Source organism: Macaca fascicularis, chromosome 2 (genome assembly GCF_037993035.2).
Source record: "Macaca fascicularis isolate 582-1 chromosome 2, T2T-MFA8v1.1".
Taxonomy (NCBI): Eukaryota; Metazoa; Chordata; class Mammalia; order Primates; family Cercopithecidae; genus Macaca; species Macaca fascicularis.
In genome coordinates this window covers 152,080,767-152,224,945 of record NC_088376.1, presented here as the reverse complement: position 1 = coordinate 152,224,945, position 144,179 = coordinate 152,080,767, and the positions used below count along the sequence as shown (strand labels likewise).

General features: G+C 48.6%; 1 protein-coding gene across 2 annotated transcripts; it reads left to right on the top strand.

Annotated features, from left to right (window-relative positions):
• The first annotated feature begins 42,970 nt into the window (after positions 1–42,970).
• Positions 42,971–100,878, top strand: WNT7A (Wnt family member 7A). 2 transcript variants are annotated; one of them, XM_045385705.3, is made up of 4 exons: positions 42,971–43,095; positions 48,264–48,490; positions 64,781–65,052; positions 100,003–100,878. In XM_045385705.3, the coding sequence occupies exons 2-4, from the start codon at positions 48,394–48,396 to the stop codon at positions 100,480–100,482; spliced, it is 849 nt and encodes a 282-aa protein (XP_045241640.2). In that variant the 5' UTR covers positions 42,971–43,095; positions 48,264–48,393; the 3' UTR covers positions 100,483–100,878. The 2 variants fall into 2 exon arrangements, with proteins under 2 accessions (XP_045241640.2, XP_005547943.3); XM_005547886.5 differs by lacking the exon at positions 42,971–43,095 and adding an exon at positions 43,365–43,691.
• The last annotated feature ends 43,301 nt before the right edge of the window (positions 100,879–144,179 follow it).

The window sequence follows — 144,179 nt, the reverse complement described above, 5'->3', positions numbered from 1 at the left end:
GGGGAGTTTATTAGGAGAATTGAGTGACATGATCACAAGGTGAAGTCCCACAGTAGGCTATCTGCAAGCTGAGGAGCCAGGAAGCCAGTCCAAGTCCCAAAACCTCAAAAGTAGGGAAGCCGATAATGCAGCCTTCAGTCTGTGGCTAAAGGCCTGAGAGCCTGTGGCAAACCACTGGTGTAAGCCCACGAGTCCAAAAGCTGAAGAACTTAGAGTCTGATGTTTGAGGGCAGAAATCATCCAGTACAGGAGAAAGATGAAGGCCAGAAGACTTAACCAGTCTAGCCCCTCCACGATCCTCTGCCTGCTTTTATCCTAGCCACATTGGCAGCTGATTAATGGTGCTCACACAGATTGAGGGTGGGTCTGCTTCTCCCAGTCCGCTGACTTAAATGTTAATCTCCTTTGGCAACACCCTCACAGACACACCCAGAAACAATAGTTTGCATCCTTCAATCCAATCAAGTTGACACTCAATATTAACCATCATAGTAAGTAACAGTAATGGAAATAAAGTGCACAATAAATGTAATGTGCTTGAATTATCCCAAAACCATCCCTGCATCCCCCATACCACTGTCCTTGGAAAAACTGTTCCACACAACTGGCCCCTGGTACCAAAAATGTTGGGACCACTGTCTCAAGAAATCTCTGCCTATGCAAATTGTAAAGATATCCTCCTATATTGTGTGCTAAAATCTTTATATTCTTAGCTTCTGCCATTAAATTTATTAACTGTCTTGAGTTAAACTTTGTGTATACTGTGAGGTGCTAGTCAAGGTTCATTTTTCTCATATGGATCCTGTTATTTCAACAGCATTTGTTGAAAAACTTTCCTTTTCATGGGATTGGTTTGTACCTTTGTCAGAAGTCAACTGACTGTACACACAGGGGTATATTTCTTTGGTATCTATTTGATTCCATTAATATATGTGTCTGTCCTGACAATACCACACTGTTGCAATTACAGCCACTGTGTAACAAGACTGGAAGTAAGGTGGTTTAAGTCCTCCAGCTTGATTCTTCTTCAAGATTGTTTGTATAATGAAATCCTTTGCATTTCCAATACATGTTATATTAAGCTTATCAAATTCTGTAGAAAATGCTGCTGAGATTATGATTGGGTTTGCAATGAATGTTTAAACTGATATGGGAGAAATGAAATTCCAGAAATGTGATGCCTTTCTATATATGAACATGGGATACTTCACTATTTATTTAGGTCTTTAAAAAGATCACTCAGAAGAACTGGAACCAATTTTACTAAAACTATTCCAAAAAATCACAGAGAAGGGACCTGTTAACTCATTCTACAAAGCCAGCATCATCCTGACACCAAAATCTAGCAGAGACAGAAAGAAAAAAGAAAACTTCAGGCCAATATCCCTGATGAACACAGATGCAAAAATCTTCAACAAAATATTAGCAAACTGAATCCAAGAGCACATCACAAAGTTGATTCACCATGATGAAATAGGCTTTTATTCGTGGGATGCAAGGTCAGTTCAACATAAGCAAATCAATAAATGTGATTCACCACATATACAAAATTATAAACAAAAATCATATGATCATCTCAATAGACAGAGAAAACGCTTTTGGTAAAATCCAACATCCCTTCATGAAAAAAACCATCAACAAACTAAGCATCAATGGAAAAACACCTCAAAATAATAAGAGCCATCTATGACAAACCCACAGCCAATATACAGAATGGGCAGAAGCTGGAAACTTTTTCCTTGAGACCTGGAATAAAACAAGGATACCCACTCTCTCCACTTCTATTTAACCATAGCTCTGGAAGTACTATGTCAGAGCAATCAGGCAAGAGAAATAAATAAAAGGCATCCAAGCAGGAACAGAAGTCATCAAACTATCTCTCTTTGCTGATGATATGATTGTATACCCAGAAAACCCCAAAGACCACCAAAAGGCCTCTAGAACCAATAAACTATTTCAGTAAAGTTTCAGGATATAAAATCAGTGTACAAAAATCAGTAGCATTTCCATATACCAGTAACATTCTAGCTGCGAGCCAAATCAAGAACACAATCCTATTTGCAATAGCCACAAAGAAATACCTAGGAGCACAGCTAACCAAGGAGGTGAAAGGTCTCTACAAGGAGAACTATAAAATACTGCTGAGAGAAATCAGAAATGACATAAATAGATGGAAAAATATTCTATGTGCATGGATTGGAAGAATCCACATCATTAAAATGGGCATATTGTCCAAAGCAATCTACAGACTCAACAGTATTTCTATCAAACTACCAATGTCATTCTTGACAGAACTAGAAAAAACTATTTCAAAATTCATATGGAACCAAAATATAGCCTGAATAGCCAAAGAAATCTTAAGCAAAAAGAACAAAGTTGGAGGCATCACATTACCCGACTTCAAACTATACTATAAGGCTACAGTAACCAAAAGAGCATCAGACTAGTATGAAAACAGATACACAGACCAGTCGGGCGCGGTGGCTCATACCTGTAAACCCAGCACTTTGGGAGGCCGAGGTGGGTGGATCATGAGGTCAGGAGATCGAGATCATCCTGGCTAACATGATGAAACTCCGTCTCTACTAAAAAATACAAAAAATTAGCCAGGCATGGTGGTGGGTGACTGCAGTCCCAGCTACTTGGGAGGCTGAGGCAGGAGAATGGCGTGAACCAGGGAGGTGGAGCTTGCAGGGAGCCGAGATTGCACCACTGCACTCCAGCCTGGGCAACAGAGCAAGACTCCATCTCAAAAAAATAATAATAAAACAGAAAACAGATACATAGACCAATGGAACAGAATACAGAACCCAGAAATAAAGCTGCATACCTACAACCATCTGATCTTTGACAAATTCGACAAAAATGAGCCATGGCAAAAGGACTCCTTATTCAATAAATGGTGCTGGAATAACTGGCTATTCATATGTAGAAGAATGAAACTGGACCCCTACCTATTATATAGAAAAATCAACTCAAGATGGATTAAAGACTTAAATGTATGACCTCGAACTATAAAAATCCTAGAAGAAAATCTAGGAAGTACCCTAAATACCCTTGTTGATATCAGCTTTAGCAAACAATGTATAGCTAAATCCTCAAAAGCAATTGCAACAAAAACAAAAATTGACAAATGGAACCTAATTAAAATAAAGAGCTTCTGCAGAAAAATGAAAGATCCATCAACAGAATAAACAGACAACATACTGAATGGGAGAAAATATTCATAAACTGTGCATCTGGAAAAAAACCTAATATACAGAATCTATAAGGAACTTTAACAAATCAACACTCAAAAAAGCAAATAACCCCATTAAAAACTGGGCAAAGGACATGAACAGACACTTTTCAAAAGAAGACATAGAAATGGCCCCCAAACATATGAAAAATCGTCATAATCTCTAATCAGAGAAATACAGATGAAAACCACAATGAGATACCATCTCACACCAGAATGGTTTTATTAAAAAGCAAAAAAATAATAATAACAGATGTTGGCAAGGCTGCAGAGAAAAAAGGACATTTATACCCTGTTGGTGGGAGTGTCATTTTAAGTCTGGCCACTGTGATGAGCAATTTGGAGATTTCTCAAAGAAATAAGAGTTGAACTACCATTTGACAAAAACAAGGAATCAACCCAGGTGACCATCAGTGGTGGACTGGAAAAAGAAAATATGGGACAAATACACCATGGAATATTACACAGCCATAACAAGAATGAAATCATATCCTTTGCATCAACATGGGTGCCACTGGAGGCCATTACTCTAAGCAAACTAATGCAGAAACAGAAAACCAAATACCACATATTCTCACTTATAGGTGGGAGCTAAACATTGAATACATATGGACATCAAGATGGAAACAATAGCCACTGGGGCCACTAGAGGAGGGAGTAAGGGAGAAGACAAGGGCTGAAAAACTGCCTTTTGGGTACTATGCCTTCTACCTGGGTTACAGTTCAGTCATACCCCAAGCCTCAGTATCACACAATATACCTTTGTAGCAAACTTGCACATGTACCCTCTGATTCTAAAATAAAAGTTGAAAATAAAATATCTATCAGTAAATTTGGCAGTTTTCAATCTAAATATCTTACGTTTTGTTAAAGTGCCCCTAAGTAGTACACGTCTCTTTGATGCCATTTTAAGAGGGTGTGATGTATATTTTTATATATTGATGGGTTCAATATCCTAAAATATTCACAGAGTTGCACAACCATCACCACAATCAATTTTAGAACACTTTGATAACCTTAAAAAGAAACCACATACCATTCAGCAACCATTCCCCATTTCCCCTCAACCCTCCAGGCCTCCAACTACTAATCTATTTCACATGTTTATATATTTTCCTATGTTGGACATTTCATATAAATGAAATTATACAATAAATGGACTTTTGTGGCTGGCTTCTTTCTCATAACGTTATGTTTGCAGGTCTATGTTGTAGCATGTACTTTATTCATTTTTATTACTGAAAAATAATGATTCAGAGAGATATGCCATATTTTATTTCTCTATTCATCAATTATTACTTATTTGGGTTGGTTTCACTTTTTTTTTTTTTTTTTTTTTTGCGACGGAGTCTCGCTCTGTGGGCAGTGGCTGGATCTCAGCTCACTGCAAGCTCCGCCTCCCAGGTTCACGCCATTCTCCTGCCTCAGCCTCCCAAGTAGCAGGGACTACAGGCGCCCGTCACCATGCCTGGCTAGTTTTTTGTATTTTTTAGTAGAGACGGGGTTTCACCGGGTTAGCCAGGATGGTCTGGATCTCCTGACCTCGTGATCCACCCGTCTCGGCCTCCTAAAGTACTGGGATTACAGGCTTGAGCCACTGCGCCCAGCCTGGTTTCACTTTTTGACTACTATAAATAATGCCACTGTGAACATTCATGTGCACTTTTTTTTGAACAACTCTTTTCAATTTTCATGAGTATATGCTAGGTGTGAAATTGTTGGGACATATAGTAACCATTTGTTTAACCTTTTGGGGAAACCTCAAGAATGCTTTTCACAGCAGTTGCATTGTACATCCTCATATATGAAAGTTCCAATTTGTTCATATCCTTGCCAACACTTGTTGCCTTACATTTACTTTTATTATAGTCACCCTAGTGGTTATGAAGTGGTATCTCGTGGCTTTGATTTGAAATTTTCTAATGGCTAATGATACTAAGCATCTTTTTTGGGGCCATTTGTATACATTTTTTGGAGAAATGTCTACTCAGATACATTATAGACTGAATGTTTGTGTCCCACCAAATTTTATATGTTATCCTAACCACTCCTGTGATCATATTAGAAGGTGGCACCTTTAGTAGGTTATTAGGTCGTGAGAGTGGAGCCCTCATGAATGGGATTAGTGTCCTTAGTAAAGAGTTCCTAGACAGCTTCCTCACCCCTTCCACTATGTGAAGATACAGTGAGAAGAAAGGGACCAGGAAGTAGACCTTCACCTGTCCCTGAATCTACTGGTGTCTTGATCTTGAACTTCAGTCTCCAGAACTATAAGAAATAGATTTCTGCTGTTTATAAGCCACCCAGTTTATTGCGTTCTGCTATAGCATCCCAAACAGACTAAGATGAGATCCTTTGCCTATTTTTAAAAACTAGGTTATTTGTCTTTTTATTATTGACTTGTAAGAGCTCTTTGTATATCTTGGATACAAGTCCCTTATCAGATATATGGTGTGCACATATTTTCAGTTATATATTTGGTTGTCTTTTCACTTTTAAAAATAATGTTCTTTAAAGCGCAAGCTTTTGATTTTTATGAAGTTCAATTTATCTATTTTTCTTTTGTTGTTTATACATTTTATATTGTATCTAAGAAGGCTTTTTCTAGCCCAAAGCCGTGGAGGTTTACTTCAATAGTTTCTGCTAGAAGGTTTGTGCTTTTAGCTTCAACGTATCAATTAATGATCCATTTTGAATTCATTTTGCTTATGGTATGATGAAAGAGTTCAACTTTATTCTGTTGCATGTGAATATACTATTGTTTCAGCACTATTTATTAAAAAGATTTTTTTCCAAATTAATTATGTGGTATACATGTTGGATATCCTTAATCATCTCTTAATGATTAAAGGATGTCTCCTCTCGTTACTGATTGGTGATCTGTGCTTTTCCTTTTTTTTCCTAATCAGTCTAACTAGAGTTTTCTGTATTAATTTATTTATTTCAATAGTTTTTGGGGAACAGGTGGTTTTTTGCTTACTTTAGTGGTGATTTCTGAGATTTTGGTGCACCTGCCACCCTAGCAGTGTATATTGTACCCAATGTGTAGTCTTTTATCCCTCACCCACCTTCCGCCCTTCCCCCCAGTCTCCAAAGTCCATTATATCATTCTTATTCCTTTACATCCTCATAGCTTAGCCCCCACTTATAGGTGAGAACATATATTTGGTTTTCCATTCCTGAGTTACTTCGCTTAGAATAATGTTCTCCAACTCCATCCAGTTTTCTGCGAATGTCGTTACTTCATTCCTTTTTACAGCTGAGTAGTATTCCATGATGTATATATACCATATTTATTCATCTATTCATTGGTTGATGTGCACTCAGGCTGGTTCCATTTTTTTGCAATTGTGAATTGTGCTGCTATAAACATGTGTGGGCAAGTGTCTTTTTCATATAACGACTGCTTTTCCTCTGGTAGATACCCAGTAGTGGGATTGCTGGATCAAATGATAATTCTACTTTTAGTTCTTTAAAGAATCTTTATACTGTTTCCAATAGTGATTGCACTATTTTACATTTCCACCAGCAGTGTAAAAGTGTTCCTTTGGCCAGGCGCGGTGGCTCACACCTGTAATCCCAGTACTTTGGGAGGCCAAGGTGGGTGGATCACAAGGTCAAGAGATCAAGACCATCCTGGCCAACATGCTGAAACTCCATCTCTACTAAAAATACAAAAATTAGCTAGGTGTGGTGGTGCACGCCTGTAGGCCCAGCTACTGGGGAGGCTGAGGCAGGAGAATCATTTGAACGTGGGAGGTGGAGGTTGCAGTGAGCCAAAACTGTGCCACTGCACTCCAGCCTGGTGACAGAGCGAGACTCTGTCTTAAAAAAAAAAAAAAAAAAAAAAGTGTTCCCTTTTCACTACATCCACACAAACAACTACTATTTTTTTATTTTTAAATTATGGCCATTCTTGCAGAAGTAGGATGGTATCTCATTGTGATTTTCATTTGCATTTCCCTGATAATTAGTGATGTTGAGAGCATTTTTTTTTTCATACCTTTGTTGGCCATTTATATATCTTCTTTTGAGAATTGTCTATTCATGTCCTTTGCCCACTTTTTAATGGGATTTTTTTTTTCTTGCTGATTTTTTTTTTTTAGTTCCTTGTGGATTCTGAATATTTGTCAGATTCTGTGGATTCTGAATCTTTGTCAGATGCATTGTTTGTGAATATTTTCTCCCACTCTGGGTTGTCTGTTTGCTGATTATTTCTTTTGTTGTGCAGAAGCTTTTTAGTTTAATTAGGTCCCATCTATTTCTCTTTGTTACATTTGCTTTTGGGTTCTTGGTCATGAACTCTTTGCCTAATCCAATGTCTAGAAGAGTTTTTCCAATGTTATCTTCTATAATTTTTATGACTTCAGGTCTTAGATTTAAGACCTTGATTCATTTTGAGTAGATTTTTGTATAAGGTTAAGAGATGAGAATCCAGTTTCATTATTCTACATGTGGCTTGCCAATTATCCAAGCATCATTTGTTGTATAGAGTGTACTTTCCCCACTTTATGTTTTGTTTGCTTTGTAGAAGATCAGTTGGTTGCAAGTATTTCACTTTATTTCTGGGTTCTCTATTGTGTTCCATTGGTTTACATGCCTATTTTGGAAACTACAGCCTTGTAGTATAGTTTGAAATCAGGTAATGTGACTCCCCCAGATTTGTTTTTTGCTTAGGATTGCTTTGAGCATTTGGGCCCTTGTTTGGTTTCATATGAATTTTTGGATTTTTTTTCTAATTCTGTGAAAAATGATGTTGGTATTTTGATGGAAATTGCACTGAATTTGTAGATTGCTTTGGATAGTATGGCCATTTTCACAATATTGATTCTTCCAATCCATGAGCATGGGATGTGTTTCCATTTGTTTATGTCATCAATGACTTCTTTCAGCAGTTTTTTGTAGTTTTCCTTGTAGAAATATTTCACATCATTGGTTAAGTATATTCCTAAGTTTGTTTTGTAAAAGGGATTGAGTTCTTGATTTGTATCTCAGCTTGGTCACTGTTGGTGCATAGCAGTGCTACTGATTTGTGTACATTTGTTTTGTATCCTGAAACTTTACTGAATTCATGTGTCAGATCTAGGGGGTTTTTGGATGAGTCTTTAGGGTTTCCTAGGTATGGGATCATACCATCTACAGAGATAGTTTGAGTTCCTCTTTACCGATTTGGATGTCCTTTATTTCTTTCTCTTGTCTGATTGCTCTGGCTAGAACTTCCTGTACTATGTTGAATACCAGTGGTGAAAGTGGGCATCCTTATCTTGTTCCAGTTCTGAAGGGGAATGCTTTCAACTTCTCCCCATTCAGTATAATGTTGGCTGTGGGTTTGACATAGATAGCTCTTATTACCTTGAGGTATGTCCCTTCTATGCCAATTTTGCTGAGAGTGTTAATCATAAAGTGATGCTGGATTTTGTGAAATCTTTTTCTTCATCTATTGAGATCATCATATACTTTTTGTTTCTAATTCTGTTTATGTGATGCATCACATTTATTTACTTGCATATGTTAAACCATGCCTGCATCCCTGGTATGGAACCCACTTGATCACGGTGTATTATCTTTTTTATATGCTGTTGGATTTGGTCAGCTAGGATTTGGTCAGCTAGTATTTTGTTAAGGATTTCTGGCATATATGCTCATCAGGGATATTATCTTTAGTTTTCTTTTCTTGTTATGTCCTTTCCTGGTTTTGGAATTAGGGTGATACTGACTTCACAGAATGATTTAAGGAGGATTCCCTCTTTATCTTTTGGAATAATTTCAGTAAGATTGGTACCAACTATTCTTTGAATATCTGATGGAATTCAGCTGTGAATCCATTTGGTCCTGGACTTTTTTTTGTTGGCAATTTATTATTGTTTCAATTTTGCTACTTGTTATCATTTGTTTCAGAGTTTCTATTTCTTCTTGATTTAATCTGGGAGGATTGTGTATTTCCAGAAATTTACCCATCTCTTCTAAATTTACTAGTTCGTGTGCATAAAGGTGTTCATAGTAGCCTTGAATGATCTTTAGTATTTGTGTGGTATTGGTTGTAATATCTTTCATTTCATTTCTTTTCTTCTTCTGCTGCTGCTTCTTCTTTTTTTTTTTTTTTTTTTATCTCGGCTCACTGCAACCTCCACCTCCTGGGTTCAAGTGATTTTCCTGCCTCAGCCTCCCGAGTAGCTGGGACTACAGGAATGTGCCACCACGCCTGGCTAATCTTTTTGGTTTTTTTTTTTTTTTTTTTTTTTTTTTTTTGAGACGGAGTCTCGCTCTGTTGCCGTGGCCGGATCTCGGCTCACTGCAAGCTCCGCCTCCCGGGTTTACACCATTCTCCTGCCTCAGCCTCCCGAGTAGCTGGGACTACAGGCGCCCGTCACCTCGCCTGGCTAGTTTTTTGTATTTTTTAGTAGAGACGGGGTTTCACCGTGTTAGCCAGGATGGTCTCGATGTCCTGACCTCGTGATCCGCCCGTCTCGGCCTCCCAAAGTGCTGGGATTACAGGCTTGAGCCACCGCGCCTGGCCATCTTTTTGTTTTTGTGTGGTTTTTTTTGTTTTTTTATTTGAGACAGAGTCTCGCTTAGTCGCCCAGGCTGGAGTCTTTTTGTATTTTTAATAGAGGTGGGGTTTCACCATGTTGGTCAGGCTGGTCTTGAACTCCTGACCTCAAATTATCCGCCTGCCTCAGCCTCCTAAAGTGCTGGGATTACAGACGTTAGCCACCATGCCCATTTCATTTCTAATTGAGCTTATTTAGGTATTCCTCTTTTCTTGGTTAATCTCGTTAATGATCTATCAATTTTATTTATCTTTTCAAAGCACCAGCTTCTTGTTTTATTTATCTTTTGTATTTTTTTGTTGTAATTTTATTTAGTTCTGCACTAACCTTTGTTATTTCTTTTTTATTCTTTGCAATTTCTCTCTATTCTTTGCTATTTTCTTCGGTTGGATTTGGGTTTGGTTTGTTCTTGTTTCTCTAGTTCCACAGCCTAAGGTGTGACCTTAGATTGTCTATTTTTACTTTTTTCAGACTTTTTCATGTAAGCCCTTAATGCTATGAACTTTCCTCTTAGCACCACTTTTGCTATAACCCAGAGGTTTTGATGTCACTATTATTGTTCAGCTCAAGGAATTTCTTAATTTCCATCTTCATTCCATTATTTACTCAAAGATCATTCAAAAGCATTTTATTTAATTTCCATGTATTTGAATAGTTTTGAGGGTTCCTTTTGGAATTAATTTTGTTTTATTCCACTATGGTATGAGAGGATACTTGATATAATTTCAATTTTCTTAAATTTATTGAAACTTGTTTTGTGACCTATCATATGGTCTTTCTTGAGAATGTTCTATGACCTGAAGAAAAGAATCTATATTCTGCAGCTGTTGGGTAAAATGTTCTGTAAATACCTGGTAAATTCATTTGTTCCAAGGTAAAGTTTAAGTCCATTGTTTCTTTGTTGACTTTCTATCTTGATGACATGTTTAGTGCTGTCAGTAGAGTACTGAATTCCCCCTCTTACTGTGTTGATGTCTGTCTTATTTCTTAGGTCTAGTAGTAATTGCTTTACAAATTTGGGAGTGCCAGAGTTAGGTGCATAATATATTTAGGATGGTGATATGTTCCTGCTGGACTATTCCTTTTATCACCATATAATGTCCCTTTTTGTCTTATTTTACTGTCGTTGCTTTAAAGTCTCTTTTGTCTGATATAAGAATAGATAATTCTGCTTTTTGGTTTCCATTTGCATGGAATATCTTTTCTCACACCTTTACCTTAAGTTTATGTAAATCTTTATGTGTTAGATGAGTCTCTTTAAGACAGCAGATACTGGGCTGGTGGATGTTTATCCCTTCTGCCATTCTGTCTCTTTTAAGTGGAACATTTAGACCATTTACATTCAACATTAGTACTGAGATGTGAGGTACCATTCTATTCATCATGTTGTTGCCTTAAAACCTTGTTTTTTCCCCATTGTATTATTGTTTTATAGGTGCTGTGAGATTTACGCTTTAAGGAGGTTCTATTTTGGTGTATTTTGAGGTTTTTGTTCAAGATTTAGAGCTCCTCTTAGCATTTCTTGTAGTGCTGGCCTAGTAGTGATGAATTCTCTCAGAATTTGTTTGAAAAATACTTTCTCTCTCCTTTGTCTGTGAAGCTTAAATTTCACTGGATTCAAAATTCTTGGCTGACAATTATTTTGTTTCAGGAGGCTAAAGATGAGATCCCAATCCCTTCCGGTTTGTAAGGTTTCTGCTGAGAAGTCTGCTGTTAACCTGATAGGTTTTCCTTTACAGGTTATCTGATGTTTTTCTCTCATAGTTTCTAAGATTCTTTCCGTCATCTTGACTTTAGATAACCTGATGACTATGTGCCTAGGTAATGATCTTTTTGTGAAGAATTTCCCAGGCATTCTTTGAACTTCTTGTATTTGGAGGTCTAGATCTCTAGCAAGGGCAGAGAAGTTGTCCTCAATTATTCCCTCAAGTAAGTTTTCCAAACTTTTCTCTTCTTCCTCAGGAACATGAATTATTCTTAGGTTTGGCCATTTAACATAATGCCAAATTTCTTGAAGGCTGTGTTCATTTTTTTTTCAGTTTTTTTTCTGTCTTTGTCTGATTGGATTAACTTGAAAGCTTTGTCTCTGAGCTCTAAAATTCTTTCTTCTACTTGTTCTAGTCTATTATTGAAACTTCCCACTGCATTTTGTATTTCTCTAAGTGTGTCTTTCATTTCGAGAAGTTGTGATTGTTTTTTCTTTATATCTCTTTCTCTGGTGATTTTTTCAACCCTATCCTATATTTTTAAAAATTTATGTTAATTTTCACCTTTCTTTGGTATCTCCTTGAGCAGATTAATAATCAATCTTCTGAATTCTTTATCTGGAAATTCAGAGATTTCTTCTTGGTTTGTATCCATTACTAGGTAGCTGGTGTGATTTTTGGGGGGTGTTATAGAACTCTGTTTTGTCATATTACGAGAATTACTTTTCTGGTTCCTTCTCATTTGGGTAGGCTATTTCAGCAGAGAGGTTTGAAACTCAAGGCCTTCTGTTCAGATTCTCTTGTCCCTTTGGGTGATCCCTTGATGTGGTACTCTCCCCCTTCCCCTAGGAATGGGGCTTCCTGATAGCTGAACTGCAGTGACTGTTATTTCTCTTCTGGGTCTAGCCACCCAGGAGGGCTACCAGGCTCCAGGCTGGTGCTGGGAGATGTCTGCAGAGTCCTGTGATGTGATCTGTATTCAGGTCTCCCAGCCATGGATACCAGGTTTCTCAGGTGATGGGTGGGGCCATGAAACTCCCAAGAGTTTCTGTGTTTTGTGTTTGGCTACCAAGGCAGGTAGGGAAATGCCATCAGGTCGGGCCAGGGTTAGGCAGGTCTGGGCTCAGACTTTCCTTGGGCAGGGCTTGCCACAACCACTATATACAATGGGGTGGGGGGTAGTTCTCAGGCCAATGGGGTATGTTCCTGAGGGGATCTTGGCTGCCTCTGCTGTGTCATATAGTTCACCAGGGAAGTTGGGGATAGCCAGTGGCAAGAGGCCTGACCCAGCTCCCATGCTGTTGGTGAGGCTGGTGTCACTCCCACAGTGCCCCACTCAGACCTTGCCCCAGGCCATGAGCTACCCTGCTGAGAAAGCAAGCACAACTTTCAGACCTCACCCCTCCCTGTCTGCTCACTCTGTTGGCAGTAGCTCCTGTGTTCCTGCACTCACTCATACCCACAACAGCTTCTGCTCATCCCCAGACTCTGTTCAAGAAAACTTGTGCCCAGTCAAAACCACTACCAATTTAAGTTGAGAGTTTCTTTTGCCCCACAACCCCTCCCCAATTCCACTGTATGCCATCCCCAAGGGTCCCTCTGAGATACAGTCAGGGATGGCTTCCCTGGGCTTGGTTGCTTCCAAATCTTCGTTATTGTGAAGAGTGCTGCAATAAATATGGGAGTGCAGATATCTCTTCAAAATACTGATTTCCTTTATTTTATGTATATACCTAGCAGTGGGATTGCTGGATCATATGGTAGCTCTATTTTTAGTTTTTTGAGGAACCTCCAAACTGTTCTTCATAATAATTGTACTCATTTATATAACCACTGACAGTGTACAAGAAGTTAAATCCTTCTCTCATGATCTAGATTTTCAGATTCCCCAATGGGGATGTGTGTTCAGAGGTAGGTTTTCCCCCTCCCACACTTTGGGAATCTACAGTTTTTCACCTGTTTCACAGAATTTGCAGTGGTGTGTCACTTCTTTCAAATGATCTGTTAATTTTTATGGTTTTCCTGGTATGTTCTTGGAGCAAAAGATCACAGTGTAAGTCTCCACATGCTGTTCCGTCCACCCATTTGGTAGCTGCACATTAGCCCTGTCTCCTACCCACCATCTTCACCTTTGATGTATAATACTTTTCATGCTCTGTTGAAACTGTTTGCTAGTATTTCATTGAGGATTTTTGCATCCGTATAAATCATGGATATTGGCTTGTAAGTTTTTTCTTGTGATGTCTTTGGCTGTGGTGTCAGGGCAATGGTGGCCTCATAAAACGAGTTTGAAAGCTTCCTGCTTTATTTTTTGAAAGAGTTTAAGCAGCATTGGCATTAATTCTTTTTTGAATGTTTGTTAAAATTCAGCTGTGAAGCCATCTGGCTCTGGGCTTTGCTTTGTTGGGAAGTTTTTGATTGCTAATTTAATCTTGTTTGCTACTGGTCTGTTCAGGATTTCTATTTGTTCTTGATTTGATTTTGGTAGGTTGCATGTTTCCAGGAATTTATCCATTCCTTCTAGGTTATCCAGTTTGTTAGTATATAATTCTTCATAATAGTCAATTATAATATTTTTATTTCTGAGGCATCTGTTGGAATATCTCCTTACTTCTAACTTTTAATTGGATTTTTGTAACACGTAATTTTGTAAGCACATAAATGCTTGAGGTGACTGATACTACATCCACCCTCGTGTGATTATTATGTATTGCATGGCTGTATCAAAATATCTCATGTACCCCATATATACTGTAACTATTATGGGTACATAGTATATATATACAAAAATTAAAACTAAAAATTTTGTATATATACAAATTTTGTATATATACAAATTTTGAAGGTCTCTAAAAGATGAGTTACTGCAGTGTATTCAAAATAATTAATCATAGTACACAGGGTATCTCAAGATTTATGTACCAGGACTGAGAACAAATCACAAAGTCTAACACAAAGTATTCAAAAATACTCAATATACGAGAAACCAGGAAAATGTGATCAATTCTTTTTCTTCAAGTTCAAAGACACATATTCCAGATATGCAGGTTTGTTACAAAGGTAAATGTGTGCCATGGTGATTTGCTGCACAGATCATTCCTTCACTTAGGTATTAAGCCCAGCATCTGTTAGCTATTCTTCCTGATGTTCTCCTTCCCCCTGTCCCCACCACAGTCCTGTGTCCCCAGTGTGTGTTGTTCCCCATGCCCCATGTGTCCATGTGTTCTCATAATTCAGCTTCCACTTATAAGTGAGAACATGCAGTATTTGGTTTTCTATTCCTGTGTTAATTTGCTGAGGATAATAACTTCCAATTTCATCCATGTCCTGACCCTTTTTATGGCTGCATAGTGTTCCATGGTGTATATGTATCACATTTTCTTTATCCAGTCTATCATTGATGGGCATTTACGTTGATTCCATGTCTTTGCTATTGTGAATAGTTCTGCAATGAACATACATGTGCATGTATCTTTACAATAAAATGATTTATATTCCTTTGGGTATAAACCTAATATTAGGGTTGCTAAGTCAAATGGTATTTCTGCCTCTAGATCTTTGAGGAATCCCCACACTGTCTTCCATAATGGTTGAACTAATTTACACTCCTACTAACCGTGTAAAGGCATTCCTTTTTCTCTGCAACCTTCCCAGCATCTGTTGTTTTTTTGGCTTTTTAGTAATAGCCATTCTGACTAGCATGGGATGGTATCTCATTGTGGTTTTGATGTGCATTTCTCTAATGATCAGTGATGTTGAGCTTCTTTTTCATATGCTTGTTGGTCGTGTGTATGTCTTCTTTTGAGATGTGTCTCTTTATGTCTTTGCCCACTTTTTAATGGGGTTGTTTTTTTCTTTCTTATAAATTTAAGTTCCTTATAGACTCTGGATTTCAGAACTTGGTCAGATGGATAGATTGCAAAAGTTTTCTCCCATTCTGTAGGTTGTCTATTCACTCTGATGATTTTTCTTTAGCTGTGCAGAAGTTCTTTGGTTTAATTAGATTCCATTTGTCGATTTTTGCTTTTGTTGCCATTGCTTTTGGCATTTTCATCATTAAATCTTTGTGCCTAAGTCCTGAATGGTATTGCCTAGATTTTCTTCTAGGGTTTTTATACTTTTGGGTTTTACATACAAGTTTTTAATCCATCTTGAGTTAATTTCTGCATATGGTGTAAGGAAGGGTTCCAGTTTCAACTTTCTGCATTTGGAAAGCCAGTTCTCCCAGCATCACTTATTAAATAGAAAATATTTTCCCATTGCTTTTGTCAGATTTGTTGAGGATCAAATCACTGTAAGTGTGTGGTCTTGTTTCTGAGTTCTCTATTCTGTTCCATTGGTCTATGTGTCTGCTCTTGCACCAGTACCATGCTGTTTTGGTTACTGTAGCCTTGTAGTATAATTTGAAGTCAGGTAGCGTGATACTTCCAGCTTTATTCTTTTTGCTTAGGATTATTTGGCTATTCAGGCTCTCTTTTAGTTCCATACAAATTTTAGAATAGTTTTTTGTAATTCTGTGAAGACCGTCAATGGTAGTTTAATGGGAGTAGCATTGATTCCACACATTACTTTGGGCAGTACAGCCATTTTCACTGTATTGATTCTTCCTATCCATGACCATGGAATGTTTTGCCATTTGTTTGTGTCCTCTCTGATTTCCTTGAGCAGTCGTTTGTAGTTCTCCTTGAAGAGGTCCTTCCCTTCCCTTGTTAGCTGTATTCCTAGATATTTTTTTCTTTTTGTAGCAATTGTGAATGGGAGTTCATCCATAATTTGGCTCTCTGCTTGTTTGTTGTTGGTGCATAGAAATGCTAGCAATTTTTACACATTGATTTTATATCCTGAGACTTTGCTGAAGTTGCTTATCAGCTTAGAAGCTTTTGGGCCGAGACGATGGAGTTTTCTAGATATAGGATCATATCATCTGTAAACAAAGACAATTTGACTTCCTCTCTTCCTACTTGAATACTCTTTATTTCTTTATCTTGTGTCATAACTGTGGCCAGAACTTCCAATACTATGGGCGTAGTGAGAGGGGTCTTCCTTGTCTTATGCTGGTTTTCAAGGAGAATGCTTCCAGCTTTTGCCCATTCAGTATACTACTGGCTGTAGGTATGTCATATATGGCTATTATTTTGATGTATATTCCTTTAATACCTAGTTTATTGAGAGGTTTTTTTGTTTGTTTTTTTGTTTTTTTGAGACAGAGTCTCACTGTGTCACCCAGGCTGAAATGCAGTAGCACCATCTCGGCTCACTGCAACATCCACCTCCCAGGATCATGCCATTCTCCTGCCTCAGCCTCCTGAGTAGCTGGGACTACAGGTGCCCACCACCACGCCCGGCTAATTTTTTTGTATTTTTAGTAGAGACGGGGTTTCACCATGTTAGCCAGGATGGTCTCGAACTCCTGACCTCATGATCCTCCCACCTCAGCCTCCCAAAGTGCTGGGATTACAGGTGTGAGCCACCGCACCTGGCCCATTGAGAGTTTTTAACATGAAGCGAAGTTGAATTTTATCCAAGGCCTTTTCTGCATCTATTGAGATAACCATGTGGTTTTTATCTTTAATTCTGTTTATATGATGAATCACATTTATAGATTTGCATATGTCGAATCAACCTTGCATCCTGGGGATGAAGCCTATTTGATTGTGGTGGATAAGCTTTTTGATGTGCTACTGGATTGGATTTGCTAGTATTTTACTGAGGACTTTTGCATCCATGTTCATCATGGATATTGGCCTGAAGTTTTCTTTTTTTGGTTCTATCTCTGCCAGGTTTTGGTCTCAGGATGATGCTGGCATCATAGAATGAGTTAGGAAGGAGTCCCCCTCCTCAATTTTTTTTAGTAGAGATGGTACCAGCTCTTCTTTGTACATCTGGTAGAATTTGACTGTGAATCCTTCTGGTCCTGGGTCTTTTATTGTTTGTAGGCTATTTATTACTTACTCAGTTCTGAAACTCTTTATTGCTATGTTCAAGGATTCAGTTTCTTCCTGGCCCAGTCTTGGGAGGGCGTATGTGTCCAAGAGTTTATCTATTTCTTCTAGATTTTCTAGTTTATGTGCATAGAGGTGTTCATTATATTCTCTGATAGTTATTTGTATTTATGTTGGGTCAGTGATAATATCTCCTTTGTCATTTCTGATTGTATTTATTTTTATCTTCTTTTTTCTTCTTTATTATTCTAGCTAGTGGTATACAGTATGAATAATACTGTAGTATGTGCTTTATTTTTAATAATACAGTATGAATAATAGCTAGTATGTGCTTTATTTTTTTTAAAAAAAACTATGGATTTGTTTTTTTTTAATTGGCTTTTGTGTTTCAGCACCCTTCAGCTCAGCTCTGATTTTGGTTATTTCTTGTCTTCTGCTAGCTTTGAGGTTGGTTTTCTTTGCTTCTCTCATTCTTTTAGTTGTGATGTTAGGTTATTAAATTGTGATCTGCTTAACTTTTTAATACGGGCATTTAGTGCTATAAAATTCCCTCTTAACACTGCCTTAGCTCTGTCCCAGAGAGTCTGGTAAATGCCCCAATTAAATGGCATTTTATCTTTGTTCTCATTTGTTCTAAAGAATTTCTTGATTTCTGCCTTAATTTCATTATTTACTCAAAAGTCAATCAGGTGAAGCTTATTTGATTTCCATGTAGTTGTGTGGTTTTGAGCAAATTTTCTAGTCTAAATGTGTAATTTGATTGTACAGTGGTTCAAGAGTGGATGTTTTCAGTTATTTTGCCTATGCTGAAGAGTGTTTTATTTCTGATTATGTGATCAATTTTAGATTATGTGCCATGCAGCAATGAGAAGAATGTATATTTTGTTGTTTGGGGGTGGAGAGTTCTGTAGATGTCTATCAGATCCATCTGATTCAGGGCTGAGTTCAGGTCCTGAATATCTTTGTTAATTTTCTGCCTTGGTGATCTGCCTAATACTGTCACTGGGGTGTTGAAGTCTCCCACTATTATTGCATGGGAGTCTACATCTCTTTGAAGGTCTCTAAGAACTTGCTTTATAAATCTGGATATTCTTGTGTTGGGTGCATACATACTTACGCTAAGTCTTGAATTGAACCCTTTACAATTATGTAATGCCCTTGTCTTTTTAAATCTTTGTTGGCTGAAACTCTTTTTCTGAAATTAGGATTACAAACCCTGCTTCTTTCTGTTTTCCTTTTGCTTCACAGATTTTTTTCCATCCCTTTATTTTGAACCTATGGGTGTCATTGCCTTTGAGATGGGTTCTTGAAGACACCATACCAATGGGTCTTGGTTGTTTTTCCAGGTTGCCACTCTTTGCCATTTAATTGGGGCATTTAGCCAATTTACATACAAGGTTAGTATTTATATGTGTGAATTTGATCCTGTCACAATGATATTAGCTGGCTACTATGCAGACTTGTTTATGTGGTTGCTTTACAGTCACTGGTCTCTGTACTTCAGTGTGTTTTTCTAGTGGCTGGTAATGGTTTTTCCTTTCCATATTTAGTGCTTCCTTCAGGAGCTCTTGCAAGGCAAGCCTGGTGGTGACATATTCCCTTAGCATTTTCTTGTCTGAAAAGGATCTGGTGTCTCCATTGCTTATGAAGCTTAGTTTGGCCAGATATGAAATTCTGGGTTGGAGATTCTTTTCTTTAGGAATGTGGAATGTGAAACATTGGCTCCCAATATTTTCTCGCTTGTAGGGTCTCTGCTGAGAGGTCCACCGTTAGTATGATGGGCTTCCATTTGTAGAAGACCTGGTCTCTATATCTGGCTGCTCTTAACATTTTTTCTTTCATTTTGACCTTGGAGAATTTGATTATGTGCTTTGGGGTTGATCTTCTCACTGAGTATCTTACTGGGATTCTCTGCATTTCCTGAATTTGAATGTTAGCCTGTCTTGCTAGGTTGGGGAAGTTCTCCTGGATCACATCCTGAAGTATGTTTTCCATCTTGGTTCCATTCTCCTCATCTCTTTCAGGTAACTTAATCAGTTACAGGCTCAGTCTCTTTACATAAATCCCATATTTCTTGGAGGTACCTCAATCAGTCATAGGTTTAGCCTCTTTATATAAATCCCATATTTCTTGGAGGTTTTGCTCATTCCTTTTCATTCTTTTTTCTCTATTCTTATATGTTTTATTTCAGAAAGATAGTTTTCAAGCTCTGAGATTCTTTCCTCCACTTGGTCTATTCTGTACTGATACTTATAATCACATGGTGAATTTCTTGTGTTGCATTTTTCAGCTCCATCAGATCGGTTATGTTTCTCTCCTTTAGAAACATAACTGGCCATTCTGGTTATCATCTCCTATATTGTCTTATCATGATTCCCAGCTTCTTTGCATTGGGTTATAACATGCTCTTTTAGTTCTGTGAAGTTCATTATTATCCACCTTTTAAAGTCTACTCTGTCAATTCAGCCATCTCAGCCTCAGCCCAGTTCTGTGCCCTTGCTGGATAGGTATTGTGGTCATTTGGAGTAGAACATGCATTCTGACTTTTTGAGTTTTCAGTGTTTTTGTGTTGATTTTTTTCTCATCTTTGTGGGGTTATCTACCTTCAATGAGGTTGCTGCCTTTTTTTTTTTTTTTTTTTTTTTTTTTTTTTTTTTTTTTTGAGACAGAGTCTTGCTCTGTCGCCCAGGCTGGAGTGCAGTGGTGTGATCTCGGCTCACTGCAAGCTCTGCCTCTTGGGTTCAAGCCATTCTCCTGCCTCAGCCTCCCAAGTAGCTGGGACTATAGGTGCCCGCCATCATGCCCAGCTAATTTTTTTTTTTTTTTTGTATTTTTAGTGGAGACGGGGCTTCACCATGTTAGCCAGGATGGTCTTGATCTCCTGACCTCGTGATCTGTTTGCCTTGGCCTCCCAAAGTGCTGGGATTACAGGCGTGAGCCACCACGCCCAGCCAAGTTTGCTTTTATGAGATCTTTGTGGATGTTGTTATTTTCTGTTTAACAGTTAGGCCACTCTTCAGTAAGGCTGCTTTGGTTTGCTGGGGGTCCACTCCAGACTCTTGTTGCCTCGGTTTTTCCCATACCTGGAGGTATCACCAGTGATTCGTGCAAAAGAGCCAAGAGGGAAGCCTGCTCCTTCCTCTGGAAGCTCCAACTCAGGGGCAACTGACCTGTTGCCAGCCTGAATGTGGCTACAGGAGGTGGCTGAAGACCCCTGCTAGGAGGTCTCACCCAGTGAGGAAGAACAGGATCAGGGACCTACCTAAAGAAGCAGTCTGAATGCCATTTGGTAGAGCAGGTAAGCTGAGTTGGGGAGGACCATTCCTCATCTGGACTATTTGTATTCTCCAAAGCCAGCAGGCTGGAACAGCTGAGTCTACCAAACTGCAGAGATGGTCCCCACCCCTCCCCCTGGAGTTTTGTCCCAGGGAGAGATCAGAGCTCTGTCTGTAGAACGCTTGCTGGAGTGGCTGAAGCCCCTGCAGGGAGATCTCACCCAGCAAGAAGAAATGGATCAGCGTCCTTCTTAAAAAAGCAGCCTGGCCACAATCTGGCAAGGCAGCTGTGCTGTCCTGTGGGGAACCCCTCCTTATTCAGACTGCCTGTATTTTTCAAAGCCGGCAGGCTGAAACAACTGAGTCTACCAAACCACAGAGATGGCAGCCATACCTATCACTGGGAACTTGGTCCCGACTCAGGCAGACTCCAGCCTACTGCTGCCGGCTGGCTGGAATTCCAAGCCACTGGGTCTCAACCTGTGAGATGTCATGGAAGTGGGGCCTGCAGAATGATGCCACTTGGCTCCCCAGACTCAGCCCCCTTCCTAGGGACATGCACAGATGAATCTCCTGCCTTGCCACAGATCCTGGGGCTGGAGTATGCAAAACTCCTGGGTCTCTGTGTGTGCCACAGAGACTCCACACAGGCTCATGTATTGAGCCCAAGGCCCTGGTGCTGTGGGCTCATGAGGGGATCTCTTGATCCACAGGTTGCAAAGATCCATGGGATGAGCGTGGTTTCTGAAGAAGGGTTACACATTCACTCACCACTTCCCTTGGCTGGGGGTGGGGGTTCCCATGGCTCTGTGCTGCTCCCAAGTGGGTCATCATCCCACCCTGCTTCTTTTCGTTCTCTGTGGGTCAAGCTATTTGCTTAGTCAGTCCCAATGTGAGAACCCAAATATCTCAGTTGAAGGTGCTGAATTCACTTGCTCTTTTCATTCCTCTATGTGAGTGCCACAGACTGCGGCTGCTTCCTATCAGCCATCCTGGCCCTTCAACAACCAAATGTGATCAATTCTTAGTATACCATACATACAGATGCTGAAATACCAAAAACAATTTTTGAAAAGAAAGCAAAATATTACAGAAATAAGTGCAATTACTATTTTAGCACAAGATTTTTGATAGAGAGGGAAAGATTAGATTTTGTTAATTTGGGCTCAAATCCAATGCATTTTCCCCTCTACCTAATGAAATATGACTGAATTATCATATGGTTTAGAGACTCCATATGTAGGGTTCACTTATACCCCCACATTTCAACACCTCTGAATCATGATGCATCTTATAATCAATGAAATACCATAGTCTGGGAAGTTTTTTAAACCTTAGTGGTACACAAAATAATGGCATATCTCACAATTCACTACAAGTTTGATTTGATAAAATATGGTACAAGACCCTCATAAATAGGTTTCCCTTCTAAATTGTTGGTTTAAAAAATAAAAGTAAGCTACTATGAGAGTAGGGACTCGGAATCATACCCTATCATATTCCTATTCCTTTCCAGTGTATTTGAATTTTTATTCTGCTACCTGAATTAATTTAAATTATGCAAAAAATTATAAACACTATACTGAAGAATCTTAAGGCTTGTAAGTTTTTCTTTTTAGTTTGGTATCTGATAATATCAATTTATTAGAATACATTTACATGCATTCCAAATTTTCCAAATTTATAGAATAATTCGGTATGTACTCAGGATGAATTTAGTGATCTACAAAGTTTCTTTTCCAGATGATTTTCCCAAACTGGCTTTTCACCTGTATGAGTTCTCACATGTTATTTATCCTTGTGCATGAGTTTTTACATGTTAAGTAATTCATGAACTCTTATACATACTGATGAATGTAATAAATTGATAATGTTTTCTCCAGTGTAAATTATTTTATCTCTAAATGAGGTCTTTACAGCTAAAGGCTCTGTGACATAACCATGAGGTTTCTCTTCAATGTGTATTCTCTGTGGTTAATGAGGTATCTAAAGAATTTAATACATTGACTATATTAATGAGATTTAGGAGTATCAGGAGTTTTTACATAAGTAAAAGAGAAGTTATTTTGAAAAGTTTTTCCACACTAATTACAGTTTGTACTGTATTCTCTCCAGTATGAATTCTCCAATACTAATGAAGGATGATTTATAGTTGAAGAACTGCCCACATTGCTAGCATTCAAAGGACTTCTTACTATTGTTGTACAGAAACTGAGCTCCAGGTACAAGGTTTCTCACATTTACTACATTCATGAGCATTTATTCAAGAAAATGGCTGAATATTGGTAAGGACAGCACTTCTTTTGGCATATAAATTGCTCTATTCTTACTCCCTTTACCCCACCTGCACAGTACATTTGAAAATCAAAAATCAGTAATCACAGTTAAAATCTGCAACCTAGCAGCTACTGGAAAGGAAGAACAGGTTGAAACACATCCAGCACCCCAATCCTAGAGAACTGTCATTATTTAATCCGTCTGGAGCTTCCTAAGAAGGCTCCACTCAAAGGTCTTCTCTTTATTTTACCTCACTCAGATTTCCTGCAGTGTGAAAGGCCTTTTTTCTCCAGAGGCATTCATCAAAAATCATCAATAGCAATTGTTTAATACTGCAGCTGCCTGAGGTAGTGGTAAGAGTGGATCAAATAACAAGCTAACCAAAAACCTTTTAAAAAGTAAAATCCCGGGAACAAAGTGTCCATGGGGGGCTTTAAACATGCATAGGAATAGCATGCATACTCAGGACTATAAATATGCTAGGAAAGACATGACAGGGCCCTTAGCTCTCACCTGAGGTTGTCCATGAAGCTCTGCATGAGCCAGAAGTAAAATCTAAGACAGCGTCATGAACTGCCTCTCCAAGTGTTGAGAGCATGCCTAGACACACACACACACACACACACACACACACACACACACACACACACAGTGCCCCTCAGCAGTCCAAGAGTCTTAGTTCTATACTTTAAAAAAATATATCTCCAATTCACAGCTGATTTGTATGGTAGCAGAACAGAGAGTTCAGTGGCCACAAATGAGAACAATATACAGACTTTCCTGAATGAGCCTGATCCCATATCTCAGAGCCACCAGTGTTAAAACCCTGGATGGGTATCCTTTCATCTCATTCTCTTTCGTTATAAAAAAAGTATCTATCTATGGTTGTTGCCTCCACTTCCTCAACTCCTATTCTCCCAGAACATATCCAACTGGCTTCTGTTTCCTTTATCTGAAGGACAGGACACTGGTTCCACTGAGAGCCTCAAGTAACCTTCATGGTGCCAAATCTAATAGCTCCCTCTTAGTCACTCTCCTGCTCACTTTCTTAGTAGTCTTCAGTGCAAGGTGGCCCCACCTTTCTTCTTGAAATAATCTCTTCTCAGATATCCATTTCATTACATTTACCTCGTTTTCCATCTACCTAACTGGATGTTTTTTTCTGTCTCCTTCATAGACTTCTCCTCTGCTCCATCTCTAAATATTGATGTGCCCCAGGACTCACGGAAAGGCTCTCCATGCTTCTCTATCTGCACCCTCTTCCTGGCATTCAATATTGCCCACATGCCTATGCCTTCCAAATGTAGATCTACTTCCCCGTCTTCTCCTGTGGCTTACAGACCTCTCCACATGAATACCTACTAGGCAATTCAAACTTAACAATGGAAAAATAGAACTCCTCCCACCAAAACAAACAAACAAACAAAAACAACAATACTTTTCCTGCTCCAAGTCTCTTTTCCTCTCTGTCAAGAATCCAGTGTTACAAACCCCCATGTTGCACGTGCAAAAACTCAGGAATCAGATTTGGTTTCTTTTGTCCCTTACCCCCCATGTCTATCCATCAGTAAGCCCTGCCTACTCTACAGCCAAAATAATGTATATCCAAAATTCAGCCACTTTGATTCTACTGCCTACTCATGCCATGATACGCATGACTATTGTGGCAAGATTGCTTGATGCTCACAAATTTTACCCACAAAAGAATACTACATTTCCCAGTCTCCTTTGCAGTTACTTTAAGACCATGTTACTGAGTCCTGGCTGTTGGAATATGTAACATTTAGTATATGCTACCTGTAGCTGAGCCCCTAAAATGTCCCACTCAATCTTCCTGTCACAGGTTAGAAGGAAGGGATGAGCATTACTTTGAGCCTAGACCCTGAGACAACTTCTGGAACAGTTGCCCAGAGTCACCTCCCGACCACATCCCACTGTGTGATAAGCAAGAAATAAACTTTTTTGTGTTAAGCAACTGAGATTTGGAAGTTTTTCTGGCACTGCAGCTAGCATGTAAACTAACAGACACATAAACCACATGCAGAGATTGATCCCCTTAGAACAGCAGATACCTCTGTGAGGGCTGAATTTCAGCCTAATCTGCAATATTTTTATTTTTCACAAGGATAAGGAATACATGTAGTTCAGGTGCAGATAACAAATTTAAAAGACAACTCCTGCATTCCCCTCCTCTTGCAGCTGGAATACCCTGTCTATACACCCCCAGAGTTCCTTTATCTCCATGGCTTTGGTTCAAGGCTAGGGCAGGAAGGCAATTATGAGACACAGTCAGTAAATCAATCAACAGTTACTTACCGGCACCCAACAGTCAGGCCCTGGGCATGGTGCAAGCCAGGCACCAAGAAGTGAATGAATCATGCTGTCTGGCCTTGAGCAGCTCCACAGTCCGGCAATTTCTTCACAGAGTGACCGCTCTTTACAAGAAACTACTGTGTTAACAAGCTCACATGCTGAAGATGGACTTACCTGAGATCCAAGGTCATCCACTCTCTAGATTTGTTTCTTCACCTTTGTCCAAAACTAGCAGAAGCAGCAGAACAGAAAAGATAATTGCATTACGGCTAGGATAGGGGAGTGTACTCAGATGGAGGAAGAGGAGGGATATAAAAGGAGAAGTTATCAAATGAGATAGACTTGACGACTTACTTAAGTGGGGTCTTAATGACTGAGTAGGAGTTCACGAAGAGCACCTAGAGTAAGGGAAGGTGCATGCAAGCCAGAGGGACCCATATATGCAAGGGCACAGTGGGGTGAAATGATCTTTTGCTTTCAAAACAGTGATGGCTTCAGTTTGGTAGAAACACAGGGTGTGGGAATGGGAGAGGCAGTCAGAGTCCTCTGTATGAACTTGGACTTGATCCACAGGGTTGTCACAACCCTGTGCAGACTGTGCCTTAGGGTGCCTGGTCAAACAGGCAAGTGGGACTGCAATCCAGTAAGGCTCAACTCACCAAGTCATGTACCCTGTCAGGGGTTTGGATCCACCAGGAGAAAGGGGTGCAATTTCCACAGTGCCCGAAGGTGCTGTGTGGTCTAACAGGAGCCCTGTTTATCCTGCCCCTGGCATTACAGCTTTCAAACCCTTTTTACACACAAGATCTCACTGTGTTCTCACAACTCCATGAAGAAGGGATTGTGAGCACCATTTTATAGATGAAGAAACTGAGGCTGAGATGTGAAAAGACAAAACCTACAGGAGACATTCCTAGAGAGGTCCCTTCAGGTTCCAGTGATTCCCCTTTGGCTAGAAGATCCTGGGACAACCAGCAAAGCTCTTGGCCACTGTCCTCTAGCAATCTTTTTGCCATGTGGAAAAACACAGGTTTGATGTATACAACTGACTCATGGTGTACTACATTACATGGTCACAAATACAAATTTTAAAAGGTGAGGTGAAATACTAACTGCTTCTATCGTTCTAAGATTTTCCCCACCCCAATAGATTGTCTTTGTAGGAAACTCATCTATAAAGGACGCCAGCAGAGACCAGGTCACATCTCTGTTTTAATTTTGGATGAAATTCCATTTTGTGGCCCCTCCTCAGGTGGGGAGGTGCCTGCAATCTCACACATTTCAAATAAATTTTGCTGAAAAACCAGGGCAGGTAATATCTGATTTTTACCTAATACTAGCTTGGAGAGAAAATGGGACTTTGGGGAAAATTTCCCCAAATTTTTGGTTTACAAAAATCATTCTTGGCTTAAAAAATCAGAGCCCAACCAAGAGAAGGGAATTTCCCCTACCTTGGCCAAGTTCCCTAAAGCATCCCAGCAACAACACTGTAAGAAGAGACTGTGAGTGAATTAGGACCCTTGATGAGCTTCTGAGTAAAATGGGCTGGCTTGCTCTCTGAGATGATGGTACTGAAACCCTTGGGGCAGTTTCATAATACTCCCCTTTTTATATCTAGAAAATTTATTCAATACATAAAATTCATTGAGAATTATACTAAAAAATATACGGGCTGTCTACAAAACAAATGCTAAGGTGCTTTCTAAAAGTTGCGATCATCAAGCCAGTTAACAGGCCTGTACTCGGTGGCCATTAGAGAAAGCCTTCAGTACAGTACTGGCGCCATCTCGTGTCTAACACTGAGCCCGGCACTTAGAAAACACACAGCATAGGAATGTACTGGGAGGAGTGAGTGGCCAGGTGTTCCTGAAAATTTACAGAAGGGATGGGGAGATGCAACTGGAAAAGTAGACTAGGGCCCGCTTCTGACGGTCTTTATTGCACAGGCACTGGCAACTAAGCCACATGATCAGATCTGTGTCTTAGAGTAATTCAGCAGTAGGCACACAGGCACGGTGAGTGACAACGGATCACACACCTAAGGGCTCAATGCTTCATGAAGTCTTGTGCCAAACCACTGGATCAGCAGCTCCTACTAGAATGTATGCAGGCATTACTGGTTGATTTGTTCACGTCTATATCCCCACTGCCTAGAACAGTGCCTGGTACCTAAATGTTTTTATTTTAAAATAAAATGACATTTTTTCCAAATACGACTACATGATAACACTGTCAAAATACAGAGCCCCCACCCCATCCAGCTTCACAGCAGCCTGAGAGGAAGGCATCGCTTTCCTCATCTTACAAACAGTGGGGCTCAGTGAGGTTGCCCTGGTTAGGGCAGAGGCGCAGCCCCCCGTGTATAATTCTTTCACTGCCAGGCTGCACGGACCCCCGGCCTGTTGCAGGTAAACGAGCTGGACTTCGGAATCCAGACCAGGCTTCCCCAGCGTCCGCTGTGTCACGCACTGACCCTCTCTGGACCTTAAGTTGCAGCATCTACCCAGGAGGCGCCAGGACCGTTCCCCAAAAGCAAAGTCTTTAAAGTGACATTCCCCAGAACCCCCACCCGCTCCCAGGTGAACTGGATCCGAGGGACTTCAGCGGAAGACACCACATCCGATCCTACCCGAATATACGAAAAGTGGACCCGAGCGGCAGGCCTAAGGCTCCCCACACCTGTCTTCGGCCGCCCTCCCACGCTCTCATTTTATAAATGCTGACGCTGAGGCCGCCGGTGAAAAAGATTCTCGTCGGTGGTTACAACTCGGGCCGGGGGAATCCAGGAACCCTAGTTTTCCGTTGGGAGGGAAACGGCGGAATCCAAAAGCGACAGTATGAAAGGATTTCCAGACATGACAGACCTCAACAACTCCCACCGCTTCAAACCCGCCGGACCCGCTCGGCCTCCGGCTTCTCACCCGCTCGGCTCCGCTCGGCTCTACCCGGCCCCGCTCGGCTCCACTCATTTCCGCTTGGTTCCACCCGACCCTCGCCTAGTCTCTGTTCGGCTCCACTCGGCTACTTTCGGCTGCGCCCCACTCCCTCGGCTAGTCCACTCGGCCGCATCCGCTCCGCTTGGCCCCGACCCTCGCTCGGCTCCGATCGGCCCACGCGCTCGCCCTCTTTCGCAGGTGGAACAACGCGGGATCTCCTGTTCGACCCGCCGGGCTCGGGTGGAGTCGTTTGCTCTATCTGGCTTAGCCCCCATTTCGGCCCACAGCGGATTGCATCGGGTACAGGTCGGCTTCATCGGGCCTGCTTCACTCCCCTTCTTCGGTCACCGACGAGGTCCACTCGTGCACCTGTCTCCCCCTCACCTACCCGACAGCTCTGGGGCAGCTCGGTTCGAAATGACCCAGAAGGGGTCTTGCAAAGTCTTCCATCATCGTAGGCACCGCGCGGGCTGAGGAACGAACTGAGCTCCGGGATATTTTGACTTGGCCACGCTTCTGGGGACCCCCACATCACAACTAGATGCCCTGGGGCATCTCTCACATCTAAGACTCAGTCTCCCATCTGCAAAATGCAGTTGTTGCTAATTCTGCTCTCTCGGGCCCGGCGGGGGGATTAGGGGCCAGTGAGCACGTGTTGAGCGCCCTCTGTGTGTAAGGCGGAGTGTAGTGAGCAGACAGCGAGGTCAGGGCCCGGTGTATGGAGGCGCACACAGAGGATTAAACAAGCATGTTTGCAGAAACCCCTGGCCCTCTGCTTTTCCCGCTGGCTATGTGGGGTTGAGCACGTGGTCTAGCCTCTCCAGCCGTTTCCCCTCCCTAAGATGGGCAGAGCTCCTTGGCAAGCAAGAATTGTCCATGTGTGCCTTGCCCTCCAGCCCCAGACATCTCACAGAGGCAGCACAGGTGTCTGTCTCCTGCCCCAGCCTTCAGAAGGTTGGGTCACAGGAAGGATGGCCTTTTATAATGACCCTCTGCATGACTACAATTCATCTCACAAACTTCTGAGGGCCTGGAACTCAATGTTGGGGAGACAGGGCAACAGTTGGGTACTTAAGTTGCAAGCTGCAGAAACTGACTTGGCCACTTTAAATAAAAACAATTTGTTGGAAGGATACTGGGGAGGTGGTGGAATAAGGGAAGCCTGAAGACAAAGTTCAATAAAGCAGGAGTTGGGCTTTGCCAGGTAGTCTTGGTGCCAAAGACCTCTGAACAGTCACCCCTGGACACTGCTGCTATGTGAATGCATGTTAACCCTTTCTGCCATCCTGGTTAAGTCTCCAGAGAAAGGGTCAGATTGGCTAGATGTAGGTGTCAGGAACTTCTTCGCGTTGAACTATGTCTTGAAGAATGAGTAGAAATTTGCTAAAGGGAGAAGGAAAGGACATTCCAGGTAGAAGGACCAGCATGTACAGGGCATGTACATCACTGGAAAGAAATCTCGGGGCCATCTTGGACTTGTGCTTGCCACAGTGTGCCAGATGCTTTCCTCGTCATGTCATTCAGTGCTCAAGAGAACCCTATAAAATGGATATGAATAATTTTTTGGAAAAAAATTATTGTATTGTCTTTATTAAAATGATAAGTGCTTTTATAAACCCTTTAAGCTATATAGCAAAATGTTGCCAAAATGGAGAGAGGAGGGCAATCACTACAAACCCTACTGCCCCAAACCCCAGAATTAATATTAGGCAACATCATTCTAGATGTTTTTCTAGGCATATATTTGGAAGGAGGGGTGGGAGTGGAAGAAAGGAAGGGAGATGTAAGAGAGGGAAGATGGGTAGCAGGAAGGAAAGAAGAGAGGCAGGGTGCAAGGAAGGAAGGAAAGGAATTTTATTAAAATGAGATTATACTGTATATGCCAATTTAAAAAATAAGGTATATGAAGCGTATTTCCATATGAATTTAACAAAAGGAAATTTGAGCGAAATAAAAGCAGTTGTTTACATATTTGATTTGTTACCAAAATGAATATTTTTTACAAGATCCCCCGAGGTTTGTGGAGAACATTAAGAGATTAGGGGCCATCTTCCCACTAAATTATATGTTTAAATCCTAGCATTTATTTTTCCCTGTTATGAAGAATGAGAAAATTAAGTCCTTCACACTTTCTATCATGCTCACACCTAACACACTGCTGCTGGGCTATTGATTTTATTTATTTATTTATTTATTTATTTATTTATTTATTGGAGACAGAGTCTCACTCTGTCTCCCAGACTGGAATGCAGTGGCACGATCTCAGTTCACAGCAACCTTCGCCTCCCAGGTTCAAGTGATTCTCCTGCCTCAGCCTTCCGAGTAGCTGGGATTACAGGAGCCCACCACAATGCCCAGCTAATTTTTGTATATTTTTTCAGTAAAGACGGGATTTCACCACGTTGGTCAGGCTGGTCTTGAACTCCTGACCTCAAGTGATCCTCCTGCCTCACCCTTCCAAAGTGCTGGGATTACAGGCATGAGCCACTGCTGCGCCCAGCAGCACTGTTGATTTTATAATGCCAAGGTCTGTAATATTCACAGACCTTGTAATATTCTGCCACCTCCCTGCCCTTGAATATTTAATCCTAGTTCTGGGTTGATTTGTTAGCATTGCTCACCTCTAGTCATACCTTGACTTTTCCCTTTCTTAGTTTCTTTTTTTTTTTTTTTTTTTGAGACAGATTCTCACCCAGGCTGGAGTGGAGTGCCAGTGGCATGATCTCAGCTCACTGCAACCTCTGCTTCCTGGATTCAAGTGATTCTCGTGCCGCAGCCGCCTGAGTAACTGGGATTACAGGCATGCACCACCACACCTGGTTAATTTTTTTGTTTTGTTTTGTTTTTGTAGAGATGGGGTTTCACCATGTTGGCCAGGCTGGTCTTGAACTCCTGTCCTCAAGTGATCTGCCCTCCTTGGCCTTCCAGAGTGCTGGGATTATAGGCAAGAGCCACTGCATCCCTTTCTGACTGTCTTATTTAGATTTATCTCTTGATTGCCATAGACCCACTCTATGGATAGGAACATTAAAGCTTGTTCAAAGTCACATTGCCCATGGCAAATCAGTGCAGAGCCAAGATTCTGGCAAATATTTGCCTGATTCCAGAGGGAGAGCTCAGGAGACCCATGGCATCTGTGAGATTTTGGACTTGGGTGTTGGCATCTAGGGAAGGAGGGAGTCACTCTCTCTTCTTGAACTTTCTGGGGCTGCCAGAGGAGGCTGGACAGGACTCAGGGCTAACTCTGCCTCAAGGGGTCAGATTAAGGGTTGGACAGGTTTCCTGTAGTGCCTGTAACCCAGCCCTAGAGCTTTAAGGAAGGAATTAGTTATTTAGGTGACTGGTTCTCTTGGCCTAGATTTTTCTGGACACTGAGGACTGAGAACAGAAGGTAGGACAATGAGGAGGCCCGATGCATCTGATTTTCTTCCACTAGAAACAAAAATCCCCCAACCCAGAGGCCTAAACATTTACAGATTTTTCTGTCACTTAAAAAAAAAAAAAAAAAAAAAGCCCAGAGGCAGGCTGTGGGGATGCTATGGCAGCTCAACCATGCCATGGTTCCCAGGTTCCTTCTGGTTTTCCATTCGGCCATCCTCCTCAAGATGGCTGCCAGAGGAAGGGGAAACTCAAGGAATTGAAAGCCCGGGGGCTTCCACCCACATCTCTTTCAACAGAACAAAGTCATGGCTGCCCCTAGCTGCAAAGGATGCTGGGAGATGTAGTTTCTAAAGTCAGTTACAAGACAGAAGTTTATCCCCAGGATAATTGAGATTTTTCACTACTTTTTAGTCTAAGATAATGAAAACAACTACACTTAGTAATTTACAGATACTCATTTGAAGTGCCATCTAGGGACCAGGCACAGAGCCAACTGACTTGTGTAAACTGGCGAATGAAGGGCTTGTCCTCTCCTCACCTGACTTACATAGGGAATAGTCACTGTGTGCAAAGTGCCTAATATCTATTACTTCATTTAATGTTCATAACAGTACTAGGAAGTAATTACTATTAACCCCATCCTACACACAAGTAAACAGAAGCTCTGAGAGGCTAATAAATGTACTCAAGGCTCCATAATTATATAACAGAGCCAGAATTCAAATCCATGTTGGTCTAGTCCAGAGCTTCAGCCATTAACTATTCCATACTAGTGGGTTCTGTCCCTGGCTGTGTCTTAGAACCTCCCTGAAAGCTTTTTATATGTTCCACAGAGATTCTGATTTAAGTGGTTGGAGGTAGGATTCAAGCATCAGTGTGTTTGTAATTATCTTATTTAATCCACACAACAACTGGAGATGGAGGTATGTATCTTTCTATTTAAAATCAGAGAAACTAAGACCCAGAGATGTGGACTCACTTGCCTAAAGTCACACAGCAATTCCATCGTGAAACTGGGATATATGTTCAGGTCTATCTTCTCCAAAGAGCCATCCTTAGCTCCACAAAAAAGCAGCCTCTGAAAAGCTGGGGGATATACTGGCCAACTCCTCTGCTCCAGCCCCAGAAGCCTCCCAGGGAATGTGTGTGCATGAAGGGCAGAGTGCCAGGTGGCAACTGAGTGATAAACAGGCCAGGACATGCCAGGATGTGTGCCGGAAGCCCAGCCCGCTGAAGGCAGAGGTGTGGCTGGGCTGGGGTGGGGGCCGGACGTGGGGATGCACTTTTTCCCCAGCACAACAAGCTGTGGGCTTCCTCCCTCCCAGCTGAGCCCTGCCTGATATGGCAGGCCCAGAATGGGTTGCTAGCTAGAGACTGGAGGGCTGGCAGGAGGGCAGGGGCCCAGGGCCAGTCCCCAGAGGAAGTCACATGGCTGGGGGCACAGGCATGACCCAGGAATGGTGAGGGGAGGGAGATATTTCAGGCCCGAGAGGAAGGGCCCAGCCCATGAGATGAATCACCCAGGCCAGAGATTATCCTGAGGAAGACCTTGGGGGTGGAATGGTGATAAGTGCTCTCCTCCCGAGGTGACCAGGAGCCCACGGGCAGCTAGCCAGTGGCCGGTGAGGCAAAGTGTGGCTGGGAGCACACAGATGAGTCTGAGAGTGCCCACCAGCTCCAGGTGCTTTCCAGAAGGGACTTCTCAGTGACCCTACAACACGATGGGAAGCCCTGGAGACCAGTCTCTTGCACAAGGTCACAGGGCCAGAGATGGGACTTGGAGTGGGAGTGTGCCTTTCTGTTTCTGAAGCTTGTCTCCCCAAAGCAGGGAGCTAAGACTGCCACTGCCCTCTTGCTCCAGGGGCTTCCTGGGTGGACATGAAACTTCACAGATAAAACACCACGCTTTAGACTCCAAATGGCAAACCAAGTGTCAGAGCTTATGCTTGCTCCTGGATGAGGCACTAGACTTGTCCCAGCTTCTTACTGCAGGAATGGGAAGTAGGGAGTCCAGAGGCTTACCCAGAACAAGGGGCTTACCCAGGACTCCAGAGCAGGCTGGACAGAGGCCAGTGGACCTGAGTCCTGCCTCCCAGCCCACAGGTGATGATCTTCTGGATCTCTAAGCATGACCATCAGCATCACCTGGGAACTTGTTAGAAATGCACATTTTAGGGTGCATTAAATTCAGCCCCAGATGGACTGAATGTGAACCTGGGCAGTGGGCATCCCTCTGAGTGTTAACAAGCCCTCCTGCAGGGGATTCTGGTGCCAGCAAAACCCAAAGTCCAAACACACACACACACACACATTCACAGGCTGGTATGTGGTATAAAATGACCCCACAATGGTCTTTACCTCAAATTCAATTAAAACAATACCATCCACCTGATGATCCATCCATGGGCTCACAAACCATGAGAGTGCAGAGGTCCTTCAAAATCAACAGGGATTTGTTTCTCAAGCTTGAGCGATATGTGGGTTCCTTGAAAGGGGAAGCTGCTTGTACACTACCCCCCGCCAGCCAGTAAACACACACAATGGTGGTTTAATTTTTATTACGCCATTGCTTAGATATGTACTATCATAAAACTAAGTGTAGGCTCTTATGCTATTAAAATCTGAAAGTTCCAGGTGAAATATAAACTAACACAAACACGACAAATCCTTACTTTTAAATGAATGATAATTGACGTATGCCAGAGAATGTTACTTTGCTGAAGCTGAGTGGCAGCTTGTAGGCTGACCATGGTGTCAACTGCCACCATGTGGGGCCCATTAAATTTGGCACCATGTATCACCCTCTGTCATGAGATGAATCAAACCTCCTAACCCCTTTCCTCTAGCCCACCTCCTCCTAACCCTTTCTTCACACAGGGCAGGGGCTTCAATGCATTACTGCGTTCTTCTCCTGGGCTCCAAATCACAAAAGTGGCTTTCCTGGGAACATTATGAACATAAGCAAAAATGCAAACTTAAACAGGAAAGTTAATTAGAGGACAGTTCTCAGTTATGAGGTCATCCTAATAGTTTGAAATATGAGGATATTAGATTCATGTTAAAATGGGGGAAAAAAAGACCATTTTGAAATTCTCACTCTTGGAGCCCTGAGTATGCCTCTCTGGAAACCTGGAAGTCCATAGACCCCTTTTGAAGAGACAGAGACTTAGAGCTGGCATGCCTTACTCCATTTCTGAGCTGGAGAAATCAAGGCCCACAGAACAGTGGGGACCCACTGTTCCCTTCTCTGATCCCTCTAACCTCTAACAGCTGATTTCTCAGTGGCATAAGGAAAAAGTGTCCCAGTCACGATTGTACCCAAATGCAAGGGGCTCCCCTGGGATGAGTGAGCTGTTCTCCCTGAAAGAGGTTTGAGCACAGTTGGCCACAACTCAGTAGAGATGGGATAGACTTCCCTCTGCCTCTGCCAGGAAGTCCAACTTGGGAGGTCCTGAGGGGGACCTGGGCATCTGTTTCATACCCAACTAATTTGGATGCACATAGAAGTTTGAGAAACAGCGGCCCTGATGCTCTTTAAGATTCCTTCTGATCCTAGAGGGCTGGATTCCAATACAGATCATTATTGCTGTAATCATCATCATCAAATAACTGTCATGTGTTGAGTGCATGCTGTGTGCCAGGTGCTCTGCTAAATGTGTTATATATATGATTGCTGTAACCTATAAGATGGCATTATTATTATTATCATCTCCACACAGATAAGGAAATAGGCTAAGGGAGGTTTATAATTTCCCTAAGGTCACACAGCAAGAGGCTGAGCCGAGACTCAAAGCTGGGCATGTTACCCCAGTGCCCTAGCAGTATTTCATATCCAACTCTGCCCCTAGCTGGCCATGTGCCTTTGGAGCCTCTCGGGCCTGTAGTGGGGCTCAGTCTCCCCACCTGTGGGATGGATTGTCTCTTTGCAGCCTCTTCCACAATCTTGGCTCCCAGATTCACAAACGGGTTGATGGTTCAGCAGGGGAGACAATAGGACTTTGGCAGCAGGAGGGAGATGTCAATTTTCCAGCCCCGAGGCCCATGTTCCAGCTCCTCCCAGTCAGGATGCTCTGGCCCTAACCATTCTGCCCCCACCTCCCGCCCCCTTGATAAACGCTGAATCACTGGCCTGGGTGAGGCCCACCTCATGGATAGCAGTGGGCATTAGGAATGCTGGGGTGGAGATGAAATCTATGTAGGTGAAATCAGTGTAGAGGAGCCTATTCTTGGCAGGAGTGAGGAGATGTGGAAGAAGACAAAAAGGGAATGGCGATGTGTTAACATAAGTGCCAGACACTCAGCTAGACTCTCAGCTAGATGCTGGGTAAGCAACTTAACACCTCAACATCTCAATTTTCTCTTCTGGAAAATGAAGTTGTTATGAGGAGTGCATGAGAATCATCCAATTATTCATGTGTCTAACAATTATTCAACAAGGGCCGCCCATGTGCCAGGCAGCTATTAAGGAAATGCAGCTATTAAGTAACAAATATTCATGCTTGCGGGGCTGACAGTGCAATGAGGAAGACAGACAAACATAAGTCAACAAATAAACAATGTAAAGTTGGGGGGTGCTGATACATTCTAGGCATATAAATAAAGCCTGAGTAAGAGGTGGTCTAGAGAGTGCCATGAAAGGGCAGGGTACTCAGGGGTCACCCCTGTGGGGCAGCAATGTGGGAGGTGATATTCTGCTTGAATGAAGTAATGGGTAAACCATACAGCCATCTGAGAAAAGTGCTGCCAGCAGCAAAGAAATATAAGGCATCCATCAGATAGCCTGGCACATACTAGGCCCACAGTAAATCGTGCATGCTCTCACAGTGCAAAGACAGAGGCTGTTTCCTTATTTGAGCAGATGGATGGTCTCTGTGTTCCTGCTGCTCCCCAGCTGTAGGAATGTAGTCTTCAGGCCCCAGCTTTTTGCCATGCCTGCTCTAATCCTGGGAGAGAGGACCTGGGGACCAACAGCTCCAAGGCAGAAGGAGGAAGAAGAGATTCCATCAGAGGCAGCACAACCTCCTACCAGCCTGGCGCACAGCGGGGGGCTCCCCAAGCAGACACCATGGTGCCAGTCACAGGGGTCAAATGCTGGATAGCCACAAAATAATAAAGGCTGATCTCACTGGTGAAAACCCACATGGAACTGGATCATAGCCCACCCACAATGTGGGTGCCTTTCCATCTACAGGTTGAAGGCTACAGGCCTTTACAATTGACACCCTAATGGCTTCTGCCACCTGCTTCCCACCTCTCCTTCTTTCCAACTCCTCCACTCTCCCCGGGCTGATTACCTGGGCTCCGGTGACCATCAGTGGGTGCGCAGCTCTGGGTCCCCTCTGGAGGTGCCCATGTCAGGGGATGGGGGGCAGACAAACACACAGGTGAGGCTGAGCTGGCATAGTGGCTGCTTGGACAGGGGCCAGCACAGGGGCTGTGAAGGTCCTCCTGTTGGAGGAGTTGGCCAGGGATGGCTTCTGGAGGAGGCAAAATGCAGCTTCAAGGGTGTTTTTCATTGTTCAGTTCTCAGCTCTTCAGAGAGCCTTCGCTGGTCACACTACCTGAGGTTCTCCACTGAGCTGCAGTGTGTCACAGCTCTGAATTTCATTTTCTTCTGAGCACTATCCCACATGAGAGTATTTCTTTCCTTCATCTATTCATTCAACAGAAATGATGCTCCTAGTACAGGGCTCCCAGCAGCTCCAAACACTGTAGCACCAAATGTTTTGGCTCTGGTTTGTGCTGCTGAAGTTTTCTTCTAAGCACAAATGAAGAAAATGGAGGGACCAAACGCAGGTGGAAAGTCATTGGACACCCGCCATTCGAGACCGCCTTAAACACAAACACCCTTTCTTGATCCGTGGCAGCACCAATTTTATTTACAAGCATGTACACGGCACTGGCTATGTTCCCGGCAATGTGCTAAGCACTTTACGTCTAGTATCTCAAACCTCAAAACTACCCAAGGAGGTAGAAACCATTACTGCTCTCAGTTTACAGATAAACTGAGGCAAGGAGGGATTTATGTAACTTTTCCAAGGTCACAGAGATAATAAACGGTGGAGCCAGGATGTGAACCCCTCTAGGGCCCTCACTGACAGCAGTGTCTGGTATACAGCAGGACTCCATACCTCAGTGATTGCTGCGGGTAAGAGCTAAGCTGATCTCCTTCTGTATCCAGCAGGGGGCGACAAAGCACCTGGCTGACTGTGCACCTGCCCCAGGTATGTATAGTTTATTTGGCTTAAAGACGAACAGTACCTGCTGAAGAGGTATCCTTCTCACTTCCTAATCCAGGCAGAGGGAGCTAAATGGGGAGAAAAATTCTGGGCTAGCACGACTCTGCCAAAGAAGAACTTTATGCAATGGGTCCCATTGAAACAGTCATGAAACCATTATTCACACTAGGTTCCAGGTTTTGGAATGAATCCTTGGAGAAGCTCCCAGTCAGGTGAAGGATTAAATGACCTGAACATTATCAGGCTCACAGAAATCTGTACAAGTGAAAAATAAGCTGTTCTGGATCACGAAGCTAGTAAGTAGCAGATTTGGGATTCAAACTCAGACTTATTTGACCCAAAAGTCTAAATTCTTTTTACCAAACTATAGTCCTCACGTTGATGAAAGCCCTGTCCTGGGTGCTGGAGACAGAGATGAAGGATACAGCATCTTTCCCACAAGGAGATTATGTTCTGATGAAGGAGGGAGGGGAGTGAGCCCATACAACATTTGGGGTGGGAAGGGCTCTGCCAAGATCAACACAAGAAGGGTGGGAGCACAGAGGAAGAGATGCATTAAAAGGTGGTCCCTTCAAAGATCATGTCTATTGTGTTCACTGCTGTACCCTAGCAGTGAACCCAGCCCAGGGACTGGCACAGTTTAATCCTCAACGAATGTTTGATGACTGACTGAATGAGGAAGAGACCAAGTGCCTAGGATAGGAGTAATGTAGATCAAGGAAGGCTTTTCAGATGAGTTGACATTTGGGTGGGATTTGGAGGATAAGTTAGGAGTTTACCAGGTAGAAAAGACAGCTAAAGGCATTCTAGACATATGCAAAGGAATGACAGGCTGCAGTAGTAGTCTCTCAACTTTTTTAAAAATCACAACCCACAAAGTATACACATACACATCCAATACACACACACACACACACACACACACACACACACACACACACACACACTTGGAACCTTATGCATAATGTCCTCTGTTATTTTCTGATCTACTTCTTTTCATAAATGCTAGTGGCAACCCACCAATTTGTTGTGATATGGGCACAAGTGTTTGGGGAAAGTGGAGGCTGTAAAGGTAATTTTGAGCTAGACCATAAAGATCTCTGGATGCTAGGCCGATAAGAGGGAACCCTTTTAAGTTCTGCCTCTCCTTCCTTCCCTGTGAAGCCAGACACTACAAATTCCTTTTCCTTCTCTCACTCTCTGATGAACTCCCTGCCTCTCAGGCTTGTCTTTGTTACCTTTTGTCACTCCATTTCCCCAGCTGGTTCTTTAAATCATGCTGAATTCCTGGGCCTCTGCACTGGGCCTTCCCCACTCATCCTTCTTAGTCTCCCAGGGCGTCCTCTCCTTGCCTTGATTTGAATGTCTGCCCACTTCTAGCTGGGGATATCCAACCTAGAAGTAACAGCCCAAAGCCTCTCCCCAAGCACCAGTCACCCTTCAGTGACCTACAGACACTTCAGACTCAGTATGTCCAAAACCAAGTTTCAGTCCCTGAGACCTCCTGCTCTCTGGGTCACCATTCTGTATTTTTCTCACCAGCCACACTCTCACAGGACAGGACACTGTCCTGGAGGCCTTCCCCATCTTGTCTATCCTGCCTTCAAACTCGCTCTCAAATCCACCCCCTTCTCTCCCCGCCGTCTGCCACCGTTTTGTCCAGGGTAAGCCTTCTCTCCCACAGGTAATATTGAGACCTCCTGACTTGCCCTCCTCTCTTGCCTCTTCCTTTGGCTCCCACGACAGCCACCATGAACCTTGTGGAACATAAACCTGATCATGTAACACCCCTGCCCCTCTTAATATGCCCTGTGTCCCTAAACTCCCTATGGGGCCTCTTCCCTGCATATCTCCTTCCACCCTTATTCCCTCTAACACCCCAATATCCAGGCACCTTGAACCTCTGTGGCCCTGTTTCCTCTGGTTTCAAAAACTCTACTTGCTTAATACCAGTTCATTCTTTTAGGATCCCACTTTAGGAACACTTCCTCCAGGAAGCCTTCCCTGATCCCCTGAGACTGGATGAGGAGCTCCTCTGTGTTCCAACAGCCCTCTGCGCACCACACATCTTGGTGCCTAACACCTTGTTTCCTGCTGGAGTGTCCCAAGTCTTTCGCCCTCCTCCATTAGATACGCAGCCGAATGGGGCTGGGGGGTAGATTAAGAGCAGATGCTGAAATCAGTATTCTCTAGGTTTGAAGCCCAGCTCGGCCATGGACTGGCTGTGGGAATTTTGTACTTTATTCAATCCCTCCCTGATTCACTTTCCTCATACTATCAAATAATGATGGCTGTGATAATGATATCAACAAGTGGAGCACCTGCCTCTTGGCATTTTCAGGTGATTCAGTGAGTTGATACGCTGAGGCTGTAAATGACAGTGCCTGGCATGTAATAGTGCTACCTATATGTTTGATCATGAAATCGGTCCTCAGATGGGTTGCTCCAGGAGGGGCAGAGACTGGGTTTATTTGATCTACTGATCTGTCTTGGCCATATTCTTCCCTCCTGTATTCCTCCTCTTCTTCCTCCTCCTCCCTCACCTTCCAATGCACCCAGCACCTGTACTGAGCTGTTGGTATGTGCCTAGCACCTGGCCTGACATTGGATCACAAGTACATCCCAGCATTCACGACATGAGTGAAACTTTGGTCTAGGAATGATGGTGGATGCAGAAAATAAAGGTCATATTTGAGACATTCTTTGGAGGTAGACTGCTCAGGGCTTGTGCTGACTGCATCTGTGGGTGGAAGAGGAGGAAGAGGAGGAGGAAGAATGCCAGAAGGAAGAACATGGCCAGGACAGACCTTGTGATTTACTTTACCAAACCCTTAGCTTCTCCAACCATCTCCAGATCATTACAAGGCACCTCCATTCACCCAAATGCTCCAGCCAACATCGGGGTCACCTATCATTCCTCTTTCTCTTTCTGTACCCCTCCACCCTCTCCCCTGAATCCTTTTAAGTCCTGTCTGTGCAAGACACAGGCCCCGCCCCGTATCCTGGGTCCTTTTCTCCTCTCTGCACCCCACTTCCACCCTTATTGTCCTAGTTACAACTGCTGTGTAATAAGCACCGCCTCCAAACTTAGTGGTGTAAAACAATCATATTCACAAGTTATAGGGCTCAGGAAGTTGGGCAGGGTACACTGGGTGTACTACACAGCCACCGTCCACCATGCCTTAGCTTGGCAGACACAAAGCCAGCATGACATGATGGTGGGGGTACCTTCCCCACATTTCTGGCACCTGAGCAAGGTGACTCCAGTGCTGAACTCACCTGGGACTATGGGCTGGAGCAAGCACAGGTGTCTTCTGCCTATGCCTGGGCTTCCTCACAGCCTGGTGGCCTCTAGGCCTCTACCATGGTGGCTCAGGGCCCCAGCACTGGTGCTCCAGCCAACAAAACAAAGACTGCATTGTCTTTTATCATGAAGACTTGTAATTTTGAGCATCACTTCTACTACATCTTATCGGTGGAAGCCGTCACAAGCCCACCCAGATTCACGCAGGGAGAGCACAGAGAACCCACTTCTTCATGGGAGGAGTGTCAAATAATTTTGTGGTCATGTTCTAAGAGCACCACCCTAACCCAAAACCACCAATGTCTCACCTGGATCCCCACTGTCATCTCCTCTCTGGTCTGCTTGATGGTGCACTTTACTCACCTGTTCCCATTCCCGCAGTGTGTTCCCACAGGACAGCTACAGGGAGCTTTTGAACACACAAATCAGATCAGTCACCCTCTTCTTCATCCTTCCAATGTCCCCAACTGAACACACCACTGAAATCCAAGCTCCTTGACGTGCCCACACAGCCTTGTGGATCTGCGTAGCCCATCTCCCTTCAAGCTCAGGCCTTCTCTCTCTCTCTATCATAGCCCACCATCTCCTCTCCGGGGCTTATGCCCACCCCTGAGCTTTTGCACCTGCTGGTACCCTTCTTGCAGTGCTGGACCCCTGATGCTGTGTCCTTCAGGCCTCAGCTCAAATGCCACCTCCTCAGATCTAAAATTAACCCTCCAACACCCAGTATTCCCTCTCCCATCACCCTGCTTAATGGTCTACTATCTGTAACTCCTGTTCTTGTTCACTTATGATCTGCCTCCTTCCTGGCCCCAAGAGGAAAGACTCTAGCCTTTCTTTTTCCTTATGTCCACGGTGCCCACCATCGTGGTTGGCACAGAATATGGAATGTGAGTGAATGCCTGAATGGTGGCGCGCGTGTGTGTGTGTGTGTGTGTAATTTAGAAAGCCAATCTTGAAGGATAGGCAAGCCTGGGTGCAGGAGATTACTACAGTTGGGCATACTTTGTTTCCCATATGGTTCTGCTACTCACTAGCTGTTGACTCTGGGCAAACACCTTCACCCTCTTGAGCCTCGGTGTCTTCAGCTGAAACCTGAGTTCAGATTTGCCAGACCCGGGCATAGGGACAGCAGGTCCAGCAGGAACACCAAGCCAGGATCACAGCCGCTCCCAGGGAGCTCAGTGCCTGGAGCCCGAGGGGAACACTCTCAGGAGGCGCAGGCACAGCCGCTCCTAGAGACTGGACATCCCCCAGGTGGCAGGCGGGACCGGTCCGTGCAAACAGGGAACAGGTACCCTGGGGAAGGACATTCCCTGGCAAAAACATAAACTGCCGCTCGGAGTCTTGGCACCACCCAATTTCCAGTGACACTTAGACTCCCCCTGCTCACTGAATGGGGTGTACACCAAAGTAGGGGGTCAGCCCCCTGGGATAGGCCAGGGCACTTAAAGCTTTCTGTTCCCGGGAGCGAGGCCAAGGTGCACCACCCGCCGCGTCCGCCTGGTGTCGCCGCGAGCGTGCTCTGAGCGGCCAGCTGCGCCCCTCGCACTCCCGCGGCTCAGGCGCCCCACTGCTGTTCCGCGCGGGGTGCCTGGGCCTCAGCCCGACTCCGTCTGTCGGCTAACAGCAGGATCCCAGAGAGGGCTGCCCAAGTATCTTCTGCCACCCCCTGCCACACCCTCGAATAGGTGGGGGTAGGGAAGAAATACGCTGAGCCAGTCCGCCAGTCGCTCCGCGAAAGGGGGCGCCCTCCCCTGAAGCTGGGGTTGGGGAACTGGGGTGTGCTCTGTCAGCCCCATTTCCCTGTTCCGGGCTTGAGCGAGCGGGGCAGCAGACCAAGGCACTAGGGCTCTCGGCCGAGTCTGGTCCACTCCACCCGAGGGCAGCCTCTCAACGCCCACTCGCCCTGCAACCTGCAAGTTAGTGACGGGTGAGGGACGAGCGGGCTCCTCCTGCCTCCAAACAGGCTGTGCTCGCTAGCCTCCCACCTGCACCCCAGAGCAGGGAGGGGGCCCCCGGGAGCGCGCATGGAAAGGCACAAGCGCGCGCCTGGTGCAGGCGGCCCTGTCCCGCGGGCGCAGGGGCGCGGGGCGGGCGCTCCGGGGAGGCGGGCGGGGGAGGGGGTGGGGGAGGGACGGGGGAAAGGAGGGAGGGGCGGGGGCGGGAGGCAGCAGCGCCCCCGCACTACCCGCGTCTCGCACACTTTGCACCGGTCGCTCGCACGCAGCCCGGCGTCGCCCCACGCCGCGCTCGCTCCTCCCTCCCTCCTCCCGCTCCGTGGCTCCCGCGCTCCTGGCGAGGCTCAGGCGCCGAGCGCGCAGACGGGCGCACGGACAGACGGCCCCGGGGACGCCTCGGCCCGCGCCTCCCGGGCGGGCTATGTTGATTGCCCCGCCGGGGCCGGCCCGCGGGATCAGCACAGCCCGGCCCGCGGCCCCGGCGGCCAACCGGGACTATGAACCGGAAAGCGCGGCGCTGCCTGGGCCACCTCTTTCTCAGCCTGGGCATGGTCTACCTCCGGATCGGGTAAGGGCTGCCTGCGCCCTTTCCGCGCGTGTCTTGGCAAAGTTGGCACGGCCCGGGGAGGGAGGTGTGCCGCCTGAGAGCCTCTGCCGGCCACCAACTTCCACAGCTTCTCTGAGAGGCCGGGTGGGTGCGGTGTGGGAGCGGTGGACGCACAAAGGCCCCCCGCAGGCGGACGCCCCAGGAGATATAGGCAGGGGGACTGGCCATCCTGAGGACTTCTGAGTCTGGAATCTCCCAGGACCAGAGACAGCCGGTAGGGACGCTCCAGCCTGAGGGACTCTGGGGGAGGGCTAGCTGCTGCAAAGGTTCAGCCCATCCCGGGGACCCTTCGGACCCCGGCATAGGGACAGCAGGTCTAGCAGGAACATCAAGCCAGGTCCACAGCCGCTCTCGGGGAGCTCAGTCCCCGGAGCCCGAGAGGAACTCTCTCAGGAGGCGCGGCACAGCCGCTCCTACAGACTGAGCAGTCCCCAGGTGGCTGGCGGGGCCGGTCCGTGCAAACAGGGAACAGGTACCCAGGGGGAAGGACTTTCGCTGGCAAAAACATAAACTGCCGCTCGGAACCTTGGCACCACTCGATTTCCAGGGACCCTTAGACTCCCAGAGCCCCTTCCCGGGCCAAGGGGACAGCACGTCCCGCCCCCAACAAACACACACAAAGGTGGGACAAGAGGCGGCCCGAGACACCGAGGGAGACAAGCGCTAGAGAGAGGCGGGACACCCCGCCCCCTTGAACTGGGCAGCAGAGGCTGCCGGGCGCGCGAGCAGCCCTCTGGCTTCACCCAACGTTTCTGTGGAGGTGGTGCTCGGGGGCGCTCTGGCTGGAAGGTGGGAGGGGGCAGCTCGGGACGAGTCCTGGAGCTGCTTGTGCAAAGCCGGTCACCCTTTGTACTTAAGACATAACGCGTGTGAAGCTCGGAGCAGTGGGCGGCGGGGGGGCGAGGGGAGTCTAGGCATGAATAGAGGTTCTGGCGCTGAAGGGCCCGCTTGGTAGGTCTCGAACACCCTGCCCCTCCACCCCCCATCAGTGAACCCCCTACCGCCCCTTTTGAGGAGCGGTGGACCGCAGGGGCTGCGGCTAGGGGGTGTGTGTGAGGATCCTTTGTGTTTTGTCACTACTACCCCCCTACCCCGTCACTTCCCCAGTCCACGTCTCTGGAGCGGGGATTTCGCAAGTTGTCGGGCCGCTGCCGCCAGCAGGTGCGTGCAGAGCAGACCAGGGGCCGCCAGCCCGACCAGCGGCGAAGAGGCGGCTACGGGGCTCGCGCCAGTACCGCCAGCCTGCCGGTGTGTTTTAAGTGTTATTGATTCGCCCGCGTCTGGGTGGCTTTTCTTTTTCCCCCTGCTTTAATCTTCATCTTGGCCCGAGCCCCGCCGCCCCGCCGCGCCGCGCACATCCAGCATCCAGGAAGCCGGTCAGGCCGATTGGCTGGGACCGCGTGTGGCTTTATCTCCTTTTTAATTAGAAACGGGGAGGAGGGACCCGGGTGGAGGGGGAGAGAGAAAGGGAAAACAGCAGAAAATAACCTCTCCTGGCCGCCCCGCCCGCCCGCGGGCCGCCCTCCCGCCAGCGCCGCGGCCTACCCGATTGGCCCTGCGGGGGCCCAGCTGCCCCGGAGGGAGGGAGGGAGTCCTGCAGGGTGCTGCCCTTCCGCCCCAAGCTGCCCTCTGGGGTGGGGAGAGGTCCAGGTCGGGGAGGTGGGAGTTGCAGGTGACTTCAGGCCAGGCGCTGCTGCTGCCTGTGCCTCGGGCTGCTCATCTATATAGTGGGCATGAGGGGTGAAGTCTCAACGTCCCTAGGTTTTTCCATTTCCCCACATGTGACTGGGCTCTACCCGCTTCTGGTTGATGGTGGGGCATCTGTGGTATTCTTATTTCACTCGGATAGTTCTATTACTCGCACTAGCCTATTGCCACAATCAGATCCAATAAGAATGGTGATAATTACAACACCGCCGCCACATTTATGGGCACTCACTATGTGCCTGGCACCTTCTAAGCACTTTCCATGTTCTAGCAAATGCGGTTTTCATAGCAGCCAATTAGGTGGAGACTAGTTATCAATACCCTAATTTAGCCATGGAGAAACTGAAGTGCAGAAGGAAGGAAACTTGCCTAAGATCGCACAACTAATAAGTGAGGAAAGCTGAGATGGGAACCTAGGCCAGACCCTTAGGGGCTAGTCTATTGTACCTATGAGTTTTTGGCCCCAGTATGCCAATCCATCCACTCTCTGCTGGTGTAGAAATTTCCTGGTGGCCAGCTAGGTGCTCAGAGGGTCCTCCTGACAAATGATGCCAAAGCATCTCCACTTAATCTTCTCACGCTGCTGCTTCCTCAGACATTCCCAGCATTCTAGTGTGTGTTAGACTCTGGTTTAGGGCTGAGATGCAGATGCAAAGCCAGGCTGTCCCACCTCCAACACCTGCTAGCTGAGAACCTTCCTCTGGGTCCCAACCTCTGTGAGCCTCAATTTTCAGATATTTGAAATTTATATGATGATTCTTGCCCCACAGGACTGTGTGGAAAGGTCACATGAGCTGCTGTTTGTGGCAGCACCCACCATACTGCCTTGGCACATAGTAGGGACACTGCCCAAGTTTACTGATGCATTTGATGCATATTTGGGGGCACCTGCCATGTAATAGGTACTCACCCGGAGCCACATCTTTGAAGTGCCACAATCCATTTATTTGGTAGACATTTAGTGAACCAGCAGACAGCCTCCCTGCCCGCAGGGAGCTCATCCTCTCAGGAAGAAGACAAGTGATCAAGTGAGCATGCAAATTAAAAACACATACATGAAAACATGAAAGTAGAACATGAGTAATCAAGAATATCCAGTAAACAAAACAGAGATTGTGATGGAAATTTATTAGGGGAAGGGAAGGGAGGGAGGCTCCCTTAGCTGGGCTAGTCAGGGAGGTGACCCTTGAGGTCATGTGAATAATGACAAGAAGCCAAGCTTGTGAAGATCAGGGGTGAGAGCACTTCCAGGGAGAGAGGCCAGCAAGGACAGAGTGCCTGCTGCAGGGAGAAGGCTGGCATGTGGCAGGAGCCTAGGGAAGTGGCAGGAGTGATCAGTTGTGCTCTTGGAGGGCATGGGTCCACATCACCTCCTCGAGTTATTGGTACAGGAGAACCTCGCTCTAACAAATTGCAACTCCAGAACAACTGCCCATAGCTGAGCCCCAGGACGAGGCACTTGCCCAGTGGCTCTACCTGCAGCCCTACCACTGCCACCAGCCAAGCCATCACCAACCCTAACCTGCCCGGTCCCTCTGCTCCTGCTCTGGCACCCCGCAGGTCTTTCTTCCATGGAGCGGGGACCACCAGGTCATGTCAAGGTCGTGCTTACACCCTTCAGTGCTTCCTCGTGCTGCCTGATGCACCTGAGAAAATGCCAGCCCTCAGCCATCTCCTCTCCCCAGGATCTTCCTGCATCTCAAGCCCTGGTTTTGTAGCAGTTTCCATGGGTTCTTTCTATTCCTTGAAGACCTCGAGCTTGTCTCCTAGAACTTTGCATTTTCTGTTCCCTCTGCACAGAATACCCTTCTCCAGATTTTCCCACAGATGCCTCCTGGCAATTCAGATCTCTGTTCTGTTCTGATGTCACCTCCTCAAGGAAGTCCTCCTTGATCACCTCAACTAAAGTGGCCCTCACTTTCCTCACCACCTGCACACCCTGGTTGCCATCCTAGCATCTTCCTTTACTTTCTTCATAGTACATATCATTGTCAGAGATGGCCTGTTTTATTCATTTGTGACACCTGTGTTGTCACCCTCCCTAGTTCCTTGAGGGCAGGGCCTTGCCTGTCAGGTGCACAGCTGTCTCCTAGCATGGTACCTGGCACATGATGGGTATCTGATACATGTCAGTGAATAGTTGAAGAAGATAGGAATTGCCCTCATAATAGTCACACACATCCTCTAAGCCAGTCATGCTCGGAGTGGGATACGTGTACTCCATTGACAGCAGCAAGAAAATGCCAGGACTTCTACTTAAAACTACTTTTTAAGGTTTTTTTCAATAATAAAACATATACATACATGAGAGTATATGTTACATATACATTAAAAAACAGATTTTTTTAAAGTGAACATCTGCACACCCATCACTCCTTCAGAGGCACCTGCTGCATGAGACTTTGAAGTCATCATTTCCTTGCTTGCCTTTACAATTTTACCAAAGAGATGATTCCCTAGCAACATAGGGTTTCTTTTGCATGCTTTTGAACTTCATCTCAATTGCATCCTACCATAAACTCAAAGGCAACTTGCCTTTTTCACTCAATGTAATATTTGTGACATACATCATCTTTTCTTGTTTCTAAAACAAAAATCAAGTGTGTGTGTTTCACTGATATTGAGTATACGCATTGATACAAGAGCCTATGTAGAAATTATAAGGTTTCTATTCGAATGGACATGAGTTAGGGGTGCAGGATCAAAAAAGTTGGGAGACCACTGCTGGGGGCAGTGGGGTGGCCAGTGCTGGACACCTAGGAAGGGTTCCTAGTCCATGCTCCCTTGCTGGCCTAATGCTCCATCTCTCTGTGTCTCTCCCTCCAGTGGCTTCTCCACAGTGGTAGCTCTGGGCGCAAGCATCATCTGTAACAAGATCCCAGGCCTAGCTCCTAGACAGCGGGCGATCTGCCAGAGCCGGCCCGACGCCATCATCGTCATAGGAGAAGGCTCGCAAATGGGCCTGGACGAGTGTCAGTTTCAGTTCCGCAATGGCCGCTGGAACTGCTCTGCACTGGGAGAGCGCACCGTCTTTGGGAAGGAGCTGAAAGTGGGTATGTGCTCACCCAAACACCCCAGCAGAGTCTTACAGGTTATAGAGACATCAGGCTATAGGGACACCAGAATACTCTCAGGTGCCCTGTGGAACTCCGTTGCCTGCCCCTACTAGAATGTCCTTCAGTGTGGGGTCCTGCATGTGCATTGACTTGCATTCAGGACTCCCATTGAGGGTCAGGTCTCTGGTTGAATCCATACCCCCTCAATCGTTTATTGACGGAGGTGCAAACCAGCAACCAGTGACCCAAATGCTAACCTCTGATACAGTGCTGATGCTGTGTTTTGAATTGAAGCCCAGATTTTAAAACTTGTTTCACCTAAAATATAGGAATTTCCGGTTTCTTTTGAAAAGTTGGCAGATCTACTCATAATTTACATGTGTGCCCACATGGTTGCAAAGACCTGAAACTGAGAACACAGCTCCCTTTAGTTGTAGCAGTGAATGGGCAACCCATTCACTGCCACGGTCCCCAACACTCCCTACTGCTGCCCAGCCTGTGCAATCCTGTGACATGATCCGCTTGATCCCTGTGGGCTTTTGACTTTGAAACTGTTTTATGGGAATGGTGCGTGCAGACACATACATACATGTAGAGTTTTGAGCCACACATTTAACTTCTGAAGCAATTATAACAAAAGTCTGGTGGAAAAGGGTCAGAGAGAGCAATGCTGGTCTCCAGGAGGCCCTGGTCAGTGGTAGGAGGCCATGCTGTGTGTCTTCTGGCTTGTGTGCATGTGCATTAGGGGACCAGAAATTGCCACAGGCTGGCTTCTGCACTGTGAACTTCCCTGAAAGCCAGGTCAGCCTCGGATATCTTTGGGCATCCCTGCCACCTCCTGCTTAGGTCACCCTGCTGTCACGTCTGGGCTCCCAGGTTGTCCCATGCTCCCCCATCTCATTTCCCTGTTGCTCCTGGCCATCCTGCAGTCCCTTCTGCACCCAGCAGGCAGGATCATCCTTTTACATGGAAATCAGATCATGTCACTGTGCTGCTTAAACCCCTCTGGAGGCTTTCTTGCATCAGAATGAAATCCCCACTGCTCATCTAGCTGCTGCTGACCTCTGCTTCCATCTTCCCTCTTCACCTGCTCACTCAGCCTTGTTCTTTTTCCCAAACACACCATGCTGGACACCAGCTATTTCTTCTGCCTTAGCTCCTTTCCTCAGCCCCGTGCCCCTGACCCTGTCCAGGTCTTCTAGACCTTTGCAACCTTGTCAAAAGTCCCCTCTCACCTCAAAGTTCCATCCCATCAGCCAAGCACTTCACACTGTCTGAAACCATTCTGAACTGGTTTGCAATGTCAGCTTCATGAGGGCAGGGGCTTCACTCCCACGCTTGCCACTGAACACTTTCTTCCCATTGCCTTTTGGAAGGCCTTACCCATCCCTGCAGCAGGCCTGGTTTTGTCACCATATTCTGTGAGTGCCTTCTTATTTGCACCTTACAGAACTGCAGACAGGATCTCAGTATGGGGTCCTGCAGGTGCATCGACTTGCATTCAGGACTCCCAGTGAGGGCCAGGTCTCTGGTTGAATCCATACCACCCCAATAGTTTATTGACAGAGGTGCAAACCAGCAACCAGTTTTTTGGGCCACTGGTGAAGTTGGCAGAGACCTTTCCGGAGGTAAGCCTTTTCCAGGATCTTTGTTGTGTAGACTTTTGCCTTGCACCATCTGCCCTGCTTCTCCCTCTTCCCAATTCCAGGGCTCACTTTTTAGGTGGAAACAGAGGCCCAGAGAGAGAATGGGACTGTCCCAGGTCACATAGTGAGTGGCATCAACACTGAGACTCCAGTTAAGGTTGCCTAATCTGTCTTGTGAGCTTCCCCTTGCTTGTCACTTGTAGTTTTTGGTTTTTGTGCTTTCTTCTACTCAGATATCTCACACACACACACACACACACACACACACACACACACCCACACACCCCATTCCTGGGACCCAGGCATGGGTTCCAGCATTGTTTTAAATTTGTGACTTCTGATATGTAAGATGTTATAGATGAGGAGACTGAGGCTCAAAAGGGACTTGCTCAAAGTCAACAAAAGTGAGTGGCAGGGCCTCTCAGGACTGGGTTCATTCCAGCATAACTTTCAGTCTCAGAACAGTCAGTATATTGGCTGGCATTGGAATAGTCCCCACAGAGGTCTGGGGCGCAGCAGGAGGGCTACAGTGCAGGGCAGTGCCTGGACAAGGATCCCCTCCTGTTGAGCAGCCCCCAGCTGGCCATGGTTGTAGAAGTGAGGCTGAGGAGGAATACTGCCAGTGCACACCAGGGAGGAGCAGAGGCCAGTGGCAAGAGGCATTCTAGTGGGCTTGGCAGGCAGAGGTGGCTGGTGGAATTCCAGCAAAGAGAGGTGCCCAAGAAAATCCTTGGGATAGCGATGCAGGGCAGTTGGTCCGGGGAGCCTGGAAGGAAGTAGGAGCTGGAGCCAGGAGGTATGTAGGGTCAATTTAACAAGTTTGAATTTCTGAGCGGGAGCCGTTGGAGGATTTTGAGTGTGGGAGTGACTGCCAGAGGATAGGTTAAACTTATGAAATTGCCACTGTGAAATGACTTTTGGCCCACAAAAGTGGCAACATAATATATGTTGATATGCATATATTATGCATTGACTTGCATTCAGGACTCCCAATGAGGGTCATGTCTCTGGTTGAATCCATACCCCCCAATAGGAATAGGAATCCATTCAACCTTATAGGAATTTTAGGAGATTCATGAAAGAGTGGGTATAAGGTCATTCATTCATTTTAATACGTGTTGATTTATTCATGCATTCACCAAGTTATTGGGTGTCCATTGTGGCTGGAGGCTCCTGTTCCAGTGTGTGTGGCCAGGGAAGGGCGCTGGATTTGTGAGGGAGGTGAGCTATGGGCATGTCTGGGGGAAGAACATGTCAGGCAAAGGGAACAGTAGGTGCAAAGGCCCTGAGGTGGAACGTGCTTGGGGGTGGCTTGAGGAACAGCGAGGGGCCTGGGGTGGCTGGAGTAGAGTGAGGAAGGCTGAAGGGGAAGGCTCAGGGAGCCAGGAGCTGGATGGTGCAGTATCCCTCAGGCCAGGGCAGGGGATCTGGATTTCCCTTCATGGGAATGGAGACCTTCTGAAGGGGAGACAATAAGGGAGGGACAGCATCTGACTTCGGGTTTAGCATCATCACTCTGGCTGCTGGGAAAAGCATGAACTGCAGGGTAGGATGGCAGTGGGAGTCAGGAGTCTGGTTGAGTCTTCCAGGAAGGAGGTGATGGTGGCTCAGCCTCAGTGATAGCCATGGAGACCTGCTTTGAAAGCCACCAGCCAGGAAGGAGGGAGAGTGACAAACTAAGGGCCAGCTAGGAGGGAGGGAGGGTGACAACCTAAAGGCCTGCTAAGGAAGGAGGGAGTCACTCTGGTCTGGACTTCTAGGGTAGTCACAGTGGGAAGAGGAAGATGAATCAAGATGAGAGCCCCGACAGTCTGAAACCGCCCTGAGCTTAGGTTTCCTCATATGTAGAAAGGTGTCCTGCTCCAGGACATCAGGAAGCAAGCATCACATTTAGGGTCACTGGGCTCCTCCTCAGTGCTCTCACCCCCATGGGGTTGCCACTTTCTGGGAATGACCAGCTAACAACGGCTGTCTTGCAGGGGTGAGGATCTGGCCTTTGGAGCTGTGGCCATCAAGTCCTGACTTTGAACACCAGGACCCATTGTCTGCCTTTAAAGAGAAACTTCCCAAAGTTCTACCCCATACTTCTGCTTACATATCATTGGCCAGAACTTAGTCACATGGCCACATCTAGCTGCAAGAGAAGCTGGGAAGTGTAATCTTGTATTCAGAGTGGACATGAGACCAGCTGGAGCTCTGTGACTGAAGAGGAAGAGTTCTTTATCCCATGCTTGGCTCCCTTCTGAGTGTTCAGGTTTCCTGCATAGAGCTGAGGGGCAGCAATGGGCATGTACCAGGTAAAGTCCCGTTGCATGTTAGAAATTGAACCCCAATTCAAGCCACCTCTGGTAAAAGGGGGACTTATGTATGCTTAAGGAACTGGAAAGCCAGGGCATAGTGCTGACTTTCGAAATGGACAGGAGCAGAGGTAGCATTGGCATCTATCAACCCCAGGACCAGCAGGACGGCCTTTGCACCTGCAGTGACACAACTTCCAGGTTCAAGCACCCCCAGAAAGAGCCTTGGCCTTTCTCTAGCAGCACTTGCAGAAGTTCTAAGATTCACTCAGATTGGACCAACTAATGGGGCTTTACTTTTGGTTGTGTGCCCATCCCAAACTAATCACAGTGGCCAAGGGCAACAGTGCTTTTTCTGGTCCAGCCAGGTAGCCCCACCCAGACCATCTCTCAGGGAAGAGGAACTGCTCACGAGTGTACTAGTCTACTAGGGCTGCCAGAACAAATCTCCGCAGACCAGGTAGCTTAAACAGCAGAAATGTACTGTCCAGTTTCAGAAGCCGGACGTCTGCCATCCAGGTGTCAGCAGGGCTGCTTTCTCAGAGGCCTCTCTATTGGGCTTGTCACCTTCTCCCTGGGTTCTCACACGGCCTTTCCCCTTGTATATGTGCCCCAGGAATCTCCTGTGTCCTGGTCTCCTTTTTTATAAGGACACGAGTCATATAGGACTAGGGCCCACACTAACAGTCTCATTTTAACTTAATTATAATACTTCTTTAAATTTCCTGTCTCCAAATACAGTCACACTCTGAGGTATTGACTCAGTCCACAGCAATGAGTGACCAGAGTGCAGCATGGTTCAGGCTTTAGGGAGAGGCATAGGGGGTGTGGTGGGCTCTCAGAAGTGAGACCTCGGGATGGAGGGAGGGGTCTGGACAGTGGAGATGGCCCTTCATCTGGAACTTGGAGGGTGGGGAGAAATTTACCAGTGAGTGGGATCCTAGGCAGAGGAAACAACAGAGCAAAGACATGGTCATGTGAGAGCTATGGAGGGAGTGAACAGGGGCCTGCAGCCTCAGGAGACAATGGCTCAGGGAGTCGCCTGTGAGATGGCAGGCTAGCTGTCAAGACCCTTGAATGCCAGGGATTATTTGAGTGGGGTGTGTGGCCCCACATCGGTTTGAACAACTGCTACCAAGGCACAGTGTGACCCTTGCGGTGGGGTATAAGAAGGCCTTCACTTCCCTCTAGACTCCTTCCTTCCTTCCTTCCTTCCTTCCTTCCTTCCTTCCTTCCTTCCTTCCTTCCTTTCTTTCTTTCTTTCTTTCTTTCTTTCTTTCTTTCTTTCTTTCTTTCTTTCTTTCTTTCTTTCTTTCTTTCTTTTTCTTTCTTTCTTCTTTCTTTTCTTTCTTTCTTTCTTTCCTTCCTTCCTTCCTTTTTTCTTTCTTTCTCTCCTTTTTCTCTCTCTCTCTTCCTCCCTTCCTCCCTCCCCCTTCCCTCTCTTTTTCTTTTTTCTTTCTTTCTTTCTCTTTCTTCTTTTCTTTCTGTTTCTTTCCTTTCTCTTTCTTTCTTTCTCTCTCTCTCTTTCTCCCCTCCTTCCTTCCTTTCTCTCCTTTCCTTCCTTCTTTTCTTTCTTTATTCTTTCTTTCTCTCCTTCTCTCTCTCCCTTCCTCCCCCTCTCCCTCCCTCCCCCTCTCCTTCCTTTCTTTCTTTCTTTTCTTTCTTCCTTTCTTTGTTTCTTTCTTTCCTTTCTTTCTCTTTCTTTCTTTCTCTCTCTTTCTCCCTTCCTTCCTTCCTTTCTCTCCCTCTTTTCCTTCTTCCTTCCTTCCTTTCTCTCCCTCTTTTCCTTCTTCCTTCCTTCCTTCCTCTCTCCCTCCCTCCCTCTCTCTGTTTCCCTCTTCCTCTCTCTCTTTCTTTCTCTCTCTTTCTTTCTTTTCTTTGTCCCTCTTTCTTTTCTTCCTCTTTCTTTCTCTCTTCCTTCCTTGCTTTATTCCTTCCATTCTCTCTCTGTTTTCCTTCCTTCCTTCCTTCCTTCCTTCCTTCCTTCCTTCCTTCCTTCCTCCCCTTCTCTCTCTTTCCCTCTTTCTTTCTCTCTTTCTCTCTCACTTTCTCTCTCTCTCCCTTTCTCTCTCTCTCACGTTCTCTTTCTCACTTTCTCTCTCCCTCTTTGTCTCTTTCTTTCTTTCTTTTTCTTTCTTTCTTCCTTCCTTCCTTCTTTCCTCCCCCTCTCTCTCTTTCCCTCTTTCTCTTTCTCTCTCACTTTCTCTCTCTCTCCTTTTCTCTCTCTCTCACGTTCTCTCTCTCACTTTCTCTCTCCCTCTTTGTCCCTTCCTTCCTTCCTTCCTTCTTTCCTTCCTTCCTTCCTTCCTTCCTTCCTTCCTTCCTTCCTTCCTTTCCTTTTCTGTCAGGGTCTCGCTCTGTCACCCAGGCTGTAGTGCAGTGGTGCAAATATAGCTCACTGCAGCCTCCACCTCCTGGGCTCAAGCAATCCTTCCACTGGGATTACAGGCACACGCCCCCTCACCTGGCTAATTCTTTTCTGTTGTTTTGTAGAGACAGGGGCCTCACTGTGTTGCCCAGGTTGGTCTCAAATTCCCAGCTTCAAGCAATCCTGCCTTGGCCTCCCAAAGCAATGGGATTACAGGTGTGAGCCACTGCACCCGGCCATTTGCTTTTCTTAAATAATACTGTGACCTCCCTCGAATTCACCCCCAACACAACTTGTCATCCACCTCTGTGAGCCTCCTTCATGTCTCCCCTGCCTCTCCCTCCCTGGCTACGCTTTCCCTATCTTGAATCTTGAGTTTCCCATTCCCTAGTTTATTTATGTTTAATATATCATATGGAGATCTTCCCCCAAAGTAAATGACTTCATTTTGGTTGGATTGAATTGCTATTGTGCCAAGCTCCTCCCCTAGTGGGGGGGCAGCTCCAACCCTGGGACTGGCCAGCTGCATGTCTGCTCAGTGAGTGGGTGAGAAAGACAATCTCAACAGCATCCTGATCTGCACTTCCCTGAGAAGTGATGAGGTTGAAATCTCCTCCTGTATTTACTGGCTGTGCATGTTCGCTCTTCCATGAGTTATCTCTTCATGCTTTGTCCCCATTTTTCTGTTGGGTTGTGGGTTCTCCCATTGGATTTGGCCAGTGTGGTTGTAGTCACAGTGCAGGGAAACCAGGGTTAGACCAGGCAATGCCTCGGGGTGAGTGGGTTCCTCAGGATGAGTGGGTTCCTCAGGATGAGTGGGCTGTGGGGGGCTTCACTCTATCTTGTGTCTTTTCACTGAGGATCAGTGTGGACCAGGAGCCAAGACTGCCCTTTCTCATCCGTCACTTCATTGGGTCCTTGGCACCCCTGAAAGAAAGTGTGTCCACCTCCATCTTGTTCCTGGGAGACAGGCTATGAGCCAGGCAGAGGGTGTCCAAGATCATGTGGCTGTTTCGTGGCAGAGCTGAAATCGGTCGTGAGTCCCCCCTCGCTGGAGGGATTCTTCTGTTTGTGCGATCCTGCCACAGGTGAGATTCTCAAGTCTGCTATGTATTTGAGAACCCCTTGGCTTGTTGCAGGTGTGGGGCTGCCAAGTGAGTACTGAAATCAGAGTCACATGGCCAGGTTTGCATCCCAGCCCCACCCTTACCTTGCAGATGACTTTAAGTGAGTACTTCACCTTTCTGACAGTCTGTAGAATGGGGGAGCCAAGCACCCACCTTACTGGGTGGTAGTGGCATTACATGATACGGGGTGTAAGAGCCTGGCACATTGTTATCCGTTGGTAACATCCCCTCCCCGCTTCCAGGAGGCCTGTGTGCCGTGTCATATGCACACAAGCTCAAGGAACCGGGGACCCACGCTCTAGGTTTTCTTGGTGATTACCAGTCTAAGCTGACCGTTTTGACTCTACCTCCAAACTATATACCCCAATCTGTCCAGTTTTCACCACCTTCACCACCACCTCCCTATTCAAACCGCCATCTTCAGATACTTGCTGCCTGAACAATGACATCAACCTCCAAATGCACCCCACCTCCTCCCTTTCATCCTGCAACCTATGCAGCCATCCAGCATGACATCTTCTCCATGTTGCTCTGAGTGTGGCATCCTGCCGTGTAAAACCCTCCCGCGGTTTCCTGTTGTTCTGAGAATAAAATGCACACCCATTCCCTGCTCCTTTATGGACCTATGCCAAAGTCCCTCCCACCTCAGGGCCTTTCCTCACTGTTCCCTCTGCTTGGATGCTCTTTGCCAGCTTGACTCACTCCCTCTGTCTTTCTATCCTCTGCTCACCTGTCAGGCCTCGGAGAAGTTTCATTACCTCCTCTCCAGTGTACACCGCCTGTCCTTGTCCACTCTCACTGTGTAGCATTTTTCTTTATGTCACTTTGTTACTCCAGGATGTATTCTCTAACTTGCTCATCTGTGCAGCGATGTGTAGTGGTTCAGCCCTGACGCTTCCCGCTTGGTCATTTACCAACAGTGGGCCTTGACCAAACGGGAGTGATAATGGCACCATTCTCACAGGTGGTGGGAGGATGAGGTTGCTTACTGCGCTCAGAACAGTGCCTGGTACACAGGAAGTGCCCATACATCGTAGCTGTGTTGTTATTATTGTGTGTCTCTCTGGCCAGAAGGCAGCTCTGTGAGGGATCAGGGGCCTCTGATCCAGTGCCTGGGACATGGAGGATACAGTCCCCGTTGGGGTGCTCAGTGGATCTAGGGACACCATGAGTACCAGAGCAGCCCCTTGCCCCAACTCTTCTCTGCAGCAGAAGATGACACAGAGGGTACTTGGGAGAAGCCGCTGAGTGATGGTGGGCAACCTGTCCTCTCCTGCATATGCAGGTCTCCACTCAAGAGACCTCCTGGAGGTGGTCTTCTGGAGGAGGTCTTCCTGGACCATCCTGCCCAAGACAGCATCCTCCACCCTTCCCCGACAGGGCACCCTGCATGGTTGTCTTTAAAGCACTCACCACTTTTGGAAGTGACTTTGTTTACTTTTGTAAGAACCCATCTGACATTAGTCTTCTCTGCCATCATGAGGCTCCATGGGGCCCAGATCTGCTGATCCTCTTCTCCCCATACTTCCAGCATCTGTCCTGGGGCCTGGCACACAGTAGGTCCTCATGGAACACGTGAAGAAGTGCATAGCCCCCAGGCAGGCCAGCTCCTTTCTACCTTGTGTGGCCCCAGTTGCTCTGAGCCCTTGAAGACAGGCCTTGCTTTGTTTATCTTCTGAATGCCGGGTCTGGGAGCACCTCATGCACAGTAGGTGCTCCATTTTCTCTGTCGTGTGAGTGACTGCTGTTCATTTCTCACCCCAAATACAAAACTGCATGTTCATTTCTGCACATTTTCTTTGAGATCCATCCTAGCTGGGCAGTCTCACTCATCAAGATCTTTTTAATGTCAATTTGATCAACCATTCTGTTAGCTCTCCTGCCCATCTCTGCATTGGCTTAAAATGGGATAAAAATGTTGACTAGGTCTAGTGCCTAGGAAAGACCGTTATGGCATGATTCAAGAGGAGCTGTGCCCAGGGTCTGCTCAGCAGATCACCATTCCCAGGCTCCACCCACTGCCTACTGCCAGCTGCCCTGGGGAGAAAAGGACATTCCCATGGGTGTCCTTTTAAAATGGGGGAACTCAGCATGTTATACTGCCTGCTCCTGGAGAGTCAGGATGCCTGCCAGCATATTAAAGGTGCTGAAACGTCCTGCGGACAAGACAGCAGCTTGAGCTGACTCAATCTGGAGGGTCCACTCATTTCCATTCTTGGACTCACTGACTGTCTAGTGGAGCTGCTCTTCAGGGGCACACACACTGGGGAATATCACCCTGGAGACCCTCACAGATTGACCATACTCAGAATGTGGTTTATACATCAACTTGGAATCTACCAAAAAGTATATCCACCTATCACCAATTTCCATAGCTTTCCCCAAGGGTACAGAAGAGGCACATCCTCACTTCTGACATTGCCATGGGCAGTGAAATCCATTCTAATCCACATTACCATTGAAAATCCCTTCAATCATGCATAAAATTCAGAATACCTGTGTTTCCATACAAGTACAGGAAAGCATGCACATACATGTAACATGTATATATGGCAATGTGTGTATATATATGTGTGTGTATATATATGCAGTGTATAGAATGAAGTGTATATATCCACAATATAAGTATATAATATTTTTTTTTCTGGTACATTTCGTTCAATTTATGCAAGTTAAACATTCATGGGATAAGACTCCTCCACTTGTATGTCCACTCATTTATTCACGTCTTCATCCTACAGGTATTTACTAGAATCTCTGCAGTAAATGCTGGGGTGCAGGCTCTGTCCAGGGCACTTGCTGTCCGGCGGGGACACACTAGGAAGACAAGGCTGAAAAGTGCTCTGAGGATCTAGTGGAAGAGAAATAGGCACTGGGAGATGAGCACAGAAGCTGCCTGTACGGGTCACCTGAAGTAGGGGCCGTCCACAACCCAGGAGGGGAAGGGGAGTGGCAGCAGGAAGGGCTTGGCTGGGTGACCCAAACAGGAGCCCTGGGATCCAGAGTGGCTTGGCACGAGGGACTGCAGGGCGTAGGGTAGGGAGGGTAAAGAGGCTGGGGGAAGAGGTGGGACCAGGCATCCTGCAGGGTTTTGGGACCAGCCTCAGGGGGTTTGCTTGGGAGGGAAGTTGTCAGAGGTATTTAATCAGAGGAGAGACAGGATGTAGGAAGATAATCAAATTCCTTGCACACACAGAAAGTTGCTATGTCTCCAGCATTATCATCGGCAAAGAAATGGTGATTTCCCGCCGTGTGCTGCTGGGGATGGGTGCATTCTTTTCCACATGCTCACAGCCTCCTGTTTGGTACCCCCCTGCCGGAATTTTTCCAGGGATGGGCACAATGACCTAGGAGTCAACCCCTGGAGTCCACCCTCCTCTGTCTACAATCTGGGAAACTCTGATGCATTTCTGGGCTTCTGCCTCTGTAGAATTTGTCGCCACTTCTCTTGGGCAGTCACTTGAGCAGCTCTCTCCTCTCCCCAAGGTGATGGCCTGGGCTGAGGGTCCCATGTCTGGGGATCCCTACGTCTAGGAGTCCCCACATCTTGCAAAAAGGACGCCATCATTTTACTCATTTGGGCTGTGGGAGTGCAACACATGTCTGGTGAGCTGGTGAATGCTTAGAAGGATGGATTTGAAAACCTTTCCAGTGAGAGAGACAGAAGCAAGGGGCGGGCCAGCTCCATTTTCTCTCTGCCATTTCTTAACAATGCGCCATCTTGCCCAAGCAAAAGACCTATTCTTTCCTTATTCTTGCTTAGAATGCAGCTAACAAAGGACTTTTTGTCTCGTTTGCATTTTTTTTTGCAAGCCTCAGTTCATCCTGGGTTTTAGCTCTCCTGACACTATTCTCTGAGATGAGTCTTTTGTTATAATGTTCTCTTCCCAGCTTTCATATGGTAGACAGGCAGGCAGGCAGGCGTGCGTGCACATGCAACATGCACACACACACACACACTTGCTTTCACATGCACATTCATTCATTCAACTGTTGAGGCTTCACAGATAAATAATCCAGTCCCCCACAGCCTAGTGGTGAGAGGCTGATCATTCAATTCAGTACAAAATAAGGATGGACAGGGTGCTGGGCCACAAGTGGAGGGAAGGGACATTTGGGAGGCACCTCAGAGTAGGGAACTTTGGAGCCGTGGCTTGATGGATATGATGCTAACCAATAATGCATCTAGTAAGAGCTATTGTTTATTGGTCCCTTACCGAGTGCAGGCTGGGCTTGTCACGTGCATTTGGTTATTTAATCCTCCTAACAACCCTGGGAGGTAGATACTTTGTTATTCCCACTTTATAAATGAGGAAACTGAGGCCTTGAGAGGTGAGTTAACTCACTCAAGGTCCCACTGCCAGGAAAAGGGAGCCAGGACGTAAACCCAGATTTATCCACCTCCAGGGCTCTGCTTTAACTCCTGCGCTACATTCCCTGCCCCTTAGCAGGCAGATGGAACAAGGAAGACAATTGCAGGCTGAGGGAACAGCATGTGCAAAGCCGTGAAGCCAGGAAGGAGCAGATGCTGACCGTTGGCAAGTGGTCAGCAGCGTGCTCTGGCCTTGCTCAGTAAGGAGAGAGACCCTTGGATGGAGAAAGACAGAGGCTGGGGCTTGCACACACCCCTCCCCAGTTTCCCTAGCTGTGGGCCTGTTACCTTAGCAAGCTCAGCCCAGACACAGCTCCCTGCATCCCCAAATCTTCCAGTTATTCATTGTGAGGCTCCCTGCTTCCTCTTGATGAGACAGCCCCATGTGGCATTCTGAGCCCAGAGGGGCTATGAACTGCCATGCCATGGGGCTGGCAAGTGCAACCTTTTTCCATCTGTATATTTTCCAAATCATATATTTCAGCTTGTGTCACTGCAGATTGCTTGCTCTCTGACCCATTGGCTTTAAATAGCAAAAGAAAAAAAAAATACAATGCACTTTGTGGTTTCCAGTAAGATACCGTAAATACACCCAGATAATATTCCGGTGCAAACCATTTACAGTGGCTGCACAGGGCGGTGGAATGGAATCTTTTGGGCAGGCTTGGACATCAGTTTATTTCCTCTATACCCGCTGGGATCATTATGGAGCTGGAACCACAGAGGGCGTCAGCTGGGCTCCCCATTTTCATCTCAGTGATAATACGTATCGTTCTTTATCAAGCACCTTCTGGGAGCTCCACAGAGGCTTCATTCCACAGAGGTCTCATTTAATTTTCAGGACTTGGCGATGTCCTCCTAAGGGTTCCCACTTCACAGATGGGGAAGCTGAGACTCAGAGAGGCAGAGTCCTTGCTTGGGGCTCCCCCAGTGAATGAGAAGTACACAGGAGGGACTGACAGGTTCCATCTTACCTGAGTTCTGAGCTGAAGTCACCTGGGATATCCCAGGAGGGAAGGTCTCTGGGCTTCTGGATGAAAACTTTACCTGGGAGATGTGGGTGGATTGAAAGGTAAGGAGGGCATGGGGGAGGTGAGGGAGCCCGGGGGATCTTCTGGTCTTGCTGAGTCACTGGTGACCTTGAGCAAGTCTCCCATCCTCCTTGAAGCTATCATTCCAGTAGGAGCCCCCTGGCTTTGTTTCTGTGGCTCTAGGAATCTTTTCTCTGATTCTGGGGAGAGGAAGGGCTGGCAGAATCCGTACCTGCCCTCAGCCTCACCTCCTCCGGTGTCAACCTGGCTCACCGGCTCCTGCCACTAGCTGACCACACCACGTCAGTGCCATCACTCAGGCTACCACTTGGCCTGATGCCTTCTCTGCCCCTAGAGAGCCCCCTGACCTCTCCGCTCAAGTCACCACCCCAGATGTCCCCCACTCCCATCACTGCCCTGTGTCACCTCCTTCAAAGTCCTCAACTGCCACGGAGTGGCATTATCCTGCTGCCTGTCCTTCTACAAAGGCAAAGCCATGTCTAAACTCCTCATCTGACTTTCCTCATGTCCTAGAACAGTGCCTGGCACATAGTAGATGCTCAAGAAATATCTGATGAATGAAGGAATAGATGGCTTGGTCAAGGAGGTGGAGGGGAGGGCAGGATTTGAGGGAGGTTCTTCCTCTGCTCCTGGGCAGGACGGAGAGGCAGGCCTTTCACAGCAGGCTGTCCCCACTGCTGGGATGGAGGATCTGATCCTGGAGGGCACACAGGCCATGGTGGCCAAGCCCAGGGTTCACTCACAGGCTCCACATGGATGATCTGGGCAAGAATGTAGGCCTGGAGTCAGTAGGACTGGAATGGTTCTCAAGACCTTGAGGCAAGGGAGTGGGTCCAACTCTGGGGCCAGCTGTCCAAGTCTGAATCCTTGCAGGTTGTATCACATGGGCCTCAGTTTCTGCATCTGTAAAATGCAGATAATAGCCCCCACCTCATGCGTTGTTGCCATATATTATGGATCTATATTCAGTGCTTAGAACAGAGCCTAGTGAATAAGAAACATTTCGTATGTCTTTGCTTAGCTTTTTATGGACTATATGCCATTGGGCATATGATCTCATCCCATTTCCACAGCAGTAGAACAGACCACCCTTGCAGGTATCTCCTAAGAGAAATGAGATGGCATTCGGGAAATTACCCACCTGAATGAAGGGGCTTCCCCAGATAGATGAGAAAAGGGCGGTTCTCGGAGCAGTGAGGGTGACCAGGGTCCAAGGGAGTTCTCTGGAGTGGTTAGGCACAGCAGGTGACCTCCAGGTTTGCATCCTAACTCTTCCTGGGCAAGTCAGCTCATCTCCCCAAGCCTCAGTTTCCCCACCTTACCTGGGATGAGTAAAGGAGGCAGACATGGATGGAATCTGAGATTTATTTTAAGATTCCAGAAGCTTTTTCTGCTTTCTTTCTACCATCAAACCCTGTTCTCAGCTCAGCAAGCCATCCAGTTTGAATGGTTTTGATAAATTATTTATTGATAAGTTTTAATTGATAACAACTGAATGCCATCTCGTTTTAGAAGTGCATTTTGACAAGAGTTGATTATGGTGGTAGGGCTGGTACGGGGAACAGAAAATCAGCAGCTAAGTCTAAAATGGCAGGGAGCAATAAAGGCCATGGATAAAACAGAGGCAGGGCAAGTTCTTCTCTGTACCACCCAGTAGCACCTATAATTTCATCAATTATTATAATTATAATGCTCACTACTGTTTGTTTAAGTACCTGCTAGGTGCCAGGTGATGTCTACCTCTTCCTACAGGGTAGTTGCTAATAACAGATGAGGAAATGGAGGCTCAGAGAGGTTAAGTGACTTGCCCGAGGTCACACAGCTTTTGGCGGGGTTGAAATTGGGACTCAGGTCTGTCTCACCCCTCACACATTTTGGAGGGTGTTGGAGACAGTGGGAGTGACAGACATGGTCCTTGTCATCTTGTAAACCTGAAATTTGGCTGGGCAGACAGACACTGGATGAGCCTCTGTGTTATTTTTTTTTTTTTTTTTTTTTTTTGCCTCTCTGTTGTGACCTTCAGGACATTGTGAAATGGGACTCAGCAGGGACGCCATGGGTGGGCTGGCATGGCACGCCACGGCAAAGCCAGCCCTGGCATGGGGAAGCTGTCCAGTTCAGCAGGTGGACAGGCCTACTTTCTGCAGGGTGGGAGGGCAGTGATGGGGCAGCGGACAAGTTGTTTGTGTCTGTCCCTCCTGGGGAGGGAGGTTCCAAGGCGAATGGGAAGGTGGGTGGGGAAAGGACCTCCCTGAGCATGGGACAGAGTGACCTAAGGCTAGAAGCAACTTGGAGCAAATCATCCACCTCCTCACTCACTGCTTAAGCCATCTCCATCCTGGCATTCTGAAACACCTTCTCTGGCCCCCCTTTGCCTGCTCCGGGCTCCGGGGCCTCTTCTTCCAGGTGCCTTTCCTGAAACCCACCCAGGCTACATGAGAGCGAACTTGCCCAGTGCTCCTCAGGACTTATCCCACACACAGGGCTTCCCGTAGGTTGCTTTGGTCAGTCTTCACCCTGTAAAGTAGACATAGCCCTTGAACCCATTTTGCAGGTGAGGAGACTGAGGTCCAGAGAGGCTAAGAGGCTAGGTGGCAGCACCATATTCACACCAGCTCTGAGTGACTGCCCGTCCCACGCTGTCTCCTGCACCCCAGCTGCTCAGGACCCTGCCCCTCCCCTGGAGATACTCACAGTCCAGTGAGGGGGACACAGAAGAAGGGAAGGGATGGACATCTGAAATAGCAGGTGACACACAGAAGGAGTAATAGTGGCCACGAAAACAAGAGTTAGGGTGCAGGCAGGTTCCATAAACGAAACATGGGGCCAAGAGCTTTCCATGGACAAACTCTTGTTCTCTCTCATTGCCATGAGAAAGTTACCAATGATATGTCTCCATTTTACAGCCAGAGGGACTGAGGCGCAGGGAGGGGTAGTCCTTGACCAATAGTCACAGAGCCAGGGATTGATGTTCCTGGGATTTAAACTCAGGCCTTCTGGCCCCAGAACCAGTGCCCTCCGTGGGTGTTGGGGAAACGCTGCTTTACGATGCTGTGAGCTTTATGCACGTGTGCAGGTTACATGGTTAGGTCAAGGGTGCTTGGGAGTGGGGAGTGGGAACTGATGGGCTAGAGGGGTCCCCCCCCCATCTGGCTTTCCAGATCCTGGGCAGCCAGCCCACATACATTCCTCCTTTATTGCCCAGTTGACTCCCCAGGTTCTGGGGGTTGAATGGATGTGTGCGTAATGGCAGTTGCTCAGCTCATCATCACCCTAAGAGGGAGCTTTGTTGCAAGTTAGGAACGGGTACACAGTCGAGCTTTGGAGAGCCATTGCATTGAGCTCAGCCTCACTCCTTAGTCAGGCCCAGGCTTCTCTCAAGTGCCTGGGACCTGACCCCAACTTGTCTCCTCTCCTCCTCGCAGGGAGCCGGGAGGCTGCGTTCACCTACGCCATCATTGCTGCCGGCGTGGCCCATGCCATCACAGCTGCCTGTACCCAGGGCAACCTAAGCGACTGTGGCTGCGACAAAGAGAAGCAAGGCCAGTACCACCGGGACGAGGGCTGGAAGTGGGGTGGCTGCTCTGCCGACATCCGCTACGGCATCGGCTTCGCCAAGGTCTTTGTGGATGCCCGGGAGATCAAGCAGAATGCCCGGACTCTCATGAACTTGCACAATAACGAGGCAGGCCGAAAGGTAGGCAGCCAGGGAGGGCAGCTGGGCGGCGCTCGCGGAGATACTGCGAAATGACTTGTTCGTAACACCTGGTGCTGGGTGTCTGGTGAGGAGCCACAGGGCTCTGCCCTCAGCCTCACTCTGCTTGGCGTTGGCATCAGCTTGTGGCTGGTTAGGATTTGTGTATGGCACAAAGCTTGTCAGCTATTAGAGAGGTTGGATAACTGAGTCTCCCTTAAGACGAATTGGATGTTACTCAGCAAGGTGGAAAGAGGGACAGATGTGGACTCTTATCCTCGGGAGGAGCCAAATTAGCCTTTCTCCCTTGCTCCCTTGCTCCCTTCCTGCCTCCCTCCCTGCTTTTTTCTCTCCCTCCTTCCCTTCCTCCCTCTTCTCAGGCTTCTGGCCACATCCTGTGTGTCAGAGCCTCCCAGGTGGCCTTGGTGAGTCACACAGGGGAATTGCTCACCTGGTCTACCCCAGGACAACGTCCTGGGGGAAATTACGAGGCCCTGCCTGTCTAGTCCCATGGCTGGGAGCTCCTGCCCAGGGTGGCACATCCCTGCAGGGGTCCCAGCTGCTCCCTTCTCCCTGATTTTGTGGTCAGATCACCCTGCAGGTCCCAGGTCCCAGGCTCTCTCCTGCCTTGAAGCCCTCACTTCCTCAAGGCAGACAGGAGGAGGACACATGGCTTCCCTCTCCCAGCCTCTGTTTCCTCACCCACAGCTCTCTGACTGGGCCATGGTGAGAATTAAAGGAGAGAATAGCACGTGACCGGTAGCAAGTCAGGGTCAGGGTGGATCCCACGGGAGTGTGTTCTGTGAGCCACACAGCTCCACTGGGTGTGAGGCTTGTGGCTGTTGCTCTGTCGTGCTGCCATGAGCCCATGGGCGACACAGACACTGGGAACTGTCAGAGGCTGTAAGACCAATCTCAGTGGGCTTCCTGGAGGAGACAGGCCCCAAGAAATGAGTGAGGTTTGGCTAGGCAGGGAAAGGAGGTGGAAGCAGCCAAGATCTGGTGAGCTGGGGAGGAATGGACGCAGGCCCAGAGGTAGGGGCAGGGGGCCAGTTGGGGACCACACTGACCAGTCTGTGAGCCCCTGACAAGGGAACCCCTGCAGGATGGGGCCGAAGCAGCCTTGTGTTCTGCACCTAGATCTGCTTATGGCTGCCATGTCCTTGTCCTTCAGGTTTCAGCCATGATGTCCTCTCTCCAGAGAGGCTTCCCTTCCCATTCCTTCTTAGCCTTTTCTCCAAGCTTGCCTTGTTCTGTGGCTTTCTCCCCTCTCTAGACTGTAAGCATACTGAGGACAGAGGCCTGGGGTGTCTCAGACACAGCAGCACTCCAGAGCGTGGCACACAGTACGCACTCTACAAATATGTATGGAGTGAACGGATGAGTGCCTTGTAGTTGCTGGTGAGCCACTGATGGTTCTGGGGCAGGAGAGGGGCAGAAGTCATAGACCCTTGGGAGGCAGAGGGCTACCTTGAGTGGGGTCAGGAGCTGGGTCTAGGTGGAGTGCAGGCCAGGCCTGACCTGATGTTTCTGAGCAGGAACAGCCCTCCCAGCTCAGGAAAGCCCAGTGGAAGGCCATACATCCCCCTGCCTGCCCAGTGCTCTCTGGTTAGGGAGGACCCTTGAGGATGGCTTTCTAGAAAAGCACTTCTACAGACACTATGTATTTCCTGAGCCAAGAGGCGGGACTGCAGACTCCCCGGTGTGTGCAGAGAAAGGCCTGAGTCACCACCCGTCCCGCCCCTTTGTGCTATATAGGGGTGGAAATGGAGGCTCAGAGAGGGTGCCAGCTGACCCGTGGGACTTAGGTCAGTGACCACACACACCACTCAGCCAGAGCACACCAAGGTGGTCTTCTGGCCTAGCCCCAAGTGGCCAGACACTCACTTGCTGCCTTGAGACACCCCAAGGGCCCCGACAAGGGCACGAACAAAGACAGCCACCAGCTGCTGTGGGTTCCAGCCCCTCTTGCGACCTCAGTTTCCACATCTGTCGATTGGGACTATGACCCTCTCCTTGTTCTGACCGGTGCCAGTCGGTTCCCCAGGATTTTGCAACATGCCATTTACTCGAAGGCATGGGACCCCACTCAGAAGCCCCCTCCCAGCAGGCTGCCGTGGGCCCCACGCATGGCAGGGCTTGGGAACCGGCAGGAGCAGAGGGGCCAGCCTGCCGCTGCTCCTGGCTGAGCGCCTCGGAAAGGCTCGCAGATGTGTTTATCACCCGCTCCCTCGCTCCTGCCGTGAGGAAACAAGACTCAACCTGACCACAGGCTCTGGGGCTTGTTGGCAGCTGGTGTGAGAGAAGGGGAAGCGGGGAGGCCAGGGTGGGGGCGGCTTCTGCAGACCTGATGAGGGGCTGCCCCAGAGCTGCAGGGGAGCCCTCGACTCCCCTGGCAGATGAGGAAGAATCAATGCCGCAGGGGCGTCCTGCCCTCGCAGGTCTCCAGTTCGAGTCTGAGCCCAGCAGGGTGTGGGCCATGGGGCAGGGGCAGCACCTCAAGGAGGCTGCGGGGCATCCCCCCCTTTCCCTCATTGTCTCATCAGTTGTGTGGTCTGCAGGCCGAATCAGAATGGTTAGGTGCCAATATCTTTTGGCGAGGTGATTTTAGTATTATAGCTTCCCCTATTGGCAGTTCGGGGTCTTTGCACTTTGGATTGAAATCAGTGGTTGCTCAGGTTGGGGTCTTAGAATACGAAGTTCACATCCTAGCGTGTGATGTGTGGAATCATAGGCTCCCCAACTGGGAGGAAGGGAAGAGTCAGAAGCATTGTGTTGAAATCTTTGGATGGTGGAATCTTTGTGGCTTTGAATAATTTCTTTCCAGCCTTTTGGGCAGCAAGGAAATTATACCCAGTTTTTGCCCTCAAGACTAGATGCTCAGTCTAGTGAGAGAATCAGGTCCAAGAAGCAAAACTTGTGATTCAGAGCTACACACTGTAGGAGAAACGTGATGTAGAAAGTGAAGAAAAGAGGTCAGAGGAAGAGCGGTTTGTTTCCTCTTGAAGTCTGAAGAGTGCTAGGCAGAAGAAGAGAACTCTTAGCAGGGCTTTGAAGGCTTAGGAGTCCTCCAGGTTGACAAGGCATCAGGAAGGAAGAGGGCAGTTCAGGCAGCACAGGCATGTTTAAAAGCACGAAGTCCTAACAAAGCATGCTGTGAGGGCTCCACGTGGCCGAGGGTGGGGAGGACAAGTGATGAGGCTGCAGAGGGGGCTAGATCCTAACACACAGCCTTGAATGCCAGAACAAGGAGTGGGACTTTGTCTCAGGCCAGAGGTGCCCAGAAGAGGCTTTGGTGGCGCAGTGCTTGGGCAGGTTTCTGACCTGTCTGGGATAGAGTGGAGAACAGAGTGAAGGGGCTGTGGCCAAGGTTGGTGCCTAAACCCAGCAGGGGCCTCGGGGCGCATGGCTGGGAAGGCTGTTTAGGAAGCATAATAGGTAGGAGCTGCGTCAGGTGTGTTTGGGGTGGAGGAGCAGGGTGGTAATGGAAGCCCTGGTCTTTGTAAGATTGCCCGGTGGGAGGGTTAAAGGGGAAAAGGAGGAGAGAGCCTGGGCCACAGCCTGGGCAAATGGGTACTGGGACAGGAGGGCTATGGGAAGGGAAGGACAGTCAGGGAGGTTGGAGGAGAACCAGGAGAACCTGGGCCTTCTGGGTGCATTTGTGAGTGCGTGTAGACATCCCCCTGCAGGAGTGCAGAGAAGCCTGGGCAGCTGCGAAACCCAGCCAAGGGCCAAGGATCTCCAAGCCTCCATGACAATATTGTACTTGGCAGGCCAGGCTTTCGAGGCCTTACTGTACAGAGAGAGAAGTGCACCAGGGAGCTCTGGGGGCCTGGGGGAGGGTGGGAGCCCTCAGCAACCCCTTCATGAGAGTGTGGTGACTGAGCCCAGGAGAGGCAGCCCTGGGGATGGGGGCCCAGCTGGGACGGGGCTGGCCCCTGCTGGAATGCGCCGCTTGCTCCAAGGGAGGTGAGCTCAGGGGGATGGAATTCCACCGAAGTGAAAAGTCACCTCCCAGTCCCTGCCCAGCCTCTTGCACACGGAGGGGTGTCGGTCTTGTCCCTTCCTGCCCTGCCCCGTCTGGTCCGGGTGCTCCTGGGAGCTGGATTCCCACCCCTGCCCTGGCCGCAGGCAGGCCTGTGAGTCAGGGGACACCAGGGACCAGCCCCTGGCAGCTGGGGCGGAGCCCAGATAAGGCCTGCTTAGCTATGCTCCTCTCTGCTGTCCCGAGGGCCACTTGCATATTTGACCAGATAGAGTGGCTAGTGGTGGCATGTCAAGGGCCTGAGGAGCCAGGCCCCACCCAGCCCGAAGCTGACTGGCCAGGCCAGGCTGGGAGGAGGCATCCTCAGTCTGCCATGCCCTCCATTCCTGCCCCGCCCCGGGCACAGTTGTGGGTTCTCGCCCTTGCAAATGGAAAGGCTTGCAGCCAGGACTCAGGGGACTTGGAGCAGGAATGGTCTTGGGCACATCTCAGCCCTTCAGGGCCTTGGTTTCTTCCATGGCAGGGGCTTCTTTTCTTTGCTCCCAGGAGGGTCTCCAGGTCTGACATGTGGGCTGGGGAATGACATGGGGTTCTTGGGACCATTGTACCCCAACCTTGTCTCCAACTTCTCTCCCACACACACCACCTTCCAACAACACACTCCTGCAGTCAACCAAGCTTGTTCCCACCTAAGGGCCTTTGCACAGGCCGCTTCTGCTGTCTGGAGAGCTCTTTCCTTGAATCTTTGCAGAACTAGCTCCTTGTATTCCTTCAATTCCCCGCTCAGATGTCACCTTACCAGGGAAGTCCTCCCTAACTTCCCTCCTCCGCTGTCTGTCTCATCTCCTCCATCACCCTGCTTTACTTGCATGTGAAACCACCGCACAGAATGATCTCATTTGCACAGCTCTTTGTGTCTTTATTACTTGTTGCCTCCCACTGCAGTGTCAGCACCATAGGGTAGTGATGGCCTAAGTTCACCTCTAAACTTAGAACAGTGCCTGGCACATAATAAGTGCTCAAGAAATATTTGTTGAGTGAACAAATGATTTGGCAAGTGCTTGCTCTTTCTTGGGGGGATTTCCAGGAGCAGGGTTGCAAGGTATAATACAGGACTCCCACTTAGAGTTGAATTTGATATAAACGAAAGTACGTCCCAACTATTGCACAAGACATATTAAAAAATGATTCACCATTTACCTCAAATTCAGACTTAACTGAATTTGTATTTTTGAATTGAGCTGATATTGAGATAATTGTAGATTCACATGCAATTGAAGAATATGAAGAGATCTTGTGTACCCTTTGCCCAGTTTCCCCCAATGGTGACAGCTTGCAAAACTATAGGACGACGTCACTACTAGGATGCTAATGCTGGAACAGTCAAGATGCAGAGCACACAATGATCCCCAGGTTGCTCTTGTGTAGCCACTTCTACTTCCCTTCCCCTTCCGAATCCCCAGCAATCACGAATTTCCTCTCCACTTTTATACCTTTTTTATTTTAACAATGTTACATAGGTGGATCTGACAGTATAACCTTTCCAGACAAGCTTCTTTTCATTCAGCACAATTCCCTCAAGCCTCCTTCAAGTGTTGTGTATCAGTAGCTGGTTCCTTTACCTTGCTGAATAGTATTCCAGGGCACAAAGGCTCCACAGTTTGTTTTGCCATTCACCTGTTGAAGGATATCTGGGTTGTTTGCAGGTTTTGACTATTACAAATAAAGCTGCTGTGAACATGTATGTACAGGTTTTTTGTGTGTGTGTGAATGTAAGGTTCTATTTCTCTAGAATAAATGTCCAAGAGCACAAATGTATGATGGCTGTATGTTTAACTTTATAAGAAAGTGCCAAACTGTTTTCTATTTTGTGGGAGAGTGGTTGTGCCATTTTATATTCCCACTAGCAATGTGTGAGTGGTACAGTTTCTCCACATCCTCACCAGCATTTGGTGACATCACTGTTTTTAAAATTTTTTGGCCATTCCTATAGATGTATGTTATACCTCATTGTGGTTTTGACTGGCATTTCCTGAATGGCTAATGGTGTTGAATATCTTTTAATGTGCTTATTTGCCATCTGGATAGCCTCTTCAGTGTAGCATCTGTTGATGTCTTTTTGCCTATTTTCTAGGTAGGTAGTTTACTTTTTTAACTGGTGAGTTTGGATATTTCTTTATAGATTCTAGCAGCTAGTATTTGGTCAGACATGCGATTGGCAAATATATTTTCCCAGTCAGTAGCTTGTCTTTTTATCATCTTCATAGGGTCTGTCACAGAGCAAAAGTATTTAACTTTGATAAGTTTTCATTGGTAAGGTCCAATGTATCTATTTTTCCTTGAATGGACTGTACCTTTGGTATTATCTAAAAACTCTTTGCTCAGCCCTAGATCCCAAAGGTTTTCCCATTTTTTTTTCCTAAAAGTTTTATGTTTCACATTCAACTCTGTGACCTGTTTTTAAAAAAATTCATTAATTTAAAAAACTCAATGAAAATTTATTTCTTTTTTAAGTTGGAGTTACATTTTTATTTATTTTCAATTGTGGCAAAATATACTTAGCATGAAACTTGCCATGTTAGGCATTCTTAGGTGTGTACCCCAGTGGCATTAAACACACTCACACTGTTGCGCTGCCATCCTCACCTTCCATCTCCAGAACTTTACCATCTTCTCAAACGAAGACTCTGTCCCTGTTAAACAACCACCTCCCATGTCCCCGCGCCCCACCCCAGCCCCTGGCACCCACCTTTCCACTTTCTGTCTCTTTGAATCTGACTGCTCTAGGCACCCCACATAAGAGGCATCATATAGTTTTTGTCCTTTTCCATCTGGTTTATTTCAGTTAGTGTAATGTCTGAAAGGTTCTGTGATTGCTTTGAATTAACTTTTCTATGAGGTGTATGTTTAGGTCGGGGTTCATTTTTCAGCCTATTTATGTGCTAAATCCAGGAACCCTCCCTAGCCTCCACTGTCAAGGACAGTGGCCTCGGCACAGTGCCAAGGAAAGCTGTAGGATTGTTTTAGAGCTGGAGATTCTCTCTTCTGTGGGCATTTGATCAATGAGAGACTGAGACCCTGACCTGGAGGGGCCCTGCCAAGGCCACACACCAAGGGAATGGAGAAGCAAGAGCTGCACCTAGGGCTTGGCTCCCGGCTCAGACCTCCCTTCCGCTTCCTGGAGCTGGCCAGGGCCGGGGAGCTGAGCTGGATGAGAGGCTGAGGTAGGGGCCAGGAGGTCCGTGGTGGGCTTGAGAAAAGCTTAGTGGGATGACCAGGCCAGGGTGTGTGGGCCCAGAGGAAGAAGCCCAGACGAGACCAGAGAGGAAGCTACCAAGGACGGGTTGGAGGGGGACCAGCCCAGGCTGGGGCGGAGGGTGCCCACGAGGCCTGAGGTTTGGCCAGTTTTCTCCAATGACACAGCAAGGGCAGGGCCCAGCCAGGTCCTGTCAGTGATGCCACTGTGATAGCAGTGGACAGTACCCAGGCAGGAAGGGGATGAGATAAGAGAGGACGCATGGGTAGGGGCAGGAGCAGCCCTTCCCACAGAGACTGGAAACGTCTGTGGCCCCAGCTTCATGTGGCCTGGTCCCTGGCATCCCACTTTGCTCTGGGCTAGTAAGACCACCCCACCCCCAACCTGGATGGATGTGGGCAGCAGGGGCAGGCCCTGAGGAGGCGCTGAACACCCAGGCCTGGGAGGAGTCAGGTGGCTCAGCTGTGATTGGAGCAGCCTCAGGAAGGTGTCACAATCCTGCAGTCCCTGAGGACTGGGGGTGGTGTGGTTGGGAGGGTGGCAGGCAGGACCAGGACCCACAGAATGGAAGAATATGGGGAAAAGGCAGCTCAAGTGAGAAGGAACTTACTATCAGGAAGCGGGATGAGGTCCCTGTCAGAGCAGGTGGTATAGGTGGAGGGAAGGTTTTCAATTGCCTGGAGAATATGGACATGATTCTAATATCAGCACTTGAAATATGTGTACTAATTTAATCCCCACAGTGGTCTTACGAGATTAGCATTCTCTGTTCTCTCCATTTCATGAATAAGAAAACGGAAGCACAGAGAGGTTAAGAAAGTTGCTTAATGCCACACAGCTGGCAGGTGCAGCGCTGGGATGTAAACCCAAGCAGCCTAGCTCCAGATCCAGGTCTTAACCTCAAACTACGCTACCACACCCAGGAGTCTTGGACTCAGATGCTTTTATCCCCACAGTCTCCTGATCCTGAAATCCTGTGATTCCAAGATGTTACCCCAAGATTCACAGATCCTCTGATTTGAGGAACTTGGAGACTACAGTCCTCAGCCCCCAGAAGGCCCCGCTATGTGGTCATTTGGGTTGTGGGTTATCCAGGCACGCACACGTGCATCCTCTCCTACTCTGGTCACTGTGGCCTTGCGGGCAGTCCCTGAGCCACCACCTTCTTCCTGGGAGAGAACACATCAGGGCCAGGGAGGAACCCGGTTATGAGTGAGAAGAGGGGATTCTGTGTGCCATCTTGGCAGGTGACGGGCCCCAGTCTGCCATGGGGGTTCAGGATGAGACTGGACAAGGAGATGGCCAGCCAGAGACCCACGCCTGGCGCAGGGACCAGGGCGCCCCCTGTTTTAGCAGAGTTTCTGGACTTGTTCAGCCTGATGAACATCAGTTGGGGAGACTTCTCTTCTCCCCCAATCCTTCCGGGCAGTCGCAAGACTCACCTCGGTATCTCTCAGAGCCCAGCCTGGGCCGGGCATACTCTTGGTGACATAAAGTGGCACACATCCTAGGCCATGTCACAAACAGCCACCAGAGCACCAGAGGCACTAGACTGGGTGCGTCTGTCCCTGCCTTCTCATTCCCAGGCGTGCACAGGGGGCAGGCGAGAGGCGGGTGCTCCCTGTGCTGTCAGGTGGGCTCTGGAGTCCACTCCTGGCTTTACTGCTTGCTAGCTGTGTGGCCTTGGCCATGTTACTCTGCCTCTCTGTGCCTCAGTCTCTCCAGGTCACTTAATAGCGCCACAGAGTGTTATGAAGATTACATGATTAAAAGAATTTAAACTGCTTAGAGCTGCCCTGTCCAATAAGATCACAAGCCACATGGGGCTACTTACATTTAAATGAATTACAAATAAATAAGATTAAAAATTCTGTTTCACAGTCCATGTTTCAAGTGCTTGGTAGCCACCTGTGGCTCATGGCTTCCTACTAGACCATTCCGTGGTGGCAGGAAGGTCTATTGGACATTACTGTCTTAGAGTGGCGGGCACGGAGTAAGGGCTGAGATGTTGGTACCACTACTAAGGGGCCTGAAAAGATCTCAGCTGCGGTGGAAGCTCATCCTGTCACCTCCCTGGCCTCCCGCCAGCCCAAGGGGGTCTCAGATGCTGGCCATCTGATTTATCTTGGAAGGAATTCCCAGTGTGGCTGCTGGCCCTGCAGCTGGGAACTCCTTTGAAACCCACCTGAGGTAGGGAGGGGGCAGCATGGCGAGGCCCTGAGAGCCCCCTCAGTGAGGTAGAGTCACGGGCTCAGTTACACCACGTCAAAAGGCACCCACCGGGGACAATTGCCGCCTTTGTCCTCGGGAAGGGGACTGGGACTCCTGGGTGTTATCAAATCTGCCAGGAAGAGGGAGGGAGGGGAGCCAAGTGATGGGAGGAAGGTGGGTGAGGAGAGGGGCAGGAGTGATCCTAGAGGGAAGGAGAAACGAGGTGTTCTGGAGGCTCTGGAACCAGGACCTGGCAGCTGTCACTTTTCCTAATCCTCAACACTTGTGTCTTTTGAAGAGAAATCCAGTGCAACTGTGTCCCTAGGAAGGACTCCTTGCCTGACAAAGGCACTTCCTTAAATTACCTCCTTTCAGTGTGCATTGAGACACTGTCATGGCTGCTCACAGTGGCAAGCACTTGCTCTCGCTCTGTCCCGGGTGAGGTTCTAGGTGCTCTCCCGGGATTACTCCATTTGATTGACCAGACATCTTTGGGGACCCTTGGTAACTCCATTTCTCGGATGGGCAGTGGAGGTCCGGGCAGTGAACGTGAGCAGCATCCCAGGCTCCTGGGCAGGAGAGCTGGACGCAGAGTCTCAGGGCCTCCACAGGCCATGGCGGGAAGGGGACAGATTCCCTGCCAGCTGGGCATGGGCAGTGAGGCCAGCACTCAGCTGCTCACTGCAAGGCACTGTGTGCCCCTCACAAGGCCTGCCCTTCCATGTGCTGGTCCCATCGCAAGTGCTCTTTGTAAGTGATCTCACAGGGAAGGGCCTATTGCCATTCCTATTTAGCAGATGAAGAAAACTGAGGCACAGAGCAGTTCAGTGGTGCTCTTGAGGTTGCCCAGGTAAAAAGCATCTGAGCTAGGGTTCCCTCCAGCCATCCCACCTCTGCAATCCAAGCTCTGTTCATCCTTGGTGCAGCCTCTTATTAGCTCTCAATTATGTGTGTATGTGGGAGTGTGTGTATTTTTGGACTTGGATGGATTGGTACAATTTTGAAATAATAAAGATTCCAACAAGGCCAGGCACGGTGGCTCCCACCTACAATCCCAGCACTTTGGGAGGCCAAGGGCGGTGGGTCACCTGAATTCAGGAGTTTGAGACCAGCCTGGCCAACATGGAGAAACCCATCTCTACTAAAAATACAAAAATCAGCTGGACGAGGTGGTGGGCATCTGTAATCCCATCTACTTGGGAGGCTGAGGTGGAAGAATCACTTGAACCCAGGAGGCAGAGGTTTCAGTGAGCTGAGAATGCACCACTCCAGCCTGGGAGACAGAGTGAGACTCCATCTCAGGAAAAAAAAAAAAAAAAAAGATTCCCACATGACATTGGTAAAGCACTTTATGATTTGCAAGACCTTTTTTTTTTTTTTTTTTTTTTTTTTAACATCTTTTCTTGGCCAAGTCTCACAGCTGTCCTCTAGGTGAGCAGTGTTATTGTGCCTGTTTTGTAGGTGAGGCAGCCAAGGCTCTGGTTGGGTACTGCTCAGTCCCCCGGAGGGGTTCTCTGCTGGGCTGAGAGTTTTGGATGGGAGGCAGGTCAGGAGCTCCTGGCCAGACCATGCAGGGAGATGTGAATGACCTGGATGTGGAAAGAGCTCCGATCAGAGCCCTGACTGTGCCACTTGTTTGCTGTGTGCCCTTGGGCAGTCACCCTTCTCAAGCCTCAGTTTCCTCATTGAGAAAAAGGCAGTGAGGATTTAGTACTTGTCAGAGCTGTTGTGCAGGTTACATGAGATAATGCCCCTGGAGTGCCTCGTCCTACGTTCTCAGGCACGATGAGTGCTTGGAAAGCAGTCATTGCTGTTATGAATATCATTGTTAGTATCAGCAGTAGTAGTGATTTTAAAGCCACAGTCAAGTTTTAATTCTTACGTTTTATTCCTAAGGACTGTTCTAGCTCTAAAACTCTGTTTCGTCCATGCGCTGGCTGTAGAGTATGCTAGCGGACTCAAGAGAAGGAGCGGTCCAGGTCACCATTGAGATTTTTTGCTGCACTGAGCAGGGAGGGCCACAGGACACCAAGCCATAGCAAGGTCATGCTGGTTCTCCTTTATCCAAAATAGGTGATGTCCACCTAGGTCTTTCAGTCCTGGTGAACAGCCACCTCCAGAGGGGGCCTCTGCCCTTGTGCTTTCAGCCCCATGCCACACGTACCCAAGTACCACATTCCAGGACATTGAAAGTTGTCCATAAAGTCCGGTCTCCAGCCCAGACCTGCCTCCCAAACCCAAGCCCCGTGCATCCAGCTGCCCGACCTGCCTCCCTGCTCCGGGATGTCAATTGGCCCCTGAGCACACATCTATCCCAACCTAACTCCTGATCTTTCTCCCACAAACTTGCTGGTGACTTTGTCTCCATCCCCTGGTTCAGTAAATAGCATCTGCATCCTTCCAGTTGTGTAAGCCAAACACCGGCCCTTGCCTTGGCCATGACACTTTATTTTCTTTCACACCCCACATCCAACATGTCAGTTCTACCTACAACATCCGTCCAGAATCTGTCACCTAATAGCTTATACCCCTGAGCTCATTGTCCGAGCTACCAGCATCTCTTCCCTACAGTGACACAACAGTCCCCTTACCCCAGGGTCCTATCCACCAGCATCTCTTCCCTGCAGTAGCAAAACAATTCCCTCCCCCAGGGTCCTATCCACCAGCATCTCTTCCCTGCAGTAGCAAAACAATTCCCTCCCCCAGGGTCCTATCCACCAGCATCTCTTCCCTGTAGTAGCAAAACAATTCCCTCCCCCAGGGTCCTATCCACCAGCATCTCTTCCTTGCAGTGGCACAACAGTCCCCTTACCCCAGGCTCTTATCCACCAGCGTCTCTTCCCTGCAGGAACACACCAGCCTACTAACTTGGGCCCCTGCAGGCTTTTCAAATGTGGGTTAAACCCTGCCTCCCTCACTTATAATCTCACCATGGCTCCCATCTCACCCAGAGTAGAGGCAGAAGCCTTCTCGGTGGCTCACAGGCCCGTCCCTCACCCCCATCTCCTTCCCCTTCGCTCTCACTGTCACCCCGCAGCAGTCTCCCTGCTGCTCCTCACACACACTGGGTATGTCCCTGCCCCCGGTCCCTCGCACTTGCTGTTCCCTCTGCCTGGAACGCTCTCCCTGCAGACACCCACCCTCTCACCTCCTCAAGTCTTTGCTCAAATATCACCTCTCAAGGAGGCCTTTCCTGACCACCACCATATTTGAACTTGCCCTCCCGTCTGTCTGGCTGCTTCCTGTTCCCTTCCACATTTTGTTTTTCTGCGTAGCACTCATGGCCACCTGACATAATATTGGTACTTGGCCAAGTGATCCCAGTGTGGCTGGGAAAAGTTAGAGTGCCTGCTGTAGAAGGCCTCCTATGGGAACAGCAAGGCCCAGACAGAAGTTTCCCTCCCACCATTTTCCCTCTGTGCCTTCGATATTTGTTCCAGTGGGCCAGCAGCACGTGAATATTTTATACCTGTACTGCTTTTGTCTTACTCCAGGCACTGTTCTAATTACTTCATATGCATGAATTCCTAAAATTCTCATAAGAACTCCGTGAGGTCAGCCTGGCATTGTCTCCCTTTTACAAATGAGGAAACTGAGGCACAGAGAGGTTCAGCAACTCGCCCAAGGTCATACAGTTGATAAGCAAAGAGCCAGGATATGAACTCAGGCAGTCCAGCTCCAGGGGCTGCACTCTTGCTCTACTTCCTCCCTTTTGTGTATTCATCCACTTACTCATTCATTAAGAATTTATAGAGTGTCTTCTTTGCCTTAGGTGCAAGATTTTGGAGACCAACAGATGACTAAAAACTGGTTCCTGCCATCAGGAAGCTCAGTCTAGTTGGAAATGCTGAACAAGTAAATAAGGGAAAAGGAAAAACATATTCATTCAGCAACCATTCACCGATGCCTGAGATTATTTCCCAGCCTTTAAAAAGTTAGAGGGGGCCAGCCCCTGGTGTATTCCCTGATTGTGTTCATTTCTAAGCCAGAGAGCCAAATCCCTATATGCCAGCTCTGTTTTAGGCACTGAGGTCTGAGATAAATAATATAGCATTTCTGAATTTGAGGTTGATTACACTCTAATGACAGAGGAATAAGAGTGAATTACTGCATGTAAATATGACAACATGAACTGGATTTGGTAGAAGAGTGTGTAGGGGACTATGGGACCACAGGATAGGAGCTCTAACCATTTGGGGATTGGTTTGGATGGGTGCATGGCTGAGTGGTAGGATGAATGGATGGATATACGGATGGATGGATGGATGGATGGATGGATGGATGGATGGATGGATGCACGCATGAATGGATAGATGAATGGATGGATATTTGCTAGATAGATAGTAATGGGAGGGCTGGTTGAATGAATGGAATATGAATGAATAGATGGATGGATGGTTAAACGGATAGATCTTAGCAGATGGTTGGATGGATGTTTGGGTAGTTGGATAGATGGATGGCTGAATGGGTGGATGGATGGACGGATGAATGGGTGGATGAATAGCTATTTGGAAGGATGGTTGGGTGAATGGATGAGTAAAAAGCTGAGCTCACTGCTGGAAAGTTGGACATTTTCCCAGTGAGATCACTAGACCAGCTGAAAGAAAGGGATGGAAATCCATGCATTCATTCATTCATTCAACAAATATTTATTAAGCACCTATTTATGTGTCTGGTACTGTTTCAGGCTCTGGGATTAGACATGGTACTTGACTTTATGGAGCTGACATTCTAGGGGAAGGGAGACAACAAACAAATAATGGAATATATATATGGAATCTATTGTCAGAGTTATAAATGCTATGATGAACAAACAGAGCAGGATGAAAGGGCACAGACGTCAGGATCAGGGGCATTTTATTTTAGGCAATCAGGAGAGGCCTCCTGGAGAAGGTAAGTTCTGTACAGGAAGTGAGGAAATGAGCCATCTGGGGAATTGCATTTGAGTCAGAGGGAATTACAAGGTCAGAGCCCAGAGGCAAAGAGGCCAGTGTGGCTCTCAGGGAGGAGAGGAGGTCACAGAGAGGTGTGTTAGAGAGCGGGGAGTGCAGGGCCCTGCTTCCATGTGAGAGAAGGGTTTGCCTGTGTCTTGGAAACCCACGGACATTGGGCTGATCAGCCTTAGGAAGGGCATCACCCTCCCTAAACCCCTGCTTGCTGGTTCCCAGCGCTGCTCCCTCCTGGATGCTTGGCAGTTGGGAAGCTGTCAGCATTTTAATTACAGCTCCACGCTCTCAATGGTTTACAACTCAACCGTAAAACAGGCCCTGGGCAACATGTGGCACCTCTGAGTGATTTACTTGCTCACCATTTCTATATTTAGTGCCATTTAATGCTTGTTGGCCAAGTTTTCAGAGAGAAAAAGAAGGAGGAATTTGGTGATGGAGTGGGGAAGGGGTCGGTTAAGTTTTGTTTGTTTGTTTTTAAAACACACAGATGTATTTTTCAGTTGTTTTCTGAGATCATTTCCCAGGCTTTAAAAAGTCACGGGGGACCAGCTCCTGGTGTATTCCCTGATAGCATTCATTGCTAAGCCACAGAGCTGAATCCTTTGCAAAGTTGCCCTCTTCTCCTTAAAGTCCGTATACCCTTCCTGGTGAGGGTTAGGTTTAAAGGACACCATGGGCTGAGGGTATAACTAAGGGAAAGGCATCAGTGACTTAATATTTCACCTGATATGGGCTAGGCTTCGGGCCATGTGCTCCCACCCCCTATCTGGGCTCCCCTCTGAGACCCCCAGCCTCAGGCTCTTCAGAGCTTCTCAAAATTCACCTGGGGAGTACGTGGAAATGCAGCTCCCGATTCCATGTGTGGGTCTGGGGCGGGGCCTGAGATTCTGCATTTCCAACAAGTTTCCAGGTGATGTGGATGGTGCTGGTCCAGGAACCGCACTTTGAGCAGCAAGGATTTCAACCAGCACCATCCTGTAGAAATATAATACCAACCACAGGGGTCATATGACATTTGCTAGTTGCTACATCAAAAAAGTGAAAGGAGGTGACATTACATTTAATAAGATATTTTATTTCATCTAAGATATCCCAAATATCTATCTGATATTGATTACAGATCATTTCAATATGCAATCAATATACAAATACTTTTCAATTTTTCTATAATAAGTCTTTGAAGTCTGGCATTTGTTTTACACTTATAGCACATCTCAGTTCAGACTAGCCACAGTTCAAGCACTCATATGGTTCGTGGCTCCCGTTTTGGAGGGTGCAGATCTAAATCCAGCTTGAATACCCTGGTGATAGGGAGCTTGCTACTTTCTGGAAAGTCCACTGCATATCTACGGAATCCGAGCTGAGAGTTGCCCCTTGAGACTAGCTGGGGAGACCCAACTTTACTCCCTATGCCAGTTGGCTTATCATGCCCCCCACCCACTCTGCTCAGGGCAAGAGGCCCCTCTGCATCCTCGGCTGGGAACTGCAGAAGCGTAGAGATAACCGGGGTGTATTTCCATTTGCCCGACTGGAAAACCTCTACCCCTCCAGGGGTGGGAACAGAATATCTCAGAGCTGGTGTCTTTGCACACACATCCCAGGGCTGTTGCAGGGCAGTGTGGAACCTTGGTTCAGGCCAGTCCAGCCTCCTGGACACCAGCTCCTGCATGCTGGACACCAACACAAGTCAGGAGAGGCCAGAGCTGCTCCTCGTGTCTCAGGGAGCTCCTGTCTGGGATGGGAGGTTCATAGGGGTTCTTTGGCAGCTGGCCACCTGGGCAGGGCCTTGCTGGGGCCCGGGAAGCTCAGATGGAGGTGGTCAAGGGCACAGAGGATGTTCAGCCAGGTGTGACCCGGCACCTGGGTCCTTCCTCCATGTTCTGGAGCATCACCACCTGTGTCCCTGCCCCAGAGACTCTCCGGGATGCTTCAGCCTTGATCTTGTGTGGACTAAGTCAGGGCCTCTTCTACAAGAACCCACCACGAAAGAATGGCTATCTAGACTCCTGAGCAAGGGTGAATTTATTCATTCACTCATTCATTCATTCACTCAGAAAATGCTTGCTGGGTGTCTCCCGAGAGGCAGACCTCCTCTAGATGCTCCTGAATACAGCAGATGGGGGTTCTGTGTTTCTGGAGCCGACATTCAGGAGGGGAGGGGGAGAGCAAGCAAGTCATCCCGAAGTACTCCGAGTGACCGGTGGGATGTGAGCCAGGGGGATGTGAGAGGGGCTGACGTGGGGCATTGTGGAGAGGGGACCATCCAGGGTGGCTCTATGTTGCTGAGCCAGAGCTGAGGAACTGGAGGAAGGGTGTCACAGGCAGAAGGATCAGCCGCTGCAGAGTCCTGGGGCAGGAATGGGCTTGGTGTGGTCCTGGAATACCTGACATTAAGTGTTCACAGAAGCGTTTTGACAGGGCTGAGAGGCAGTGGGTGCACTGGGGCCTCAGAGGACAGGGCAGAGTATGGCATTCTCATCAGAGGCTACCACTTGGCCTCTGGTAACTGCCCACACCCTCACAACCAGACACCCCCAGTAATGCCCTGCAGTGTGCTGGGCTCCAGCCAGGAGGAGCAAGGCCCCTGGCTCTCAGCACTCAGTCTCATGGCAGTTCCATCCAGGCCTCCCTTCAGGTCCCAACTTGCCTTCCTTCCTACCTGGGGCTGTCACTGCTGCACCAAGCTTCTCTTCTGCACCCACACCCTCTCCCTTGGTTTTTCCAGCCCCAGGGCATTGCACTCCTGCTCAGGCGCGGGTGACACCCTGCCCTCGAATTTCCAGTGGTGAACTCCTCTTCATCCTTCAAACCCCATGGGTCACCTCCAACTGCTCATGGGCCCCATGGCAGTACATACAGGCCTTTATTTTGGACCAGTCTTCCTTCTACTGGTCTGGCTGTCTCCCTGATTACCTGCGTTTTTCTTGAAGACAGAGACTTTGTCCAGCCACCCTCACTTTACTGGCACCCAGCACAGGCCCGGCAGTGGGAGGTTCCACTGGAGGGTTCAGGAAGGCCAGAGTGGATGGAGGACATGACCAGGGCTCTCCACCCCTGGCCACATGTGAGAATCCCGAGGAGCTTTTTAAAATAGCAGACACCTGGCCACACCTGAGACCAGTGAAATCCTAACCTCTGGGGGTGGGGTCCAGGCATCAGCAGATTCTGAAAGCCTGGGACTCTGCAGTGGAGCCTGGGGAGAGCGTGCGGATTCTGCTGTGCCCATCCGGAGGCCAGGGCTGAGCCCTGCATGCCCACACAAGGGCTGACGCCCCTGTCATTGCACAAGCAGCTATGCTCCATGGCCCAAAATCCTAGGGACACTGGCCCAGTGGGATCTCTGATCTTTTTTTTTTTTTTTTAAACAAAAAAAACCCCAGCTTTACTGAGATACAATTCTCATGCCATACAATCCATCCTCTTAGAGTGTACAAGTCCATGATTTTCAGGGTATTCACAGTTGTGCAACCATCACCACAATCAATTTTGAAACTTCTCAGCACCCGTCAGAGAAACCCTGTGCCCACTAGTAGTCACTCCTCATTCCCTCTCTCCCAGCCCCTGGCAGCCACTCCTCTGCTTTCTGTCTCTATGGATTTCCTGTTCTGGACATTGCATACATCTGGAAGCATACACGCTGTGGTCTTTTGTGTCCAGCGTCTTTCACTCAGGATAATGTCTTCAAGGTTCATCCATGTTGCAGCATGTGTCAGTACTTCATTCCTTTTTATGGCTGAATAATATTCCATTGTATGGAAAGACAACCGTGTGTTTACCCATTCATCCATTGATGGACATTTGAGTTGTTTCACCTTTTGGTTATTATGAATAATGCTGTTATTGACATTTGTGGACAAGTTTGTGTGTGTGTGTTTCTGGTGTTACTGTTCCCCCAGCCTCGTGGGGAGGTCCCATCCCTCTTTGAAGTCCACCATCTTTGGGGTTGTCCCTGACAGAGCCCAGGTTTCTGGCCAAGAGAGGAGGGTCTGGACTGATGGAGGGGCCTGTGCTCTGGGTCCTCTACCTCTGTGTCCCATTGCTCTGCGTCCTCATGGGGCTGGCTCTGGCCAGGCCAATCAGCAGGAGCTGTGGATGTTGGCTCGGCCCTCATCAGTTGCACAGTTTGTAGCTGATTTACCACTAAGTTCACAGGGGTCTTGCCCTGGGAGCTGGCCAGGCGGGCGGTCCTCTGGTTTCTGCGTGCTTCCCCATTCTCTCTATGGTTCTGCCTGACTGAGCCTCCACCCTGCATCTTCCTGCATCTCAGGACCTTCCTGCTCAGGTCACTAGCCTGTCCTCTGCGTGGACGCCTGGGAGAGCTTCTCCAGTACCATTCCACATGTACTCCTCTGACCCCAGCGAGAACCATCAGGACAAAGACCCCGCCGGCCCTCCAGCCTGGCCCACTGCCCTCCTTCCTGTTTCCTGACTGCTCCCTGCTTCCTTCTGCCCTCGGCCTTTGCCCATGCTCTTCCCTCTGCCTGGCCTGCCCTTTCCTCCCTTTTTGTCTCATCGACTCCTCTTCAATGTCTGGTTCTCAGCTCAAGGTCACTTCCTCACCTCATCACTCCAGTCACTTTCTTTCTTACTGCTTTCATTCATTTGCAAGTATTTACTGAGCACCAGCTTTGTTCCTGGCACTGGTCTAGCTGCTGGGGACACCACAGGGGATGGACAGACCAGGCCCTTGCCCCTGGGCAGTTTACATTCTAGAGGGAGACATGATAAACACAACAACTAAAATGTGTGCTGTGTCACATTTGACGCAAGCTAAGGAGCAAAACAAGCCAGGGCAGGGGTAGGAAAGACCAGGGCAAAAGTCAGGGAGAGCCTCATGGGGAAGGTGAGATTTGAGCAAAGGCTAGAAGCTCTGAGGAAGGGAGCCATGTGGAGCCTGGGGAAGAGTACCCCAAGGCAGAGGGGCAGCAGGTACAAAGGCCCTGAGGCAGGAGCATGCCTGGGGTGCTGGAGGAATAGCAAGGAACCCACTGTGATGAGCATGGAGTGAATGAGGGCATAGGAGATGAGGTCAAAGAGGCAGCAGGGGATGCCTGGAGGACAGATGGAGAGAGAACAGTAAAAGGAGCCCCATGCACCCGACTCCCAGCAAGCACCCAACCCACAGCATGCACCTGACCCACAGCGTGCCCCTGACCTCCAGTGTGCACCCAACCCCCAGCATACACCCAACCCCTAGCATGCACCCGACCCCCAGCATCAGCAACCCCAGCTTGTGGTCCAAGTCCTCTACCTCGTTTTCTCTTCTCAGGTCCCCACAACTGGACGGGTTTAAGGAAAACCCTAGACAACATGTTATTCCACACACACATGACTGTGTATCTCAAATCAATAGGGACTTCTAAAAAAACATAACCATGGTACCATTATCACCCTGAGCAAAATAAACAATTGCTCAATGCTGTCTAATACCCTGCCTGATTCTGATTTCTCAAATTGTTTTAAAAACATTTTCCAGCCAGGCTGTGGGGGAAATTCTGGGAGCCGTGACCACAGGAGCGGGAGCCACCTTCAGAGCCACCATTGGTGGACGCTGGTATCAGCCTCATGCCCGTGCGACACTTGACAGCACAGCCACCTCCCTCTCCAGAGCCTAAGCTTCAAGGGAGTCGGGGGCTTGCCTCTTTCTGCCCACGTGGCCACCAACCTCAGCTCCTGGCCAGGGAAGGGATTAAGTTAGCATGTAGTGGAAAGATGAATGAGTGAATGAATGAATAAGTGAATGAATGACTGATTGCCAAGGCCATTTCATGGTGCTCCAGCAGTAGAGAGAAGCACATAGGTTCAGCGGCTCCACGTCCCCACTGTCAGCCTTCCTGCCCCTCATGCTGTGGTTGGGGTCACCTGATTGCTTCACCCTAGGTCACAGGCCACAGTTCCCACTAACCTACACTCTGGGCCAGGCCTACCCAAGGCAACCCCTGCCCCGCAGTCAACCTAGCAGCCTGCAGGGAGGTCGCTTATGAGAGAGAGGCATCCAGAATGCATCTAGGAGAGGCTGCACTGTGTGGGGCTCGACTATTCCACCTCTAAATGGGTTTGCTACTTTAAATGCCCCAGTTTACAGGGGAGCAAAGCTGAGGCCTGGCCCCCGGCCCCCTGCGCCAGTGTGCGGTGGGTCCATCTGCTAGCCACCACCGTATGGACTCCCTTCATGTTTAAGGGTGTGTGTGTGTGAGCTTGTGTGCCAGGAAGTATGTGGGCAGGACTGTGTGTGAAGGGCTATCTATACACATGTTGTGTAGGGATGGACAGCATGAGAAGCACCTGTGTGTGAGCATGTGGGTCATGCATACGTGTGAGAGAGTGTGTGAGTGTGTGCACAGGTGTGAGTGTGTGCTTTGAGTGTGCTGATGAGTGTGAAGGTGTGAGCCTGTGGGGGGTTGCATGGGGCCGTGCCTGGGGAGGTTGTGTGTGTGTAAGCACATAGTGAGGGGTGGCTGTGTGCAGGCCGCACAGGTTACTTGGGGTGGGGGGTAGGAGCCTAGAAAGGGATGAGTCTGGGGTGAGGGGCTGTGTGTCCACCATTCTTGGGGTCCTACAATACTGCAAAGTTGGGCAGAGACCAGTTCGTGGAGGGCCTTGAAAGCCAGGCAGAGGAATCTGGGCTTTAACCTCAGGAGCCGTAGAGAGCATTTGAGCAGTTGTAACCTGGCAAACACTGAGTTTCAGAAGGCCCCCTATGTAGACCAGGAAACTTCTCTCTGGTTTGAGTGGAAACCTCTCTTCCTGCACCTCCCAGGCTGCATTCCAGGGGGCCTGTCCTATGGGGTGCATCTTTTCCCTGCCATCCACTCCATGTCAGGCAGGAATATTTGCTTGAAATCAGTGCATCCAGAATGACTTAAAGAATGCACCAAAAAGAAAATACCTCAAATGTTTACGGAAAAAAAAAAGCATTTTTTTCTGCTCTTTCATCTGAGTTGCCCAGAGGTATACAGCTGCAGCTGGCTGAAATGCAGCTTTCTGCTAAGATGGATCGACATGGGGAGGGAGAGGAGGAGCAGGAGGAGACTGAGAAGGAGGAGGAGGAGCAGGAGAAAGAGTAGGAGGAGCCTGAGGAGGAGGAGGAGGAAGAGCAGGAGAAGCTTGGGAAGAAGGAGGAGATTGAGAAGGAAGAGGAGCCTGTGAAAGAGGAAGAGTTGGAGGAGTCTGTGGAGGATGAGGAGCAGAAGGAGGAAGAACAGGAGAATCTTGGGAAGAAGGAGAAGTCTGTGGAGGAGGAGGAGCCTGCAGAGGAAGAGGAGGAGCAGGAGGAGGGGAGCAAGAGAAGGAGGAGGGGGAGAAGGAGGAGCAGGAAGAGCTTGAGAAGGAGAAGGAGGAGCAGGAGGAAGAGCAGGAGGATCCTGAGGAGGAGGGGGAGCAAGAGGAGCCTGAGGAGGAGGAAGAGGAGGAGGAGGAGGAGGAACATCATCAGGAGCAGGAGAAGCAGGAGCAGGAACAGGAGGGGAGCAAGTAGCGGCAGCTCTGGATGGGAGCCTGTAACACCTATTCTGGTGTGGATGTCCACACTCATTGTCTCCCGGGGTGGGGGATCCAAGGCTGCCTACCCACTGACCTCCACATTGTCTTCATTCAGTGCCTTGGAAAGGGTCCCTGGTTTGGACATTAGCCAGCAGGATGGGTCCTGGGCAGGACTCTGGGGAGATACACCTATAAGGCAGTGGAGAAGGCAGCCCTGGGCATTGAGAGAAGTTGGCCAGTGATGCAGCAGCCACAGGGACTTATGTTGGTCCCATGAGAAACCTGGAGCTGGGTTAGCCCCATGGAGGCAGGGAGATAGGCCTTTGTACCCAACACCAACCAGTCTTTGGCTGGAGGACTGCCCAGGGAGGGGGAGTGGCCTTAGGTGAGACCGCTCCCATCAGGGGAGGGCAGTGCCTAGGACGGAACTCAGCTGCTAGCCATCCACAGCAACACTCCCAGCAGCTGCAGAGGGAGTGTCTGGTCCTGAAGGACAGATCCCAGTGGCATGCAACAGTGTCTACTATACAATCCAGCCCAGGTGAGCATCGCTGAGGGGGCAAGGCCATCCTAGCCCACCCACCTTCCTTCTGTTCTGCAGCATCACAGCTCTAGAGCCAGACTGCTGGATTCCAATACCAGTTCCACGCTTCCTGACTGTGTGATTGTGGCCAGCACTGCCACCCCTTGGCTCCCCAGTCTGCTTATCTGTGAAATGGGCTGATGATGGTCAACCTTCCTCATAAGATTTCTGTGTGCATTCGTGTCAGGCACTGGACACCGCAGCTACCTCAGAAGCAGCGGCTTTTATTAGAGGTGGGCATGGATCCTGCCCTTGTGCCGCTTCCTATGTCTATGCTGAGAGGTTCAGGCATACACATAGGAAGAAATGACACTAAGAAGCTTGGGCTTGAGCCAGCATTGAGCCCTAGGTCGAGAAACTGTCCTCACTCTGATCCTCACACCAACACCAACATTGCCTACAGAGCCTTGAACAATAGCACAATCCTACATAATCACAGTGGTAATTATGAGTGTCTCTTTCCCTGGAACTCCACCTTCGGTCATTTAACCCAGATGCTGCACCATCAGGCGTGTTCCATTGAGCCCATGTCATGAGGAGACAAAGCTGGGGCTCAAGGAGGGACTCACCCAGTGTGCCCGCCAGAGTCTAGGAGATGGCGTAGTCAGGGGTAACAGAGGAACGTTTAGGTAAAGGATGACTACAGGGATGTGGGCAGGATTTAGGGAATCCTGAAAAGGCCTTAGGGCTGGCAACAGTGGGGAGTTCTGACTGCCCTGGAGGGCAGTGTTAGTGGAGAAAGCGTGGCTTGGGGAAAGGGGCCTCCTGGTAGGTGCTGTGGTTCTAAGTAGACAGTCACAGCCGCCATGTGGTCCATGGACAGGGAGTCCAGGGTGTAAAAGTCCAGCCTGTATTTTCTCCTGCCCTCCAGTTCCTGTGGGATCCCCCATTGGGAAGCAGGAGGGCAGGGAGGGACACAGCTCAGCCTCCCGGGGCAGAGCAGGGGTGAGCAGCAGCCAGGGACACCTTCCACCACACACAGAGGATGATGGATCCGTGTTTCACTTGGTTGGTGCAAGGTGGGTGCTTGGAGACAAGAAACATGAACAGATGGGGCATGGGGCACAGGAGAGGAAGCCAGTGGAACTTGGTGACCATCTCCTGCCTCAAGTCTCTGGATCTGACATGGCTTTCTGTGAAAACTAAGCCATCAGTCCCCCAGCCTGAGAGCGAGGGGCCTCCACACCCAGCGAAACTCCTACCTGCTTTCTGTGCATCTTTTTGACCAGGGCCCACCTTTACCACGTGATCCAGCTGGCTTGGATCTTTCTGGAGAAGGTTCAGGAACAAGCCTCCTGCTAGGGGGAGGGTGGCTGGGGTCTGAGCATGGGAGACAGCAGTACCAGCAGTGTGGATGGGAGAAGACACTGCGGGGACCAGGAGCACATCATGTGAGGGGAGAACAAAGGCAGCCGTTGCAGGGGCTGCTTAGAGATACCCTGGGGTTGCCATGCCAGGTGGCAGCAGCACAGACATGCTTCTGGTGCTGCGACGGTGTTTGCAATAAGACAGGGGTTCTGGGGTGAGTTGACCTGGGTGTGGGAGAAGGCAGGAGAAAGGACGAAGGGCTGGGGCTTCAACAGCGGGGCTCCCAGGAACTCCAAATGACCTCTGGGGGAAATGGTCACTTCCTTGCATATATGCAGCTGCTGCACTGCACAGAAATGGATTTTCACCCCAGGGACATCTGGGAGAGTGTGGACAACCTCAGCCAACCTGCTTCTCTCCTCGCCCGCCCCTCCTCGTCTCCCTGTGTCCCCATCTTTTCTCTCCGAGATCCCCCTGTGGTGCCTTCATTGGTAGGGAAAACTGAGACTCAGAGAAGGAAAGGGACTTGCCTGCAGACACACAGCAGTGTACAGACAGAAGCAGGACCTCCATCTGACAGCTTCTTCCGCCCCACAGCGCCGTTCTCCCTGCCCTGCCCTTCCAGCTCTGTGTGCGCTCATCCCAGCATCCGCTGCTCAAAATGAGAAAAGTTCCCACAGGCTGGGTGCCAGTTCTGTGAGATACATGGTGCCAGGTCTCAAAAAGCCTTCTCCTATTTAATCCCCACTGTTCCCTTTGAGAAGACTTGTTCCTACTTTACAACGAGGGACAAATCTCTTAGGATGCATTAGGTTGCAAGTAACAGACTGCCTTACTATTACCAAAAGTAGTATTGATGGTAGGAGTTTGTTTTTTTCCTGCAAAATAAAAATCTGGATGTGGTTTCTTTCAGAGGCTCAACAGTCTTCTCTTGGGCCCCAGCTCTTTTCACCCTTCCATTCTGCCATTGTCAGTTTGTCAGCCTCTTAGGTCTTGCCTAATGGCCACAAGATGGCTGCCTAAGCTCCAGGAATCACACTTTTACATCACAGCATCCAAAGATAGAAAGGGAGAAGTTGCTCTTCTGGGTCTCTGTTTTTTTCAGGCGATGTGTCGTGTTTTCGGCCTCCATGGTCAGAGGTAGGCCAGCGGCAATGAGCAGGCGATGTGTCGTGTTTTCGGCCTCCGTGGTCAGAGGTAGGCCAGCAGCAATGAGCAGGCGATGTGTCGTGTTTTCGGCCTCCGTGGTCAGAGGTAGGCCAGCAGCAATGAGCAGGCGATGTGTCGTGTTTTCGGCCTCCGTGGTCAGAGGTAGGCCAGCAGCAATGAGGAAATGGAGAGCCAGAGAGTGTGCCATGTTCTCTTGGGCCATTTCTGCCATCACCAGCATGTGGTGGCAGGGGTGGGATTTGAATTGAACTTCTTGGGTGACCTGACTCTGCCACAGTGCCAGCCCTTCTGCTTCAGGCTGCCTTTGGCCACATCATGCTTTCCTGAAGACTGGTTCTGATTGCCCAGGTCACCACTCATAACCTGAGGTATAAGTAGTCCAAAACCGACCACTCCCTTCAGAGGAGCCAGGCTGGCCAACCTCAGAGGGGTTCCAGAGGGGAGGAAGCAGCAGATACTCAGCGAACCCAGAGTCTTGAGCTCCAGCCCTCGAGGTTCTGGCCTTCCAAAGACCTTTTTAGGCAAACCAGTCCTTGGCTCCCCAGACCTGCGCCATGCCATGTGTGACTTGAAACCCATCAACTAGGGGCTGGCTATCTGCTTTACAAAAGGCACCTCCACCACCCAGATGAAAGGATTTCTATTCCAGTTAGGGTACTTTAAGCTGTAATGGATAGAAACCCAACTAAAGCTTGCTTAAGAGCAAAGGGTATTCATTACTTCCTGGAACACAGTGGTCTTGGGTTAATGAATTCAGGTCTGGCTTGATCCAGGGTACAAATGATATTCCCAGGACCCAGCCACATGCACCCCTTCCTTGCCGCCTCTCTATTTCTCAGCTCTGCTTTCCTAGTTGATGCTATTCTCTGCCCCATGTGGTTGTATGATGCCTGTCCACAGCTCTGGCCCCTGCATTCCCTCCTGTTCATATCTGGTGGGAGATAACCAGTAGCTCTTGTCTTCTGTGCGTGCAGAATCCCCAGGACTCACTTCAGTTTGGCTCTGACTGGTCTGAGTCACCCATCCTTAGCAATGACCAGTGGGGTTACTTCGGTTTAGGGGCGAGGGAAGGCTTCACTGAAGAGTCACTGTTTGCAAAGCTCCAAGGCCCCACTGGTCTTGCTAGAAAATAAGGCACCAAGATAAAGACGTCAGGTGCTGGGGTCGGGTGGGGCTGGGACAGGCCGCTCTGCGGAGGAGGTGGCGGCACTGTGGAGAGCTGTAGAGGGCTGGGTTGGGCTGGGCCTGCGGAGATGAATGGGGACACATTCCTGGAGTAGGGCAGCGCAGGATCGATCCTGGAGCGCCCAGTTCTTTAGGGTGCCTTCCATGGGTGCTGGGGGCAGGGATGACAGTGAGCAGTGTGTTCAACGCGGGGAAGCCTTTGGTTTTTAAAATTGGATGCCCCTCAGAATGCTATGGAGGGTGGCGGACACTTCCGGTCATAGGAACACCATGTGGCATGGACCCTATGGGAGCCACAGGTTGCTGTCTGACCTCCCCTCCCAAGAATCCTTCCTTCTTCCAGGAAGTTCACCCCCAGGTCCCCTGGGCAGCCCGAGTGTCTGGGACAGGACCAGAAGCGCCAAATTTGATAGTATCTATTTGGCATTATGAATCAAGGAATTTTCTGGAGCCAAGTTTCTCCCCAGTCCCCTCCCAGGCCTGAGAACCCCACCCTGAGTAATTCCGGGCTCTGGGCAGCACCTGGTACATTGTTGGCACTTCCTGGGGGACCTGTCAAAAAGAGATTGATTTTTCTCCCTCCAGTGGTGCAGAAAATCCTTCCTGCTGCTCCAGACAGGTTTGGGGCATGGCTGGGAGGCAGAGAAGGCTCTGGTTTGCAGCCCCACCCAACCTGGTGCAGGAGTCCCCTTTACAGACCTCAGCTGCTGCTTACACACATTCCAGGACAGGGAGCTCACTATCTTACCGGCAATCCTCTTGAGCCCTGGTGAGCCTTGTTGGGGAGGTTGGCCTCTCACTGAGCAGGAATCTACTGCTCTGTGACTGCCGTCATCAACTGGGGTCCCAGCTCTGCCCTCTGGATACACAGTCCTTCCTGCTCACTCTGTCCTGGGTCAGGCCTGCAGACCCTGTGGAGTAGTGACTAGGGATCCCAGAAACTACCTTCTCCAGGCTGAGCAGCTCCAGCTCATTCACTGTGGGTCCTCCAGCCCTCTACTCTAGACATGCTCTGTTTCTTTCCATCTGCTGAGGCATAGTCCAGTTCTGAAAACTGTATACCAAGACCATCCCCTCCTTTATTGTGGGCATTAGGCCTTAGTTAATATGGCCCCAGAGTGTTGGCTTTTCAGTAGCCTCTTAGCTTATATTGAACTTGTGGTCAATTTCAATCTTTCTCAGTCTCTCCCATACTGTGATTTTGCAATCAATTTTTTAGATATCAAAAATTGTAGATGTTCAGCCTTCTGGCTGGTTTCAGCCACTTGTTTTATTCTGTGGAAGGGATTGAAGTCTGCCTGGCACTTCACTCACATTATCCTCTGTAGATGCCTGAGCTAACTGGAGTCAGATTTCAGTAGCACCAAAAGACCCTTCTACTCTCCAGATGCCCCTCTTTCTGGCCACTCACCGTGCCTGAAATGTCCTCATTATGTGCTCAACATGTGCTCTTCCTTAAGCCTGCTCCCTCTTCCAGTTCTCTGTCTCTGTTTCCCAATCTGAAATGCCTTTTCCCCATCTCCCTGAGTTTGGCCAATTCTAATTTATCCCTCCTGTTATCTGACTTCAGCTCAGCCCTGGCCTTCTTGGCACACAGAAGCAGCTCCCATGGGTTCAAGTTTCCTTCTCTGTCACTTTCACTCCTTCATAGCACTTACCAGTGTATGATTAGACTCGGGGGAATTATTAATTCCACAGCTACTTCTGGTTTGGAATCACAAGCTCAGAGGTGGCAAGGATTGCAAACTCAGGGAAGGTGGGGACCAGAAGCTCAGAGAAAACCGGAGCAGCACCTGCTTGTGTCATAGTCTTCCTGGGAACTCCCCAGCAGGGGTGACGCCAAATAGCACAGAGTAGGTCCTCATTGTAAAACAGGTGCATGAGTGAATGCATACATGGACAGACACGCCCTAGGTCTCGTTCCCCTTGCAAACACGAGGCAGCACCGTTTGCATGCGAGGCTCTTCATCAAAGGCTGGGGATTTCAAGGTGAATTACCTGGCCTGGGGCCTGAGGAGTGTGGCCGGTGGGGTTCTCTGGAAGCGGACGCTGAGATGGAGTTTCAGGTCCCAGCTATTTATTGGGAATCTGCATAAAGGGGAAGAGGAGGAGCAGGGTTGGGCAAATGGAGGACTCACACTTGGATGCTGGCCCAGCAAAGCCTTGATGGGGAGTGCTGGACTTGGTCCTGCCCATTACGTTGGACTGCCTCTGGCTAAAATGGCCTCTCTTGGCCCCCAGATGCAGGGCCCCACACCCTGAAGGATCTGACAGCTGGAGGCTGTGCGCTCATCACACTCCCAGGCCAGCGGTGTGTTGGAAACCACTCCTATGGGCTGGAAGACCCACTACTAAATATTCACGGATTTGTCAGTTGTTAAACTGTTGGTAGCTTAAAGTCAGCCATGGTGGGAACATTTAATTTATTCCTCAGAAATTGGGAAACACCACATAACAGGGCTTTTTGTTGTTGTTGTTGTTGTTTTTGAGAGCCAGTTTGAGCAACATACCACTACTTGTAGCTATGAAGCAAGTCCTCCCTTGGAGGGCAATTGGCCTGGGGAATGCTGACATATAGGCAGATCATCACAGTGCTAAGGAGACAAGGACTCTAACAGCACAGGTCAGCCATGGAAACCATGAGGGAGACACTGTCTATCCTGACAATCAGAGAAGGCTTTGTGAGGAGGTGACTTTTTTCCTGACATGGCAGAATAATCAAACACTACAAAAGACAATCCCGTGAAAAGTAAGACTCCCGTTTGTCCACCTGGTCCCCTGGCACTGGTGTCCTCCACAGAGACAGCTGCTCTTACCAATTCCCCTCATATAATTCCAGAAATACCCTGTGCTCTTACAAGCATACGTGTATGAGTCTTGTTTCTCATACAAACAAGCTCCCATGCTGCAAGCCTTTCTGTACCTTGCTTTGCCCTCTTAACCATGGACCTTGCAGTGTCCTTGGTTAGTGAGTAAGAGCCATCTCATTCTCTTTAGCAGCTATAGGGCTTTCCAGCTTATAGATGTGCCATAATTTACATAACCAGTCCCCACTGGTGGATCTTCAGATTCTTTTGGCCTTTGGATATTTCAGATAAGGTCTCTGTGAGGCTCTTTGACATTTTGCACAAGTACAAGCCTCCCCGCAGGGTACATATTCAGTAGTGGAATTATTGGGCCATCGTCTGTAATGGTGATAAAGATTGGCCTTCCAGATAAGGAACAGCAGGTGCAGGGCCGAGAGGCATGGAAGGGGTGAGGTTGCTCAAGCGGAGGCGGCTGCTGTGGAGACAGCATGGGCCTGGAGGCCAGGAGGGTGGGGCTCAGCTTGGCCCTGCCACAGAGGAGCCAGGTGTATCCACTGTGGTCATGGCTGGATGCCACAGGCACATTCAGACTGGGAAATTAAGGAGAGTTTAGAAAGAGACCACTGTCCAATGACCGATGGATGCGTGGACAAAATGTGGCATACCTGTACCATGGAATGTTATTCAGCCATGAAAAGGAAAAGAATTCTAACACATGCTACAACATGCACAGACCCTGAACACTTTATGCTTAGGGAAGGAAGCTGGAGACAGAAAATGCCACATACTCTGTGATTCCGTTTATAGAATAGATCTGTCTAGAACAGACAGATCTACAAAGACAGCAGGTAGATTAGTGGCTGCCTGGGACTGGGAAAAGGGGAAATGGGGAATGACTGCAATGGGTATGGGATTTCTTTTGGGGGGTGACTAAAATGTTCCAGAATTTGATTGTAATGATAATTGTACAACTCTGAATATACTAAAAGCTGCTGAATTGTACACTTTTGATAGGTGAATTGTATGGTATGTGAATTGTACTGCAGTAAAGCTGTTTTAAAAAAGAAAGAATTTGCTAACAAAAGAGGACAAAAGTAAAGTAACCCAAAGAGTTGGTGCAGCACCCTGGGGCTGGCTACACTGGGGAGCGGTTACTCCTTAGGCCCAAAGACAGGGGAGGCTGAACTGCTAGAATCCTGGGGCTGTAGAGAGAGGACTTCCCAGCAAGAGCTGTGACCTGTGATAGGGGTGTGCAGACATCCTGAAGGGCCCAGCAGGGAGCAAGCAGGGGAAATAACTCCCAGAACGTTTCTCCTGCCCTCTGATTTCCTGCCAGTGCCTTCCACTGGTCAAACCACCTGGAAGGGCCTACTGAGGACAGACACCAGATTCACAGATTTACTTCCTTATTTATTTTTCACATGTATTGTGAAATCTCAGCATCACAAGATGGCAAAATGGCAAACTCTAGCAGTTTCATGCAGCTGGTCTTTAACCTTTAACCCAATGGTGCAGCCACCAATATAAAATACTGACATTCTGCCAGCTGCTCCAAGCCCCTCGATTGTCCCCCACCTTTGCCATGGCTTTACCTGGAATCCTCTCGACTTCACCTATATCCAGCAATGGAGGGTTGATACCTGGCTAGCCTAGCAGAGCCTGTGGGACCCTGAACATTCAACTGACAATTGCTCAGGCCTGGGGCATACTGCTTGTGGAGTGATTTGAATGCACCCCCTTGGTGAATTACCTTCAGGCGTTTTCTGCACACCTGCTGTATGCCAGTCACTGGGAAGCTGCATGGAGCCGTGTTATCTTAGAGCCTGAGCCTGAAAGCCCTCAGACCTCCTGACACTGAAGCACAGAGCCCAGGCTCTTCAAGTGGGGAAGGGAGCTCAGAAGTCTCCTCAGGCAGCTCAGAAGCCTGGCCTCAAGCAGTAGGGTGCAAAGAGTGCAGCTTTGTCCCTCACACACTTCCTCTGCTGTTGTCCCCTGCCTCAGAGAGAGGGCTGGGTGCCTGTCTGGTGGCCAGCCCTGTCCAGGCAGCTGTGATTATGCCTGGCTTAATGTGGACATAATGCAGTCACTGCAGCTCTCAAAATGCAGAGTATGCAGGGCTAGCGGGCTGGATGCCACCTGATCAGGGCCCATTCAATGCCACCATGGCATCAGGCCATCAATGGCCTCAGAGGAACAGGGAGGCCACATTCAGGGGTCCAAGAGGGGCAGGAGGAGCAGCGACCCCCCATCCAGGACACAGGAGCCGCTTTCTGCACTAGGGCCATTGCTTAGGGCCTACCATGGTAGTAGCCCCCAGTATCACAGATGTGGAAATACAGGAAAGCCTTGGTATTGCTTTCCCATGAAAACCTTCCAGGGTCTTCCCGTCGCCTTTTTAAAGAAAACCACTTTTCTGAGGTATAATTCACATGCCATACAGTGTCACCACTTAAAGTAAGCAATTCAATGGTTTTTAATATATATTTGCAGATATGTGCAACCATCAGCACAATCAATTTTACATTATTTTCATCACCTCATAAAGAAATCTGTACCCATTAGCTGCCACTCCCCATTTCCCTTCTTCTCTGCAACCACTAATCTCCCATGTGTCATTATGGATCTGCCTATTCTAGGCATTGCATGTAAATGGAATCACATGATATGTGGCCTTTTGCATCTGGCTACTTTCACTTAGCATATAATGTTTTCAAGGCTCATCCACATTGTAGCATGTGTCAGTACTTCATTCCTTTTTATGGCTGAATAACATTCCATTGTATACCTCATTTTGCTTATCTGTTAATAGTTAAGGGAGTTATTCCTCTCACTTTTTAGCTGTTATGAATACTACTGCTATGAGCAATCATGTACTCATTTTATTGTGGACATGTTTTCATTTCTCTTGGGCATACACCTAGGGGTGGAATTGTTGAGTCACACATTCTGTGTCTAACATTCTGAGGAGCTGCCAGACTGTTTTCCAGAGTGTCTGCCTCATTTCCGATGCCCGCCAGCAGTGCAGGAGGGTTCTGATGGCTCCACACCCTCGCCGACACTTGTTATTGTCTTAGCCTCCTAGTGAGTGTAAAGGAGCATGTCGTTGTGGTTTTGATTTGCCTTTTCTTGGGGACCAGTGCTACTAAACATCTTCTCATGTGCTTGTTGGCCATTGATTGTATCCATTGCATTTTTATAAATTGAGATATTGCTTATGTGAAAAAGGTACACAGAGCATCCCTGTTCACTTAAAAGAATAGTTACAAAACATGATCCATGTAACCATAACCCATATCAAGGAGCAGAATATTGCCAGGACCCCCAGAAGACCGCTGGGTGCCCCTGGCCAACCACAGCCCCTCCCCGCCCTGGGAATAACCTTGTCTTGATATTGGTGGATGGGCTTCTAAACAATACAGTCCACTTTTGTCTGCCTTTGACCTTGATCCAAATGAAATCACTCTGTGGAAATCATTTCTGGCTTGCTTCTGTCCCTCCACACTGTGTTTCTGAGTTAGTCTCTGTCAGTGTGGCTTGCTAGAGCTGTTCATTGTCATTGCCTTATTGTGTTCCATTGAAATGCACATGCTGTGGCTTATCCACTCACTGTGGATGGTCATCTGGATGGTGCCCAGGTCAGAGCGATTATGAACATTGCTGTGTGGACATTCTTGAACCTGTTTCCTTTGCACACACAGTGATTCTCTAGGGTATGTGTCTTGGAAATTGAAGGTCTGAGTCATAGGCATGTGTATCCTCAGCCTTACTAGATACTGGAAAACAGGTTTCTAACATACATGTACCACCTTTGCATGCCTCCAGCAGTGCCTGAGTGCTCCAGGTGCTCCATATGCCCGCCAACACTCAGTATTGTCAGAATCCATTTTGAGCATCCCCCAGGTATCTCTATGTCAAAGCCTCCAGCTCAACTGGGCCTGAGTGCATCAGAAACACCTGCCTAACTCTGCCCCCAATTGTGTCATCACACCTCCAAGCCTTTGCTCTTTCTCCTACTTCTTAAGCCAAGGCAGAAAAGCAGGCTGGAGACCTAGGAACTATCCCCTCACTGACAATCAAAAGGGACATCTGTGTTGTTTTGGGGACACAGATTTGTGGGACGTAGCCTGCATTTGAACGGGCTGCTCATCCAACATGGGCTGTGTGTGGGGGGGTCCCGGGAGAGTGCTGCCTACAGGAGGCACTCTGTGATGCCAGGTGTTCTAGAACCAGAGCCTTCAACCAGCCAGTCCTGTTCCTGAACACTCTGGATGGAGGGATCACTGGCTTATTTGATTGCAGATACTGAGGTTGAAATGTGATAGCACTCCCTCCCTGGTGGTTCTATTGACCAAACACTGGTCACCTCTCCTGGAAGCAGAGCTCTTAGGGCCAGGAAGACCCTGAACATGAACCCAATCCTCAGAGACAGGAACTTAATCTTGTCACCTGGGTATCCCCAGCATCCTGAACAGGCTCAGGGCCAGAGGCAAGACTAGTGAGTATTTTTTGCATGTCTGATTCCGTTCCAGCACCCTAATTTTCTCAGAAAAGATGGAATTGTCTTCACTATATGTTAGAGTTAAGGAAACTGAGACCCAGAGAAGAAGCGTCACATGGGAACTAAGTGGCAGCAGACACTCAGTTCACCCCTCAGCTCCAAGCCCCTTGCCTCAGAATGTCTCACAGACCAGCTCTGAGACTTAGTTGAACCTCGAGGTTTTTTTTCTGTAAAAAGTAGTCAATCATACTGGCTTCACAGAATTAATAAGATGCCATACATAAAAGCATGGGCCCAGTGTGTGTGCAGGGGGTTAATAAATGTCCACCCACTTACCCCTTCCTCCAGTCATTCTTTCATGACATAACAGGCAAAAGCAATTTGACAATCTGAATGAAGGATAATAAAAATGCTCACACACGGTGACCCAGCAACTGTGCCCACCGGGAAATCTCCATCTCCATGCCTGGTACACAGCAGGAGCTCAATTCGTGTCTTAGGATGGAGGAGGAAGGAAGAGAAGCTTTAGTCCCAAGATATTTCTTTATAGTTGAAAAAGGAAGAAAGGGGTGGAGGGAGGAAGGAAGGAAGAAAAGTGAGAGAAAGAAATAAAAACAATTTTTTAAAGTACCCTGAAAATCATCTGAATATGCTGTACTCTGGGTGCTGGGTAAAATGTTGCCTTCTCCTGTTGCTGGGCTATTCTAAAACAAAGGTAAGCAAAATATGGCTCATGGCCCAACTCTAGTCCACTGTCTTTGTAGGTGAATAAAGTTTAAATGAAAAGCATCCGCTATTCAATTCTTGAACTTCATATAAATGGAATCATAAAGTATGTCCTCTTTGGTGTCCAACTTCTTCCACTCAACATTACCTTTTTTTTTTTTTTTTTTTTTAGACGGAGTCTCGCTCTGTCGCCCAGGCTGGAGTGCAGTGGTGTGATCTCGACTCACTGCAAGCTTCGTCTCCCAGGTTCACACCATTCTCCTGCCTCAGCCTCCTGAGTAACTGGGACTACAGGCTCCCGCCACCATGCTTGGCTAATTTTTTGTATTTTTTTTTTTTTTAGTAGAGACCGGGTTTCACTGTGTTAGCCAGGATGGTCTCGATCCCCTGACCTCATGATCCACCCGCCTCGGCCTCCCAAAGTGCTGGGATTACAGGCGTGAGCCACCGCGCCCGGCCAACATTACCTCTTAAAGATCCACTCTTTGTGCATGTGTGAGCAATTCATTCTTTCTCCTTGCTGTGTAGTATTTCATTGTATGGGTATAATTAGGCACTATCGTTATCCCCATTCTACACATGGGGAAACTACTGCACAGAGGGCTGAAGTGGCTTGCACAGCACAAAGGCTGGAGTGAGAGGGTCTGGAATCCAGGTCTGAGTTTCCTACACCAGAAAGAAAAAACTAAAGCCAGACCCAGATAGGTGGGGCAGGGGTAGGGGGATCTGGGGGCTGCATTTGGCCTTGGCGTGCAGTGACCTGTGCTGTGCTCTTCCCCGCCCTCCCCTGCAGATCCTGGAGGAGAACATGAAGCTGGAATGTAAGTGCCACGGCGTGTCAGGCTCGTGCACCACCAAGACGTGCTGGACCACACTGCCACAGTTTCGGGAGCTGGGCTACGTGCTCAAGGACAAGTACAACGAGGCCGTTCACGTGGAGCCTGTGCGTGCCAGCCGCAACAAGAGGCCCACCTTCCTGAAGATCAAGAAGCCACTGTCATACCGCAAGCCCATGGACACGGACCTGGTGTACATCGAGAAGTCACCCAACTACTGCGAGGAGGACCCGGTGACCGGCAGTGTGGGCACCCAGGGCCGCGCCTGCAACAAGACGGCCCCCCAGGCCAGCGGCTGTGACCTCATGTGCTGTGGGCGTGGCTACAACACCCACCAGTACGCCCGCGTGTGGCAGTGCAACTGTAAGTTCCACTGGTGCTGCTATGTCAAGTGCAACACGTGCAGCGAGCGCACGGAGATGTACACGTGCAAGTGAGCCCTGTGTGCACACCACCCTCCCACTGCAAGTCAGATTGCTGGGAGGACCGGACCGTTTCCAAGCTGCGGGCTCCCTGGCAGGTCACTGCCTGGATCTTCACAGGGAACCGCAGGAATGCTGAGCTTGTCTTTTCTGCTGAGGAGGGTACTTTTCCTGGGTTTCCTGCAGGCATCTGTGGGGGAAAAAAAAAATCTCTCAGAACCCTCGACTATTCTGTTCCACACCCAATGCTGCTCCACCCTCCCCCAGACACAGCCCAGGTCCCTCCGCGGCTAGAGCGAAGCCTTTTGCAGCAGGAACTCTGGACCCCTGGGCCTCATCATAGCAATATTTAACAATTTATTCTGATAAAATAATATTAATTTATTTAATTAAAAAGAATTCTTCCACCTCGTCGGGATCCGTTTTCTGCAATCAAAGTGAACTGCTTGCTTTCCTAGCGGGATGATTTTGTTGCTAGGACAAGGAGCCATGTAGAAGTATACATAACTATTCTTAATGCAGATATTTCTACTAGTTGATTTTGCAAGTACCCCCCTTGCAGCACTAGATGTTTAAGTACAAGAGCAGATATCCTTTATACATATATAGATATATACACACACACATTTATATATATATATATATATATATTTTTTTTTTTTTTTTTTTTTTTTTTTTTTTTTTTTGCTCTTTGCTGCTACTTATCCAGAAATTTAAGCTGGTCCAGATTTGGAGATGTTTTTTCCAGAGTATGTTTCCCATCCTTTTGCCCTCCCTAGTTCAAACTTCACCATTAGAAAAATCCAGTTTGGAATATATATAGAGAGGAAAAATAATAATAAATTCCCAGCAGTTTCCATCTTTCAGAAAGTGAGCCACCGGATAAGAGAGAATATTTTGTAAGAGACTATTTTTATATGAATATTTTATTTATATCGAGTCTGCTGTATCATTCCACAGCCTATGCTTCTTCTTAATTCTGGTACTCACTTTGGGGTAAGGAGGGGCGATGCCTGGTTGTGGGGTCAGGCCCCACGAGGCCCCTTACACAGCTGGATTCTTGAGTTCTATTTGCCAAGTGGGCACAAGATGCCCTGGATGCCTGGGGTTGAGGCGTCATCTCATCCATGTTAGCTGGGAAAGAAAGCAAATCCCCAGCCTCAGCCTGTTAAGTTCAGGCCTTTCAAGCAGGGCCACTGGGTGGTAGCCTCGAAATGAGTTACTGTGGTGGGTAGTCATTGTGCCCCTCACAGGGACTTCACCATCATTATGCAGCAGAGGCCAGTTCAGGGAGCCCCACACCTCACCAAGACACTAGCCATTGCCTGTGTGTCCTGGAAGGTGAGATGCAGTCCTCAGATGAGGGGACCCAGAGCAGGAGGGGTGAGGGGCCGATGAGCAGCCAGGCCCAGCGGAGCTTCCTGGATATCCTGCTCCCAAGGCCAAGCAGCAGGGAGAGGTTCGGGGAAGGCCACTTTGCTTTGGGTCCAGCTACACCCAGAGCCTCAGCCTAGAAAACTGTCCTCCAGCAGGCTGGGGGTGTTCTAAGATGTGTCCATTTGCATTTCCAGTATGTGTGTTTACTGTAGCTCCTTAGGGACTTGGGGGTAGTCACGTGACTTTGCATCTTGCAGTGCCTCCGCCGTACTCGTGTGTGTATGTGTCTGTGTGTTTCTGTGCTACCCAAGTATCTGTTTCTCTCCATGTGCCTGGGAGATCAGGTCTCAGGCATGGAGCTGCGTGCCTTTGCATCTGCTGCTCCCCAGGGTCTCTGCTTGCATGTGAGGGCTGGTGGTGTGAGGCAGACAGCAGAGATTGTGTGTGATTGTGTTGAACCACCAAGAGATGGCACCTCTGAACTCTGTACCCACACCCATGGGTGAAAACCAGAAACCTCTGAGACCACAGCATAGCCCTGTGGCCCCACCTACTGGGAGCCCCTCAGTATCGAGGCTGTGTCTGACTCCTCAATGTCCACACTGAGCCTGGATCACAGCATGGGCAAATAAAAGTGACTGGTTGGTTGCATGGTTTCTTCTCTTGGACATTTTTTTTTCCATTTTTCTTTAACTTGGGTGTCTGGAGGAGTGGGCATGTGAAGGGTCCATGGAGTGAATGGATGGAGGGATGGATGAATGTGTGAGTAGGTAGGTGAACGGGTGGATGTGTGGATGGATAAGTAGGTGGGGTGGGTGGATGGATAAATGGATGGATGGGTAGATGGATAGATGAAGGGATAAACAGATGGGTGGATGGATAGATAAGTGAGTGGATGAATGGATGAATAGATGGGAAAGTGGGTGGGTGGATGAGGTAGGTACACCTATGGATAGGGAGCTGAGGAGTTTCTTGGGAGTCTGCAGGTCACATTTTATCTTTGCTTTGGAAAACCTACCAGATCTGCCATGAGCAGGATGGCTTCCCAACCCTGCAACCCTTCTGCTTCTGGCCTCCTTGGCACCTGGGAATGGGGAGATTCTGACCAGCTCCCCCACATGAGTGTTCAGTGATAGTCATGTAAACACAATCTCAGAAGAGTCATCCCTGTGTCCTCCCTCACCGTGGGTTCCCAACTCGGGCCTGCCCTCTCTCTGGTGCCCTGCTCAGCTGTGCTCTGAGCCCCAGTTTCTCCACCTGTGAAATCAGAATAATAACACCTACCTCACAGGGCTGTTGTGAGGACCCTCCCAGTAATGACTGTATGGCACTTTGAGTTGCAAAGCAACGGATGAATGCTAAATATTATTATTAATTATTATCACTATTCTCTCTGCAACTACGGGATTCTTCAAACATGGCTTATGGTAATAAATATTTGGTTCTGCATTGGGCAGAGGTATCCACCAGCCCCTTTGGTCTATTCCTAAAGTGGCTTTTCAACTAAACTGACATTGCAAAGGCCAAAATCATTAGAGGCTGAACCAAAAACACCAGAAAGCCCAGGACTATAGTGATGAGAACCCAGACACTAGGGGTCTTAGCAGGAACCAAGTCTCAGAAAGTAAGCTGCTCAACACAAGGGCAATTTTGCCACATGGGAATGTGGGCCTCTTCATGGTCAGATCCTCTGATTTTTCAAGAAAGGACAAACATCCAGGTTTTTAAGTAAAATATCCCACTTTTTCAGTACGTTGACAAACACCATGACGAACACCATGACAAAAACATGACTGTGGGCTGAACTTGGCCTTCACGCCACCAGCGTACAGTCTCTGACTTGGACCCATCTCTTGTTTTAGAACTGGAGAAACTGAGGCCCAGAGAGGGCCAGGGCTTTACTCAAGGCCACACAGCAAATTTGGCAGAAAGAAAACCAAGTTCAGGACGTGTGCCTCCCTGGGAGGCACCAACATAGTGCACCAATGGAGGCAGCAAAATAATTTGAGGGAAGGGGTTAAGGGGGTAAAGTTCTTAGACACACACACACACACACACACACACACACGCACACACACACATGCAGCCTCTGGACTTGAGTTTAAAACTATCTCAGGGCTTCATGAAGCAGGAACTGGGCTTTCCCAAAGGCCCTGAGGAGATGAGCCAGTGCCTGAACCTCTCTGCAGAGAGTGCCCTGCCAACTGGCAAGGGAACCTGTCAGCAAGACCTGGGTCAGAACAGACCTGGGGAGGCTTTTCCCATCCAAGGTCAGAACAGTCCTGGGGAGGCTTTTCCACTCAAGGGCAGGACATTCCTGGGGAGGCTTTTCCGACCCAAGGTCAGGACAGTCCTGGGGAGGCTTTTCCCACCTGAGGTCAGGACAGTCCTGGGGAGTCCTTTCCACCCGAGGTCAGGACAGTCCTGAGGAGGCTTTTCCACTCAAGGGCAGGACATTCCTGAGGAGGCTTTTCCCACCCAAGGTCAGGACAGTACTGGGGAGGCTTTTCCACCTGAGGTCAGGACAGTCCTGGGGAAGCTTTTCCCACCTGAGGTCAGGACAGTCCTGGGGAGTCCTTTCCACCCGAGGTCAGGACAGTCCTGAGGAGGCTTTTCCACTCAAGGGCAGGACATTCCTGAGGAGGCTTTTCCCACCCAAGGTCAGGACAGTACTGGGGAGGCTTTTCCACCTGAGGTCAGGACAGTCCTGGGGAAGCTTTTCCCACCTGAGGTCAGGACAGTCCTGGGGAGGCTTTTCCCACCTGAGGTGGGGCTGTCCCCTGCACACTTCAAGGCAAGTCTAAGACATGTTTCCTGAGACCCTAGGAAGCCTCTTGCTCCTGCTTCACAGATGACAACCAGTCTCAGGGAAGAGAAATTACCTCTTCAAGGCCCCACCACCCAGACTCAAGGGTAGGAAGGCTATAGTTTGGGCTGTCCCACATCATCTGAGCCATCATCACCTGAACCTTCTACCACTTCAAATAGAGGCTTGAGGAAGATAGAGATAAAAGGTTCAGGCTGTGGACCACACAGGCTGTCCATGCCAGATGCAGACTGCTATCGTCAACTTCCTCCCCATCACCAGGCACATTCAACAGGCTACCAAGCTCTGGCAGTTTCTCCCTGGGGCATCTCATGAGTTTTCTCACTGCCCATCACCTTCTTTGGCCACCATTGTCTCTTTCAGGTGAGAATCTGAAAGAATGTCAAGGCCTCCTCCAGGTCTCCCTGCTTCCACTCATACCCCATCAAGCCAGCCTCCAAGCTCTGGCCAGACCAACTCACACCACACCTGTCACCAGCCATGGCTCCCCATTGTCCTGTAGGTAAAGTCCAAGTTCCTTATCCCACAGTGACCTTGCACCTGCCATGCTGGCAGCCTTTTGCACAGCAGTAGCAATGGTGCCACTTAGGAGACAAGCACTCTGCCAGATGAGGTTCTAGCAGTTCTCATGCCCTCTCTTTCATCACCATACCCTATTTATCTCCAGCACAGAATTACTGTGGTCCCATTTCTCTGTACATCTTGTCCTTTGCTGTCTCCTCTGCCCAGAGCACTCACCTTTCTTTCCCCCACCTGACAAACTCCTCTGAAGACTCCTCTGAAGAGTCTGTTCGTGCTGCTGCAGGGAGGATGAGACCCAGGGTCACCCACATGCAGCCCTTGCCCACATTCTCTTCCTGGCCTGCTAGAATCTGAACTACACTCCCTGACGGTGCTCCAGAGCCTGCTACACGACCCACCCACGTGAAAATTCACTGATAGGCACAGGACTGGAACCCATGTCCCAGGCTCGATGACCAGGCTCCTTTCCTGCTTGGGGAATTGTGTCAGTGAGCTATGGTTGAATAACAAACTACCCCCAAACTCCCTGCCTCCAAACAATATGCATTGATCTTTGCTCATGAGTCCATGGGTGCACTGGGAACTTCTGGTCTCAACTGGGCTCTCTCACACAGCTATGGTCAGCTGTGGGTCAAGTAGGTGGCGCTGCTGAGCTTAGCAGAATCTTCCACATATTTTAGGGTCAGCTGTCTATAGGCTGCTGTAGGGTGGCTTCTGCTAGGACAACCAGAGCCTCTTCCACATGGTCTCATCCTCCAACAGGCTGGCCCAAGCTGGTTTCCATCAGGGGGAAGCACTCCAAAAGTGGGAGCAGATGCTGCAAGGCTTCTTGAGGCCTTAGCTCAGTACCATCACTACATTCGTTCTCCATGTCCCGCTGGCAAAAGCAAGTCCAGGCCAGCCCAGATTCAAGGTGTAGGGAAGCAGATGCCACCTCTTACCAGCAGGACCTGCCCAGCTACATAGCAAAGGGTGTGGGGACAGGGAGGGGAATGATTTCCCAGAATTCAACCACGGGACAGAAGGAGAGCTCCTTAGCACTGATGCTGTGGTGGTGACACAGGCACTCTGCTGTGTGGACCCCTCGAGTCTCAGCTGCTCACCCTGCCAGTTGTGCAGTCCTGGAGACAGTCATGGGTCTTGTCTTCTTCTATTCCATCCATCAACAAGCCCCATTGATTCAACCTCAAACTATCCCCAAATCTGAGCTCTCTCTGTCTGCACAGCCAGCAGCCATCTATGGGGCTGAGTCTGGCTGGCTTTTTGCCACTCCCAGCTCCTCTTGTTCTGGGCCATGTGACTGGGTTCTGGTTGATGGAGTAGAGGCAATGCACTCCATTTCCTGGCCCATCAACACCCCCAACACTCCTTACCCATGTGGGCCATGGGGTACCAGCTGTGAAGCCACAGAAGGAAGGGCTCTGGGTCCCTAACTGGCCACCTGGAGGAAAGTCAATCTGCTAGTCAGGAAATCTACAGGCAAGAAATACACGGCCGTGGGATCAAGGAATTCATTTGGTACAGCACAGAGCCCCTTTCTATCCAGGATCCAGCCTATCCCTCCTCCTTCTGTTCCTCTAACAAGCCAGCTTCCACCCTGCCTCTAGGCCTGTGCACATGCTGTTCCCTCTGGTCATCACATGGCTGGCTCTTTCTTGTGAATAGGGCTCTTGTCAAATGCCAACACTTCAGGATATACTCACAACCAACCTGGCTCCCAGCAACCCCTCACCTACTATTTTTGTTTCTTTGTGGCTCTTACCACTATCTGAAATGATACTTCTCCTTTGTTAGAGGCTTTACAGTATAGCGATGAAGAGCCTGGACCCTGGAGCCAGATGCCCTGGATTCACTCCTGGCTCTATTTACTGGCTGTGTGGTTTGGGACAAGTAACTTAACATCTCTGTGCCTGTTCTTCATCATTAGTAAAATGGGAAGAGTAATGGGATTATCACAGTGATTAAATGAGTTAATATATGTAAGTTGCTAAACATAGTGCCTGGCATGCCATGAGGGTGTGGAAGTGTGAGCTTTGCGTATTAATATGGTCATTAAGTTTCATGAGAGCAGGACTTTGTCTGTCTTTGTGGCTGCTGGGTTCCCAGTGCCAGCACACAGTTGGGGTTAATAAATATTTGTTGAATGAGAAAGAATGAGATCGGAGCCTGTTCCCAGACTCGCCAGGCCCCCTGCCTGGGCCCAGGCTCAGTGGCGGTGGGCTTGGGCGGGCGTCTGAGTGGAGAAGCTGGAGGACAAGCGGAGGGTCTGTCCTGAGGGCTGCCTGCTTGCCCAGGGGCCAGTGGGGGAGTGGACACAGATCAAGTCCCCTCGACGTGGTCACAGGCACATCTGCCCCATTGACAGGGCAGCCACCTGTTGCCACAACAACGCTTCTGGCCCCAGAAGAATGTGCTGGAGACAAAGGGAGAGCTCTGCAGCCACTCCCCAGCTTAGCCCCCGAGATGGCAAGCTGCCCTGACCCGAGAGAGTGTCACACCACGCATGTGCAATGCGCGCGCGCGTACACACACACACACACACACACACACACACAGAGTCACTGAGTAAGAGACCCAGAAGGAGCCACACAGCCCCAGGAGTGAGCAGACGCTCACAAAAGGAGGGACAAAGCTCTGACAGACCGCATAAGAGGCTTCAGAGACACACACGGGCCACCCCCAGGGGTACAAGTCACATGCACATAATGCACACCCGTCCAGACCAGGCCACAGACCAGGGCTCAGGGAGGCCCCGGGCAAATCTGTCTCACCCAGGGGCCCGTAGCTTGACCTTCATCATTCACCTGCAGTCCCCGCACCTCCCTGGCCACAGGCCCCAGTGTGTGGATTGCGGGAGCTGATAGGCAGGCAGGTGAGGGTGTGTTGGGTGCAGGGTGATGGGGTGGACTTGGGGATGTGTAGGCTGGAGAGACACCCAATGCCACCTCCCCTAGGAGGCCATATCAGGTAAGAGGTACTTAAGCATGAAGACAGACAACCTCTGAGGCCCAAGACAGCACCCTCTGAGGCTCCCTCCTGCCTCACGCAGAGCAGCATGCCCCCTGCACAGCCCCCACTCTTGGTCCTTCCACCCTCTGAGCCCGAGCATCCTCACTGTAAAGTGCAGGGAAGTCCCATGCATGCCTCCCCAGTGCTACTGGATCACAGAGCAGCTGTAAATGCACACCATCAACTAACCACGCCGCCACCACTAGAGTCTGCAAGCCTGGACTCAGCCCCGGGCCCAGCAGGTGCCAGGTGGGCATCAGGGGCTGGAGAGGCCCCTGCCTGAAATAGACCTTAGACAGTGATTCTCAAAGTGAGGTCCTAAGATGTCTCTCAGAGGATCAGGAGAGCAAAAGGCCAAAACTATCTTCATAGCAATAGGAAGATATTTGCCTTGTCATACTCGTGCTCTCACAGGTGTGCAGTGGAGTTTCCCAGGGCTACACGTGCTGTGATATTGTAGCAGAACGAAGGCAACAGCGGATGTGAGAGTCCAGCTGACTTCTGTTAAGCCAGGCAGTGAAGAGATTTGCAAAAATGTAAAACGAGGTCACTTCTCACTTTCATGTTCTGTTATTGGTTTTAAAACATAGAGCTATTTTTCATTAAAAATGTATTATTTATGTAAACAAAATAGGTTCGTTAACATTTTCAAATGAACTAATACATAATTTTTTCACAACTTTAATTTCTACTATTGTAAATATGGATAGATACGACAGACCCACGCACAGCAGCTCAAGGCTCGCTCTAATTTTTCTAAATGTTAAAGGGTCCTGAGATCCAACAGCTTGAGAACTGCTGCCTTAGATACACTGCCAGCAAGTCATTATAGTTCCCCTGCTCATCCAGATTTAGTAAATGATAAAAATAAGGAGCACATCCTCGGTCTTCACCGTGCATCAGGCCCTGTTCTGAGGGTGTCAGAAGAGTTACCGCATGGAATCCAGCCCTACAAAGTAGGTGCTGTTAAGATACCGGCACACACATGTGTATAGCAGCACAGTCCACAAGTGCAAAAATATGGAACCAGCCCAAATGCCCAGCAATCACTGAATGGATAAAGAAAATGTAATATACATATATATATGAGATATAAGTAATACACACACACACACAAACACACACACACACACACACACACACCCCATGGAATATTACTCAGCCACAAAAAGGAATGAAATAATGGCATTTGCAGCAACCTGGATGGAATTGGAGAAACTCAGGAATGGAAAACCAAACATTGTATGTTCTCATTAATAAGTGGGAGTTAAGCTATGAGGACACAAAGGCATAAGAATGATGGAATCTGGGGGCTCAGGGGAAAAGGTGGGAGTGGGGTGAAGGATAAAAGACTGCACATTGGGTACAGTGTACACTGCTCGGGTGATGGGTGCACCAAAATCTCAGAAATCAGCCCTAAAGAACTTATTCATGTAATCAAACACCATCTGTTCCCCAAAAACCTATTGAAAATAAATAAATAAATAAATAAATAAATAAATACCATTAAATGTATTATTTTAAAACAAGATAGAGGAAGAAACCAAGGCTGAGTTTCTGGCAACTTGATGAGGTCATGGACTTGGAAGTGGCAGAGTTAGGACTCAAACCGAGGCAATCTGAAGTGAGGCCATCCCTGCCCACCCCACCCCAAACCCCACCACCTCTTGTCTCTCCCTGTACCTAGGAGTGCCCAGTTACATTAGAATTTCTGATAAGCAACAACAAAATATAGTACAAATATGTTCCAAATATTACACAGGACATACCTATACTAAAAATCATTCACTTGAATTTCATCTGAACTTCTCATTTTTACTGGTGTCCTATATTTTCATTTGCTAAATCTGGCAACCTTAACTGTGCCAGGCTGCTCTGGATGCTGAATAAGATAGGCAGGCCCCTGCCTCCTAGACTTCTGGTCCAGGTAGGACTGCCCAGCTGTTTCCAGCTGTGCACCCTGCAGCCAGTGCCCCTACCTCTCTGAGCTGCAGAGGGAAGCATTCTAGTCCCTCTCTCTAGGGCGGAGATGGGGGCAGGGTGGGCAGCTGAGATGCTGTGGTGATTATGGGCACTTTTCTTTCTGGCAACACATTCCCCCAAATTCAGCCCCCCTCCCCCCCGCCATAGCCAGTGAGGTCTGCTTTGAGAAGTTGTCCCTAGAGCTGTGGAATCTGCATACCCCACTTCCTTCCCCTCTGCCATCCCCCAGAAGTGACCTCTGTCTTCCTTCTGCCTCCCACCCTGGGCAACCAAGGAGAGCTGTGGGCTCTGCAACCCGGTTCTGACCCTCTCTGGGCACAAGTGCTCTCCAGGAGGACTGGGCTGCAGAGATTCCACTTGACAACAGGATCTGGAACATCTGCAGGTCCCAGGGTTTCCCCATCTGTAAAATAGTGACACCCATTTTACAGCTGAGGAAACTGAGGCTCAGCTGCCAGGCTGTGTCCTTTAGCATTTAATTAGGTGCCAGGTGGGCCTTTCTCTCCATAAGGACATCTTCTGCTGGTCCCCACCTGCAGGCTGGCATACCTGAACAGCAGTAGAGTTCACGTGGCAGACACTCTGACATAGTTATTGCCCTTGGAAGGCAGCCAGGGCTACACATCCATCAGAGATGCGGGTGGAGAATCATTGAGCACTCGGGTGGACTTTTTCACTTAATATGTAATTACTTCCTTGCGTAACATCCTCTTCCCGCCAGCCTGGGCCTCTCTCTGCTATTTCATTTTTTCCTTTGATCTCTGAAAGGATGTTCAGTTAACATGGTTGAGCACCAACCAAGGGCACGGAGGGCACAGGTGGCAGGGATTCTGGCAGTGTCCTCAGGAGAGAGCGGGACTGGAGTCCAGACAGGGCAGCTGAGTGGCCAGGAGCACAGGGTCAGAGCTCACACACTGCCGCTCAGCCTCCCTGGACCTCCGCCCCTTCATCCTTGATTGCATGCTAAGGCGTGCCAGGCCTTACCCCAACCATTTTGCACATATGCACTCCTGTAATCCTCACAGTAACACTGCGGGGTAGGCGCTACTGTCAGCCTTGGTGCATATGTTTGCTGGGCTGCTGTAATGAAGTACTGCACACTGGGTGGCTTCAACAATGGAAATGTATTTCCTCACCGTTTGAGAAAGCAGGAGGTCCAAAATCAAAGTTGGGCAGGGTTGGTTTTTCTGAGGGTTGTGAGGGTGAACCCTTGGCTTACAGAAGGCGTCCTTCTCCCTCTGTCTTCATCTCTTCACATTGTTTTCCCTCTGTGTACATTTCTATGTCCACATGTCCTCTTTTTATGAGGATATCAGTCATGTTGAACTATGACTGATATCCTTATAAATGACCTGATTTTAACTTCATTAACTCTAAAATTAATTTTAATTAGATTAAATAACTTGATTAACTGTATCTCCAAATAAGGACACTTCCTGAAGTACCAGGAGTTAGGACCTCAACTTGGGAATTTTCTGCAGGGGGCACAACTCATCCGATAACACCTGGGTGTGCTGAGGAATCTGAGATAGAGAAGTCAAAGTGGTGGGTTCAAGGTCATCCACATCAGGGAGCTAGAGGCAGGATTCAAACTCAGGCCACTCTCAATCACTCTGCAGTGTTGCCCGCTCAAAATTGAGCCAGGCAGTCATACTTGGCAGGGCTGTGCTGGGCATTAAATGCCATAAGCCCTATGAAGTTTTTGGAACAGTACCTGTTAGCTGTTAATATGAGGGTCTGCCAGACCTGGGTTCAAATGCAGCCCTGATCTCTCATGGCTCTGTGGCTGGGGGTTTGGGACTTCATTCCTCTCTCAGATTGGGTAATAATCCTTCCTCAGACGTCTGCTACCAGGTTCCAATGGGTTCCCAGATGTCCTCCTAAGCACATGCCTCTGCGCATTGGGACAGCACTGCCATATGAGTCATTCCTCTTTCTTTCCAGTTGCTGGGACCCTTGATGTCCAAGGCTCTCCAAACCTTGTGATCCCACCTTCCTGTGGCCTTCCTTGAGGCTCAGTGGAGGGCCTGAACCAGGGCACCTATCAGCCTCAGTTTGCAGAAGGGAAGAGGAAGGAGAGGAGAGTAACTGAATTTAATTCAGGTGAAGAAGGCACAGAATCACTAGGGAAGATGGAGTCACGGCAGCTAAAATTAGGCTCTTACGTGAAACAAACAAGCAAAGCAGACAAAATCCCTGAGACAGTGATTTTCAAGGAACTGGATTTCAGGCAACAAAGAATGCTCACCCAGTTATGGCCTTGAGAGCTTCCAGGTGGTGGCCCAGGGAGGTGGGGCTACACAGAGCCCAGAGAACTCCTGGGAGTCCAGGAAGACGGGGACAGTCGTGGTTCAGAGGGCAAAGTGCCAGGGAGGAGAGAGGGAGCTCTGGAGACCTGCAGAGGTTCCCCCTGAGTATTTGGCAGAGCACTGGTCAGGGCATGTGTGTGAGGAAACTAGTTGAGGCCAGGGAAGAATCATCTGAAAGGATTAGAGAGAAGGTTGCCTGTAGTGTCCCAGGGCTGGGGATAGTAAATGTTCCCACCAGCCAGACTGAGATATCTCAGAATTGCCAGGGCAAGTGTAGACTGTTCAGGAAGGTCTTGCCTCAGTAGTGGGGAATGATCAGTCCTAGCCTGGGTACCTGAAGAGGTTTCAGACTTCTCTGAAAGAGAAGACCCCAAAGCTCAAGGAGATTCAGGTCTCCAGACCTCCCTCTCTCCTCGCTGGCACTTTGCCCTCTGAACCACGACTGTCCCATCTTCCTGGACTCCCAGGGGTTCTCTGGGCTCTGTGTAGCCCCACCTCCCCAGGCCACCACCTGGAAGCTCTCAAGGCCATAACTGGGTGAACTCAAAAATATCCAGCACCCAACAAGGAAAAATTCACAAGTCTGGCATTCAATCAAAGATTACCAGACATGCCCAGGAAAACAAAATGATAAGAAAAATGAAAACCAACCCAGGGCCGGGCTCAGTGGTTCATGCCTATAATGCCAACACTTAGGGAGGCCAAGGTGGGCAAACTGCTTGAACCCAGGAGCTTGAGACCAACCTGGGCAACATGGCAAAACCCTGTCTTTACAAAATATACAAAAATTAGCCAAAGATGGTGGCTTGCAACTGTAGGCTCAGCTACTGGGGAGGTTGAAGTGGAAGGATCTCTTGAACTCAAGAGGTCAAGGCTGCAGTAAGCTATGATCATACCACTGCCCTCCACCCTGGATGACAGAGAGAGACCTTATCTTCCCTCTCCCCTGACCGAAAAAAACCCAAACAAGCCAGAACTGCCACAGACAGTAGACTTAGCAGTGAAGGACATTAACAATTGTCATTGTAACTGCATGCCATGCTCACAAAGTTAAGCTGAGACACATATAATATGGAGAAAGCTTTCTAGAGATGAAATTTCTAAAGATGAAAACTACAGGTTCTGAGATGAAGAAATATACTAGACAGGGCTACCAGCAGATTAGATACTGTAGAAGAAAAGATTAGCAATTTGAAGACAGAGCAATAGAAACTATCCAACATGAAACATACAGAGAAAATGTAACTTTTTAACAAGAAAAGTGCATCAGCGATCTGTGGGACAACTTCAGGCAGCCTAACATGCAAGGAATTGGGGCCTGGGAAGGAGAAGGGGCTAGGGGAACAGAAAAAGTATTTGAAAATTCATGGCCAAAAATGTTCCAAATCTAAGGAAAACTATAAACCCACAGATCCCAGAGCTCCACAGACCCCAAGCACAGGAACATGAAAGAAACCACACCAAGGCACATCATAATCAAATTGCTCAAAACCCAGTGAAAAAGAGAAAATCTTAAAAGCAGCCGGAGGAAAACAAGATGTTACTTCTGTACACACACAAAAGGTGAAAGAATTCATTATCAGCAGACCCACACTACCTACAAGAAATTCTAAAGAATGTCCTTTAGGCAAAAGGAAAATGACACCAGCTGGAAACCTGGATTTATGCAAAGGAACAAAGAGCACTGGAAATCGTAATTCCATGGGGAGACATAAAAGATGATTTTTATATTATTTAAATATCTTTCAAGAATTGACTTTTTTTTTCAATGTAGTTTTAGAGGTAGGGTCTCACTATTTTGCCCAGGCTGGTCTTGAACTCCTGAGCTCAAGGGATACTCCTATCTCAGCCTCCCAAGTAGCTGGGATTACCAGCATGCCCCACCACATCTGACTGTTTAAACAAAAATACCAGCCTATTACAGAAGTTATCATTTAAATGTGGAGAACAAGGGACGAAGGGTAAATCACCTGCTGCACAGTGTGATGGATGTGAATCCAGGCTTTAAGAGTTTTGTTTCATTTTTGGTGGAAATGAAACTATAATAGTTATACGTACAGTTGATCTTGGAACAACGTGGGGGTTGGGAACACTGGCCCCTCTTGCAGTTGAAAATCTATGTATAACTTTTGACTCCCCAAAAACTTAACTACTAATAGCCTACTGTTAACCAGAAGCCTTATTGACAATATCAACAGTTAATGCATATTTTGTATGTTATGTATATTATGTACTGCATTCTTACAGTAAAGCAAGCTTGAAAACATAAAATGTTAATAAGAAAATCACAGGGAAGAGAAAACATATTTACTATTCGTTAAGCGCAAGTGGATCATGATAAAGGTCTCCGTCCTCATCAGTTAATGCATATTTTGTATGCTATATGTATTATATACTGTGTTCTTACAGTAAAGTAAGCTTGAAAATATAAAATGATAGTAAGAAAATCACGAGGAAAAGAAAACATATTTACTATTCATTAAGTGCAAGTAGATCGTCATAAAGGTCTCCATCCTCACCTTCCCATTGAGTAGGCTGAGGAGGAGGAAGAGGAGGGGTTAGTCTTGCTGTCTCAGGGGTAGCAAAGGCAGAAGAAACTCTGAGGATAATTGGCCCTAAGGAGTTCAAACCTATGTGCTTAAAGGTCAGCTGTGAGTGGATATACTTACATACACACACACACACACACGCATACATATATGTGTGTATATCCTATCTATTCCTGCCTCCCCCAACTAGACTGGGGGGCTCCTCAAGGACAGGGACCATATCTGATCTTGCAACAACGCCCCAACACCCCATATACATATGTGTGTGTGTGTGTGTGTGTGTGTGTGTGTGTGTACACCTAGTCTGGACTCAGCATTTTCTACCAGAATTGTTCTGCATTCCCTATTTGTGATCCCAGAGAATGGTCCTTCTCCAGATTTTCAGAACCCAAGGTGGGACCCCCCTCCCAAAGTCAATCTTGGTTTCTCCTTCTCCTTCCAGCGTTTACATCCAATCAGTCACCAAGTCCTACTGATCCCATCTCCCAAATCTCCCCACTCCAACCCCACTGTCATCACCTACTCAGGCCTCCCCAGTCTTTCCCCAAAATGTGGCCAGGTCTCCCAGCTCTCCAAGCCACAGTCCCTCTCCGGGCTCCTCTGACCGCTGTGCCCCTCTCTCTCTCCCATTGGCTAGTAGCTGCCTATCTATTCCTGCCTCCCCCAACTAGACTGGGGGATCCTCAAGGACAGGGACCATATCTGATCCTGCAACAAGGCCCCAACACCCCATACAGGGAGGGCACACTGTGAATACCAATAAATGCTTAGTGAATGAGTCAATGAATTCAGCGAATGAGGGAATTAATAAATGACAAATTCATTTAATGATCAGGTCTTTTTCTTCTTCCCCATTGGGCTCCAAGGATTCAAAGTGAAGGATTCTTTTATTCTGCTCTGTGTGCCAAGCTCTCAGCACTGGCCTTGCCTGAGCAGACCCTAATGAATGTTTGTTGATTGAATAACAGAATGGGCCTTCTGTTTGGAATGCTCTTCCCCCAAACATCCCCATGGCTCTCCCTTTTGCCTCCTGCAAGTCTTTCTTCACATGTCACCTTCTCAAGGAGGTCCGACCACCCTATTTGGAACTGAAAGCACGTGCTTCCTTCCAGGACTCCAACCTCCCCTCCCTGCCGCTCTGTTGTTCCCACCTTCCCACTTATGATCCCTTTCACTTGCTTATTATGTTTATCACTTATCATCTGTGTCCCACCTGCCACCAGAATAACAATTGCTTTAAACACAGATCTTTGTTTTGTGTAATTTTCCCAGTGCCTAAAACAGTGTTTGTCTAGCATGAGTGTCAATAAATACTTACTGAATGAGAAAATGGCTGTTGCTCTGCGCTGACTGCTCTGTGGTCTGGGGCCAACTCCTCAGTCCCTCTGAGCTCCTGCATACTCATCCTTAGAACAACAATAGCAACAACAACATTGTAATAGAGGAGGTTGGGCAGTGTGGCAGTCATTGGAACTGCTCACAGATATTCTGTCTGTCCAACTTCCAGGCATGGAATTGGCCTGTGCCTCCTGCCCCATTGGGGTTCAGCACGTGACACACCTTGGCCAGTTTGAACAGAAGGGGAAGTGATGAGACACCATAATAGCTAGCGTGTGACTCACCATTCTCTTCTCCCCTCTGCCCAAAGATTGGCAGTGCTCCCAATGGTGGCTGCTCCATCAGCCTGCTCCCCGAGTGAGGATGGCACAAAGCAAAGCTGCTGCTAGCCCATTTGGACATGTGGCATGCATCAGAAATAAGCTTTTGTTTGTATTAAGCCACTGGGATTTGGGGCCTTTTGTCACTACAGCATAGCCTCGCCTCTCCTGACTGATGCCAACAGAATAAGCTTTTTGGTCCTGATAGATCTGAATCTGCAATTTTTGTCTATGTGTTACCCTGAGAGCTTGCTGCCCCCGCCCGCCCACCCCTGGCACTGAGGAGGGTGGCCTCGCAGGTGTCACAGTAACAGTGGCTTATCTGTGTTGTGTGCAGACTACCCCACAACTGCCCCCACTTCATCTTCAGCACAATCCAGTGAGCAGTTACTGCTATTGTCCCCTTGGAGCCACATAGGGAGCAAGAGGACTTGCCCAGGTGCATAGCTGTGAGATGGCAGAGCCAGGACTTACCTCGGGCAGGCTAGCTCCAGGGCCTGGACTCTTTTAAGTGAGCCCCACATCGGGTGACTCTGTGTTTCTGCCTCTCTCAGGATTCAGGTTCTTGCCATCCCCGTCCCAGCTTCCAGCTTACTAGCCAAGGAAGGCTTGCAGCTCAGTGCCAGGCTTCCCTGTTAGATATATTTGGGACCAGGTGGAGGGCAGGGCATGCTAGGCTCCAGCTGGCTTTGCTAAGGGGGTTATGTGGGAGAAGGGCTCCTGGTTGGAGCAGGGCTAGAAATGTAGCAGGCACCAGGATGCAGCCTCCAGCTGCTTGGAACCCTTCAACATGTCCCACATGAGTCCATGTGGACATCATCCCAAGCTTCTTTGAGATTCCCCTCTTCCCCACTCTGGGCAATTTCTTCAAGAGCATCCGGTGCTCCTGGTCCCTAACCATTGGTTGGGTCATAGAGTATCTACTCACCTGGACCAGCTGGTCCAGCCCCTGCATTTAACAAAGGGTGGGCTGGAGGCCCCGAGATGGATGGGCACTTAGCAGAGGCTGCACGGCAGGCATGAGAGCTCAGTTTGCCCAGATTTCACCTTTGCAAAACTGGTTTCCATGATTAGACACACCCCATCTGAGAAGTCTTCCCTCATTTAAATGTGGGGCAGTGATGGCTGATTTCCCCCTGAACTTGGGAAGTGGGGAGAAGGGAAAGAAACATCTTTCTTATGCCAGGAGCTTGGCATAAGAAACCTCACCAAAGCCTCGGAGGCGGGTCTCATGAGGACCCACTTCACAGGTGGCAAGCCTGAGCCTGCCAAGCAGTGGCTGCTGAGTGGCAGAGCCAGGATTCACACTTCGGCTCCCAAAAATAGCCAGGGTGTGTGCTGCAAGACCACATTCCACTCGAACTTACGGCCTCCATCTCTGCAGGAGCAGCCCCCTTAATGGGGAGCAGAGTAAAACCACTGAGGACAGGACTCCTCTGGGACCTTGGCTGCCTTTGGTGAGGTGGAGTCACACACCTTACCCACTGACTGTCTGCATGACTTGGGCCAGGGCTTCCACCTGCCGAGGAGCCTGTCTCCTTAGCAGTCAAATGGGGATTAATAAGGAATTCTTTCTTCAATGAAGGAATGAGGTCACGTGCCTTGTGATGGTTGGTGAGAACAGGTCCATCTGCATCTGAGTGGTGGGCACCCAGGTGCCTGCAGAGCACATCCTCACACACTGCATGTGGCCTAAGGGACCTGAGAGAATGTCTCAGGATAAATATCAAGGAGCGGAATTGCTACTTCTCGGGTGGGTGTAACTTCATGTGCATAAGAACCGGGAGATTAGGAGATGGCTTTCTTGATTGGTTCCACCGGTGACCACTCCCACTCAGGACACCAGAGATTCTCTATGCCACGCCCATGCCAGCACTTGGCATAACCCAGCTTTCTAATTCCTGCCAGTCTAATCAATGTAAGGTGATAGCTCATTGTTATTTTAATTTGCATTTCTCTGGTTACTAATGAGTTTGCCCATCTCTTCCTGAGCTGTTTGGCCTTTTCTGTTTCCACTTCTATAAATTGCTGGTTTAATACATTTGGTGCATTTTTCCACTGGGTCCACTATCTGAAAAACCTCCTCTGAGCTCCCATCTGGCCAGCCTCCTTGGCTCCTTTGGAAGCCTGCACTGGCCCCTAGTGTCCTGGGCTGTCTGCACTCCCGTAATTCCCTGGGTATCACCTCCCAAGCCAGGGGCAGGGACTGTGTTGCATCCTTACCCCTGCTCACCCATCTGCCTCACTCATTCACCCACTGGGTTCCCTTCACAACTGGGATAAAATTGAAACTCCTAACCATAGCCAGAGGGTCCACTTTGGCCCCAGCTGACCCTGAGCACTTTTGATGTCCCTGCTCACTTGCTTAAGCCACTTGGGCTTCCTGGCTGGGTCTGACCTGCCATGCTCCTCCCCACCCTCCCTTCCTCCAGGCAGGCCCTCGTTTAGAAGTCACCTCCTCCCAGCCACGTGTGGTGGCTCATGCCTGTAATCCCAACACTTTAGAAGGGTGAGACGGGCAGATCACAAGGTCAGGAGTTCGAGACCAGCCTGGCCGATGTGGTGAAACCCCATCTCTACTAAAAATATAAAAATTAGCCGGGCATGGTAGTAGGTGCCTGTAGTCCCAGCTACTTGGGAGGCTGAGGCAGGAGAATCACTTGAATCTGGGAGGTGGAGGTTGCAATGAGCAGAGATTGCGTCACTGCACTCCAGCCTGGGCAACAGAGCAAAACTCTGTGTCAAAAAAAAAAAAAAGTCACAAGTCACCTCCTCCCTGAGGCCTTCCCTGACCTCCCTGCCTGAAGTACCAGTGCAAGGATACCTGCCTCCACTCCACTCCCTGAGCTAGCGTTGTCTTTTCCTGGCCCTTACCAATCTATCTGATCATTAAGTCACGCATGTTCTGTGGGTTTTTGGAGGTGAGGCAGCTGATGAATGCCAAGTCCATAACAAAGAGTGTAGCCCCCATACGGGAGCCCAGGCCCCCGGGTGCCTTCCCCACCCTGCCCTGACGTAGTGCCCAGGGCTATTTAAAGTCTGGCATTTATGAGATTCCACCTAATACCTCTCCACTGGCTGCTCTTAAGGCATGGCAGCTTAATCAGCACCAGAGAAGACGTTGGCAGTGGAGGCGGACAGGCCAAGTGCATCTGTGCTTGCACCTCCTCAGAGCACAGCCACTTCCTGCAGGCCCCAGCATGAATCTCCCACCTACCCCCAGCCCCGTGCACCCAGACAATGGTTCTGCAGGACGACTTCTTTTCAGGGAACTGTGAGCAGGAGTGGAGACACACCACAGCCAGACCTGGGTGGAGAGAAGCCAGTGAAGCTAGCCGGCTGGACAATCACCTTAATAGAGGAGCCACAGGTGGCAGGAGGCTGGGACCCACCTTGCCCATGGGGATCGCCTTCCTGCATGCCCTCCTGGACTACTAAAACACAAGAAACCAACCTCCATGGTGTTAGGCCACCAGGATGCCTTGGTTTAGCCACAACTGGAATAACCAACTAAAACATGGATTGAGGCATCGAGGCAGGTCTGTCACATTCACTGTAGGAGGAAACCAGAGTAGGCTAGTGCCCGATCGATCTCAGTGAGTGAACCCATGGATGGGATGAACTGAGCCAGCCCTTGCCTCTCTGTGCTCCCTCCAGTGCAAAGAAGTAATATCCATATATGTGTGTGGATATAGATATAGATATAGATATAGTTGTTGTTAGGGTCTCACTCTGTTACCCAGGCTGGAGTGCAATGGCACAATTTCAGCTCACTGCAACCGCTGCCTCCTGGGTTCAAGTGATTCTCCTGCCTCAGTCTCCCGAGTAGCTGGGATTACAGGCAGGCACCACCACACCCAGCTATTTTTCATATTTTTAGTAGAGGCGGGATTTCACCATGTTGGCCAGGCTGGTCTCGAACTCCTGGCCTCAAGTGATCCACCTATCTCGGCCCCGCAAAGCGCTGGGATTACAGGGGTGAGCCACCGCGCCTGGCCATATCCTTTATATTTTTATTAACAAAAGTAATACATGTTTCGTAGTTTAAAAACATGCAGAAATATCTAAAGCAAAGGGTTAAAGTATACCCATCTCCTCCAAAATCCTACTCCCCAGAAGTAACCACTATGACCAGTTTTGCCTATGTGAATTATAAACATATACATACATACTCCCATTATATGACTATTGCAAGTTGTTTTCTGAACGTCACAAGCAGCACAAGTAAACACACCTCATTCTCTTTAACAGTCAGAGTATTTCACAGCCTGAAGGTATCCAAATGTATTTCATCAATCTCCTATTTATGGACATTGAATAAGATTCCATGTATTTGCCACCATCACAAACGACGTCATAGCAAAGATCCTTGAACATTTCTCTTTTGCACAAGTGTTGCTGTAAGACTGGCTCCTAGAGTGGGGTTTTGGGGACAGACAATGGTGGTTTTTACATTTTCATTAGATTCCCTGTCAAAAGAGATGCCCCCACTAACTCTACTCCACAGAGGGAGTCAGCACCTGGGGGCTGGAGCATTGTGCACTCTATACCATGGCCCTGGATAAACGCCGGAGAGCCCGGGAGGTAGTGAGCTTTCCTTTGCTGGAGCGATGCAAGGGGCTTCAGACAACCACCATGAGGATGCTGCAGGTGGGGTTTCTCCATCAAACGCCGGGTGTCCAGGATGACCTGTCATTTGTTCCCACTAGCAGATTTTATTTTCATACAAACTTTTGGGGGCCGATCCTGGCTGAGAGCTGCGTGAGGTTCCGTCGCAGCTCGAGTTCCCTCTCCCAGAGCCTGCTTGGGGGGACTAGAGCAACCCTGAGCCAAACAAACAGCTTGAAGATGAAATTTCCCCATTCATCCCTCAGAGATGGCCCTGTGAAATACATACAAAAAATACACAGCCTTTTAGAATCAGTGCCACTGTTTGTCACCAGATGTTCAGAGGCTGGGGTGCTAATTTATGCAGGCAAGTAGGAAGAGGAGAGATGAGCAGAGGGGGCTAGAAGATGGAAGGGGGGCTGTGGAGGTGGCAGGAAGACAATTCTAACCACGGCGCTATAGGATGGGTGGGCTGGGGGCGTCCTGTGCTGGGGGTTGCAAGGAAATGCATTGGTGAAGGGGTGGAGAAGGAGGGGTGACCATACAACATATAGGGTATTTTTTACCAATGAAATGTGATGAGCCAGAGAATCTAAGAATCTGATATCATTACAAGATCCTGTAATACTGTTGAGAATTTCCATAATCAGATTCCTGGATTCTGTGATTCTGTTTTTCAATGCTCTGATCTGGTGATTCTGAGCCTCTCATTCTATGTTAAAGCTCCAGGGAGGCCCCACAGGGCAAGAGCTTTCGGAGCGAGGCTACTGAAGACCAAGCCTAACTCTGAGTACTTTGCAGAACCTGGGCACATTGCCTGCCAGTTCCACGCCTCAGCTTCCTGGGTTGCAAATGGGGAGAGAATATCTGGGCTCGTGGTGTCGTGAGAGCATTCAGGGACCACTGAAGCGGGGTCCAGCACACAGTGGGTGTGAAGCTCATGCTGGCTTTGGCAGCTTTGTCCTGAGCTTCAACTGCGATGAGTCCAAGAGTCAATCCTGGGAGCAGAGGCCCAGGACAGAGCTGTTGTTCTGGGTGCTCCTCCAGGTCTGGAAGCATCCGGGGCTCCAGGGCCCAGGTCCACTGAGCAGCCAGCCTTCCACAGCAGGCAGCCGCAAGAAAGCAAAGCACACACACAGAGGGAAGGAAGCTCCTAGGGTTGCGGGAAAGCAAACAAGGGCCGCTTCCTCCAACCACACGCTGCAGACAGCCAACCTTTCCCAGGGCCAATCCTTGGGAGTCCTCCTCGGGCTCCTGGCCGGTGTTTGGACAGCTTGAGGGGTGCAGGGGCAGAGAAAGTGAAGATGCTGAGAGCCAGGCCCAGCCAGGCCCAACACAGCCCCCTCCTGCCCTGCTCCTCTTCAGGGCACTGCTGGGCAGCCCTCCTGGCCACATGCCCAACCCTGAACCTCAGGCCCTTCTGTCAAAGGGACAGGCCTATGCGGGGCTTCAGTATGGGGTACTGGAGCTGGGAATAAAATGACACTAGTGATAACCAGTGTTGACAAAATGCCTACCAGAGGCCAGGCACTATTCTTAGTGCCACGTGCAGATTATTTCATTTGGTGATCATTATACCCTCTGTTATTACCCTAATTTAAAAAAACTGAGGCAGGCTTGAGTAATTTTACTGCCAGATGGTCTGACTCTGGGCATTCCACGCTCAATAAACCACAAATTTCCTTCCAAGGGATAGTAATACTGAGGCCAGCAGGGAGCGTTTTCGGAATAATCCACTTGCTTATTTCCTTCAAGTCCCACAATGACCCTATTAGGTGGATATCAGTATGTTCCCCATTTCTTAGATAAGGTAAACTGAGGAGCAGAGAGATGAAGCCACTTGCTCATGATTATCCCGTTAGAAAAGGGAGTAGCTAGGATTCAAACCTGTTTCTATCCCTTGCCAAAACCCATGATTGTCACCTCTATGCTAGTGCATGACTTCCCTCTCGCTGCTGAAGCAAATGACCACATACTCAGTGGCTTTAAACAACACAAATGTATTCTCTTACAGTTCTGGAGGCCAGAAGTCTATCATCAGTTTCACCAGGCTGAAGTCAAGGTGTGGGCAGGGCCGGCTCCTCTGAGGCTCCACGGGGAGAAGCTGTGTCCTTGCCTTGTTCAGCTCCTGGATGCCTTGGCTTGAGGTTCCTTCCCCACCTGCAGAGCACATGGCTCCACTCTGTGCTTGCATCATCACTGCCCCTTCTTTGACTCTGACCTCCCATGTCCCTCTTGTAATGACCCTCATGACTATGCCTCGTTCTATGCATGATCCAGGGTGATCTTTCCATCTGAAGACCTTTCATTCCTTCACATAATCAAAGACCCTTTTGCCATATAAGGTAACATAGTCCCAGGTCCCAGAGACTAGGCCATGGACGTATTTGGGGCCCATTATCCTGCCCACCACAGCTGAGCCAGGCTTCGTTTTGCTGAAGGAGAATTAATGATCTCCTCCTTCCTGGATGTCTATAAGCACATTTTGGGGCCACTGGAAACCCTGGTGGTAAAGCTCCCAGATGCTTAACTCAGAACTTGAAGACCTGGGAACTCATCCTCAGCCCGTCTGGAAACACTGAAGCATCCCTGGCGCCACCTGGGGTGACTTCTACTCCATGGGGTCCCCAGCACTTGGCCTGCACATGCAGGTTTGTATGACTGGGATGCTTGCCTGCCAGCTTGCTGAGGGCAGAGCTCGGCACCCCTCCCTCTAGGGCCAGCCCACCCCACCGTCATGTTTAATAAACAGGCATGGACATATATAGAAAGCTGAAACTGGATCCCTTCCTTACACCTTATACAAAAATTAATTCAAGATGGATTAAAGGCTTAAATGTTAGACCTAAAACCATAAAAACCCTAGAAGAAAACCTAGGCAATACCATTCAGGACATAGGCACGGGCAAGGACTTCATGACTAAAACACCAAAGGCAATGGCAACAAAAGCCAAAATTGACAAATGGGATCTAATTAAACTAAAGAACTTCTGCACAGCAAAAGAAACTACCATTAGAGTGAACAGGCAACCTACAGAATGGGAGAAAATTTTTACAATCTACCCATCTGACAAAGGGCTAATATCCAGAATCTACAAAGAACTTAAACAAATTTACAAGAAAAAAATCAACCAACCCCATGAAGAAGTGGGCAAAGGATATAAATAGACACTTCCCAAAGAAGACATTTATGCAGTCAACAGATACATGAAAAAATGCTCATCACCACTGGCCATCATAGAAGTGCAAATCAAAACCACAATGAGATACCATCTCACACCAGTTAGAATGGTGATCATTAAAAAGTCAGGAAACAACAGGTGCTGGAGAGGATGTGGAGAAACAGGAACGCTTTTACACTGTTAGTGGGACTGTAAACTAGTTCAACCATTGTGGAAGACGGTGTGGCTATTCCTCAAGGATCCAGAACTAGAAATACCATTTGACCCAGCCACCCCATTACTGGGTATATACCCAAAGGATTATAAATCATGCTGCTATAAAGACACATGCACACGTATGTTTATTGTGGCACTATTCACAATAGCAAAGACTTGGAACCCATGCAAATGTCCATCAATGATAGACTAGATTAAGAAAATGTGGCACAAATACACCAGGGAATACTATGCGGCCATAAAAAAGATTAGTTCATGTCCTTTGTAGGGATGTGGATAAAGCTAGTCATTCTCAGCAAACTATCACAAGGACAGAAAACCAAACACCGCATGTTCTCGGTCACAGGCGGGAACTGAACAATGAGATCACTTGGACACAGGGTGGGGAACATCATACACCGGGGCCTGTCGTGGGGTGGTGGGAGTGGGGAGGGATAGCATTAGGAGATATACCTAATGTAAATGAGGAGTTAACGGGTGCAGCACACCAACATGGCACATGTATACATATGTAACAAACCCGCATGTTGTGCACATGTACCCTAGAACTTAAAGTATTAAAAAAAAAAATGGGCATGGAAAGAGCAAGCCATGGAAGCTCAGAGGGCTCCTGTGACTGTCACATTCATGTGACATGTCATATTGGAGGTGCTCAGCAGTGTGTGTTGAATTAATCCCCCACAGCCTGCAGAGTGGTACAGTCCAAGTGAAATTACTATGATGATGAAAATATCGTATTCTGCACCACTAAGTGTGGCAGCCACTGGCTGTGCATGGCTACTGAGTATTTGAAACATGGCTGATGCAACTGAGGATCTGGATTTTGCATTTTTCTTTTTGTAAATTTAAATAGCCACCTGTGGCTCCCGGCTACAGCATCTCTAGCATCTAGAGCATGAGCATGAGATAGCTAGAGCAGCTCTAGCATCTTCCCAGGACCTGGGCTCTCTGCAGACTCACACTCGGTTCCAAGGGCAGGTCTTAGCTTCAAATGACCTCTCCAGAACCCCAGATCCCTGGGGCCTCTTCAAGTTATCTCCCCACAACACTCCACTGCCCCACCTCAGAGGTGTATTTGTAAAGGTCTCAATCCCAATTTTAGGACCTGGGCCCAGTCCTCCCCATCCCTGCATAGAAATCCTCATTTCTGACAGCCCCACTCTTTTCCTGTCTGTTGGGCCCACCACAGCCATGGCCAGCATTAACTGAGGGCCTGCGAGGATGGAGGTGTGCACAGGGAGAGGAATCATTATTATCCCATTTTGCCGAGCAAGAGGGGAAAGATTCAGCAGGGGCCAGAGGTTTCTCCAGGTCTCCCAGGAAAGCAGAGGCCACACGAAACAACAAACCCAGACCTCCCATGTGCTGCTGCAGAGAAACTTCTAGAGCCAAGGAGCCCAGCATCTTCCCGCAGAGACCAACCAGGGTTATCTGGGACAATAACAGCACCCCTGTCGCCCCGCTCACCACCCCCGACCTGATTCCCTGCCCAGAGCTGGTGTTCCACCAAGAGTGGGTCAGGGCAGATGGCTACATTGGCAGAGCCCCCTGCGGTGCCAGGTTCAGTTTCGTCCAGGGCCAAGGAACAAAGGGCTTTCATGGGGTGTAATCCAGGCCGAGGGGAGAAGAATGGTCAGGTGTATCGAGAGCAGGTTCACATGGAGGGAGAGAGCGAGCCCTGCGGGCCTGGCTGGCACAGGGGCCCGGGTTCCGGCTCACACTCCCAGGGCGGCAGACGGTCGCTGGCAGCGAGTAAAGGCCCTATTTGTGTGCTATGTCAGCAGGGAGGGCAGGCCTTTTAAGGGGCAAGATCATGTGGCCCGATAGCATGCCGGGGCCTCTCCCTGGGGGGGCCCAGGCCCCCTGTGAGGACTGTCGGCCATTGTTAACTGCGCCGTGTGTGAAGGAAAACGGGACACAGGCGGTCAGCTGATACCTGTGCGATTTGGCCACCGGGGGACTCAGTTCCAGTGCCTGCAGCTCCAGTTACACGGCCGGCCGGGCAAGGGGGGTGCTCCAGCTCTGGGAAGGGCCCACAGAGCTGCTGGCCCGGCTGACGTGCCCCCATCCATTGCATGCCCAGGGCAGGCAACAGGGAGCCAGCCAGCAGAGCGAGAAGGTGAGAAGCTGAGACAAACGAGGCCGGGAGGTGATGTAAGGTGTGAAGAGGGCACGGCCCTGTGAGCCTTTCCCCAGGTGTGAGCTCACTTTGGAAGGAGGGGCTGGGAGCACACTTTCAGGACTGCTTGGCTGTGTCCAACTTCCGAAAGGAAGGTGAAGTTGAGGAGAACATGGGGAAATAAAACTGTGAGTAGAGAGTGGAGATGAGCGGGCAGGAGGCTTCCAGCTGCATTGGGAACCAGCTCTCACATTTGCAATCCCTGCGGATCCCCACGGGGTAAATCTCAGCGGACTGGCTGCAGCACGCTGCTGGGACTCCACTTCTAACCAGTACACATGGGGACTGTGAGTCCGCCAGGTAACGGTGGTGGACTGAGTGCTTATTTAAGGTTTACTGAGTGCGTGCCAGTGCTTGCCGTTAATGTGTTTAGTGATGTTAAAGTGTTTAATCCTCACAACAACCCCGTGTGATGAGTGTTATGGTAACTCCCACGGAGGAGGCACACAGATGTTGAGCAACTTGCCCACGGTCACACAGCCGGGATGTGGCAGAGCCGGGATTTGAACCCATCTGGCTCTAGAATCCATGGTTTTAACCTCTACCCTACCCTACCCTCCATGACACGGTTAGTAACAGCCATTTACTGAGCACTAGCAATGAGCCAGGTGGGCTGCTGGGTGAATTCTCTCACTTAACTTGCTAAGCCGCCCTATAAGGTGGTTACTCCTGGTGAATCATGAAGGGCCCTGGCAGGAAACAGCACAAATGGGTGATGAGAAAAGAGACCTGTCACAGAGGCGCATGAAGGGTTAAGGGAAATGGTGAGGAGCCCTGGGGCTGGTGGCAGTAGGCAGCATTCCCTCCCAAGGCCTGAGACACAGGAATAGAGAGCCCTTCCTGGAACTTGCTCAGGGAGCTGAGGCTAGAAAAGCAGGCAGCCGCCCACAGCTGCAGCTTCAGTGGATGCAGCCCAGCCACCTGCAACCCTGCAGTGCGGGGGCTCTGCTCACCCTCCAGCCCCGTTTCGGGCCCACAGAAGCCAGCAGGCTGGGAGCCTGTGGACACAGCCCCAGGCTCAGCCCCCAGGGCATGGAGAAGGGTGAAGGACTAAGAAGGGATCTGGAGGGGTTGACAGGGAATAGCCAGCCAGCTGTCTCCACAAAGCCGGAGCAGGGCTCCTGCAGAGCACATGCACCCACCCGTTTGCAGGCTTCCCTCTGTCCACTAGCTCGCCTGGGACCAGCTCCAATCCTCAGACTTGGCCTTGGTCACAGAGATGACGCCAAGTCACAAAGATAAAGTGCCTCCATCCAGGAAGCGCTTATCCGTCCCTTCACTAAACACTCTTCATGCTGAGTAGGCTGGAGGCTTCGGGCTAGATGCTTTGAGGATACAGGGTGAACCAGATAGCTCTGAAGACTGCTGAAGGTATTCTATCCTCCATCCACTGCAACTGCACATTATCTGATCAGCACCTGCAGGATGTCCAGAGTGTCTAGATACTTACATGGCATTTTTAGATGGTTTTACAAACTACAGATGTCTTAGACAACATTAACTATATTCATATATGTATAATATGTGTAGTAGCCATGTACATCATAATATATGTACATATATGCACGTGCGCGCACACACACACACACATATATCCATCTGTGTTTGCAGACTTTGTGGATGTCCTGGATTATTACTTCACTTAGTCATTGAACAAAATGCCCTGAGGTCAGCCATGTCCCAGGCCCCAGGACAGAGGAGGTGGAGAGAAGAACTGGGCACAGAACAATAGTCTCTGAGAAGCCCTTTGCACCAAAGACCCCAGCATCAAGCCATGGTGTTCCCAGAGCTGTACCAGAATCCCCTCCTTAGGCCTTCAAAGCCTGTGAGGAAGCCAAGACTCCTGGGAGCTGGCTGTGCTCAGAGGCAAGACGTGCTGTACACCAGACAGAAAGGTGGTTTCAGGGCGCAGGAGACTGGGAGGGGAAGCCACTGCTGACTCCATCAGGAGGGAGAACCGAGTTCCAGGCCACGAGGGCAGCAGGTGGATTAAGACGGGATCAGGCAGGCAGCACACGGCTCCTTCAGGAGGGGTAGCTGAAGAGCTCTGTGGGGAGTGCTATTTAGAGGGGTGTGGGCCAGGCTCAGGGAGCCCACACAGAAAGGAGCAGGGCCAGCACAGCGGGGAGTGAGGAGCAGTGGAGAGCCACCACCACCCTGAGCCTGAAGGGGCAGAGGAGGAAGGGTTCCAAAACCCAGCAAGAGCTGGGACCCTGGGAGGCTCAACCCAGTGGGAAGCAGGAGGGCAGGAGGCCTGGATGGTCCGGGAGGTCCACCTCCTGGGTGCAGGGCAGACAGTGTGCAGGGTGGGGCTAGAGGTGGGAAGGTAAAAAATAGCCAGCCCAGCTGACTCTGTGGAGCCATCTTGACTAGGTCTGGGTGACAGCTCCACACTAAGGTGGGCTATAGCCCTGCTGCTTCCTCTTGGGGACTGTGGCCTCAGAGAATTTGAGCTAAGCATGCTTGGCAGGCCAGGGTGCTACCTAAACTGCAATGAAGTTGCATAGGTGCAGGGCCCGGCCACCATCACTCCACCTGTGGGCAGAATGGCAGGTGGGACCTGAATGTTACATCCAAGCACAGGATGAAATTAAGCTGGAATTTCAGGGTGCTGTGACCAGCTTGGTTCTCACCCTGCTGGGGCTTACCAACTTCTGACACCCCAGACTCCTGGAGAACACTGGCTGCCGCTACTATCCTGGGTGCCTGCAGCAGGAGCTGCGCCCACTGCCACCCCCAGCTTTGAAATTGCCAGGTCTCTTCCTTACACCACCATGGCTGTCCAGTTTATTTTCTAGACTAGAGCACCTGCCACAATCCAGAGCTGTGTGCCTTCAGGCAAGCCACTCCCTTTCTCTGAGCCTCCTTTTTCTTACCTGTCAAATAAGAATACTCACAGAATGCACTTCTCAGGGTTTGTCAGGATGAAATGAGTCACCACACTCTGTCAACAGTAGCTGCTACTATCCTTGCAACCCTGCATGCATTCACAAATGTTAGTTTAATGCCATTGCCAATAGAAATAAAATACCAGCCACATAGGTAACTTAAAATTGTCTGCAAAGCAAAAAGACACAGGTGTCATTAATTTTAATAATATTAATATGTTATTTAATCCAACATGTCCCAAATAGTATTTCAATGCCCAGCAGCAGCCACATTTCAAGTGCTCAGTGGCCACACATGACTGGCAGCTACCATATGAGACAGCACAGGTTCATGAATGCATGCAACCATGAATGAATGATTGAGAGTTTGCTTCAGGCTGGGGAAATCAAGAGGCTTTCTAGAGGAGGAATTACTGGCATTGGATAGCCAAGGGTGAGCTGTATTTGAACATGTGGGGATAGACACGGTTACCCAGGCTCATGCCCTTCTTGTTCTACAGATGGGGAAACTGAGGCCCAGAGAAGTGAGCAAGAAGCCTTGGCATGAGTTACAAGGAGAAAGTACAGGATTCAGAAGGTGAGTAGGAAATAGGTGTGATTCCTAATGCCAAGCACAGAGAGGGTGAGTAATCATGGGCGAATAAGGGAGTGAGTCAACAGTGTTAAGGAGGTAGGGAGGGGAAGGGGAAAGGGAGGATGAAGAAGCCTGAAGGGCTTTAAAAGATCCACTTGCATCCTGCTGCTGCTTAAGATGCTAGACCAGCTGTCACCATGGTAACAGGAGAAAATCACAGAGCAATTTGTAATCAGCCATGGTTCTTGCTGCTCCGTGGGAACATTGCTCCCCGTCTGCATCTCTGAGCAGGAGGAGTCCCGCAGATCCCAGAGTCCAGCCCCCTCCGATGCTTGAGACCCTTCGCGTCCCCGTCCATGCAAAGCTGTTCATCCACAGCTCACACAGCTCCCTGAATAGGAAGCTACCTCCTTTTGGGCCAACCTGCCCCAGCCCTGTGGGGCCTGCGGGGAGCAAGCTTTCCCTCCCGACAACCTGGAGCCTACCTCTGTTGCTCTGGCCACTGGAGCCCAGCTTCACCCTCTCTACCCACAGCCCCACTTCCTCCCCTGCCCTAGAGCAGCCTTCAGTGACTGCCAGCAACCCCGTTCTCCATCTGGAGTACATTCTCCAAATGGAGAAGCCAAATGGTTGGCTTCTCTCAAACAGCCCCAAGGACAAGATCCAGGAAAAGTGTAAGCAGCGTAAAGCACAAAATTCACCTCCCTCATTTTTGGCACAGACCTTGATTAATTGGACCTGAGTTCAAGTTGGCCCAGCCATGGGCTTACCTCTGTGTTGTCTCCATTGTCCTGTCCACTGAGGGTCCCACATGCATGTGCAACATAATGAGGCTGATAAGAAGCTCCTGATTATGCTCTGGGATCTTCCTGCATGTCCTGAATGTCCAAGGTAATTCTCACATTGTCCCCGACTACTCTGTGACCCATGGATCCCACAGAGGCCCTACCAGGGTGCCCGTCTCCATTTTATGGATGAGAAAATTGAGACTCAGTGAGAAGTTACCGGGCCAAAGCCACAACACATAAAGGTGGGAAGTAGCAGGACCAGCATCCTAGGGCAGGCAAAGCCAATCCAAGGCAGGGAAAGAACAGATTTGGGAGCCTCTGGCTGGACCCCTTAGCACTGGAATAGGTCGGGGGAGGGCCCGTGGCTTGGGCTGCTAGGATCTCCAGACCAGGGGGAGAAGGGCCTTGGACTCCAGATTCATTTATGATGTGACCTTGGACAAGCTCCTTTCCTCGTCCAGGCCTCAGTCTCCAATTCTGGACAATGGAGCCATCAAGTTAACCTAGGAGGGCTGGAGAGAGGCTCAGCTGAGGTACAGGATGGGGCGCAGGGGAGGAGCTGGGGGCTGAGGGAGTGAGGACAGGTGGGGCACCACCCCTTAGCTGCACAGGGTCCCTGGGGCTGTGTCCTCTGTAACCCAGTCCCCATCACCTCTGAGGTCACCTTGCACGGCTCCATAACTCACTCTGTGATCCATTACCGCCTATCCCAACTCCGGCCCTGGAAGTTGTCCAGTCACAAATAGAAAGGTGCCAGGGGTTGGCAGAGCAGGCGAGTCTGTGGTTCTGAGGATGGGAGCCTCCTCCGATCAATGGGGTCTGGGGAGAATGCTGTAGGGGGAGAAGAAAGAGCCACATCTTGCCCCTGTCTTGGCCCCAACCCCTGACCTGGAACCCGCCCTCGGTGGCCTATAAATACTGACCAACCCCCGCTCCGCCCCCTGCTGCAGGGACCCTGGACCTGCCCATGCAAAACTAGGGTAGAGAGAGGAAACCATCTACTGGAAGCTGCTCAGCAGATAGACCAGCTGGAGCTGAGGTGGGGCAGCCTCAGTTCCCAGTGGAAAACTATTCCCTGGTTTTCATCCAGGGGAGGAGCATTTCTGTTTGTCAGTGGGAGAATTTCATGGAGCCCTGAGGAACCTGAGGACAGGGAGATGCTGTTAGCTCAAGTTTTGACAAGAGGCAGGAGAAAGTTCTGCTTAGCCACTCCCTCCCTATGTGTCTTTGATGGGAACTTTGTTTCCACTGCTGCAGAATGGGTTCATTGTGGGGAGGCTTAACATTGGGAAACAATCTTTTGGGGACCACCCTCCCTGACTCAGGACCTATCTAGGTCACCCCTGGCCCCCATCCCGGGACAAAGTGTACTAAAGATGCCTGGGCTCTGCTGGTGCCTCAATAGAGCAGAGACCACCCCAGCCACAGTCTGGGGGGGAAACCCTTGTGGGTAGAGGGTCTGAAGAATGACCCAGGGGCCTCAGAGAGCCCCTTTCAGGTACCTGTCCCCAAGCAGCCTGGACCCCAGGAATTACTTTGCTCCTCTTCATCAGCCAGAAAGGGATTCTCAGAGAGGCAGAGTGACCTGCCTGGCATCATGGAGAGAGTGAGTAGCCCAGGCTGGAAGTGAGCACATGTCCTGGTCCCCTTTAGAGCTGCTCTGCCGGGCCAGCAGCCACCAGCCGCGTGTGGCTCCTGAGCAATTGAAACGTGGTAAGTGCTGAATTGAGATGTTCTCTAAGTGTCAAATGCACACCAGGCTTCATGAAAAACAATGAAAAATGTCTCATTCGTAGCAGTTGAAATATAGCTTACATGTTGAAATAATATTTTGGGTAGATTGAGTTATATAAATTAGATAATTAAATTTGATTTCACCTGTTTCTTTTGATATATTCTTTAACGTAACTTCCAGGAAGTTGGAAATCTCACGTGAAGCTTGCACTGTGTTTCTATGGGACAGCCAGGCCCATCCCCTATGCCATACTCTGCCTCTCACATCTGGTCACTTAACGTACAGGGCCTTGATGACCTCCTCAATCAGCAGAAGGCAGTGAGAATGGTAGAGGGAACACATGTCAAGCGCTGTGGCCAACACTTAAATGCCCCTGTTACGTGGTGGTTGTTGTTGCTGCTGTTGTTATTATGAGCTTAGGCCCAGAGAGGGAAGCAGCTGTCCTGGGGACACACAGCAAGATGGTGGGACCAGCAGTGGGATCTGAAAGCCCCTCCACCCACACCCCAGATGCCCAGGCCTCAGTAGCAGGAGGTGGGAGGGAGGCAGGCAGCTGGAGAACCCTTTGAATTGCTCAGGTCCAAGCGCCTCACACAATGGAATCACTGACCAGGCCAAGGCCGGGGGCCCAAGGCAGGCCTGGCCTCTGTCTGCTTAGCATACTAGGCGGAGGCTCCCACCCCTTCCTGGAGAGGGTTCCAGGAGCAACCATAATGTCCCGATTGTCGTACAATGCCATGATGGAGGGCCCTGTCACATTTTTGTCCCCGTTACTGGGGTCCCCATTCACGGCCACTGTCACTGCACTCAGAACAAGCCAGGCCAGGCCAGGCAGCCTCCTTTGCATTAAAATAGGACGAGAAATAAGCCTTCTCGGCTGTTCAGCTGGGCAGAAAACGGGATTAGGCCAAGGACAGGGCTGAAGGCCCCTTGGAGGGGGGCACCCCAGGGAAGGCTGGTGTCAGCCGCTGCCCACCCAGACCGGGCAGGCCTCAGACCTGCAGCTGAGGTTTCCAGATGACCTGGGGGCACACAGCCCCCTCCTTGGGCCTCAGCTTCCCTGGCCCTGAAATGGAGAGACAGAGGGAGGCTCCCAGCTAAATGAGTGCCTTCAGACTTAGTTCTATAGCTGAGAAACTCCAAGTTGACAGTAAAAAAATGCATGCAATACAGGACAAGGCACAACTGTCCCACTTGGGTGGGGGCAGGACAAGAGGGTGGCAGGGATGTGCCTGGCTCTCCATTCTTCAGGGTGTTTCCCAGCAAAACTCTGGAGATCCTGAACTACGGAGGGACCCACGGGATAAGGCTGTTTTTAAAGCGGTTTAGTAGCAGCACTCAGCAGCTGAAAGGTGTGCGAAATACAAAAGGACTGAAAGCAACTGGGAGGCCCAACAATAGAGGACAGGCCAGCTCACTCGGGGGACCTCACCCCCTCTGAGTGTGTCACCAGCAGCAGATTACACATGGGAAGGTTCGTACCAAAACACTCACACAGTGAGGCTCGGGATAGCAAAACTCAGAAACAGCCCAAATGCCCATAAATAGGAGACCAACTAAATAAATCACAAACCGTCCATACTCTGGGACCCCACACAGTCACTAAAATAAATGGGGGAGGGCTGTGAAATTTGAAATGGAAGGAAGTCCAAGAAATATTAGCAAATGAACAAAGAAAGGTGCAGACAAACAAAGAAAGGTGCAGACGAGTGTGTTTAGAGGGGAAATAGACAGTGTGGAGATGCATAGAGAATGTCTGCAATGAAGCACAAAAAACTGTTGACATTGGTAATCTCTAAAAACTTCAAAAGGCTGAAAAGGAAAATTTCACTTTGTGCCTTATGTACTTCTTTACTGTAATAGATTTTTTTACCCTATGAACATACATTTCCTTTTAAAGCCAATTACTAGAAAGGCAACCGCCCTGGTACAGAAGTCCTCTAAGGTCCTCCTGACTCGCTATTTCAATAGGATCAGTTCAACCCATACTGAGCAAGTTCTTCAGAGAGCCATATCCAGTGTGGTCATGATCCAGCCACCAAAACACCCCCACTCAGAGACACAGACAAGCCAACGGCCTCCTCAGCTTGATGCCACAAAGGCAGCCAGTGCTCAACAGATACCGCCCCAGAGGAGGGAGGGTAGCAGCAAAGACTGGGCAAAGGGGGAGAAACCAGCTGGGTCTTGAAGGATGAATATGAGTTTTCAGGACAGATCAACAAGGAAGAGTTTTCAAAGAGAGGGAGAGGAAAAGAGAATTGTGTGTGTATGTGAAGGTCTTTGTCTTGTCCTTCACGCTGTCCTCAATTCCCCAGCACACGGTAGGCACTCAATGAGATGTACTTCAAGTGTCAGACACATCAGATGTCAAAAGTCAGCATTGCATATATCAGTGTTGGCTACCATTTGTGAAGTGCCAGCTGTATGCCAGGCGCTGTTCTAGCCCTTCATATTCATGAACTCTACATAACCCTCTGAGGTAGGTAGCACTCTTTATTAGTTTCCCTGTTCTACAGATAAAGAAGCTGTGACTTTAAGAGCTGAAGCAGTTAATCCAAGTTCCAGAAGCTTGCTGGTGCCTGGGCTGGGATGGGAACCTGGGCGGTCTGCACCAGAACCCACACTGCACTGCATTACCCTTGCATCTGGAGAACTTTTGACTGAACCCTTCAAGTGGGGCATTATACATGTGTGCACACTCTCTCTGGCATGTGGAAAGGCACAGAGAGATTTCTTCCTTGCCCACAGCCCCTCAGCTGGCAAGGGACAGAGTGTGGGCTTTAATGTTGTGTGTCCAGCTCCAAAGCCTGTGTTCCCCTGAACACAGACACTATCTCTGGAAAGGTGCTGGCAACTCAATGCCAACAGGACCCAGGTGGTAAAGGTGAAAGTGGAAGAGAGTAGGCTACAGGCAAGATGATAGAGAATGGTGGGGAGTGTGGTTAAAAGGCAGCATGTGCCTCACCTGAGGTTTCCAGATGTATTATTTCAGAGCATATGAGGCCAGATGAAACACATCAGGGGCCACCAATTTCTAACCTCTGACTTGGCCCACCCTCTATCAAAGGTGCAGAGGAAGCCACTTTAGCCATGTCCCTGTCTCTGAGCTCCTTATCCTGCCCCAGGCCAACCCGGTGAGGCAGACTTCCTCTTCCACCTTCTGAACAGTTCCAGGTTCAATCTGGGTTTGACCTCTTGCTGCAATCCTTCCTGGGCCACACTTCATGGGCAGGGGCAAGGGGTGAGTAAAAATGCATGGCAACTGGTGTTTGCAGTCTGGCCTTATGCCATTCCTGTTGTCTTGGTATTATAAGCCGAAATACAGGCCATCCTCCATACCCTGGCCTTGCCTGAGTCCCAGAGACACGGGCTGAGGTGCCCCATGTCAGATTAAATGGCATTTATAACAGCTGTCAGCACGTTTGAGTTGATTACCCTGTAATTTGTATGCAGTTGCAGGTCATTACCAAAATTACAATTAAACACTGGCACCCCTTAATTAGATGCTTTTATGAATTAGGTCCTGAGGTATTAATGGCAAATTTGTAAGTTCTGCCCCTCCCCCAACTCTGATGCCCCTTCCCAGGCAGAAAGGGCCCAAGGTCCACTTCAGCTCTTCTATGGACCTCAACCGGCTTCAGCAGGGGCTTTGCCACCCCCTGGATGGTGGCCACCAGTGTGGGGGTTTGTAGCTTGGGACAGCGAAAATCAGAAACAGTCTGAGTATCCAACAGGGCTGGCTTAATTTAGCAGGCTGGCTAAACAAGTCATGAGCCATCCATCCGTGCCTTGGGATGCTGCGTGATCACTAAAACAAAATGGGGAGGGCTGTGAAATTTGAAACAGAGGATGTGCAAGAAAGATTCGCAAATGAACAGACAGGCATCTGCTCCTTGAAGAAGTGTCTGCTTCCCACACGTCTACTCCAGGCACACAGCCTGTGCTCACCCCATCAATGTTCACGGAGAACCTTCCGGGTGCCAGGCACCGGCTAGGGGCTGAGGTTACAGCCATGAGTATACCACGCAACAATCCCCTCCCAGTTGAGCTGACAGTCAAACAGCAACAACCACAAACGTGAGGAAGGTATTTGGTGTGGGGGAGCACAATAAAGGCTAACGAGAAACTGTGACACTGGGAAGGGAGACGGGATATGCTGCGTGGGCCAGGTGTGGAAATTTTAGACACAGTGATCACAGAAGATCTCCTTGAGAAATGAAAGGTCTTTGGAACTGAGGCAGTGAGCCAACCGGACATCTGGGGGAAGAGATTTCTGGGAGAGGAAACAGCTAGTGCAAATGCCTGGAGCAGGAGATGCCAGGCAAAGCTGAGAGCGTGCGGCCAGAGTGCAGTGACTGCAGCAGGGTGAAGGGGATGGAGTGAGAGAGGTCACAGGACCCAGATCACAGGGACCTTGTAGGCCACTAAGGACTTTGGGCAGGTGCTTGAAAAATATTTGTCAAAGGAATGAATTGGGGGAGCTGGAGGGAACCTGAGAGGCAGTCTGACTCCATTCAGGCATCAGAAAAGGCTTCTGAATACTCCTTCCTTTTCCTTTCATTATAAACGCTCATTCCCTGACCACTTGCTCTGTGTGGGGAGGGAGGTCAGCTGATGCACATTCACCCCTAAGCCCACGGGGAAGCCACCGTTCTCCCCAAATCACAGTGAGGAAAGAGCCTGAGAGGGGCCTGGTATGGTTGAGGAAGCCTCACAGCCTCGGGAGGCAGAACAGCTCAGGAATGAAGAGTGTAGACCCAAACCTGCCCATCAGGTTCAAATCTCACACTGGTTGTGCACTGAAAGCAGCAGATGGGTGATTACACCGCACGGCACCTGTTTCCTCACCTACACAAAGGGAGTAGCATGGAGTCTACCTCAGTAGGTCGCTGTAAGACAGACCCCGCCCAATATCTAGCACACAGCAAAGCTAAAAAGTGGTCATTAGCGCTGTCATCAGGTCTGCTCCTCTCCGCTGTGTGACCTTGAGCAAGTCCTTCCATGTTTCCAAGCCTCGGTTTCCTGATGCTTGCAAGGTGTTCGTGAGATACTGGTGAGGGAAAGCAGGTTTGTGTGAAGTGGTGTGTGATGGGTGCTACTGGCATTGGTTATTGCCAGGATGAGGGCACTAGAGTCAGGCACTGCAAGGATGCCCCATGATTCCCTTGAGCATGATGGAGCTAAAAAGAGGCAAAAGTAAAATGCACAGAATGCAGATGTCATAGTAAAGCCAAGTGAAAAGCATTAACACTTTAAGGCCTACCTGAGAGAACTGATTGGCATCAACAGTGGGATAGCTTCTCTAAAGAAGTGAGTAGTTCAGATCATATTAACCAAGACCTATACCCAGCATAAGGGAGATGATGTTCAGTTATATTCTGTACTATGCAGAGTCCTCTGGAAAGAACTGGGTCCTACCCTTGAGGAGAAGCAGGAATATCCTAGGTATATTCAGAAGAGAGGAGGAGATGGGCTGGAGACTCCAGCCTGGGAGGAGCCAGAACCATAAGGAAACTCACAGGGAGGCAGACCCTGCAAGAAAGAGCATCTTAACTGCCAGAGCTCTGTGGGACTGAATGGGCGGCCATGGTATTGGGGGGTGGGGTGCAAGCAGGACAGCCTGCACAGAGGTGCTGGGGAGCAGATTGCAGCCCAGGGTTGCGGTTTGAGCCCTTGATCCATGACATCCTTACCCAAAGATGTCCCTGCACTCACCTCCCCATGAGATCTGTGTTGTTGTGAGACTTCAGCAAGTAAGAGCAGCTAAGGTATTGAGAATAGCGCCTGCCACCGTTTTTTAGGATGGCGGAGTGTGGGGGCCTAGGCTGCAGGCTCCTGTGTTCTAGAGCCTCGGAAGGAAATAGAGATGTCACGCCACACAGGCATGAAGCTGTCTGCTGGGAACTGGCTTCTCTCCACCCCCAACTGCTGAGGGATTCCCCTGAGAGTCGCCACTGCCCTGGAGATGGTGAATGGGCCTTTGTGTCACCACCCGGCCTGTTGCTGCAGGCCCCCCTGCTCTCTCCCTGGCTCCTTCCCGACCCTGTGGCAGGAAGCTTGCCTGCTTCATCCCCAGATACAGGGCACCTGTGGCAACCCAGTCAGGCTGCCTGCCCCACACATCCAGCCCCACAAGTGGCCTGGCTTCCCAGGCAGCAGATGGGCAAGGATCAGGAGGGGGCAGGAACTCTGAGTCCCCAGAGACCCCACCCCACCTCCCCATCCCCCTGGCACAGCCAGGTTTAAGCCTGGGACAGGTGAGGTCTGCTGGGCTGCTGTCCAGCTCCCACCAGAGAATGCCCCATCCTCCGCTCCACACAGACCCCTTCCCAGTCGGGCTGGTCCCTACTACTGGGCTGATCTGGAGGGCAGCTTGGGACCCCTAGAGCAGAGATTTCAGAGGGGCCTCTGGGGTGCTTACAACAGCCTCACAGATGGGGCATTCACAATGCAGATTTCCAGGCCCTATTCTAGACCTACCAATTCCAAATCTCTGGAGACAAAGTTCATGAATCTGCATTTTAAACAACGTGACCCTGTGCATCCTCCAGCTGAAGAGCACTGCCTTATTTTAACACTGTAGAATATTTGGCAATTTGAGAACTTTGCAATAATCTGATTCCCCAATCTTTAGAATTGGAGAATGTTCGATTTGGGAGGGAAGGGAGAATGTTGGGAATCCTTAGAACTTCCAAGTGTTTTGATTTTTAAAGAATCATTCAAACTTTCGAATGAGCAGACACTTCTGAGTGGATTTCTCCTGTGTCAGACACGCTTACACATCCTGCAAAACTCCTGCCCACTCCACATAGACCCTATTGTTTTCCTTTCATTTTTCAGTTCAGTCAGATACCATTTATCTTCCTTTTTAATTTACTGTTTTGGAATAATTTTAGACTCATAAAGTTTTCCTATATAGTCTTCACTCAGTTTCCCCCATGTTTGTATCTTGCACAATAAAGTACAATGATTGAAACCAGGAAATTGTCATGAATAAATAAATTAGTTAACGAATCTAAAAACCTTATTTGAATTTTGCCAATTTTCCCTAAATGTCCTTCTTCTGGTACCAAATCAGATCCCATATTGCCTTCAGTTGTCATGTCTCTGCCAACTTGGGACCGTTCCTCAGTCATGATTGGTCACTTATGTTTTACTTTATGTTTTTAAAGAACACAGCTCAGTTATTTTGTGGAGTTTGGATTAGGTTTGGATCTGTCTGATGTTTTCTCATGATCAGAACGAGGTTATGTATTTTTGGCAAGAATGTCACCAAAGTGACGTGGGGTGCTTCCCAAGGCCTTGCACGGGGGTGTACACAGTGGAGTGTCTTATTACTGCCCACCTCTCCTGTCACCTGTGTCTTTGCATAAACCGACCCTCTTCTTTTAAACTTGCTGCCTGATTTAACATAACCATAAGCAAGAACATCCCTCAAACTGTGATAGGTTTGACATGCTACAGCTACTAAAATAGAAAATAGTTTTTCCCTGTGCCACCTAAAATCATCTCAATGACCTCCAAGGCCACAGATGCCACTTTTGACAAACATTGCTTTATATTATTTAGCAAGCTCATCCAGCCCTCAGCCCACAGGTCGCATGCAGCCCAGGACAACTTTGAATGTAGCCCAACACAAATTCGTAAACTTTCTTAAAACATGATGAGATTTTTTTGTCTGTGATTTTTTTAAGTAAATTAGCTACTATCAGTCTTAACGTATTTTATGCGTGGCCCAAAACAATTCTTCTTCCAGTGTGGCCCCGCGAAGCCAAAAGAATGGACACCCTGTAATTCAGGATTTTTTTGAGTGCAAAGTGCTGCTTTGGTTTATTGATGATTATTACTACTGTTGTTTTCAAAGAGTCATCAGAACCATCAGAACTCTTCGCTGGCTGGCTCAATCTTTCTTTAATGCCGTGTGCTGAACACGATTAGGAGATAAGTTCTTAGTCTTCTATCTCAGTTTCCCAGCCTGTCTTCGCAGCCTCCACAATTGCCTGGAGGGATATAGCTTGCTAAAAATGCAGATTTCTTGGCACCAAGAAATCCTGGCCTATTTAGTAGCTTTGGGGTGAGGACTTGGGCTCTACCGTCTTAGCAATTCTGCAAGGTTGGGGTCCCCACCCATGCGGAGATATTTATATCCCATATGCTTGTAGATGTGTCTTAGCCCACTCAGGTTGCCGTAACAAAATACCATAAGACCAGGCATGGTGGCAGACACCTGTAATCCCTGCACTTTGAGAGGCCAAGACAGGTGGACCACTTGAGCTCAGGGGTTAGAGGCCAGTCTAGGCAACATGGAGAAACACTGTCTCCACCAAAAAAATACAAAACTTAGCCGGACGCAGTAGTGTGTGCCTATAGTCCCAGCTACTCAGGAGGCTGAGCTGGTAGGATCGCTTTTACTCGGGAGATTGAGGCTGCAGTGAGCTGAGAGTGCATCACTGCACTCCAGCCTGGGTGACACAGTGAGACCCCGTGGGAAAAAAAAATACCATAGACTCAGTGGCTTATAAGCAACAGAAATTTATTTCTCATAGTTCTAGAGGCTGGAGGTCCAAGATGAAGGAGCCTGCAGATTGGGTGTCTGGTGAAGGCACACTTTGTGGTTCACAGATGGCTTCCTTCACTGTGTCCTCATATAGCATAAGTGGCCAGGGAGCTCTCTCAGGCCTCTTTCATAAGGCACTAATTCCATTCATAAGAACTCTGCCCCACGACCTAATCACCTCCCAAAGGCCCCACCTCCTAATGCCATCACCTTGGTGGATGAGGATTTCAACATATGAATTTCAGGGGGAGTCACAAATACTCAGGCCATAGCACTAGGCATTTATCTCACGTCAGCCGATCAGTACATTTCCATGTAGGAAAAGTCAAGAAATCTGAGAACCTGTGGGGTCTGCCTCCCAAGAGGGGGCCATGAAATGAGAGCTCATGCAGAGGTTCATGGAAGCCACAATGTCTGCCCAGACCACAGCATCTGACCTTGCCACATCCGAGCCACATCTCCTCTACCTCCCAACCTCACATAGATACCACTCATCGGAAAAACTCTTCCCTGGACCAAACGGGAAGGGATCCATGAAAACATTGCTCCCAGCCTTTGCAGTGTGCCAAGCTGAATGACAGATGATCCAACACGACCACACTTTGTCCAGTCGGCATCCTGCACACCTGTTTTAACTACATTTAACCTCTGAAGGAAGACCATAATACTGCGCTTGTGTCTAAGCCAATGCAACTAACCCCTCAACCAACTGGAAGCAACTACCTTCTCCCCCAAGAGGAGACACAAGTTACACATGTCACTTCCCCTCTGCTAGTGGAGGCACATGCCCCCTTTGATGTCTATAACTTTAATGCAAAGATACAGGTTCATTACTATTCACCTACTTTGTATTTCAACAGTATGGAAATAGGAGAGGAAGGAAAGAGAAAGATGGTGGATGAATCTATACAGGTATATGCATAGAAAAGCAAGAAACACACTACACACACAAATTCTGCAGTCTCTTTTTCTGCAACTAGTCACATGGCTGTATTTGTAACTTCCATCTTCCCTTCCCTATTCCATATCTACTTTGCCCTCATCTCAGCCTAGTTCCTAGCCTGATGGCTGCATTCCTGAAAGGATAATGTTATTCATGCTTCTGTCTATACCATGCTGCTATAGTTTTCTACTAATAACAGGATTCAGGAGTACCAAGAGGTGCCCCAGAGAACATTTATAGCAGCTATACTCCCCTCTGCCTGCCCTCTGTTTCTGATTATCAGTGTCAATTGCCCCAGTCATTAAAAAAACACCTTTCTAAGCCCATTGGTTCAGTGGTATGAAGGGCTAGGTAGCGGTTTTGACTTTCAATCAATGGAACGATTTTTTTTATGTCTCCTAGTGGGAGCATTTCTTCCTTGAGAATCAAAATCTCTAAACCAGCATAGCATAAAGTCATGGAGATAGGAAACAAACAATTGGCGAATGGGATGTTAGAGGTCATGGTGAGAAGATCCACTCCCAGTTCTAGCCCTTGATATTCAGATCTGTGAATCCTGGTTTTGGGAGAAACCACACAGATATATTGGTTACTGTGTTAGAGCACATGCCACATCCTGTAGGACATTCCCTCAGCCCCACAAATTGTTGTCATGCAGTTGGGAGTCTTTAAGCAACCATTCCACAGTTCTATCAGGCCAGCTACTTCAGGGAGATGGGGAGATGTAAAGACCAGTTAATTCCACAAGCACAAGCCTGTTGCTGCACTTAATGTGCTGTAGAATGAGTTTTCCTGGCCATATGCAATGCTGTGTAGAACACTGTGGCCAATGGGTTGAGCATTCTGTAGACCACAGATGATGGCTTTGGAAGAAGCAGTGCAGATGGAAGGCAAATACATATCCAGAAAAAGTGACAATTCCAGTGATGACCAGTCATTCCCCTTCCATGATGGAAGTGGTCCAATGTCATCCACCTGCCACTAGGTGTCTGGCTGGTGTTATGCCAATAAGGGCATAGAGGAGCTCAGTGCTGGTGTCTGCTGTTGGCGGGATAGAATATCAGCAGTACCTGCAGCTAGATCACCCTTAGTAAGTGGAAATCCATGTTTTGCTGAGCTCAAGCAGAACCTCAATTTCTGCCACCATGGCCACTTTGTTCATAAAGCCATTAATCAATGACAGATGTGACTGGGGAAAGAGGCTGACTTACCTCCTCAAAACAGGTCATCTTGCCACCGGATTGCTGGAAGGTTCCTCTGCTGAGCTTGCCCTTTGGTGAGCACAGTGATGAGATACCAATGTCCTGACAGTGTGTGCTCATTTGCAAAGGTCTAGCCACATACTTCATCCCAGGCTTCCTTGTCATTCATTTTCCAGTAGTGTTCCTTTCATCCTGCTATGTTCCTGATCATCCAGCCAAATCATTAGCCATTGCCCATGAACCTATGTAGATCCATACCCTTATCTCTCCCTGAAGGCAAAATGACCATCCAGATACACTGTTCAAGTTCTTTCCACAAAGAGGATTTCTCTTCACCACTGCCCTTCAGGGCCACCCCGAGTGGAGCTATAGTGCTGTCGCTGTTGGTGGAGTGGTGTCAACACATCATGCAGTGTCATCTGTAAACTGGGGTGAATGTTTTCTTCCTCCACTAAGTAGTCATAGCAATCTCCCCATAGAACATAGGTATGAGGAGAGGAGAAGCAGGTGACACGGGAGTCTGAGCTGCTTGTTTATACGACTCACTTGTGCCTTTAGCACCTGTTCCAGCCCAGTGTTATATATGCCATTTCCACCTGCAGATGG

What these genes read in the sequence shown, in the direction of transcription:
- WNT7A (XM_005547886.5), top strand. Translation starts at nt 43,621, where the DNA reads ATGAACCGGAAAGCGCGGCGCTGCCTGGGCCACCTCTTTCTCAGCCTG. An exon ending in ATGGTCTACCTCCGGATCGG is followed by an intron (nt 43,692 to 48,263) that starts GTAAGGGCTGCC and finishes CTCTCCCTCCAG; the next exon opens with TGGCTTCTCCACAGTGGTAG. An exon ending in ATAACGAGGCAGGCCGAAAG is followed by an intron (nt 65,053 to 100,002) that starts GTAGGCAGCCAG and finishes CCTCCCCTGCAG; the next exon opens with ATCCTGGAGGAGAACATGAA.